This window comes from Thalassophryne amazonica, chromosome 11 (genome assembly GCF_902500255.1).
Source record: "Thalassophryne amazonica chromosome 11, fThaAma1.1, whole genome shotgun sequence".
Taxonomy (NCBI): Eukaryota; Metazoa; Chordata; class Actinopteri; order Batrachoidiformes; family Batrachoididae; genus Thalassophryne; species Thalassophryne amazonica.
The window spans coordinates 64,267,249-64,379,155 of NC_047113.1; the positions used below are offsets into that span (position 1 = coordinate 64,267,249).

The 111,907-nt window shown below is 40.6% G+C and overlaps 4 protein-coding genes across 9 annotated transcripts; all 4 read left to right on the forward strand.

The window, feature by feature from the left end:
- The first annotated feature begins 37,248 nt into the window (after positions 1-37,248).
- maea (macrophage erythroblast attacher, E3 ubiquitin ligase) lies at positions 37,249-56,258 on the forward strand. 3 transcript variants are annotated; one of them, XM_034181999.1, is made up of 9 exons: positions 37,249-37,359; positions 40,574-40,756; positions 43,767-43,970; positions 44,963-45,085; positions 45,561-45,637; positions 45,788-45,896; positions 48,853-48,986; positions 50,520-50,715; positions 54,441-56,258. In XM_034181999.1, exons 1-9 carry the CDS (start codon positions 37,291-37,293, stop codon positions 54,534-54,536), a joined length of 1,191 nt encoding a protein of 396 aa, XP_034037890.1. In that variant the 5' UTR covers positions 37,249-37,290; the 3' UTR covers positions 54,537-56,258. The 3 variants fall into 3 exon arrangements, with proteins under 3 accessions (XP_034037890.1, XP_034037891.1, XP_034037892.1); XM_034182000.1 differs by lacking the exon at positions 54,441-56,258 and adding an exon at positions 54,356-54,382 and having other exon boundaries at positions 50,520-50,778; XM_034182001.1 differs by lacking the exon at positions 37,249-37,359 and adding an exon at positions 37,951-38,172.
- Positions 56,259-59,418: 3,160 nt separating this feature from the next.
- On the forward strand, positions 59,419-77,616 carry LOC117520700 (heterogeneous nuclear ribonucleoprotein A0-like). Of its 2 annotated transcripts, XM_034182003.1 has the most exons (3): positions 59,419-61,873; positions 74,596-74,604; positions 77,519-77,616. In XM_034182003.1, the coding sequence occupies exon 1, from the start codon at positions 59,480-59,482 to the stop codon at positions 60,377-60,379; it is 900 nt and encodes a 299-aa protein (XP_034037894.1). In that variant the 5' UTR covers positions 59,419-59,479; the 3' UTR covers positions 60,380-61,873; positions 74,596-74,604; positions 77,519-77,616. The 2 variants fall into 2 exon arrangements, with proteins under 2 accessions (XP_034037894.1, XP_034037895.1); XM_034182004.1 differs by lacking the exon at positions 74,596-74,604.
- klhl3 (kelch-like family member 3) lies at positions 61,753-111,311 on the forward strand. 3 transcript variants are annotated; one of them, XM_034181997.1, is made up of 15 exons: positions 61,753-61,873; positions 88,051-88,185; positions 88,812-88,918; positions 89,120-89,241; positions 91,674-91,836; positions 93,173-93,282; positions 100,417-100,533; positions 105,106-105,255; positions 105,406-105,523; positions 105,984-106,181; positions 106,456-106,557; positions 106,632-106,760; positions 107,271-107,411; positions 107,490-107,633; positions 110,225-110,253. In XM_034181997.1, the coding sequence occupies exons 2-15, from the start codon at positions 88,124-88,126 to the stop codon at positions 110,251-110,253; spliced, it is 1,692 nt and encodes a 563-aa protein (XP_034037888.1). In that variant the 5' UTR covers positions 61,753-61,873; positions 88,051-88,123. The 3 variants fall into 3 exon arrangements, 2 of the variants coding, with proteins under 2 accessions (XP_034037888.1, XP_034037887.1); XM_034181996.1 differs by lacking the exon at positions 61,753-61,873 and adding an exon at positions 85,302-85,395 and having other exon boundaries at positions 110,225-111,311; XR_004563737.1 differs by lacking the exons at positions 61,753-61,873; positions 110,225-110,253 and adding an exon at positions 85,302-85,395 and having other exon boundaries at positions 107,240-107,411; positions 107,490-107,630.
- Positions 79,143-80,695, forward strand: LOC117520698 (heterogeneous nuclear ribonucleoprotein A3 homolog 2-like). Its single transcript, XM_034182002.1, has one exon. The coding sequence runs from the start codon at positions 79,205-79,207 to the stop codon at positions 80,123-80,125; it is 921 nt and encodes a 306-aa protein (XP_034037893.1). The 5' UTR covers positions 79,143-79,204; the 3' UTR covers positions 80,126-80,695.
- Positions 111,312-111,907: the final 596 nt, after the last annotated feature.

Below are 111,907 nucleotides of genomic sequence, written 5' to 3' on the forward strand. Positions count from 1 at the left end.
AGGTAAAGAAAACAACAACAAAAAACCGTGTGTGTGTGTGTGTGTGTGTGTGTGTGTGTGTGTGTGTGTGTGTGTGTGTGTGAGAGAGAGAGAGAGAGAGAGAGAGAGAGCAGGAATGGGGAGGAGCCAAACACCGCCAAACAAAATCATCTTTTGTTTCCTGAAAGATAGCAAAGGGGGAAGAAAAAAAAGTTGTGCAAGTACAAGGTAACGAAAGCAGAAAAACGAGTTCATTCTGATGTAAGAAAAACAATTACAAACTAAAGAAGCAGGAATGTGTTTTTTAATAAGCAGTGTGAGGCTTCACACACACATTCTGACTGAGGAGTAAAAAAAAAAAAAAAGCCAGGTACTTATCAGTCATACTTACTAATGGAATTATTCAAATTAGTACAAGAAAAAAAAAAAAACATCACACTTGCATGAAAATGTTTGGGCGCCCAGGGGCAAAATATGTCTCATTCTATCAAAGTCAAACTAATTTTTATTCATTTGTTCCTTCATTTTGTGGCATGTTCTTTCCTCTTGTTAATTGATTTAACTTTTTGTCTGTTACACTTTTACAATAAGGGTACATTTATTGGCATAAGTTAATGCCATAATAAACATAAAGTAGCAGTTAATTATGAGTTAAACAATGTTTTTAGTAAGCATTTATTAATGGTGTTCATGTTGGTTGATACAGTAATGAACATGAACTAACAGAGAGTCAGGAAATCTGTTTAGTAAAGCATTTACTAATGGTGTTCGTGTTGGTTAATGTAATAATGGGCATTAACTAACAATTAATTGATAGTTAACTAATCTGTTTAGTAAGCATTTATTAAAGGTGTTCATGTTAGTTAATGTAGTAATGGGCATTAACTAACAGTTAATTGATAGTTAACTAATCTGTTTAGTAAGCATTTATTAAAGGTGTTCATGTTAGTTAATGTAATAATGGGCATTAACTAACAGTTAATTGATAGTTAACTAATCTGTTTAGTAAGCATTTATTAAAGGTGTTCATGTTAGTTAATGTAATAATGGGCATTAACTAACAGTTAATTGATAGTTAACTAATCTGTTTAGTAAGCATTTATTAAAGGTGTTCGTGTTGGTTAATGTAATAATGGGCATTAACTAAGTGCTAATGAATCTCTTTAGTAAGCATTTATCAATGGTGTTCATGTTAGTTAATGTAGTAATGTACATTAACAATTAATTGATAGTTAACTAATCTGTTTAGGAAGCATTTATTAAAGGTGTTCATGTTAGTTAATGTAGTAATGGGCATTAACTAACAATTAATTGATCGTTAACTAATCTGTTTAGTAAGCATTTATTAATGGTGTTCATGTTAGTTAATGCATTAATGGGCATTAACTAACAATTAATTGATAGTTAACTAATCTGTTTAGTAAGCATTTATTAATGGTGTTCATGTTAGTTGATGTAGTAATGGGCATTAACTAACAATTAATTGATAGTTAACTAATCTGTTTAGTAAGCATTTATTAAAGGTGTTCATGTTAGTTAATGTAGTAATGGGCATTAACTAACAATTAATTGATAGTTAACTAATCTGTTTAGTAAGCATTTATTAATGGTGTTCATGTTAGTTAATGTAGTAATGGGCATTAACTTACAATTAATTGATCGTTAACTAATCTGTTTAGTAAGCATTTATTAATGGTGTTCATGTTAGTTAATGCATTAATGGGCATTAACTAACAATTAATTGATAGTTAACTAATCTGTTTAGTAAGCATTTATTAATGGTGTTCATGTTAGTTGATGTAGTAATGGGCATTAACTAACAATTAATTGATAGTTAACTCATCTGTTTAGTAAGCATTTATTAAAGGTGTTCATGTTAGTTAATGTAGTAATGGGCATTAACTAACAATTAATTGATCGTTAACTAATCTGTTTAGTAAGCATTTATTAATGGTGTTCGTGTTGGTTAATGTAATAATGGGCATTAACTAAGTGCTAATGAATCTCTTTAGTAAGCATTTATCAATGGTGTTCATGTTAGTTAATGCATTAATGGGCATTAACTAACAATTAATTGATAGTTAACTAATCTGTTTAGTAAGCATTTATTAATGGTGTTCATGTTAGTTGATGTAGTAATGGGCATTAACTAACAATTAATTGATAGTTAACTAATCTGTTTAGTAAGCATTTATTAAAGGTGTTCATGTTAGTTAATGTAGTAATGGGCATTAACTAACAATTAATTGATAGTTAACTAATCTGTTTAGTAAGCATTTATTAATGGTGTTCATGTTAGTTAATGTAGTAATGGGCATTAACTTACAATTAATTGATCGTTAACTAATCTGTTTAGTAAGCATTTATTAATGGTGTTCATGTTAGTTAATGCATTAATGGGCATTAACTAACAATTAATTGATAGTTAACTAATCTGTTTAGTAAGCATTTATTAATGGTGTTCATGTTAGTTGATGTAGTAATGGGCATTAACTAACAATTAATTGATAGTTAACTCATCTGTTTAGTAAGCATTTATTAAAGGTGTTCATGTTAGTTAATGTAGTAATGGGCATTAACTAACAATTAATTGATCGTTAACTAATCTGTTTAGTAAGCATTTATTAATGGTGTTCGTGTTGGTTAATGTAATAATGGGCATTAACTAAGTGCTAATGAATCTCTTTAGTAAGCATTTATCAATGGTGTTCATGTTAGTTAATGTAGTAATGTACATTAACAATTAATTGATAGTTAACTAATCTGTTTAGGAAGCATTTATTAAAGGTGTTCATGTTAGTTAATGTAGTAATGGGCATTAACTAACAATTAATTGATCGTTAACTAATCTGTTTAGTAAGCATTTATTAATGGTGTTCATGTTGGTTGATACAGTAATGAACATGAACTAACAGAGAGTCAAGAAATCTGTTTAGTAAAGCATTTACTAATGGTGTTCGTGTTTGTTAATGTAATAATATGCATTAACTAACAATTAATTGATAGTTAACTAATCTGTTTAGTAAGCATTTATTAATGGTGTTCATGTTAGTTGATGTAGTAATGGGCATTAACTAACAATTAATTGATAGTTAACTAATCTGTTTAGTAAGCATTTATTAAAGGTGTTCATGTTAGTTAATGTAGTAATGGGCATTAACTAAGTGCTAATGAATCTGTTTAGTAAAGCATTTATTAAAGTGTTAACTAATCTGTGTTAAAGAATCTCTTTAGTAAGCATTTATCAATGGTGGTCATGTTAGTTAATGTAGTAATGTACATTAACAATTAATTGATAGTTAACTAATCTGTTTAGGAAGCATTTATTAAAGGTGTTCATGTTAGTTAATGTAATAATGGGCATTAATTGATCGTTAACTAATCTGTTTAGTAAGCATTTATTAATGGTGTTCATGTTAGTTAATGCATTAATGGGCATTAACTAACAATTAATTGATAGTTAACTAATCTGTTTAGTAAGCATTTATTAATGGTGTTCATGTTGGTTGATACAGTAATGAACATGAACTAACAGAGAGTCAAGAAATCTGTTTAGTAAAGCATTTACTAATGGTGTTCGTGTTGGTTAATGTAATAATGGGCATTAACTAACAATTAATTGATAGTTAACTAATCTGTTTAGGAAGCATTTATTAAAGGTGTTCATGTTAGTTAATGTAGTAATGGGCATTAACTAACAATTAATTGATCGTTAACTAATCTGTTTAGTAAGCATTTATTAATGGTGTTCATGTTAGTTAATGCATTAATGGGCATTAACTAACAATTAATTGATAGTTAACTAATCTGTTTAGTAAGCATTTATTAATGGTGTTCATGTTGGTTGATACAGTAATGAACATGAACTAACAGAGAGTCAAGAAATCTGTTTAGTAAAGCATTTACTAATGGTGTTCGTGTTGGTTAATGTAATAATATGCATTAACTAACAATTAATTGATAGTTAACTAATCTGTTTAGTAAGCATTTATTAATGGTGTTCATGATAGTTGATGTAGTAATGGGCATTAACTAACAATTAATTGATAGTTAACTAATCTGTTTAGTAAGCATTTATTAAAGGTGTTCATGTTAGTTAATGTAGTAATGGGCATTAACTAACAATTAATTGATAGTTAACTAATCTGTTTAGTAAGCATTTATTAATGGTGTTCGTGTTGGTTAATGTAATAATGGGCATTAACTATGTGCTAATGAATCTGTTTAGTAAAGCATTTATTAAAGTGTTAACTAATCTGTGTTAAAGAATCTCTTTAGTAAGCATTTATCAATGGTGTTCATGTTAGTTAATGTAGTAATGGGCAATTAACTACCAGGTAATTAAGTGTTAAATAATGTGTTCAGTAAGCATTTATTAATGGTGTTCATGTTAGTTAATGTAGTAATGGGCAATTAACTAACAGTTAATTGATAGTTAATGAATCTGTTTAGTAAGCATTTAATAATGTGTTTATGTTAGTTAATGTAGTAATGTGCATTAACTGGCAGTTAATTGAGTACTAACAAATCTGTTTAGTAAGCATTTATTAAAGTGTTCATGTTGGGTAATGCAGTAATGGGTATTAACCAGGAGTTAATTAAGTGCTAACGAATCTGTTTAGTAAGCATTTATTAATGGTGTTCATGTTAGTTAATGTAGTAATGAGAATTAACTAACAATTAATTGATAGTTAACTAATCTATTTAGGAAACATTTATTAATGGTGTTCATGTTAGTGTAATGGCCATTAACTGACAGTTAATTGATAGTTAACTAATCTGTTTAGTAAGCATTTATTAATGGTGTTTATGTTAGTTAATGTAGTAATGGGCATTAATTAACAATTAATTGATAATTAACTAATCTATTTAGGAAGCATTTATTAATGGTGTTTATGTTAGTGTAATGGCCATTAACTGACAGTTAATTAACTAATCTGTTTAGTAAGCATTTATTAATGGTGTTCATGTTAGTTAATGTAGTAATGAGCATTAATTAAATGGTGTTTATGTTAGTGCTCCTCGGTGGCAAGGCCCCTGGGGTGGATGAAATCCGTCCTGAGTACCTTAAGTCTCTGGATGTTGTGGGGCTGTCTTGGCTGACATGCCTCTGCAACATCGCGTGGCGATCGGGGACAGTGCCTCTGGATTGGCAGACCGGGGTGGTGGTCCCTCTGTTTAAGAAGGGGGACCGGAGGGTGTGTTCCAACTATAGAGGGATCACACTCCTCAGCCTCTCCGGTAAGGTCTATTCCAGAGTACTGGAGAGGAGAATTCGACCGATGGTCGAACCTCGGATTCAGGAGGAGCAGTGTGGTTTTCATCCTGGTCGCGGCACACTGGACCAGCTCTACATGCTCCATCGGGTGCTCGAGGGTTCATGGGAGTTCGCCCAACCAGTCCACATGTGTTTTGTGGATCTGGAGAAGGCATTCAACCGTGTCCCTCGGGGCACCCTGTGGGGAGTGCTCCGGGAGTACGGGATCCGGGGTCCTTTGCTAAGGGCTATCCGGTCCCTGTACGACCGCAGCAGGAGCTTGGTTCGCATTGCCGGTAGTAAGTCAAACCTGTTTCCAGTGCACGTTGGCCTCCGCCAGGGCTGCCCTTTGTCACCGGTTCTGTTCATTATTTTTATGGACAGAATTTCTAGGCGCAGCCAGGGTGTAGAGGGGGTCTGGTTTGGGGACCACAGAATCTCGTCTCTGCTGTTTGCGGACGATGTGGTTCTGTTGGCTTCGTCAAATCAGGACCTTCAGCGTGCACTGGGGCGGTTTGCAGCCGAGTGTGAAGCGTCCGGGATGAAAATCAGCACCTCCAAATCCGAGGCCATGGTTCTCGACCGGAAAAAGGTGCTTTGCCCTCTTCAGGTCGGTGGAGTGTCCTTGCCTCAAGTGGAGGAGTTTAAGTATCTCGGGGTCTTGTTCACGAGTGAGGGACGGATGGAGTGTGAGATCGATAGACGGATCGGTGCAGCATCTGCAGTGATGCGGTCGCTGTATCGGACTGTCGTGGTGAAGAGAGAGCTGAGTAGGGGGGCAAAGCTCTCGATTTACGATCGATCTACGTTCCAATCCTCACCTATGGTCATGAGATTTGGCTCATGACCGAAAGAACGAGATCGCGAGTAGAAGCGGCCGAGATGAGTTTCTTCCGCAGGGTGGCTGGGCGCTCCCTTAGAGATAGGGTGAGGAGCTCGTCACTCAGGAGGAGCTCGGAGTCGAGCCGCTGCTCCTCCATGTCGAAAGGAGTCAGTTGAGGTGGCTCGGGCATCTTTTCCGGATGCCCCCTGGACGCCTCGCTGGAGAGGTGTTCCGGGCACGTCCCACTGGGAGGAGGTCCTGGGGAAGACCCAGGACACGCTGGAGGGACTACATCTCTCGGCTGGCTTGGGAACACCTTGGGGTTCCCCCGGAGGAGCTGGGGGAGGTGTGTGTGGATCGGGAGGTCTGGGCGGCTTTGCTTGAGTTGCTGCCCCCGCGACCCGACTCCGGATAAAGCGGAAGAAAATGGATGGATGTATGTTAGTGTAATGGCCATTAACTAGTTAATTAACAGTTAATTGATAGTTAACTAATCTGTTTAGTAAGCATTTATTAATGGTGTTTATGTTAGTTAATGTAGTAATGGGCATTAACTAAGGGTCCATTAACCTTTGCTGGTCAAATACATAGTCTGAAAAACACATTTTCCAGGAACTTCCCTCAACCATCTAGAGAGGGGATCCAAGGCAGCTAATCACTTGTCATTATGTTTTATAAGAGAGATGACATCATGAAAGCGTTCTGTCGCGGCTCGTCTTTAGTCTTCTCAGGATGTTGTCTTTTAGATAACACAAACTAATTGCAAGTGATATGCTAGAAAATGACACAACACTTTAGAATAATTCAGCCTTAAGCAAGATAAAATGCACAGAGTTTTTAAGTTTATTTAAGCCTTCGACACAAAGCTTAGACAAACTGAGTCCTCTAGAGAGACTGAATATGACAACCGCGCTCATCTATTTATTGGAGACCCGCGGGCATCGCTCCTCCTTCAACTTTTTTATTTATTTCATTCCTAAGACATGGTTTTCTATTGGAAGCGTCCTCTAGTGAACCCTAAGCAGGTGTTAGGCCATTATTTCAATGTGACAAACGCTCCCATTAAAACGTGAAGGATTTACAACTGATTTTTTTAAAAGACCTTCAGCCACAGGTGCAGCTGGCCTGAGGCCCCCTCCGCACGTGGCCTCAGCCACACGTGCAGCTGGCCTGCGGGAAAGCACCTAAAAGGCCTTGGAAAACCCCTGACAGACTGAATGACTAATAGAGCCCTTTTTTTTGGGTTGAACACCTGCTAGTTCAACCAGAGGACATACAGTTCGGATCAGGACATTTGATAGTTCATCACAGTTCAAATGTGGACCTAAAAATTCTTCTACAGTCCCTCCTCTGGGACTCGAAAGAGTCCCATTACATCAACTATACTCTTGGGTTGTTTACTGACAAGACATCCTCATTTGTGCATTGCAATAAAAAAGAAAAACACATCACTCGACTTACTGATAACTGGTGCGGATATGAATATCAGTGATACTTCACACGGTAAATATATTGCAGTGCAGGTGAACCTACATACTAAGGCACAAGGTGAGCAATTAGCTGGATTATATCAACGCAAGGTGACATTCAAACATTGAGTTTTGGTGTAATTCAAGGCACTTAAAATGGCCACATAAAACAAGTTACAGCAACTTCTTAATCATGGCAAAGTAAAGGCTTTACATTGACATCAGTGCAACCAATCATCTTCTGGCATCTATTGACTCACTCAACCAGAGGCTCCAACCCATTATACTTGGTTCTACATATTATTTTGTTAAAGCATCACACATTTATTATTTAAATGCATCAAATAACCCCTACGTTACCACTATTTAGTCAACCAATCAAGAAACTATTCTAAGGTTAGCGCAGCTATGTCTAGTTAAATGATAAACACAATAAATGGTTTCCCTTCATGTCCGTCCTTAAGTCATTTGCCTTAGTCAATCATATAATGGTTTTCATTATAGGCCATTTCTCAACATTCTCCACTTTGTTTTTCTTCTTTTTCAGCTTGTTTTCTAATGCCCGTTTTGGCCAGACACCAAATTTAGGCAATGCATGTCTCTTGAGGCATGCTATAATTTAAGAAAAAAGGGGTCCCTATGGTGCATCTTTACTACTAAATCTACAAACACGCCGTGTAAGGGTCCCCTTTTTATAACTTTGCAATGTGATATCTATGTGTATGCATTTAGCTTTATCTGTGTTACGCAGATGATGGTAAGGACAGACATTTACCCAACCTTCGTTACTAACATATATCCTTCTTTGTTTTATTTACACTCAGATTTCTGAAACCAGTCCGCAATTCAAACTCAAGAACCAAGATCATAGTCCGTGTTCAGTGCCATTACGTCAGTCCGCGCTCCTCAGCATTTACTCAGCATCTGAAGTTTTGGGAGAAGTTGGGGAACATGGGGAGGTTGGCCTTTCAGGGGTAGTGGGGGAAGGATCAGGAATTCTGGCTTTCAGACAGTCGTGCAGTTCTCTGATGGATCTTTCCAGCTCCTTGTGCTGCTTGGCCAGGTTGTACAGGGCCCCCAGAGAATTCTTGCCCACATTCAGGGTGGTGGTGGCCAGCCCTAGCTGTTCCCTTTCCATATGCTCCATCATGCAGGCTAGCATGTCCATACTAGACTGAAGACCACACAGTTGAGTATGGAGGCCCTCCTGAGCACAAGAGATGTTGGCATTGTCACGGTGTATCCTGAACAGGTATGCAGCTGTCTGACTTAGTTGTGGCATGATTTCCTCAAATAGCTCATGGGGAATGTGATTTGTGAGGGGCAGGAGCTGCTCCAAGGTTTTTGGAACAGACTCTTGTGGAAGACGAAGCTCTCGAACCAAGATTGCCATGTCCTGTGGGGTGACCATGACCAGATTAAGGTTGTGCAGTCCAGGGGACAGGAAGTACAAGGGGGAAGGCATTTCGTGTGTGTGGGGAGTATTGTTGATGTCGCACAGGCAAGTGGTTGGGACACTCTGGGCATTTAGTAGCCTGTACAAAGCTCCCCTCTGTCCTGGTCGGTGAGTTCGACTAAGGTCCACCCCTGCTGATCCTCCTCCAGAGGTACTGGGCTGATCAGAATATCTCTCCTGCCTTTGGGGTGGAAAGCTGGGGACAGGTCCTAGCAGTGAATTGGGTCTAGGATGCACTCGGGCAGTTGCTGCATATGGCCGACCTTGGCTGCCTCCCCTGGAGGGTATCGTTGCCACTGGCACATGTGACTGTCTCCATGGCATCTGCAGAAGGGGTGTGTTCCTGAGTCCAAAGGGTCCTTCAGGTGATGGTGGAGTCCTCGGGCCGACTCTTGCTGCAGGCAGATTCTGTGAAGCCGTCATCGCCAGGTGCTGGAACGATGAAGATCCTTCTGTTGCCAACTGGTTTAGCTGCTGGATGGATGGCGGCTGTGGCGACCAATCATGTCTCGACCATCCCTCCTGTATATCCTCTTCTCCAAACAGTTCTGAGAGTCCAATCAGACTTGATAGAGGCAGATCAGGCATAGGTCCCTGATCAGGGGAGTCTGGTCTCTCAGCCATACTCCTGTGTCCTAGTAATATACATATACGTTCATTATTACAGCTCCATATCATTCTTTCAGATATTGTCTATCCTATCCCTCATTTTTGTGGGTGCATGTGTGTGAATGTAAATGTGCGTGCATGTCTTCTTCCTCGTCTACAATATCACCAAGCACGGTCCATCCCAGTCCTCCCTATCTGGGGTATACGCCACAATATTAGGGAGCTGGGGGCTGTCGGGGAGGATAATTGGTATTTCATCCATTTCCATATATTCTGGTTCTCTGTCTGTTTCGTTTGTGCTTTCTTCTAGGGCTCGGATGGCTAACAGTGGGAGCTGTCCTACTGTGGATGAAAGCAATTTATTGACCAGAAATTTTATCAAGGGAATACCACAACATATTACCAGCAAGACCGCCACCCCTGTTAGTGCCAAGATTACACCTATCTGGTATAACCAGTCTTTCCATGATATCCACCCTCTCCTTAGAGTCCCAAACAGTGAAAACAGTGGGCCAATATTCATTCCATTCCCTACAATGTATCCAGAATCGTCAGTTTCATTTCTCCCTCCTATGGAGTTACTTAACAGTTCCTGTTGCATCTCTTCAAGTGTGATTAAGAGCTCTGTCAAATTTCCGTCTTCCCCTGTACGCATGGGAATAGCTGTGCAACATTCGGTGGCTTTGATCATAATACAAACTCCTTGTTCATCAGCCATCATCATCTCGATAGCTAATCTATTTTGCATTGTCATTAGCGAGGTGGCGTGCAGTTGTTCGGTTAAGGCTCCTACTGCTGCCAATGTCCAGTTCAGGTATCTTTGCTGATTATACCACAAGTAATTAATCCACTGCACCTCCTGGAACCTAGAACGGATTTTTGGAGTAACCCCGAACAGAGCCAATGCCCATCCCCATTTATCCGCATCTTCATCTGCTTTAACTCTGCTACTGTCTATGGCTTCTAACTGTCGGGGTATCCCTTCTGGTATCCCGTTTCTTACTGTGATGTTGTAGTCTGTTTTAAACATCATTATTCCTCTTTTCTTACGAAGTTTCTGTGGCATGGGTTGTATTGAATTCGGCATTTCAATTACTGTTATTGCTCCTGTGAGCATCACAGGAGCACAAAGGCCTTTCCAATTCGGGGACAGCGATGACAGGAGTTTCCTTTTTTGTCCGCATATCCAAAAGATGTCAGCTAAGGGTACCGTTCCCTTAGCTAAATTTGGAGTAGATACCCATGAAGCATGGGTGAGATTCAGTCCAATTACAGACCCCCCTGTGGCCGGTACTATTTGTTCACACTGTATGCCTGCTGCTGGCAGGGTGTGACAGACGGTAATGTTCCATGCTGTTTTGGCCGGTTTGTATTCTTGCTGCTTTTGCATACACTGTATGTGGTGTTTTGGCTGGGTCGTCCCTACCTGCCAATCGCTTATGTATTGTGCTACTAAGCCTTTAGCTATACAGAATGGGTGTATCATCCCTTTCTCTATTTTAATCATAGGTGGAACGGTTCCTTCTGTACTTAGGGGCACTGGACAAAGTTTACTGTCGGCAGCATATTTTTCATCACCTACTGCCATTTTCATAACACATTGTGTATAGCATTCTGCTTGGTCTGGGTTATGTTGGGGGCTCCTATAACAGTTGTTGATATCAGGTAGGGGTTTAGCCTGAGGTATTACACCTTTCCGGTGACAGGCTATGCAAGGCTTTTCACTGATCTGCCTAGCCGAAAATTTCAACCATTGGTAAAATAAATTGGTCTTCAACCCTTGTGTGCGGGCTAGGTCTGTACTGGGATCCCATCTCCCTAAGTGACTGCTTGTTTCTAGGCTTCTAATTGTCCTCTTTTTCCTTGGTTTGATTTTTACCCATTTTGTGGCTTCATGTACTGTAACAGTTACGTCTTGCTTGGTTTCCCTGCATCCTCTTTTATCACAAATTACCTCTATGTTGAGTGTTCCCTCCTCTTCACATTTGATGCTAATGGCTTCGCCTAATATGTAATCCCCCAGCTTTCCCTGTATTCCTATGTTCTTGTAGGCTTTTGATTTAATGTATACCAAATTATATGTTTTTCCTGTGTTTAGAATGCCTTGTTTAGCTGCTATTGCGGCCATGGCCACGGCACAGTCCGTTGTATGTTTTGGATGTCTATTTTCTCCCATACTGACCACCAGTAGTATTGTCAATCCCTTGAATAATTCCTTAATCATTGCTCTGATGACTGTTGAGATGTGCTACTAGATGTGCTACTAAGTGAGCCGTCACTAGATGAGCTGTCACTAGGGATGTGTGGTGTATCTGTGCTTTGTCTGGGTTGTACTTCCTGCGGTTCTTCTGTCGGTAAATCTACTGAGTTGCTGTCCGAGTCTGATGTCTCCTGTGGCCTGTCTATCTGTCGGTCTGTATTTCTGTCTGTCTGTTGGCCTGCGTCTCCAGTTGTTTCTGAGTCTGCATCTGAGTCTGTCACTGCTCTATCTGGCAGGGATCCACTACTCTCTGAAGCTGTGCGTCGTCTTTGTTCAATCAGTCTCTGTGAGCGCCTTGGCCGGTGTTCGCCTGGCTGCAGGGAGGCGTGGCCTTCCCTCGGTGCTTCTTCTGGCTGCAGGGAGGCGTGGCCGTCCCTCGGTGCTGCTGTAGGGTCTCTGGCTTCTCCTGCTTCCCCCCTTGGCCCGGCGGCTCTGCCAAGACGAGCTTGCCGAGGCCGCAGGGGCGCTGGGCCACCAACCCTACAGCAGTGGTTTAAATGAAACCAAGTGTCCTTACCGTCTACTTTGACTGCTGTACGTGAGGCAAGAATAACTTTGAAAGGACCTTCTCGGCGGGGCCTGTCCCACTTCTTTTTGAACACCTTGACGTAAACCAGATCACCAGGCTGGATGCTCTGATTTTCAAGTGGAATCTCTGCTTCTCTGTCTTCTGTAGCACCTTTGACCTGCAAAAAGATAGTTTTGTGTATTTGGGTTAACTGTCTCAGATAATTATGCCATTCGTCTTGTAGCTGCTCCAGCGATGGTCCTTCGTAGGGTCCTCTCAGGTATGGAATAGGCATCGGCCGACCTGTAAGAGCTTCAAATGGTGTCAAATGGGTTAGTCGGTTAGTTTGTGAGCGCATTGACAATAAAGCAAGCGGCAACGCATCCAGCCAGGTTAGTTTGCCATTGCTGTCTGCTATGATTTTTGCTAGTTTGTTCTTTAAAATGCCATTAGCCCGTTCCACCGCCCCATTTGATTGGGGGTGATAAACACACCCAAACTTCTGTTTGATACCCAATTGTTTGAATGTTTCTTGTGTAACCTTGGCTACAAAAGCCCTACCGTTGTCAGATGAGATAGTATCTGGAATGCCAAATCTTGGAAAGACATCTCGGCACAAGAATTTGGCTACCGTTTTATGGTCTTGATTTGCAGAGGCTACTGCCTCAATCCATCGGCTGAATCTGCATATCACTACCAAAACATATCTCATTCGTTTAACTCGATTTTCAGCTCCCATGTCTATGAAATCCATCATAAGATGTCTGAATGGCCCATCAGGGACCGGAATGTGGGCTAAAGGGGCTGTGAATGATTTCCGGACATTGTACTGTGCACATACCTCACACTCATTCAACAAACGGTCCACTGTAGCTGCCATATATGGTGACCACCAGACAGCTTTTAGTTTGTTCATAATTTGGACTCGCGAACAATGATCGGGTCCGTGGGCCCAAATGATTGCATGTCGTAATAAATTGGTGGGTAACACAAAATGTCCATGACTACTGCGCCACAGCTTGTCCGCTGGCCCCTGACTGCGTGTCTCAATAGCGCCTCGTTTAACCCACATTCGTTTTTCTTCTCCACTGGCCCTACTTTGAGCCACTATCAGTGCGTCAAGTGAAACCAGTGGGGCACAATCTTGGATGGTTAGCAGGGGAAACATATTTTCTCCTTGTGCTCCTTTGCGCGCTGCGTCATCTGCTAGATTGTTACCTTGAGCTATGATGTTATTATTCTTTTGATGACCTGCACATTTAATGATGGCTACCTCAGACGGTAATTGGAGAGCTTGTAACAGTTGGGAAATCGCTTCTCCATGAGTGACAGGGGTGCCATCTGCTCTCAGGAATCCCCTTTGTTTCCAAATGTTTGCATGTACATGACATACGCCATAAGCGTAGGCTGAGTCTGTGTAGATATTAACACGTTGATCTTTAGCTATCTGGCAAGCCATAGTTAAGGCTTTGATTTCTGCCAGTTGGGCTGAACAAGGCTGATCAATTCCTTGGGACTCCAGTAATTCAAAGGTCTCGCCATCCGTGTTTAGTTTAACAATCCCCATACCCGCATGCAATCCCGCGGCATCCCGAAAGCATGAGCCATCCACGAACAGGGTTAGATCTGCATCTATGGCGTGATTATACAAATGTTCTCTGGCTCTCAAAAATTTCTCTGTCTCTGCCACACAGTTATGTGGAGTACCATCTAACGGTGTGGTCAATTTGGTGGCGGGATTCACCGTGTGACAACGTTGTATTGTTATTTCTGGAGCGGACAACACAACTTCATATCCAGTGCGTCTAGCTTGTGTTAAGACAAAACGTTGACTGGTTAGCAGGGCATGTAACTGATGCGACGTGTAACGTTACTGCATGTCCCATGATTATGGATGATGCTTTTTGAAATGCAAAGGCAGCTGCTGCTAGACCCTGATAGCATGGTGGCAATCCTGTTTCAATGTTGTCAAGCTTTGTACTATAATAGGCCAATGGTTGTTTTCCTTCATTTGTTTCCTGCATTAGTACAGCACAAGCATAACCAGCTTTTTCAGTAACATACAAATGGAAAGGTTTCCCATAATCTGGGTTACCTAACGCGGGAGCAGATTGCATGTCTGTTTTTAGGGCCTCAAAAGCTCCCGTTGCCTGATCTGTCCAGACGAGGAGAGCTGCATTGCTTGTTTGCCCCACTGCTCTAATCATGGCACGCAAAGGTGCAGTTTTTATAGCATAATCACAAATCCACGGCCGACTGTACCCTGCCATCCCAAGGAATGAAAGCATCTGTCCCACTGTTTGGGGTTTGGGAGCCTTGATTATAGCCTCCACTTGGCTTGGGGCTATACATCGCGTGGTCCCACACAACTGTCTTCCCAAGTATTCTACTTGTTGTTTGCAGAACTGCAATTTGTCCTTACTTACTTTATGACCTCCATCTGCCAATGCATGCAATACAATTAATGAATCTTTTTCACACTGTTCTTGAGTCTCTGATGCAATAAGGAGATCATCCATATATTGCACCAATGTACTGGGTATGTCAAGGTGTTGTAAATCTTCAGCCAGGACTTTGTTAAAGATGGCTGGGGACAGGTTCAGTCCCTGAGGTAGCCGTGTATACGTTAGCTGTTGTCCCAGAAATGTGAATGCAAACAAATGTTGTGAGTCTGGGTGCACAGGCACACTGAAATAGGCTGAACACAGATCTATTACTGTGTACCATTTTGCTCCAGCAGGGATGCTTGATAGTATAGTATGCGGATCAGGTACTATAGGTGCATCCATTTCTATTATTGCATTGATAGGACGCAGATCATGTACCAGCCGATACTCTTTGGTATTGTTTTTAGGGATAGGATAGATAGGAGTATTGCATGGGCTTGCAGTTTTTATTAAAACTCCAGCTGCCATTAGTCCCTTGATTACTGGTTTTATGCCTTCAATAGCCTGAGGTTTTAATGGATACTGCCTTTGGTGAGGCAGTTTTGCTCCCGGTTTTACTTTTATTTTTACTGGTAAGGCTGTTTTTACTAGTCCTACATCCGTTTTGCTTTTGGACCACACCACTGGTGGTATTTGCTCTAACAATTTCTCTTGTTGGGCCGATAATACCATCTGTCCCTCTGGTCTAGGATTGAGCTCCACTTTTTGAGCTACAGCCTCATCATTTACTTTTAAATTAATTCGTATAAACTGCTGGTCTTTTGACAGATGTACTTGTGGACTTTCCATGTTTTGCCATTCTTCAACTTCTGAGGCTGTCTTTACCATTGGACCTAGGTCATGGGATTCATACTTTTCTGAGACTAAAAGGGTCACATGAGGCATGGCATTCGGCACTTGATACCATTGTTGTTCAGCTGAAGTTAGCTTGACAGAAGCTGCGGCCCCTTGGGGGCCTAAATAAATTTCTGTGGTGGTTATGTGAAACAGCCGTTGATTCATCAATGCATCCCAGCAGCATGCATAGTCAGTTTGTTCTTGTTTAGCATCGAACATCAGGGTGACATGTAAAGGTAAACTAGGTGTACATACTGCTTCATAGTGTTGTTCTGCCCAGGGCTTCCATTTTTCCCATTCCAGTTGAAGATTTGAATTTTCTGGTTGTAACTTCAGCCAGTATACCATGGGTTGCACAGGTCGGACCTTGTTTTCCATGTCCATAAGCACCATAATGTTGGCGAGTGCTTCGTCAGGAAAGTGTATTTGCAGTCCTTGATGGGTACACACTATCTGGGTTTGTAGCTTACATAAAATGTCTCTTCCCAGCAAATTCACAGGTGTATTTTGTGAGTATAACAGGGGTGCTTCAATTGTTTTTCCTGCAATCGTTACAGGAAGTGGGCGTGTAAAAGGTATTATTTGAGTTTTCCCAGAGAAGCCGATGGTCTTAATTACAGACCCAGAGAGGGGGAGATGAGCGCCCATTTTCCCTATGCAAGAGTATGTTGCCCCTGTATCCACCATGAAAGGGAAATCTCTGTTTTGTATATTAACAGTGACGGTTGGCTCTTCCTTAGGTATCATCGAAATAGCCAATGCCACCGTTTCCCCCTCTGTCTTCTCTAGGCCTCCCTATTGCCAATAGGCAGAGGGTCCAACCCAAGGTCGGGCCGGACAATTTCTCATTCGATGTCCAGGTTGTCCACAGCTCCAACACTCATTAGAGGGTTGATCCCCTATTGGGGGTGTTGGTCCCATAGGCGGTCCCGCTTGACTGTTCCTGGGAGCTGAGTTTTGGAATCTGCTTCCAAATGAAGGTTGGCGAGATCCTCTTCACCACCCTCCTCTTTGACCTTGAAAGTTCCGTGACTCTCCTCTCCACCCATGACTGTAGGTGGGTCCATTTCCGGGTGTGCCAGTGCTATGGTAGTGATAGTGATGCTCCACTGGTGCTGAGACTTCTCCTGTAGGAGTGCTTCCTGCTGCTCCTCGGGGGCTCTGTGTGGCTGTTACCACAGGTGCCTGTATGGTGGCAGCAGTGTTTGCCGTAGGGCCTAGGCTTGCCGACTCAGAAGGAACAGGGGTCATCATTGGTGCCTGGGTCTTTGTTTTTTCTTTCTTGACTTTGGTTAGCTCTCCCAACTGCATCTGCACCAATTTTTTCGTCAGGGATTTTGCTGCATCTTCTTCTTTTTGTTTTTCTTTCTTGTAGATTTCAAGATGGTGACAAATATGCTCAGAGTATAAAGCCCAATTCATTTTTGATAGTCCCACGACTCCATCTAGGGCTTTCTGAACCTCATCTGGTAGAGCCTTTTTTTACAGTTATTTTAAACAGGATTTCTGTTGCTGGAGAATGGTTCCATGCATTTCCTGTTTCCTCCGCCCATCTCTTCTGGAATCGGTGCAGGAACTTCTTTGGGCACTCTTCAGGTATCCACTCCTCATCATCCAATTTAGAGGGATCCAAGACCTCAGGGTACTTTCTTCTCAGTCCTTCCCACATGGAGTTTCTATAGCGATTAAAGGGGACTTCATCATGTTGATTTGTGCCCATCATCTGTGTTAGTCCAACCTTTCCTGCTAATTCTTCAGTGTCATGTTTTCCCATGACATGCATTAGCAAGGCTTTTATGTCACCTAAAGACAAGGTTACCCCTGCAGTGCCTTCTTCTAAGGCAGTTATCCATCTCCCAGCTCCTTGGGTGATGTCTGGCAGCCTGTTGGCCAGCCCCACCATGTCTGTCCAGCTCCATGGGGTATACACATGATGACCATTTCTAACCACCAATGGGCATATGAGGTCTTCGTCCTCCTCTTCTTCTGTGCGGACTCCATACTGTCTTCCAGATCGAGTGCGACTGACTGGTTCCAGGCAGTCCATCCAGTCGGTTATATTCTGTTCTAAAGCCGCTATGTCTATGGCTACACATTGTTGTCTTTGCCTGAGTCGGGCCTCTTTTGCAGTCTCAATGATGATCTCACCAGAAATTTTTCGGGTGGGTGGCTCTATAATGTGATTCCCTTGATTGGGCGTCGATTGTTGTAATATTCTTCTTTCCTCGGCGTCCCTATGTCTTTGTATTCTTTCCTTCGCTAGCCGAAGCTGCTCAGCTAGTTCTTCATTATCTCTTCTGGCCAGATCCAGTGTGTCACAGAAGCTCTTGTGCCACTCTTCGGAGCCTCTATAGCCTGTAAAGGTCCAGTCGGCTGACTTATGGTGGGAGGGGACGGTTTTCAGTGGACCTCGATGTGCAGGCGGAGCCTTCAGGTCTCTCTCTTTATCCTCGTCTGCCTCCGTGTCACTGTTATTTGTGGCCCCCCCTGCTGGTCGTGGTGTGCGACCACTTACTTTCGGACTTGGAGACCTTGTATGATCCATTTGACAGACTGAGGACCTGTCTCCTTGTGGCTCTCAAGCTTTTAGTGTCAGTGTGAATTTGCCCTCCACATCCATGCCTTGGTCCTCTTCACGAGTTCCTAATACAAATTGTCCAGCTATCTTCCCCATATCATGACGTTTATATGGGGGTGGCTCTGCTTCCCAGCTCGGTGCACTGGCTTTAGTCTCTTTGGATCTTTCCTCTGTCATTTTTTCTCTTTTCTGCTGTAGCCTCTGTGCTTCCTGCTTGAACAAGGCCAAAACTTCTTTTTCTTCAGTGAGTTTTTTGTTGTTTTTTACGTTCTTCTGCTGATCTTTAATTTCTTTTTTCTGTATTTCTACCGCAACTGCTTCACATCACCGGATCAAATGATCCCTCCAAAGGCCATTGCCTGCCCCCATGTGACCTTTTGTGCCACTTTCTCATACATTGGTTGGCCTTAGTGCGTTTTCCTGGATATTTTCTTAGTACTAAGTCTAGCGGGGTACTTTCCCGACCTTGACCTTGAGAGTTACCCATGTAACCCTGACAAACGCTATGTGAGGTGTTTCTATGGTGTTCTGGTAGTCCCTCAGGGGCTGTCCTGATCCAGACCAATAACTTGCTGGCTGTAACACCTGTTTTGTATTTTAAACCCTTAAAAGGATTAAATTTCCAACTGTTATGCCCGTCTGATTTTTCTTTAACTAAATACGAAAATTTACCTGTTTCCCACCGAACCTTCCTTGGGACCACAGTCAGAGTCAACCTAGGAAACAGTTCTTCACCTGGATCGGTTGGCAGTGTTATTAAATGATTTAATGGTATGCTAAGTTCTTTATTAGGGTCAGCACAAAGCAGCTCCAGCCACGGGGTTAAACCCTGATGCCACAGACGTCTTATCAGCAGCTCCCAATTAATTAGAGGGAATTGTTCTTTCTTTTGCTTCAGATTGATTACCTTAGTAATCTGCCATAATTTCTGATTGATCTCTTGTTCGTCCTGCCAATGTTCTGCTCCTACCCTGTCAAAATAGGTCCTTTCCAGCCAAAAATGTGTCCTGATTCCCTGGGTTTCGATGTCTCCATCAGTCAAGTAATGTTCTGGGAGTATTATTTCATCATCACTTAAGTCTCCCATCAATGACTGTCCCAAGCATTGATCAGTCTGTCAGCTTTTTCACTATAATCTAAGCTTTATCTCTTTTGATTTATAACCAATTTTATTTATTTAATCCTCTTACAACCCTAACACTTCCTAATGTCTTTGCTCCCGACTTTCTATTTTCCTTCTAATTTTTTTTTAACTTTCTGCTTCTAGTCTTTTTCTGCTATATTTGTTTATTAGTTTTCTCTCTTTGAAATAATATATTTACATAGCACTCTTCTCCTGTCTTTTTCTTCACTGTCTCTGTTTCACACTTTCCTCTCTGCCTGTCATGCACCTCCCAAGTCCTCCTGTTGGGTCTAAATACCTCCCCCTCGTACTCTTTCACATTAATCTTGTATGTCAGCCAGCTTGCAAGCCCTCACAGCTTTCTGCTTGCACCTCCCCGCTTACTCTCCACTCTCCCACACACAATTTTCAACAGCTTTATACACAAAAATTATTAAAAACAACTTTCTATATATCTCTATCTAGACTTCTGCCACTTTTCACTCCGCGGCTTTAAACAACCTTTTTATTCACTTAACACCAATGTGTTCTGTTTAAGCATGTATCTCTTCTTCACGTTAGACAGCTTCTCCGGCGCTGTCAGCAACTTCATATATTACTTTTTTACAAGCCCTCTTTGAGCGTACAATATTTCATTTACTTCTACGCCTTACCGCGCCTCGCGTGCGTATCCTGTGCTTAATATATTATTTTTCACCAGCTCCTTTCTGAGCATACAATATTTCATTTACTTCTACGCCTTACCGCACCTCGCGTGCGTATCCTGTGCTTACTATATTATTTTCACAAGCTCCTTTCTGAGCATACAATATTTCATTTATTTCTACGCCTTACCGCGCCTCGCGTGCGTATCCTGTGCTTACTATATTATTTTCACAAGCTCCTTTCTGAGCATACAATATTTCATTTATTTCTACGCCTTACCGCGCCTCGCGTGCGTATCCTGTGCCTTTCTGCACTTTCTTCTACCTTTTTTTTTTCACTTACTGAGCTCCTCGTGAGCTTAATGTGCCTTTGCACTGAAAATATTCTCTTTTTCTTTTCTTATAAAAAAACTCATATTACTGTGTACTTAATTACTTATTCTTCTCCCACGCCCCACAAGCGTGTATTTGGTGCCTTACTGCACTATTTTCTGCTTCATTAATTCTCATGTATTCTGCACTAACTCTCTATTTATTTTATTATTTTTTTATAGTTTTTCTCTTTTCTTAAAAAATGACGTCCTTTATTGAGCTCTTTTACTTACTGTCAGCTGTGCTTCTTTGCACTTTTCTCTTTAAATCTCTTTATCACGTACGGTATTTCTACTGCGCCCCCTCAGGCGCTTATCTTGTGCTTTCTCTGCACGTATTCTCTTGTTAAACTCTTTTTTCTCACTTATTTCACTTCAGTCTCTGTTAAACTCTTTAAATAACCTTGTATTACCTTGTATCTATTTGTCAGTATACTCCCCTAAATTAACCCCTACAGCGCATGCTATCAGCCGGCACGTTAGTAATGAATTTCAACACCAATTATTCCCCAAGCATCCAGGTTAGTTCTCCACGCACTCTTTCCGCACCAGAGTTCATGAACATTCCTGACCTTTCACTCACACAGACATTCTTTTTCCCGGGAACACACACACCTTCTGAGCATTTTATCTACAAGGCCTGATAATTTTCAATCTTATCTTTTTTAGTCTCTTATCAATTTTCTTAGTCCAGGTTCTTTTGGGTAAGAGGCAATTAAAAAATATCACCTGTCAACTTGGGCGGAAATCCCGACTCACTCCTCCAGATCGTGCAGAAATTATAAAAGGTTTCTGCTTACCTTTTAGTCGTGATCACTGTTATTTACGGTCTGGAGGGATGAGCTGGACTGCCCCAGGCTGCCGGAATGCCCCTGGACCCTCCTGAAGCTGGCTCGCCAAGTTCTGTCGCGGCTCGTCTTTAGTCTTCTCAGGATGTCGTCTTTTAGATAACATAAACTAATTGCAAGTGATATGCTAGAAAATGACACAACACTTTAGAATAATTCAGCCTTAAGCAAGATAAAATGCACAGAGTTTTTAAGTTTATTTAAGCCTTCGACACAAAGCTTAGACAAACTGAGTCCTCTAGAGAGACTGAATATGACAACCGCGCTCATCTATTTATTGGAGACCCGCGGGCATCGCTCCTCCTTCAACTTTTTTATTTATTTCATTCCTAAGACATGGTTTTCTATTGGAAGCGTCCTCTAGTGAACCCTAAGCAGGTGTTAGGCCATTATTTCAATGTGACAAACGCTCCCATTAAAACGTGAAGGATTTACAACTGATTTTTTTAAAAGACCTTCAGCCACAGGTGCAGCTGGCCTGAGGCCCCCTCCGCACGTGGCCTCAGCCACACGTGCAGCTGGCCTGAGGCCCCTGCACGTGGCCTGCGGGAAAGCACCTAAAAGGCCTTGGAAAGCCCCTGACAGACTGAATGACTAATAGAGCCCTTTTTTTTGGGTTGAACACCTGCTAGTTCAACCAGAGGACATACAGTTCGGATCAGGACACTTGATAGTTCATCACAGTTCAAATATGGACCTAAAAATTCTTCTACAGCGTCATGAAATGACATCACATTACTACGACATGTGCAAGCAGCAAAGCTGAGTTAAAAAATATCTGGCTTATTGGCAACTTCCACTCCCCAGTGTCTTGAAAAGACCGTCCTTTTGTGCCATATTATGTGCATGTGTGTTGCCCAGCCAATGCCTTTCATCACGACTGCAGCAGGAGTGTCTTTGGGAGAAACAACACATTGTTCTCAATTAATGCCAAATTTAAAGAGTTTAAACTAGACCATTCATAGACAGAAGAATGTACAGTTTGTCACTTTATAAATGAAAATGTCTAAACTTTGAACAGTATTTCTTTTTACTTTCTTCAACGCTGTCGTTTTTCCTTCAAATATATTCCTCAGCTGGGCCGGCCTTGGCAAAGCACATGCCCAATGACTGTTGAAATTGACATTACGAAGGGTGTCTGGCTGTGAAAACTATGTACAAACTCCAAAAAAAAAAAAAAAAAAACACAACCACCACACGGAGTAGAAGCAGGAACAAGATGAGATGTTTAACGATATCTATTATTACTTTTTCATTGGTGGCACCTGTGTTCTTCAGTGTTTCTGCTCCTAACAGCATTCTGCTTCTACACTTGATAACCACAATTACATCACAGCCTCCAACAACGTAGTTTAACAGCAGAGATGGTTACATCATATCCTCATTGCTGGTTAATGTCACCCTGTGGGTGAGAGGTTGAAAACAAAAAACAAGCACAACTCAGAGAAACGTTTTTGGGGGGGGGGTTGTATTGCAACATTAGAGATAAAGCACACACACACACACACACACACACACACACACACACACACACATATATATATATATATATATATATATATATATATATATATATATATATATATATATATATATATATATATATATATACCTCCATCCTGATGTTGACCAGATGCATTGATGTAAAACTACACTCTAAAAAACTAATTGCTGTCTCAAAACATGATGTAAAAATTTGCATAGATATTTTTAAGTTATTTCAGCTTAACTAGAGACATCTTGTGGCATTAACTCAGTTGAAAGTTAAAATAACTAAGTTGAAATAACTGGATCTGTAAACAGTTACATCAGTTTTTTCCCATTTGAGACAGCAGTTCCTTTTTGAGAGTGTATAAATCATTAATCAACCTCAGAAAATGAGATTTGAAAGGGTTTGTCCTCATGATACCACCTTTTGATTTGGTGACCGACAGAATAATAGACTTTATTGTTTTCAGTTATCATGTTGAGACACTCATGGGGATGGACTCGTTTATCGATCTATCTGTGCGCTCATTGCGTTTTAGAGGGTACATGCCCGGGCTTTGGAAAACCAGAGGAATAGTCCCTGTTTATGAACCAGAACTGTGAGAATCGTGTCTTTAAGAATGCAGATTCATATTTTTACCTTTGTGCGTACACAGAATATTCATTTTTCGATTGTGCGCGCAGATTTATGCATCCGGCCCCGGGAGTCAACAATGTGAGAAGCACTGGACACATTTATGGTGCTGACAAGGCTGATGGCAACTCACTCCAGCTGCCTCCACAGTGAATAGGAAACTAAATAAGGATGAGCAAAGGCGGTAGAAAATGGTGCAAGGACACTAGATGTGGACAAGATGAAGAGCTAGAGGGATATAGATAGATGACTAGATATTTACAGTGATATGTAAAGATGTAACATTGTGTGTATTGTTTCCATCTATACTTTCTCTCCTCTCTGCTCTTCCTTACCCACTCATTTTTTACCTTCCACCTCTCTCACCCATCCTCTGTCTAGTGCCTCCTTTTCTCTCTCAGTTTCATCTTCACTCCATCATTCCATCTCTTTTATTCTATCATTTTCCATCTCGGGCTCTCTCGCCATGCCTTGCACACTCCACCTCCATTCCATCTCTTTCTGTCTCTCCATAATCACTGCAGCATGTCTAATGGCTCAGCTCTTGGGGGAGGTGATGGTCTAGTGGTTAAGGCATTGGGCTTGAGACCAGAAAATCCTTGGTTCAAATCCCAGCCTGACTGAAAAATCACTAAGGGCCCTTGGGCAAGGTCTTTAATCCCCTATTGCTCCCGGTGTGTAGTGAGCGCCTTGTATGGCAGCACCCTCATATCGGGGTGAATGTGAGGCATTATTTGTAAAGTGCTTTGAGCATCTGATGCAGATGGAAAAGCTCTATATAAATGCAGTCCATTTACCATTTAGCTGTTTCTCTGCAGATCCACCGAGCAGAGGCCGTCCGCTAGGCGGCACCGGGGCGAACCCCTCACAGCCGCTGCCCGTATCAGAGAGCCGGCTCCATCCACACCTATCACTAACACATTGTGCACATGCATAGTGACAAAGGTGTTCATGCATGTGCATGTGCAGAAAGATGCAAGCTTGTGCACAAAGATGTGCCTGCACACTCATTCATACATGCATGAAAATACACACAATGCACAAAAATATGTGAAAACAAGTTTATTCACACCCAGCACGCGTCAACGATGGTTTGAAGCGACAGTGAGCTACGGAACAATGTGGATACCTAAAAAAGGAGAGAGCAGATAGTGGAGAAGCTCCTCGACTAATCTGCTGCAGGGGGAGAGGAGGCGTGAAGTGGGATAGGTAACATCAGGACAGGAGAGATAAAAGCAGGCTATACTGGTAAACAAAATAAATGGATGAAGGTAGTACAGTGGAAAGATCGGGGGTAAGAGTGACAGGAAGGGGAATAAAAATTAGAATGACAAAAGGAAAAAAGGCAATCAATCGGGGGGAGGTGTGACAATTTACTCTTGATTGTGAGAGCCGCAGAGGTCTTCCAGTTGTAAATCTGATGGCATAATTGTTGAGATAATGTAGACGAAGAGTGACAAAATGTGATTGGGTTTCTCAGCCAAGATGAATAAAAATTTACCATAACTGTTGATGTTTTATTTAAGAATACTTGGGGTAAAAAACTCACACTAACAGGCTAGAAGAACTGCAGCCTCAGTGGTGGCTGAGGCAAAACCTTGGGCATGGGAGGAGTTTGGAAAGACCATGGAAAATGACTTTTGGCCAGCCTCAAAGTGGTTTTGGCAAACTGTAAGGTAACTCAGGAAAGGGAGGCAGTTCTTAGCCCAGGCTGTGTTCAGCAAGGTAGGAGAGTAGTTAAACTGGACTAAGGATCTCATCAGGCAATGGAAAGAACACTTTGAGGATCTCAACCTTACTGACATCCCCTCCATCAAGGAGGCAGGAATGGAAGACTCGGGCAGATGTGGTGCCATCACCCTAGCGGAAGTCACCAAGGTAGTCAAAAAAACTCCTCGGTGGCAAGTAGCCGGGGGAGGAGGCTGCAGTCGCTAGATGTTGTTGAGCTGTCATGGTTGACACACTTATACAGTGTTGCATAGAAGTCAGGGACAGTACCTCTGGATTGTAGAGAAGCTTGAATCTTCGACTGGACTGGGTTGCTTGATGCAAGGACGTTTCGCTTCAAATCGCAGAAGCTTCCTCACTAAAATTCTTGCTCTGGTGGTTGAGGTGAGAAAGGTGAGACTAAGCAACCTTTACACAAAAGGCTATATCAGCACCGCAGAGAGGGCGCCAGTGGACCTCAGTCTGCAGTTCATCTCCACCTTAAAGACACTAACCACACGTTTGAGGACAAGGAAATTAAAATATTAGCCAGAGAGAAGAAATGGTTTGAGAGACTGGTCAAGGAGGCATTCTTTATGAAACGTTTGAAACCCAGCCTTAACCGGGGAGGGGGTCTGAGACACACTTTATCCCCTGTTTACAATGGGGTACTCAGGTCAAAGCAGTTTCAGTCTTTTGTTCATGGTAATGAGTCATTCACGTCATCAGCAGAGTCATCAAGGGAGCCATGAGGAGAGGGTCCGTCCCATCATTAGGAGGGACAGCTGCCCTGTCATTAGGAGGGTGCTAACTAGAGCACAATAGGTGCTAATTAGAGCTATTGTTTAGTCACTAGCCTATAGCAGTCTGCCTCTCTGTAGGAGGGATCTGGTTAGGTTTAAAACTCCAGCTTTTGTGACTTCTTGATTATTCTTCTCTACAAGAGTCAAGACAGAAATCAGACCACCAGAGCAAGAATTTTAGCTGAGGAAGCTTCTGCGATTTGAAGCGAAACGTCCTCGCGTCAAGCAACCCAGTCCAGTCGAAGATTCAAGTTTCTCTACAACCCCTGGCAATAATTATGGAATCACCGGACTCGGAGGATGTTCATTCAGTTGTTTAATTTTGTAGAAAAAAAAGCAGATCACAGACATGACACAAAACTAAAGTCATTTCAAATGGCAGCTTTCTGGCTTTAAGAAACACTATAAGAAATCAGGAAAAATAATTGTGGCAGTCAGTAACGGTTACTTTTTTAGACCAAGCAGAGGGAAAAAAATATGGAATCACTCAATTCTGAAGAATAAATTATGGAATCACCCTGTAAATGTTCATCCCCAAAACTAACACCTGCATCAAATCAGATCTGCTCGTTAGTCTGCATCTAAAAAGGAGTGATCACACCTTGGAGAGCTGTTGCACCAAGTGGACTGACATGAATCATGGCTCCAACACAAGAGATGTCAATTGAAACAAAGGAGAGGATTATCAAACTCTTAAAAGAGGGTAAATCATCACACAATGTTGCAAAAGATGTTGGTTGTTCACAGTCAGCTGTGTCTAAACTCTGGACCAAATACAAACAACATGGGAAGGTTGTTAAAGGCAAACATACTGGTAGGCCACGAAGACATCAAAGCGTCAAGACAGAAAACCTAAAGCAATATGTCTCAAAAATCGAAAATGCACAACAAAACAAATGAGGAATGAATGGGAGGAAACTGGAGTCAACGTCTGTGACCGAACTGTAAGAAACCGCCTAAAGGAAATGGGATTTACATACAGAAAAGCTAAACAAAAGCCATCATTAACACCTAAACAGAAAAAACAAGGTTACAATGGGCTAAGGAAAAGCAATCGTGGACTGTGGATGACTGGATGAAAGTCATATTCAGTGATGAATCTCGAATCTGCATTGGGCAAGGTGATGATGCTGGAACTTTTGTTTGGTGCCGTTCCAATGAGATTTATAAAGATGACTGCCTGAAGAGAACATGTAAATTTCCACAGTCATTGATGATATGGGGCTGCATGTCAGGTAAAGGCACTGGGGAGATGACTGTCATTACATCATCAATAAATGCACAAGTTTACGTTGATATTTTGGACACTTTTCTTATCCCATCAATTGAAAGGAAGTTTGGGGATGATGAAATCATTTTTCAAGATGATAATGCATCTTGCCATAGAGCAAAAACTGTGAAAACATTCCTTGCAAAAAGACACATAGGGTCAATGTCATGGCCTGCAAACAGTCCGGATCTTAATCCAATTGAAAATCTTTGTTGGAAGTTGAAGAAAATGGTCCATGACAAGGCTCCAACCTGCAAAGCTGATCTGGCAACAGCAATCAGAGAAAGTTGGAGCCAGATTGATGAAGAGTACTGTTTGTCACTCATTAAGTCCATGCCTCAGAGACTGCAAGCTGTTATAAAAGCCAGAGGTGGTGGAAACAAAATACTAGTGATGTATTGGAACGTTCTTTTGTTTTTCATGATTCCATAATTTTTTCCTCATAACTGAGTGATTCCATGTTTTTTTCCTCTGCTAAGTCTAAAAAAGTAACCGTTACTGACTGCCACAATTTTTTTTCTTGATTTCTTATAGTGTTTCTTAAAGCCAGAAAGTTGCCATTTGAAATGACTTTAGTTTTGTGTCATGTCTGTGATCTTCTTTTTTTCTACAAAATTAAACAACTGAATGAACATCCTCTGAGGCCGGTGACTCCATAATTTTTGCCAGGGGTTGTACTATGGAAACCACCTGGACAACTGAGAGCCTACACAGAAATACCTCTGGATTGGCAAATTGGGGGGACCGGAGAGTGTGTTCCAATTACAGAGGAATTACATTTCTCAGTTTCCCTGGGAAAGCCTGTGCCAGGGTACTAGAGAGGACACTTAGGCCTTTATACATATTCAGGAGGAGCAATGCGGGTTCCATCCTGGTAGTGGAATGTTTGACCAGCTCCTTACCCTCGGAAAGATACAGACATGGGGTCAAATACTTTGCATTATATTTAAATACAAATACAAATACTTTAGATTTTTGAATTCCAAATACAAATACAAATACTTAGTACTTTTTCAAATACAAATACAAATACTTTATATTTTGAGTATTTCAAATACAAATACTTTCTATGAACTATAAACAACAAATCAACACAAAAACTGATAAACTGGTGACAATTTATTGTGAAAATAGCATGACCAAATACTATTGATAAGTAATGGATTGAATGTTTTATCACAAATTCACTATTATAATATCACAGGCAATAATCAAACTATCACAATATATATTCTGTTTCCATCAATATTGCATCCTTTTGTATCCACCATATCACAAAACAATAATAAAATGTCATATCTGGTGTGTCACAACACGGTGTCACAGAGATTCCCAAGTTTGAAAAGTATTTGAAAAAGTATTTGTAAAAGTATTTGGAAATACTTGGGATCGGCGATGTATTTTAAATACAAATACAAATACTTTGAATTCAAAATCAGAAAATACAAATACTCTGAAAAATGTATTTAAGTATTTTCAAATACAAATACTTTTGTATTTGGCCCCATGTCTGGAAGGATATTAGAAGCATCTTGGGAGTATGATCAACCAATCTACATGTGTTTTGTGGACTTGGGAAAGGCATATGACCGGGGTCCCTTGAGGTATCCTGTGTGGGGCCCTGCTGGAGTATGAGGTACTGAATTCGCTGCAACGTGCAATCCGTCCACACCTATCACTAACTCTGTAGTATGACCAAAGTAACAGCTGTGTCCACATTCTCTGCATTATATCGGACCTGTTCCAGGTGAGCGTTGCACTCCACCAGAGCTGCCCTTTGTCAGCAGTCCTGTTTGTGATATTCATGGATGGGATTTCAAAGCACAGTCAGGGACCAGAGGGTATCCAGTTTGGTGACCTCAGAGTTGCATCTCTGCTTTTTGCGGATGATGTGGTTCTGTTGGCTTCATCAGTCAGTGCCTTCCGATGTGCACTGAGCAGGTTTGAGGCTGAGCTTGAAGTAATGAGAACCAGCACCTCCAAATCTGAGACTGATGCAGCACTTGATGTTACACTGATATGTGTATAATATATATCTAGGCTCACACCGACAGAGGTTCAAGTCTTTGTGTTCCTGGTGCTACCTGTCTTGCTGTGTATCTCAAGAAAAGTATGGCAAAAATTGTTTTCGCTCCACTATTATCCCAGTCGCAAAGGCCCATTGCCCTGATATCTGTAGTCATGAAGTCTTTTGAATGGCTGGTGTTGAGTCACCTGAAGGACATCGCAGGAGGATGCGGTCAACATGACACTGCATTACATCCTGTAGCACCTGGACTCTGCAGGTACATATGGAAGGATCCTTGGGGGGGGTGGGCGGTGATGGCGTTCAACATCATCATCCCCCACATTCTCCACAAAAAAAACCCCAACCTCTCTGGGCCAGCTCCCACCTGTCAGTGGATATCAAACTTCCTGACGGACAGGACACAGCAGGTGAGGCTGGGGAGCATCACATCCAGCACACGGACAGTCAGCACTGCTGCCCCTCAGAGGTGTGTGCTCTCCCCACTGCTCTTCTCCCTCTACACCAGGGGTGGGCAATGAGGGCCAAAACAGTGCAAATTTCCTTGCAGCCAATCACCTCAGCAGGTGGGTTTGCTGATGAGCTTCTGCCCTGAACATAAACACCTGAACATCAATGAAATCACCTGCAGTGTCTTGGCCCTTCATGGCACATAATTGCCCACCCCTGCTCTACACCGACTGCACCTCAGGGAGCCCCTCTGTTAAATTCCTGAAGTTTGCCGACAATGCCACCATCATTGGACTTTTCCAGGATGGTGATGAGGCTGCATACAGCCAGGAGGTGGAACAGTTGCTCCTCTGGTGCAGTCAGATCAACCTGGATCTGAACCTGCTCAAGACTGTGGAGATGATAGTGGACTTCAGGAGAAACCCACTATCTCTCCCCCTCCACCCCCTCCCTCAATTCCATCCTCAACTACACTGTGTCTACTGTGGAAGGTTTCCGGTTTCTGGGATCCACCATCTCTCGGGATCTGAAGTGGACCTCCCACATAGACTCCATCAGGATAAAGACACAGCAGAGGGTGTACTTCCTCAGACAGCTCAGGAAGTTCAACCTGCCCCAGGAACTGCTCATCATCTTTTATACATCCACCATCTGGTCTGTCCTGTGCATCTCCATCTCTGTTTGGTTTCCCTCTGTCTCCAGACATGACAGGCACAACGAACTGTCTGGTCTGCTGAAAAAAATCATTGGAGCCAGCCTGCCTGCCATCCAGGACTTACACCAGTCCAGGGCCAGAAAGCAAGCTGGTAACATCTCTGCAGACCACTCACACCCTGGACACACACTGTTTAAACTCTTCCCCTCTGGTCAACATTACAGAGCTCTTTACGTCAAAACAACCAGACACAGGAACAGTTTCTTTCCACAGACCACCTTACTGATGAACAATTTAACCTGCCAAAAAACTCATTAATTCATATACCTCATGTACAGCTTAAATTCAGTGTTTTTCTTCATCCTTTGCACACATTCTTTTTTTTTCTTTTTTTGCACATTTATTTTATTCTCACATTTTTATTGTGAATTATTTAGTGTTTAGTGTATATTTATACATGCTTGTACGGGGAAGAGTACAATTCAAACTGGAGTCAAATTCCTTGTATTCTTGTAGATTCTTGGTGAATGAAGTCTATTCTGATTCTGATTCTGATTCTGAGGTCCAGCTGTGGATAGAGGTGTTTGGCGATATCTATGCAGGACATGTCCAAGTCTTCAGGGTCTCCTGCTGCTTCCCGTATTGGTTTGGGGTTGTCAGACTTGGATGTGAGGAGGCTCAATGTTTTTGTACTAGACCTTTTTTGTAGGATCTTTGGATACTGCTGGAATGACTTTGTGTCAAACAGTAACTTACGGAGGCTAAGATGAGGAGTATGACTTGTAGTGTGATGGAATGCCAGTTTCCACATTTTGGCCATTTAGAACATGTTTTTTTTTAACATTTGAAGTAGCAAGTGCTTCTGTGTTGAGGTCCAAAGCCATCTGGAAAAGGCCAAGGTGGGGATGGACCAGATGTTTACCCGGGTGGTTGCCATCCAGCACACAGGGCAGTGACATAGTGTGATGGATGCAGTGACATGCTGCATACTCCTACACATGACCTGATTCAGCTGTGGGTTTTGGGAAATGGCTTAGTGTTACAAGTATGTAAATGGGGTATTCTGTGTCCTTTTAATACTGCTGATAAATCAAGGTCCTCAAATGAGTGTGAATTATACATATTTTCCATGCATATGTGTTCATGTGTTTAAAGCAGCATGAATGTTTAAAATTCTAAATGAACTCTGACTATATTTATAACTTAATATGTTCGATGTCACTGACATTAATGAGCGAAGCTCTTCACAATCTGTGTATACGAGGTCTCTTAGATAATAAACCGACCCTTTTATTTTTTTTTTTAACTATATGGATTTGAATGACATGCGATTACACCAATCATGCTTGAACCCTCGTGCGCATGCGTGAGTTTTTTCACGCGTGTCGGTGACGTCATTTCCCTGTGGGCAGGCCTTGAGTGAGATGTGGTCCCGCCCTCTCGGCTGAATTCCTTTGTTTCACACGCTGCTCGAGACGGCGCGCGTTGCTTTATCAAAATTTTTTCTGGACCTGTGAGGAATATCCGAGTGGACACTATTCGAGAAATTAAGATGGTTTTCTGTGAAAAGTTTAACGGCTGATGAGAGATTATGGGGTGTTTCTGTCTGTGTAAGGACTTCCCACGGAGCGGGACGTCCTGCAGCGCTTCCAGGCGCTGTCGTCGGCCTGTTTCGAGCTTAAAACATCCTAATTTAAGGCTTAATTCACCCAGGACATCGTGAGAGAACAGAGAAGATTCAGAAGAGGCCGGCATGAGGAATTTATGCGGACATTCCACTGTTTAAGGACATTTTTTTAATGAAAGACGTACACGCAAATTCGCCGAGTCGTTTCCGTGACGACTCGGCAAATCTGTGTGCGCCGCGACAGGAAAAACACCTCCGTGTTGAAAACCATTTGTAGAATTCAGGCTTTTAATGGCTTTCAACAAGTGAGTAACTGAGAAATTGTTTAACAGCTTGGGCATGTTCCAACTTGCCCGTTAAGATTTCCAACGGAGGTGTTTTTCCTGCCGCGACCCCCCGCGGTCGGGTCCAGCCCGACATGCGACTCTGCCCGCACGTTCTTTCATTACAAAATGACCGTTAACAATGGAATGTCCGAATAAACTCCTCATGCCGACTTCTTCTGAAAGTTCTCTGTTCTCTGACGACTTACTGCGTCAACAGAGCCTGAAATGTGGAAGTTTTCAACTTGAAACGGCGAGACGCTGCCGCCTCGAAGCGCAGATCGCCGTCAGGCGCCGTGGACCGTCCTTAAAGCGACACTACCAGACCAAAATCTCTCATCAGCCGTTAAAATTTTTACCGAAAACCAGCTGAATTTATTGAATGGTGTCCACTCAGTTGTGCCTTACAGTTTTGAAAACATTTTTATCAAACAAAGCAACAGTCTCTGAGCCATTCCTAAACAATGAAAAAAATCGACGAGAGGGTGGACGACTCCTCACTCAAAGATTGCCCACAGGCGAATGACGTAACCGACAGGCGTGAAAAAACTCTCGCATGCCCACGAGGGTTCAAGCATGTCTGATGTAATCACACGTGATTCAAATCCATATGGTTTTTGAAAAAAATAATAAGGTCGGATACTTTTCTAATAGACCTCGTATATCACCAAACAATAATTTAAAATTGAATAATTGTTGCAGAACCTGAAATTAATGATGGGCTACTTCACAATTGTCATTACTATTCTTTTTTTTTTTTTACAACAATATTGTAATAATGTAAAGAAAGAAGTTTGTGCCATTTCCTGTTTGTGGCTACATCTACCATTGAGCGAGTTCGCGACTGCGACACAAAGTCAGGTTTTTATATTGTTTTATTTATTTATTCTGTAACTAAGTGTTGATGCACTGTACAAACAATAGCACAAATAATAGTGTTAATAATGTTTATGTCTTCCAAAGAGGACTGCACACTGTGAGCACAGCCACAACCACATGCTCACATTTGCACTAACCTCACAAGAACAACTACACACACAGGAACCACTTGATATGGAGCCCAGGATACGTCACAAAGTGTGTATCTCCTTCCTTCCTCTGTGTCCACTGTGTGGGAGTACAGGGGCGGGGCCTGCAGCAGAGACTGGGCCAGTTGTATGTGGCTCCAGTGTGTCCCTGCCAAACAGCACAGCCAATGGTAATGTGTTCACTGGGGCTGGGGGAGGGTGTTCTTACCCACACAGGAAAAGAAGAGCTGGCATGGAAGGTTCCCTGCTTCAAAAAAACCCCCAAAACAACAACAACAAAAAAACATTAAAAAAGGAAACGCATCATGAAATAACATGATAATTTCATATCACGAAATAACGTGATAAGTATCACATTATAACGTGATAAATATCACGTTATAACATGAAACTTTTCACGTAATTACATGATACTGAGACAAATATATATTAGGGCTTGGCAGCTCAGAGCTTCCGTATTGGACAGAGCACACAGCCTCGTTCTCATGTTTCCAAAATCCCGGAAGATCAAGGTCTATCAATGTGACGATCACGGTTGCTCATAGGTAATGTAGTTTGCAGTTTGATGACATAACACGCCAGACTTGTACCAGAAAATCAGAGCTACCAACCGCCCGGCATTGAGCGGGATTTACCCCTGTGTCCCGCGTCCAGCATGAATGTGTGGGGGACTCCGATTAGTCCCGCAGTTATGTGGTTCCGGGCATGCCCCTGGACCCCAGAGTTACGCTTCGCGCCGTTGGCGCTTGCAGCTACGTGTGGCGTGGGTGAACTGCACTAGTAATGTCAAATGTTGGCAGGTATGGAAATATAACCCCAATTCCAATGAAGTTGGGACGTTGTGTGAAATGTAAATAAAAACAGAATACAATGATTTGCAAATCCTCTTCAACCTATATTCACTTAAATACACCACAAAGACAAGATATTTAACGTTCAAATGTTTTTTGTTTTTGTGCAAATATTTGCTCATTTTGAAATGGATGCCTGCAACACGTTTCAAAAAAGCTGGGACAAAAGACAGGGAAAGCTGATGAATGCTCAAAGAACATCTGTGTGGAACATTCCACAGGTGAACAGGTTAATTGGAAACAGGTCATGATTGGATATATAAGGAGCATCCCCAAAAGGCTCAGCCGTTCACAAGCAAAAATGGGGCGAGGATCACCACTTTGTTTCTTTTTATTCACCTCTTTTTGCTCTGTATGCACCACTCTGCTTTTAATCATTGGTGATTGATCTCTGCTCTCTTCCACAGCATGTCTTTTTCCTGATTCTCTCCCCTCAGCCCCAACCAGTCCCAGCAGAAGACCACCCCTCCCTGAGCCTGGTTCTGCTGGAGGTTTCTTCCTGTTAAAAGGGAGTTTTTCCTTCCCACTGTCGCCAAGTGCTTGCTCATAGGGGGTCGTTTTGACCGTTGGGGTTTTTCTGTAATTATTGTATGGCTTTTGCCTTACAATATAAAGCGCCTTAGGGTGACTGTTTGTTGTGATTTGGCGCTATATAAATAAAATTGATTTGATTTGATTTGATTGTGAACAACTTTGTGAAAAAATAGTCAAACAGTTTAAGAACAATGTTTCTCAACGTTCAACTGCAAGAAATTTAATCATCTACAGTCCATAATATAATTAGAAGATTCAGAGAATCTGTAGAACTTTCTACACGTAAGCGGCAAGGCTGAAAACCAACATTGAATGCCCCTGACCTTCGATCCCTCAGGCGGCACCGCATTAAAAACCGACATCATTGTGTAAAGGATCTTACCACGAAATGGACAGACGCAAAGTGGAAAAGTGTGCTGTGGTCTGATGAGTCCACATTTCAAATTGTTTTTGGAAATCATGGATGTCGTGTCCTCCGGACAAAAGCGTAAAAAGACCATCCAGATTGTCACCAGTGCAAAGTTCACAAGCCAACATCTGTGATGGTATGGGGGTGTGTTAGTGCCCATGGCATGGACAACTTACACATCTGTGATGGCACCATCAATGCTGAAAGGTACATCCAGGTTTTGGAGCAACACATGCTGCCATCCAAGCAACGTCTTTTTCAGGGACGTCCCTTCTTATTTCAGCAAGACAATGCCAAGCCACATTCTGCACGTGTTACAACAGTGTGGCTTCGTAGTAAAAGAGTGCAGGTACTAGACTGGCCTGCCTGCAGTCCAGACCTGTCACCCATTGAAAATGTGTGGCGCATTATGAAGAACAAAATACGACAACGGAGACCCCGGACTGTTGAACAACTGAAGTTGTAAATCAAACAAGAATGGGAAAGAATTCCACCTACAAAGCGTCAACAATTAGTGTCCTCAATTCCCAAATGCTTATTGAGTGTTGTTAGAAGGAAAGGTGATGTAACACAGTGGTAAACATACCACTGTCCCAGCTTTTTTGAAACATGTTGCAGACATCCATTTCAAAATGAGCAAATATTTGCACAAAAACAATAAAGTTTATCAGTTTGAACATTAAATATCTTGTCTTTGTGGTGTATTCAATTGAATATAGGTTGAAGAGGATTTGCAAATCATTGTATTCTGTTTTTATTTACATATTACACAATGTCCCAACTTCATTGGAATTGGGTTTGTAACTTTAGCATTACCTTGGCACTTCTGCAAACCCTGCCACGTTCTTCTCTAGCCGCTGAAGTTACTGAGGCACCCATGTGCTGGATCAGGCCCCGATAAATATGAGAATAGCTAAAATGTCATAGCTGTTATTCCTTCGCAATGCAATTGATACACTTTGTCTTAGTTTCCTTAAGTAACCTTACAAGGATCCTCATAAGAGACCAAGTAGTATGGACATCCACTCATCACTTAGTCTCAGGTTAGCCTCCAAAGCTCACAACCATACAGTAAGACAGGAAGCACGAGGACCCGAAAGACTTCGACTTTTGTTCTCTTACATGTACTGTGAAGATGAGGTCAGCAAACCTTTCTTCACAAACCAATCCACCTAAGTCACTGGTCCACGCGGTCCTAACCAACGCCCAGTCCATGCGAACAATGAACACTGTTGAAGCCAGATTACATCTCTGACAAACCCCAGAATAAAGAAGAATAAATAAGTTATGTATAGGATAGGATGCCAATCCATCCCCAGGTTGTTGGAGTGCATCGCTATCGCTCCTTCAGATCCTTGAACCAATACAGAAAGCACATTACAACAAGTAGTATGCCTCATGATGAATCTTCACCAGCTCACCAAAGGATGCTTAAACATATGTATATAGTAATAGACTGATGTTACAAACTGACTGTGCATGCTCAGCAGTACGTAAATCTCTCACGACTAAAGTTGAAGTCCCACATATGCTATCAGCTAGTGGGGGGCAAAGCATTATTCCAAGATTGCAACAGTATAGTGTGAAGCGTGTTACCAACCAAAAAGATGTTATTGTTCTGATTGTCACATCTGGGTCACATTTAAGGGTCTTTGTCTACCCTTCCTTAGGCAAGTTACGAAAATTTGGCGCAATGTTATGTTATAGAGTGAGCCATATGCCCTTGGCGCATGCATGTCCGAGAACTGCTTACTTAACGCTTTGCACTGCACAGCATTCCATGCGGGGCAAATTCCAGAGTACTTATCGTGCACACAACAAACAACGCAACTACGGTCTTTTGGAAATGATCGGAAACTGAACCAGATACTCAGGTTAAAGGACAACATGGTACACTCACCTACGTGCCTAAGTTCTTGCTGTAAATATAGTTGAAAGGTCCCATTTTCCTTTGGGAGATGTTACCGAGTGTAAGAGGCACCAGGATGTTCCATTGTGGGCTTTTACACAAATTGAAAATATTTATGTATTTTTATTGATTTGTTGTAGAATTTTATTATCCCTGATTGTTACTCAGTGAGTGACAACAATAAAAGACTTCTATTCACTCTGAGTGCCTCTCTAGTCTTGCAAAAGAATACTATTTTAAAAACTGCACGTCTATGCACACAAATACCTGCGGTGACACCATGTCGCCAGATGGCGGTAGTGAGCTCCAAGGCCATCCTAAGATGAAAGAAAGGAAAAAACAAACACTGTGAAACCACAAAACCAAGATGGCGGTGCAGGAGACAGCTTCTCAGCTGTCCATGGCTCTAAAAGTCCAAGAATACCCCACCCTGAAGGTAAACAGAAACACGGGCTGTCGGATATTAACAGCGAGTTTATTGCCTTGTTGTTCAAATACGCTGTGCGTTTGTCGATATTCAGAAAATGGGAATAATCGGGTGTATTAGCTGCTGAGACTAGCGAAGTTGGCAGGGAGGCTAAGGTTAGCTCGATTAGCTTCGGCAGTGAGTTAGCATGAAAAAACCCCGCAGAAACAACATTAAATTTGGTGCAGATTCATAAAGTGGAATCTTTTAAACGCCGATTAGGTGGCTGTCCGCTCGAATTGTTCGTTGCGAGAGCCTCCGATCTGCTGTTCAACCGCGAGCTTGGATAATTTATTTTATTATTTTCATAAATATTATTTTAATGTCAGTTCGAGTTGATTTGTTAAGGCTGTGAAGCTGGCCGTCGACTGTTGATTTTAACCTTTTCAGAGCACATCACAAACATGGTTGTTCATGATCCATCCACGGCGTCAAAGAAGCTAAACCGTGTGCATGTGTGATCGGCCTGCTGGTTCAGTTTGGTTCGGTTAATCACGTCAGAAAGAAGGCAGAACGGCAGCGTGGCCCGATCGTCACCGAGCTTTGTAATGGGTGTAAAGCGGTGTGCTGTCATGCGGAGAGCGCTGTGTCGTCAGCCTGTGTGCGCTCCAAAATGGCCAGGCGGAGGAATCGCATCCCGCTGGCGCACACACGCACGGTTCCTCCGTTGACACAACGTTACTGCGACGCCACCAAAGAGTAGCTGGAACTGGTGCGAGCTGCCCTGTCTGTCTGTGTGGCTGCATGTCCAGTCGTCGTCGTCGTCGTCGCTTGTCCTCAGCTGTGAGTATTCATGAGGCTGATGTTGTCGGTGACGGTGATTAATGTGCTGATTTTAATGTTTTTAAGTCGGTGTCTGCGCTCACGGAGCCTGGCTGTGGCGTGGGGATGCGTCTGTCTGCCTGTCTGCTAGCATGCTGCAGTAACAGTGATGGTACATGATGATGGGCACCATTTTAAGGCAGGAGTGATGCTAAAAGTGGCATCAGATGGAGGTGAACAATGCTGCTCCATCCAGCAATACAGTGGTGTTATATAACAGAGGTACCTATATTGGATGAATTTTGTAGGTGGGGAAATTTTTCGAGGCTATACATACCGGTAATCAGATCAGTATATAGTTTCACACAAGTCGGGATACACCTCATGATTGTGGACATCATTTAATTTGGGTTGTTTCTTAAAATGTAGTAATGCTTAACAACCATGTTGTGATATGTTGTTCTGTTGAGCCCTATTTGCTCCAAAGAGCCAAGTAGGTGTAGTACTAGGCCAGTTGGTGCTGATGTTTATCTCCAAATTCCATAATGGGAAGCTGATGAGATGGGTGGCCAGCCTGACACAGGTTACTTCCCGAGTCAAGGCCCATTTACAGCTTGGAGGACAGAGACAATGCAGATCATGACACAGACAGGTAGCATGAGTGGGTAGTTCTATGTTTTGACAGGTCTAGCTCCTTATCTACTATTCTAAATGCTCTATGCAGGTAGCTACACAGGCTCAGTGATATCTCGTGATGTAAAATGGTTGTGCTAAGTAGCACTTGTGGTAATTAGTCATTTATATACCCACCCTGTTGTCACCCTGTGTCACAAATAGCCTATATATTACATCTTCTCACATCAGGTCTGATACCATGTGCTAGTTCAAAACAAGTAAAGGAACTTTAATTAATTTTCTACTTGTTTCTTGTTGATTACTTTCATTTAAGACAATTTTCCCCCCCAATATCACATGTTGGAGATTAAAAAAAAAAATCTCAGACAGCAAATGCATAAATTTGATTTAAAAAAAAAAAAGTAATTGATCTATGGAAGGATGAGATATTTTTTCCACATGCTGCTTCTGTATAACATCACAATGGATGGAAAATAAACAATCAAAATGTGCTTTTGTCTGTACTGGTTATGAATGTATAACTAACCATTCATGTATTATAATCATTTACAGCATTGTGTACAGTTTTTCCAATCACAGCCACAGAATCCTATAACTCCTTCTGAGTTGTTTCTTTTAGTGGCTTCTCGCACTAGTCTCCTTCATATATGTCCAGTCTGTTGTTCACATTTTGTAATTATTAAGAAAAAAGAAAAGAAAAATTCACAATCCTAGCATCACATGCTTTTGGCACCTGCCCTCTTTGGCAAATTCTATGGGCAGAATATGGGCAAAAGTGCCCTCGATTCTTCCTTCCACCTTGGCCCTTGAAAAGCTGACTGGAACACTGCTTTAAGCTCAGTGTTGATTTTATTTAACTTTTACTTTAGTAGGTTTCTTAGAGGAATTTTCACTTTTACTTGTCATTTTTTTATATCAGTAATCGGACTTTTACTTGAGTATGGCTTTACAGTACTCTGCCCTCCCCTGGTATTGTTTTGCCTCTGTACAAATGCATGCAAATATGCAGTCACATTAGCTCAGATAGTAAAGTAAGCCCATTCAGCTGCTCCCTTGTTTTTTCATTATGCGTCGCCACAATTGAATTGACACAAGTTTTACGCCAGATGCCCTTCTTGATGTGACTCCACATTGCATGGAGAAATGCGGCACGGGTGGGATTTGAACCGGGAACTTTCCACACCGAAAGCAAGTGCACTAACCACTTGGCCACCAGAGCTAGTTTATTTTTATTTGTAAAAAGACTGTCAATTGTGGAGAACCAACTCTTCAAATAAATAATTACAAATAAGGCCATATGGTGAATTTAACTGGGATGATGAAGGTGCTAACATGAAACAGAAAATTAAGTTTGTTTCCCCCTGAAAGTATGGAAAAATCCTTAGTGTTGTTTATATTAAGATGTTCTTAGTCAGCAAAGATGCCCTTTAAAAATCATTAAACAGTGCACAAATCTACTTTATGCCTTTGAAAAATCTGTTCTATCTTTAAGTTAACAGTAGTTTAGTTGAGGTTAGCACACTATAAACACCCCTGACTATTACCACAAATATACTACCATTCTGTGGGAAACAGTTCTTTTGGCGTCTCTCTTTTTTGCTCAGGGTCACCAGCATGGGATACCCTTCCTGACTCAACTCCACATTACATGGATAACCTTGAATTCTCAGTCAGTTTTCATAAGCATCTGTGATGTCAAGATGTACTGAGCTGCAAACATTTTGCCATTGCTAACACTGTTTTGAGCATATTCTAAGGATGATATCCAGTGGCATTTTCTTTGCAGGTCCCCTATGAAACTCTGAACAAACGATTCAGAGCAGCTCAGAAGAACATCGACCGCGAGACCAGTCACGTGACGATGGTAGTTGCAGAGTTGGAGAAAACATTGAGCAGCTTCCCTGTGGTTGACTCCGTGGTGTCACTTCTAGATGGCGTTGTGGAAAAACTCAACGCCCTGAAGAGGAAGGTGAGAAACGAACATATAGAAGCAAACACTTTCAGGTCGCCATCCGTATGGTGTGTGTGTTCATGTTATGTCTGGAACAATGTGCTTGTGTCACGTGGCTCAGCATCAACCAGAATACAGAGCTGCCCTGTGTACTGGATAGCAGCCATCCAGTCAGACAACTGGTCCACCCCCACCTCTCAAAATTAGCCATCTAGCTGTAGTAGCAAGGTGAATTGTGAACGTCCCCTTGACTTTTTCCAGTTGCCGGGGTCCAGGCAACGTAGCTGATATTCCCTCACAATGCAAGTGGTACTCCTCTTCTGAGTCTCTCCAAGTAACTGCCCATTTGACACCACAGTGGTGCCAAAGATACTCCAAAGAGATGTGGTACCAAAGACATCTTGTCACTGCCTTAGGCCACTGTTGAATGTCACTGTCGAGATAAATAAATATCTCTGCAAGTTCCACATTTTGACCACATACAGATACCGTTGATGCCTAACTCCAGAGCATTAATGAATGCCTGGATCTTTGTCTTGATCCAGGACAATCAAAACCCTCCACTCAGATTCCTCACTCAACGTCTGAAGTGCTGCATTCAGGGTATGCACTGATTTGACAAAGAATTCCAAACCACTTATTAACATTTAGAATTTTGAAAAAAATACATTTATGAATTTATTCATGTTTGAAAACATTGCGATACATCTAAGAATCAAATTTGTCCCGCTCCCATTCAGATTCCAACATTGCTAGATTGGTCATTGAAAAAGTAGCTGCGTAACAACGGTACTAAGTAACAAATTTTCACTTTTGTCTTGTTCCTGGGTTAAAACCATAATTTCCCATTTCTTCACAACCATTCAAAAGAGAAAAGAGTGGTCCTGACCTCCAAACTTTGGTTTTGTGGTCAGGACAATGAAATTGCAAATTAAACAGTTTTCGCATTCACTGAGTGGTCACTACTAATTTCTGAAAAAGTTGTCCATTTATCAGAGTTGTGGTCATCATATTTTCTTTTTGTGATCATGTCAAAAGGGTTCAAACATCATTTCAAACATAATACAATATTGACAAAGCAATTATATTAATGAAAACCTTCCTCATTTGTACAGAGTGAGCAAGAACTTTCAAGAACAGGAGAGTAATTTACTGTGGTTTGAAGAATCTCCTTTGTTCATGAATATTTCACTCTTTAATCAAAGAAAATTAAACAGCCTAAACAACAGAGGGGAAAAGAGAGCAATGAAGTTTGCTGTTCCAAGAATATGGCGTGAAACCACTTACCACTCAACCAACTGCTACTTCTGCATGGTGGATCCTTCCAAATGCCGAAGTGGGAAGAATGCACCTGCTATTCCTTATCCTGACATTCCATCTTCCATTGCACCAGTGCCACATAGTGCTGAGCTTCCTGTACCTTCACCTCCAGAAAGAAAACAACCATCAGAAGAAGAAAGCACTGAATCAGAGGATGGGGAGAACAGTGAAGTGGACTGTGACATTACAGATACAGTTTGTGAGAGGAATCCTTACTTCCCAACTCAAGGAGATCTGAATGACCTCAGAGATTTTTGGACTAACAAAGTTAAATGCTGAGCTTTTGATCTCAAGGCTGAAGGAGTGGGACTTGTTGGATGAAAAGTGTGCAAGTAACGAGCCAAAGAAAACGTCACCAACTTTTCTCTAGCTTCTTTGCCAAGGAAGAGAGTTTGTTCTATTGTTGTGACATTTCAGGACTGTTCAATGCAGTTGGAATTGCATGTAATCAAATAAGTGGAGACTCTTCATTGATAGCTCATCCAGAAGCCTGAAGGCTGTGCTACGGCACAGTGCGAACAAGTATCCATCACTTCCTTTGGCTCATTCAGTGCATCTCAAGAAGGATTACAGTGTCAAATATCTGCTGGAAGCTTTGAACTATGATGAGTATGGATGGGAGGTCATTGGGGACTTCAAAATGGTGGCATTTTTGATGGGACTCCAGGGTGGTTTCACCAAGTTTTCCTGTTTTCTCTGCCTTTGGGACAGTAGAGACAGGGCAGCACATTATCACCGGAAGCAGTGGCCAGAAAGGACTGAATTCTCAGTTGGAAGCCGTAACATTAAACATGAGCCATTGGTGGATCCTCACAACGTTTTGTTCCCTCCTCTGCACATCAAACTGGGTCTCATGAAACCATTTGTCACAGCGCTTGACAAAGAGTCTGCAGCATTCAAGTATCTTCAAGACTTTTTCCCAAAGCTGTCGGAGGCAAAAGTGAAAGCTGGTGTTTTCATTTGACCGCAAGTCAAGAAAATCATAGAGTGCCCTGAAAAGAAAGTGACAGCAAAGGAACAGGAGGCATGGAAAAGTTTTGTTGATGTTGTCCATGGGTTTCTGGGCAACCACAAGGCTGACAATTATGTGGAACTGGTTGAGACTTTGGTGAGAAACTATGGCCAAATGGGGTGTAGGATGTCACTGAAGGTCCACATTCTGGATGCTCACCATGACAACTTCAAGGACAACATGGGGGTATACTCAGAAGATCATGGGGAGCGCTTCCACCAAGACATAATGGATTTTGAACACAGATATCAGGGATCTTACAATGAAAACATGATGGGGGACTAAATTTGGGGTCTGATAAGGAAAGTGATTCATTGCATATTCGCAAATCAAGGAAAACTGTTCATTTTTAATTTTGTAAAATTGTTTTCAAATGTTTGAAAATAAACCTTGCTGCAGTTATGTTCCGTATTTTAGTTTTATTGTGAAAAAGTCAGAAAATTGTGTTTTGAAGGGTTAAAATTGCTGTTCAGCCCAAAAAACAAAGTTTGCCATGAAAATCTGTTTTTTTTCTATTGTTTTGCAATAAATGTAGTTGGAAAAAGACACTTATCTGCCAGGAACAAAAATTGTTACACAGTATCACAGTGTGTTTGATATAAAAATGAAAGCTCATATTTTTACTCTTGTGCTTAAGTCCAATAATTAATTTGAATTTTGCGTGTGTGCGTGCGTGCGTGTGTGTGTGTGACATAGGCTGCCGAGTCTATCCAAGCAGAAGATGAGAGTGCCAAACTTTGTAAGCGTCGTATTGAGCACTTGAAGGAGCACAGTAGTGATCAGCCGGCTTCCGTCAACTTATGGAAGAAGAAGCGCATGGACCGTATGATGGTGGAGCATTTGCTGCGCTGCGGGTACTACAACACAGCCGTTAAGCTGGCCAGACAGAGTGGGATAGAGGTAATAGAGTCACAATGAAAGGAATTTACTTCTTTTGGAGTTACTTTTTTGTTTCTTCTTTTTTTAAGAATCACCATTTTGTAGTCAAGCCTTTTTTTAAGATATTAAAAAAGATGAAATAATCCTTTAATAGCCGATATGTCTACAAGTTGAGCTAACTTTAGTATTTAAAAAAATAGTTGTTTTGATATTTATTCACTCAAGCAAATCTGTATGATTGATATATGCGTACTGTATAAGCTCTGGTTTTAACGTGTTGTCATGGAAACTACAATATTGGGGTTCGTCAGTCTGTCACGTACAAATGCCATATTGGGAGAGGATAGTCTATAGTTTTGTGTCTCTTGTTTGACCTTCAAATCTACCTTGATTGTGGACATGTGATTTTTGATGGAAGGGGATAATGCATCTCACTTTTTATTTTGTCCTTGACCCACAGATGAAATGACCTTGATTTAGGACATCAAAATAGGTGTTACACTGAAAAACGGGGGGGGAAAAAAAAAAAATAAAAAAAAAAAAATATATATATATATATATATATATATATATATATATATATATATATACTTGAGATGTAGATCCTAAACCAAAAATAAGATTTTAAACCATTGTGAGGGAGTTTTTTGTTCATGGTAGATTTTTTTTTTTTTTGCAATTTGTATAAATTGATAGAAGTGGTATGATTTTTCTCAGCATTAGCGTGGGGGCCAGGAAGAGGGGGGCACCTACTGCAGTGCTTCTGGCCTGTTTGAGTTTTGTATAGGTTAAGCGGTTTCTCAGAATTGTCGATCTGTTATAAATTATTTTTTCTTCTTGTATGTGTGTTTGGTTCAAGCTGTTGTTGTTGTTTCACTTGGTGTTTGAAAGTACCATTTTTCAGTTTACTTGCAATTACGGAATCTGCTTGCTTATTGGTTGTGTGTTTAAGGTTGCTGGTTAAATATTGCTTTTCTTATTCTTTTAACACATTTTCACTGCTGTGTTTAAAGGATCTGGTCAACATAGAGATGTTCCTCACAGCTAAAGAGGTGGAGGAGTCTCTGGAGAGGCAGGAGACAGCCACTTGCTTGGCTTGGTGCCACGACAATAAGTCTCGCCTCCGCAAGATGAAGGTATTCAATTTGAGGAACAGTCAAGATTTCAGCTTTTTTCTTCAAACATGCATTTGTTTGGTAGATGGTTTTCTCCAAAGCAATTTATGATCATGCATATGCACCAAATTCAGGTGTTTCCACACAATGTGCTGACCTGAGCACCATGTTTGGTTTGGGGTTGATTGTCTTAGACAACAGTAATTGGGATTCCATCCCCTCATCTCTCAGTTAATAGACAGTTGGATCTATATTTATTGTAGTAGAACCTCCAGTATACATAAACAGAAAAATTCTAACATAAAAACCTTCTTTAGAAAGATAAACTTCTGTTTATGTTAAAATGTTAAAACCTGCTTGTTGCTGTTTTTGGTATAATATTGAAAGGCGGCTCTGCAGTTGTCTGCGCTTCCTTAGCTGATGAAGGGTGCAGTAAGAACAACGAGGTTTTTGTGAAACATGGGTGTCAACTTTTGTCTTTTTCTCTTTTTTTCAGAGTTGCCTTGAGTTTAGTCTGCGAATCCAAGAGTTCATTGAGCTCATCAGACAAAACAAACGCATGGACGCAGTCAGGTAGAACACTCACATTCTCGATTCGTGCAGCTAAGTCTTTCTCTTTACAGCCCTGTCAGAAAGTCTACCAGGGCTGTACTTTTTAAACAAGTGTTAGCATTATTTTAGTCACTGTGAACATACCCTCTATGTACTGTGTGTGAATGTCAGACACGCACGAAAGCACTTCAGCCAAGCAGAGGGCGGACAGTTGGATGAAGTTCGGCAGGTGATGGGTATGCTGGCCTTCCCATCAGATACACACATCTCCCCTTACAAGGTAACTTCTGTCATCTTTCATAAGCTTTGTCAATTTTAAGACAGAGGTACTCTGGGTTGTTTGAGGATAGCTGTGCTGTCATTAAATCTTTAAGCTAAAGGATTAAATTACTACATGGAAACTTGTGTTTACATGTATTGCATGCTGTATGTGATTTTTATGTGTACATCATTGATTCAAATTATCTTTATAACATTCTGGCCCTATTAATGATAACACCAAACAACACTGTTTGTAGTATAAATTGTGAAGATAGAAAGCACTCAGTTCCAGCTCCCACTACTCATGATACACAACTCCTCCTTCACTGGGAAGGTTTTTTTTTAATTATAATAATTGATATTCCATACCCTGTGGTTATCTTCAGGTTTAACATTGTGGGAACAGCAGTTCTTGGAATTAAGGGATGCTGTAGTTGTAAATTTTTCCATCAAAACAGTTGAGAAACCAAATGAAAATTTTGCCGTATCATCTCTCAGTAAGTGCTGGTCAGTATTTTTGTTTTTGTTTTTTTTGTTGCTTACATTTGGGTGGAGGGAAAGATTACAACTCCGGATAAAGCGGAAGAAAATGGATGGATGGATGGATTATTACATCTATTTTGTCATTTGATTTTTCTTTTTTAAATGGAACACAATGGAAATGTGTTTTTTACTTTCTTGTGTCATCCATGTATTTTTAATATATTTACAATTATATTATGTACTTACATTGATCTTACTAAACAAAATCATGCATGCATGCGTTTAAGCTACAGATGATCTACCGCCCCCTGCTGGAATGGCGTGTGAGTCCAGAATTTAATTATCAACATCCATTATTCAGTGTTGTTAGCTAATATCTGTAGTTTCTCCAAAAATATTAGTGCTATCAGCATTCCATTTTGGTGGCGTTCATCCTTAACCCAAAATACTATAAGTAAGTCCCTTCGGCTACTCCCTTGTTTTGCACTTGGGGCCGCCACAGCAAATCCATGGTGGAGCTGCATGTTGAATTGGCACAAGTTTTACGCCGGATGCACTTCCACATAACATACCAAACCAGTTTGTCCGGGATCAAAGTTATGCGCACACACGCAGAGCTTTGTGTCTTTTCTGCATTCTGGTGCAAGCAGGTGCTTTTATTTTTACACAGCCACAAACAGAGACAGTGGCTGAAGACATCAAACACACAACAGTTTTCACTCATGGTAACGGCAACATGACACTTAACTAAACTGACTAAATCAATTGAACTACATGAACACAGTAAATCAATAACACTGACAACACTGTTAAACTCACACGAACCACAATTACATTTAAAAACCCCAAACTCCCATGATGCACTGCAGCACAATGTCTATTGTTCACTAAAATTAGAAATTAGCTAATATCCCCAATTTCTCCAAAAATATTAGTCCTATCAACCTTCTCTTTTGGCAGCATTCATCCTTGGCCCAAGCATACCAAGCAGCAAATGTCAGCTCTCCCCAGTTTCTTCTTGATCGAAGCCATACACATGCACGCATGCATACATGCACACAGTGCCACTTGTCTATTATAATAGAAATTCTCCAGCAATTACATGATGGAAATACCATATCTCATGGCCATTCCAATTCATGGTAATTGTGACTTTAGATTTGTTGCCGCACAGGGAGCCTCTGGACAATTTTGTTGTTGTTGTTGTTGTTGTTGTTTTGTGTTGTCTTTACTGCTGAGCCATTGCATAATTGGAATATAGTATCTCGTGGTGAATTGATTTCATGGTAATTGTGATTTTATGCAATTGCATGATTGTGTAATGGAATTTGCATTGGTAACAGTAAAAATATAATGAATGCGGAGATGCAGACATTTGTATATGTCTGCAAAAGAATGTTCCATGCACAGATCTGTGCAAATGTGCCAGACATGATTGTCGATCGCGATCAACGTATTTGGCACCCCTGCACTAGACAGTTCTACTTATTATTTATCCTAGCTCTTGTTATTTTGGACTTGGGTTGTCTTTCTTTCACAGAAAGAGTTTGGGAGCTTTTGAAGTATTGAATAGTTTTTGCAAAAAAAAAAAAAAAAACAATTTGAGGCAAACTAATGTAACATCTGTTCCAGCTCTTTGTGCTCTGTGTAACAGGAACTGAAGTGAAAGGCTCTACTTTAAAGCTAACATTGTGGATAGTGCAGTGTGAAGTTTTTTGTTGTTGTTTTCTTCCTCTGAAATGCTGTTTATAAATGTTTATGCTCAGCTGTAAGTGAGCTCATGTTTTTGTTTTTCATAGTTGTGCATGTGACTAACATGAATTTACATATTTAACCTACATATTAATAAAACTAATCTCTATAATGGCGGTCCTAAAATTCCAAGCCAACTGAAGGATTTAAGATTATTTGTAACTTCATTTTCAGTTTGTAGTTCTTCTTTTTACAGATCATCCTTGCGGTTAAACTGGACCACAGCCTCGGCTGTTTCAGGGCACCAGGAAGCCATTAATCAGCTGATTCAAAACAAACCTCTATGATTGGTCAGTTATCCTGTGAACTGAAATCACTTGCTTTTGACTCTCAACAGACTTCAACAAAAGGTGCCTTGGTCTGTATAAAATTGTCATGAGGAGTTGGCCAGAGTGCGTTTTTGAAGTAACGCGTGTCACACACATTTGTCTAGTCTTCAGTGTATCGATATCTGTTGAGAAAGAGGCTTCACATCTGTTTTCTGTTCTTTATTTCTAAGAAATTGATTGGATGAAGGTTGTTTCCAGAGGTCTTCAGAAATAATCTCGTACTCTACCCCGATGAAGGACGTATTTGGTGCATAAACATCACAGTGTAGAACAGTTGTGCAACCTGTTAGTTGATTTGTTTTTGGTGGTCCGTGACTGTGCATTTTTATTGCATTCAGATTTCACCCATTCTCTGGTTTGATAATGGATTAATCTACATGTAAAAATCAACTTCAGTTACTGTTTCATCAGGATCTTTTGGACCCAGCGCGCTGGAAAATGCTCATCCAGCAATTCCGATATGACAACTACAGGCTGCACCAACTGGGAAACAACTCTGTCTTCACAATCACCCTGCAAGCTGGTCTGTCTGCCATCAAGACACCGTATCCTGCAATACCAGTAATTAGTCTGCAACTACAGAACAACTTTCCAATCAGTTAATCTTGTGATATTATTTTTTAATTTGGTTTGTTCTTTGGGTAAGTTGGCAATAAATAATCACCAGAATTTCTACCAGTAGTTTTTCAACATTTTATTAGATTTTTTTTTTATTATTATTATTAAAAATTTGTATTTTAGAAAAAAAAATGAAGTGGCAAAAATTAACACAGGGTCTATGAAAAATAAATTCTTGCACACAACTTTGCCTCTTGAGACACACACTTTTATTATGAAAAGTAGAAATGAAGGAACATTTCAAACTTGAGCTTTTAACCTAATGATACTATTCAACACAGAAGCTATCCTTTAAGCACTGCAGGTCTGCTAATGTGTTCTGCTGTTAATTAATGTTGTGACGCTCAAACTCATTCATCTATAAAAGCTTGCAATGACCTACAGCTGAGCATGGATAGAAAGCTACATTCTTCAAAGTTAGCCCCTCCCACAATGTCAGGAGATGGTAGTGGTGGTCGGGAGAGAGCTTCATTCTTCTTTATCATAGTGGTAAATCAGAAATAAAATATTTTCTCATTGTCTCACAGTTGACATACTGCCGAAAAACCCTGCAGGAACAATTTTGTGTCAGTGCAGCTGAAGCACTTTGCATGCTACAGCCTCTGCACTGGTGTGCACAAATAAGTGTAGTTCAGCTCCGCTCTCAGTCTGACAGATGCTTCAGTACACTGCAGGTGTGTTTTCAGGGGGATGCAGGAATGAGCCATTCTGTTGAACAGCTCTTGGAAAGTAAAGGTGCTGTAAGTTCCAGCACCGTTCAGAGTTGTTATTCCCAACTAGAAGTGAGATTTAGAAATGCATTACATGCAAATTGCCACATTTACTTCATAAATGCTTCATTTCATCCCTGGTAATTAGTGGTTTCATCTAACTAAAATATTATTTTAGTCACTGTGAAACAAAACTAAAATATATTAATATTTATGAAATACTCATGTATAATATTCCTTATTAAAAAAAGATGGACTTTTGTCCTTTTGTTGACTCTCAATATGCAGAAGTGAATCCGAAATACCACAAATATATTTACAGCTGATAAAGATAGTCATATCAGTTTGGATTAATGTTGATTGTAAGGGGGGGTTATAACAAGCTGCTTCAGGAAAATCTAGCATCTTTGGTGGTTCTGCAAAACTACACTACTGGTATAGTTTCCTACAGCTCATCTTTTTGCACTTTGAGTTAAACAGGATGCCTAATTATGGGACATGTTTTTACAAAATTTAGTTATTTATTGACTTTTTATTCAAGCAAATCAAAGACCAGACAGAATGAAAACACATAACTAATCATAAGATACAAAGGGTGTAGTTGAATGTGCAGTGATAAAGTGTAGGCTGCCTTTTCTTTTTGATGTGTGTGTGGGGGGGTTCCTTTGTGGTAATCCAGACTAGTGTCATAAATTGTCTCATTTCTTCACCTCATGTTATTGTGGCCCTTAATTTTGATGTATATTTCAGTCAGTGCTACAAGGAGGATGGTACTTCTAAGAACCCAGACTGTCCAGTGTGCAGTAAGTCTCTAAACAAGTTGGCCCAGCCGCTACCCATGGCCCACTGCGCCAACTCCAGACTAGTCTGTAAGATCTCTGGTGAGGTCATGAATGAAAACAATCCTCCAATGATGCTGCCCAATGGATACGTCTATGGTTACAATGTGAGTACATCTGAAGTTGCATGTTACAGTATTCTTGGTTTTCTTCACTCATTTTATGGTGTGTGTGCTGTAGGGTGGCCAGAAAATGTATAGGATTTTTTTTTTTTTTCTTCCAAATTTGATATCGCACACCCCCCCTATTTTGTGAGAATCATTGGTAAAGAACAATGCCTGTGAAATTTTAAGCCAATCCAATAAGTGGAAGTGGTCTCCGAGGCATTAAAGATCAGTATAATTCAGTAGGATTTGGCGCAAATGAAGTCTTTGTCAAAAACTATCACAAAAGGTCAGTTTTCATCGGGTCTGTAACATATCAAAGTGAAAAGTGACAAAGTTTTTTAATTCGGCACACAAAATATTCAAATAGAAAAAAATGAACAATTCCACAAACAAACACAGACAAAACTAGTGAGTCCGAAAGGGTGTGGGCTGAAGCAAAGCTTATTAGCGCCCACCCCTGCTAGTACAAGTCCAACAATTCTAATCAGTCATATTTACATAAATATAAATTCACTACTACATGTCGACACACAGACATACACATCAATATACTATTCACTTATATTTATATAGTACCAGATCACAAGAAAGTCAAATCAAGGCACTTTACGCCAGTAAGGACTAACCTTACCAACCAATTACAAACTGATGCAAAATCATCTCTCAAAAACTCAATGGCCTGTCAAATAAACTTCAAGAGATCCAGTCTCAAGTATAAGAGATTTGGAACAGTTCGGTAGGGGATCAGCCAGATCACACACATGCACAGGGTGAGAGCTCATGCTGACTTTCCATGGGAGTCCAACCTCCCAGCTGAAGTGCACCGTGTATCCTACCCATCTGAAGAGATCCATGCTTGATATTGCAACCACAGTCTTTTTTCATGAAGAAAGCACAGACATTCAGAGGTCACACACAACAAAGCAGTATGCAGGTATGGACATGAAAATCATATTTTATTTGATATCATACTTAATTATTGAACACTACTAAATTGCTCAATGCTTCAGAATGTTAAACGTGACGAGCAGCGACAACTGCTGTACCAGGTGGTTGAGCACCACTGAAACTGGTCCCAACAGACAGAGGGGCGTGCTGGGAACATTTTTCAGCCCGGGAGTTTTCAATCCAACCGGCCCACAAACCGCCAGCGCACAAGGAATAAGAAGAGTTCTGCTGTAGCATTTAAATTCAGCATTTATGTGCTGACTGACTGTAAAAATTGGGTGGCTTATAATAGAAAGTAAAAGTTAGTTAAAACAAGAATGGTATTGTTCACTCACCAGTGCACCACCTAAGGCTGGGCTTACACTGTGCAATTTTTGGCCCTTTTTCAGCCAATTTTTCACTCATGCGAGAATTTTTTGGATCGCGCCGAGTTTCAGGTTAATCATGCGTCCTGCATCGTGCCGTCTACATGGAGTAACCAGCTGTGTTTAACATCTCACGACCACCTCCTGATCGGTAATCATATGGTCGGATGAAAATCAAACCTGTTTGATATTTTGGTCGGCCGTCGTGGCTCGTGAGGGTTCCGCGCTGTTGAAGCAGCGCTACAAGCGTCTACGTGCTGATTATGTCTCGCACTGTGCATGTGCAAACACTGGAGAGAGCAAACAGTGATCTCATGTAAAGTCTTATGTTTTTTTTTTTTAATTTTTTTATTGCGTTCCCTCGCAATAACCTAATATATTAAAGTTCATGCCTATCAGCGCGCACAGTGAGTGGAATCAGGTGGGGGGAGACTGAACGTATATGTGCGCGCGCGCACACATACACACAGCAGACAACAACAGGATTTACGACAGATGAGCACAGCTGTAAGACTCTATATGAAATATAGTTTATTTATACAACAGTGTAAGTAGCAACACCTGTTATGAATGTTTATGCTTTCTTTTTTTTTTTACCGTCCTCTCGTGAATCATGTTGCTGCCTGCTGTGTGTGCGCGCACGCGTGCATATGCGTTCAGTCTCCTCCCACCTGATTTCACTCACTGTGCGCGCTGATAGGCATGAAATAAATTTTTTCAAAAAAAGAAAAAAAAAAACTTCTGTTACGTTTTGCTTCTGGAAACACGAGCGTGACGTGTGGTTTTTGAATGTACAATGTGAGCAGTCAGATCGCATCAGAGCATCGGGCCGTACAGTGGGAGAACATGAATCATGCGCTCTGAACTTTTAAACCCTGCTGTTTTGTCGCACAGTTTGAGCTGGAGCCAAGTACAACGATTGAAAATATCCTACAGTGTATGCCCGGCTTAAGTCAGTCAAGTCTGTAAGTAGCTGGAATAGGTGGTACTATACTACAAATGTTGATACGGCTGACATCCGGGTGCCTGGCCCTATTTACCATTTCCCTCTTCGCTCTGTCTTCTTGAAAAAATATCTTTGAGCTTTGCACACTTGGCAGCATCTTCCTCCAAAGCTTTTCATTTTCTTAATCTAGCTTTTTCAGCTCCACCTAGCTTTTTTCTGTACATCTTTTCACTCACGGGCCACTCCTCCTATACTTGCTAGTAGCGCAAGTCCCATCTGGGCGCACAGGGGTTGATTGGACTGAACTAACTGTAATGAATGCATAGGGGTGTTAAATGTGTAATGGTATGTCCCCCCTACCTTAGGCTTTGGAAAAGATAACAGCGTTGCAAAAGAAGCAGTCTTAGGTTATTTTCTTGTGAATTTTCGTGATTGTAAAACATTTATAACACTTAATGTCTTCTCTTTAAGATACAGCAGCCCAAGTGTCTTGCTGTGTAGCCTAACAGTGGTCATATATGTATGCATATATTAACACCCCCTCACAACGGCCCCAGGTTGGACCAGCCCACCGGAAAATCTCCCAACTCTCCCGATTACCCAGCACACGGTAGCCAACAGATGCTACAAAGCAACAACTCGTGAATTCAGTCTGTTACTGTTTGATTACTCATGCATGTCTGAACTAGAGACAATCCGAAACACCTCAGTTAACTGTTCTCATATTATGACTGCACGCTAAGAGTAACTTTAAATTGTTTGATTCTTTCAGCATTGAAACAGTTTTCCTATATTTTAGATATTAATGTACTACAAAAATGGCTCTTTCATGTTATTTTTTCAATAATAGTCTGATTTGTTACATTATTAATGTTGTCACCTATACTGGTTCAATAACTAATAGGCCATTGGTTCTACAGTTTAATGTTGAATAAAAGTTTAAGTGGAAATATTGTTTAAGTTTAATATTGTTTAAGTTTGAATAAAATGATTTTAAGTGGAACATATAATCGCCGTAATACTTGTGTAATAGTATTAACGAAAATGTATCTATTTGTAGAAAGTGATATAATTAAATCAATAAATGTTCATCATATTTTGGGTGTGATGCATTTTGTTCTTGATTATATTGACCAAAGGTTAAATTCAGTCAAATTGGAAAGGATAGAACTCTTTATGTAGTGTAATGACACTGGCGTTATTCTGGACGGGACTCGCTGAAATTTCTAATTTTGCAAAAAACAGTGGGGCCTTGGGAGACCACTGAGACATGATGGATTTTCATGAAATTTTAACATGTTTTCTTCACCATTTCTCCTAAAATGAAGGGTTGTGCGATTTGAAATTAAAAAAATAAAACATTTTTTTTTGGCCACCCTACTGTGCTGTATAAATCAAAAAAATGTTATTATAATGTTTATTCCCCCCTCTGTCTTGGTTTCCCATCCTCTTTTGGTCTCTTCTAGTCTCTTCTGTCTATTCGCCAAGATGACAAAGTGGTGTGTCCCAGAACCAAAGAAGTCTTCAACTTCTCTCAGGCTGAGAAGGTCTACATTATGTGATCGCTCATGTGGCCTCTTCAGATTAGCGACAGTGCTCTTCTACACCCCACACATACAAACAAACCTAACACATTCTACAATCTGGCCCCTCCCTGCACACGACTGGTTGAAGTTCACAACTTCCACAGTTCTTCTGGGCTAATCCGAGCCCCCGTTTCCAGACATTTTATTACACAGGACCTGGGGCCTTTTCTGTGGGTGTGGCTTGAACAAGTTGATGTGATCCATTTAAGCACATGAACTATCAACATGGTCATTATTTTACAAATGTTTGCACAGAAGATTAGAGGAAAAAAACATAGTTAGGTAGGTGTTTGGTTTTACTATAACAAATAAACATGTTGAGGTTATGTTGACCTTTTCTTTTGACTAGTGGTTATTTGTTTTGTTATTTGGGTAATGCGGAAGAACTGCATTAACTCAGTTTTGTCTAGTTAACCAATTTGCCAGACGCCATCTAAACCCCCCCACCCCAAACTAAACATGGCTGTCAAGTCACATGATAGACCATGGTCTTTGTAGGTTATTGGACGCGTCGGGTCGTCTTTGAACTACCTACCACTTTGCATGTTGTACCCCCTTTGACTGTGAAACTGGAGCCCAGTTTGACCTGAAACAGGCACCTTGTTAAATGTATATACTAGATAGGAATTTATCTCTTTTTCTTGTACAAGTTTGGGGGTTTTGGTGATATTGTAAGACAAAGACTTAGCGGCGCAGATATGTGGAAGAACATGCTCACCTCTGGCAGGAAGCATAAAAATTGGTAGATTAGGGCTTCGAGGTGTTCTGAATTTGAACAGATTTAAAGATACTTTATTGGATTGATGTGACTCCAAAATTTCTTTTGTGGGGAGAGGAGTGTTTTCTAACAGAAAAAATATTTAATTGGTGCCAAAATTAATTTTTTTCCCCACCCAATTCATCTTAAATGGAATGATGTTCCCATATGTTACTGGTAGATAAAAAATCCAGATGCATCTTGTTTTAAAATACACTTCTTTAATTGCTTAATCGATTCAAAGTAAGCCACAGAGTCCCTGATCACATACATCTACTCTACAGTGTCAGGCTCTTGATAAGTTTTATGATTGCTTGAATATCCAATGACTGCTCAAAAATGGGCAACACAGCCCAAGAGTGGGCACTGATGAGGTATGGTGAGGTTATTACTGCTATTTGGGTTAATGAGTTGGTGAAATGCAACAGAAATAAACTGGACTGTTTCATAACACCAGACAAAATAAAAGTCTGCAGTGGGGGGTTGGGATACCTTAAAACAGTTGTACACGTTTTTATTCTTCCTGTTGGAGGTGAGCAGCTTTCTGATATTTGGACACTTGTCATCCAAACTAATTAACTTCTTGACAAGAATGCTGTGTGAACTGAGCAAGTTCATTTTGCTGGATGTGTTAGTTACAGCATAGGTTGAAGTTGTCTGAAGGTAACTCACTGGTGTAATGTTCTGTTCTCTGAGAAAGCCATTGTTTTTGCTTATTAACTTGGTAATACTATTAGTTATGTGTACTTGCTGATATATTGGCATTTGCACAATGTTCAAGTAAGACTTTTATTTTTTTTAAATAATCAAGTCTTCCTTTGTGTGAGTTCTGACATTCTTCATTTTCTACAACTGACCAAATCCCCCCCCCTTTTTTAGCTAAAAGAATGAATTTGAACTTTATCTCTATATATCTGTTTATTAATTGACTAATTTTTACCTAAGCAATTATTTAGGAATGTTTTTCCAACAGTAATGATAGAAAAGATACAGTAATCCTAGCATTGTACTGATTTTACTGTGCTGCATCTGCTGAAGCCAATATGTTTAAAATCAAAATCTGTAATTTATTTTTACCATTTTCAAGAATCAGATTTAATAGTTTTTAAATTGATTACTTTGTCCGACGAACAGTCTAAAACCTAAAAATATTCTGTTTGTAGCACCAAAATAAGGTTTAAAAGCACCAAATATTCTACTTTACAAATGTGGACCCGGGGTACAATTGGAATTTTTTTTTAATGCATGACCTAAAAATGGTTGAGCATTATTTTTCTCTGGTATTATTAATCGTTGTAGTGCTACCAAGTACATGGAGTTGAATTGGCTGAAAGCAACGCTGCATCTTGGTGAAACACAAAGAAAGGATTCAAAGAACTTTCACATGTATCCATTTAGAAGAATGCGGCAAATACACGAATGTATATGTTTGTGTAGGTGCTTATCAAAGCTCTGTTTAGTGCATCTTAACTTCACGTGCACAAAATGGAGAGAGAATTTTTAAATGGAAGAGGCACCACTCAAGGTTAATATAAAATTGGATGTCGTCAATGTTTCTGCAAATGCAGTTTTGTCAGATATTGTACAGTAGGTCAAACTTTGTTTTGGAGCCATTTGGTGTGTAGTCTTGCTGCTTGGTGCTCTTTACAGGTTAGTGAGCTTGGTTGTGTTTCATCAGGTTGCAGTGTGCAAGTGCCAGTCCACATACATACACACTCACAAATTTGTCTTAAAATGCAATCTTCTGGCATAATCAGTTTTTATTCAGGGCCCCTTCGCACATAGTACAAATAAGCACAAATCAGGGCGAATCACGGCAGAACAGCTCGTATGAGCAAACCACGAAAACATCGAGCCAACGGGTAGGCGTGAACGAACCCGCTGTGACATTACGACACCGTCACAGTGTGAGCAGCTGGAGCATGTGTAACCACATCGCATGCCACCCAAGGGATTCAAACCTGCAATTTACAAAAGCTCTGATTGCCAGCCAGAAACTTTACCGCTGCGCTACCATCGCTGTCCTGTAAATGGTGCGGAAAAATGCCTGAAATCAACAAGGACATGGGGGAGGTGCGCTGTGTGCAACCGCTGCAGCCCGGCGCAAAGGTGGGAGATGTTTTATGTATTTCCACATGAGGACAGCAGGCAGAGACATGCTCCTCACGGAGGAATGTTGTAAGTTCATGTCCTTCCAAACACAGAATGTGTCCTGCAGCTGGGACGTCCAGGAGCAGAGATCACAACAGCGTCGGCTGTGGGCGGACGCAACCCCCCCATCCGTTCAGCGCCCAGACCCCGGCACGCCATGTGTTGGAGGGAGGGGAACATGACATGCGCAAGACACGCACCACATGTGTTGCTTTGTGCAACTCCACACTGGTGTGGGCACTTAGACAAATGTCACATCCAGCTTGAAAGTGATTGCTGACTGTTTTCGTGCTGCTAGTGCGAATGGCCACACATTCACACAAGACACACAAGTGTCAGGCAAGCGATGTTAGATGTTCATGTGTATCGCCTGGAATTTTTCTGATGCCTGCAACGAGAGGGATCAAATGGGCATCTCACAGGACACACTCTTTCAGCCGCTGGTGTATGTAAATAGTTGTAGCAACAGGTGTACGAGGCGTTGGAGGCAGCTACAATTTTACACATACTGTATATGATTCCTGCTTCATGCACAATTCAGCCACATTCGTACTATGTGTGAAGGGGCCCTAATATTACACACGTAGTGGAATTTAAGTTGTTTCTTGCAACAAAACTACAGGATTTCCACAACTATGGTTATGTGTGCACGTCTGGGTTGATTTGCATTTAGGACTCTGGAACAAAACCCTTGCTTGTTCCATTTGTTGAACAATCCTGCCTTTTCTTGCAGCTCCAGAAGACTGTGTACTTTAGGATTTCCTGGAAACGTAATTCAACATTAATGACTTTGAAAAGCCATGGTGGCGCATGAACCCGTCACAATAAGACGTGCACAATGTGGACAAAACTGCAGGGAGTTGATATGTGATAGCTGAGAGATGTGTAGCCATTAAATTGTGACAACAAACCCTAAATGTACATGCAGCGCAATCCTGAAATGCAGTTTATTGTCAGCCTGATGTTTGTTTTTATTCCATTTGGTTGTTTTATTACTGTTAAAAACCAAAAGTTGCCTCATTTGTGTCCATTAATGTTTTGGGACTGTATCTGCAAGGACACAGACTTTTATGAGTCACGACTGTATGTATGTTTGTGTTGGTAGAGTAGCTCTGCAGATTGTTTCATGAGCAATATGCCTCATAAATGAAATCAATGAAGTTTGACTCGTGTTTCTTGGTTAAATTGCCAACACTGTGGTGGGTGTGGTCACACAGATGAGATGCCCGAAGAGAGAGACATGAGTGAAATTTTATATATATAGAGAGAGAGAGGCAAAAAATTAACAGTTTCATCTTTTGGCTGTGGCTTCACATTAAACATCCAGAGTCTAATTCTATTTGTGCTGCAGAAACTTAACCTGCTATAAGTCAAATTTAGGTTGGAGTGGCTCATTTTAGATGTAATAAATTGAGTTATATTGCACCTGTCAAACAAAGACATTAACAAAAGAATACAGCCAAGAACTGATTGAAGACACAATCATAAATTTACAATGTATATGATTGTGTGCGTGTATATATATATATATATATATATATATATATATATATATATATATAATTTGTGCTTCCACAAAGAAAGGACAAACGACAATAACCAATGAACTGGTCAACACAGAGAGACAACCGCAAAATGCACCTGCCCTTGCTGAACATTGATGTGCTGGTAAATCAATGGGACAGTTTTAAAGAAAGAGGGTAGTCACACTGTCTATAAAACGGTGATAAGTAAATAAAACTTTAAAAATCATTTGCCTTAGATATCTTAGTTGTTAGGCTCTCACAGATTTAACCGACTCTTTGCATTAAAAAAATACGATTGTACTTATACAATCAATACAATAAAATAACGTTTTTCAAGGCCAGTATCATATTACTTTGACGTAATGAAAGGGGCGTGTCGTCGACGCGGCGCAGCACGTGGGCTATAAATAATCTCCGCGCACATTACCGCCGCCATTTTAAGACTTCTTCTCCGCTTTGTCTTCTGACTACCGACTGTTTCCACCATGTCCGACCAACTTCGCAAACTTTTCGTCGGCGGCCTGAACGTGGACACCGACGACGACGGCCTCCGCAGGCATTTCGAGCAGTTCGGCACGCTCACCGACTGCGTGGTGGTCGTGAACAAACATTTGCAGCGCTCGCGCTGCTTCGGCTTCGTCACCTACTCGAAGATCGACGAGGCGGACGCATGTGTGGCGGCGAAGCCGCACATCATCGACGGCAACATGGTGGAGGTGAAGCGGGCCGTGGCCAGAGAGGACGCCAACAAGCCCGAGGCTCTCGCCAAGGTGAAGAAAGTCTTCGTGGGCGGCTTGAAAGACGATATCGAGGAGGAGCACCTGAAGCAGCACTTCGGTCAGTTCGGCCAGATCGAGAAGGCCGAGGTCATCTCCGAGAAGAACACTGGCAAGAAGCGTGGCTTCGGCTTCATCCACTTCTGCGACAACGACGCGGCCGATAAGGCCGTCGTAGTGAAGTTCCACACGGTGAACGGACACAAAGTGGAGGTGAAGAAGGCCCTGACCAAACAGGAGCTGATGGGCCCCACCAGGGGCGCGATGGTGCCGAGAGGAAGGGGAGGCCGCGGAAGCATGAGGGGTAATCAAAATGGCTACGGCGCCAGAGACTATGGCGGCAGCTACAACTACGGAAATGGCGGCGGCGGAGGCTACGGTTATGGAGGGTACGGCGGGCCGTACGGAGGTGGCTACGGTGATCAGGGGAGCGGCTACGGTGGCGGCAACGGCTACAACGACTTCGGCGGTGGTTACGGTCAGCACCCGTCCAGTTACGGCCCCATGAAGATGACGCCGTTCGGGGGGAATCAGAGGAGCGGTGCTCCTTACGGCAGAGGCGGCGGCGGAGGCGGCTACCCCCGCGGCGGCTACGGCGGCGGCTACTGAGTGGCTCTGCGGCTCTCACGATTCGAGACTGCAAAGTAAAATAAAGCGACTTCTGCTGTGAAACTCTACCCCCCCTACAAAATCCCATTGAGGACATCAAAAAAGCCTGAACAGGTAGGAAGGTCACTTCCTAGAGATGCTGAATTTTACAGCAACGGCTGTTGCCGATTGACTAGGACACAAATTTATCTGGTCTTGAATAACTTTTTTTTTTTAATGTACCCACGCCAAGGGCGTCTAGCTGTCGTTTAGAGTTGGCTTTCTTTTATATATTTGCGTTGTTTTTGAAACCTTGATGTAGAATTTTTAGTTTTATTTTTTTGCTTTTTTATTTTCAGCGATTAGATTAGCTAAAACTCGTGTGACGTAAAAGAAAGCATGTTCATTGTTCTGGCTTATTTAGCTGTCATGTGTATCCTCATTATTGCCATGGTGACGTAAGAATTTATTCAAGAGAAAAAAAAATCCAGTTTGTCTCCCAATATTGTTCTTACTCGAACTATTCTTACTCAGTCTACCAATAGTTTCAGTCTATTGTTCATTTATCCACTGTATATTGTATACTTGTCTGGACAACAAAACTTACTGTTTAATCACTTTATGCATATGTCTGTTCGTTTTAAATAAAAGGTTATACGAATTAGCTTAGTTACTTTACTCATTTAACCAGGTTTCCTCAAGTTATTCCACAGGTTTTAAGTGCCATCATCTTGATCTTTAGTTACACTTGGCATCTTTACCACTGTTAATTCCTTACACACTCAGGTGGGTGAAACGGATGGTTGTAGTGTACCCACAGCCAACGCATGTAGGCTTTTTTTTTTTTACTGTCATCTTTAGATTTTGTTGACATTTCTATTACAAACTGCTCTGTGAACATGAGGGCTCTGATATTTATCTTTGATTATTCCTATATTTAGGTGTTCATACTTGTATTCCAGTAGGCTATCCCAGCCAAAATAGCCGTAGCAGTTTGTTTTAGGCTACATCAGGACCCTGTTGATTACCTGGGGTCGATTGTGATAGGAGTCTGAAATATCTCTTTAGGATATCCACATCCAGCAAACTAGGTATGTAAATCAACCTGTCTTCACTCTGTGTTGGTCAACAATGTAAGGAGTATCTTTATGATGGCGCACAAATGTGCCATATTTTCATTTAAAGCAGCTTTGACAACTTAATCATAGCTTTTATATGCGTCTTTATGTAGCTAATCTTAACAATTGAAGGGGGAGGGAGGGTGTACTCTATTTAGTGTCTTTAATTAAGGGGGTGGGAGGGGACCCTGATTTTGTTCCTGCATTTAAATAGTGGAACAATTAAATCAGTGTCTCCTCAAGACCCATCATGTTTGTCCAGCTTCTCACTCTGTTTCTCTCCCATCTCCTCCAGGTTGTTACGGCAACCAGGGCATGAGGACCTCTCCCCATAAAGGGCGGGGTGTGTCTCCATGGCGGTGGGGTGATTGGAGTGGTTGTGCCTTCTCCCCATCAGGTGATGAAAGCTTCCATATATGACTCCAGTCTAAGATTTTATTTTTTTTATCCCGATGGCTTTAATTTCTGTATTTCATACTGCAGTTTATAAATTAAATGGATCCTTTTTATGAGTGGAGTGTTCTTTTCAAAATGAGAAACAATTTTTGTTGGTGACAAAGGTCAGGTGAGCAAGTAATGGCAAGATGAAATGAACAATGTGGTCTAGTTCATCAATTTCAATAATGGAAATGCTTCTGTGATACATGGCTTGTAAGCCAGTTTTGAGTTTAAGCACTGCAGGGGCTGCTGGGTAAGTTCAAAGGTCAAGTCATACAAACTGCACATTACCAGGATCGCAAACACACGAAAAATAATAAAACAAAACTCATGCTGACGACGCTGCGTGGAAGCAACTCAATGCCGAGACGATGCAGCTCGGCGCCACAACAGCGCAAGGGAGGAAGCAAGTCAGGCGCTGAAAAATTAAACCTGTTTAATTTTTTTGTTCGTCCTGTGGTTGACGCAGAAAGTAAGTGGTTCAAGCGCAAGTCGGGGCGAAGAGGCATAATTCGGGGCAAAGAGGCTTTACCGGGCGTGACTCGGAGCCAGTTTATATTCCTGATGTGTTCCACTGTTCCTGCAGTATAAATCACAGGATTGTTTTTATACCGTGTACTTAATGCAGTAAAAACTATATCCTGAAAAAAAAAAATGCAGAATGATTGCCAGAAATATCCAGTAAAAAGTCTGGACTTCTCTAGTCCACTCATGGATGTTAGTTCACGCGCACACGTGAACAATTAAAAGAAAAGTCTGGCTGCAGGCATTAGTTCCTTGTTCTCTGCTCAAACTCTCACATCAGTTAAAAAGGGCATAAGTCCTGAGACAGGACATGTCAACATCAAGTAGAACTCCAGACATCTCCACACGCATGCGTGCATCTCGCAGTCAAGGGAGGAAAGAGAAACTATAACAACTCAGAGCGCAGCTCAGCACAAGTAGAAGAGAAGTCAGAGTGCAGTCTGTCTGCAGCCAAACTGCACGCTGACTTCTCTGTGCAGAGAACCTGCAGGGTGCATTCTCACCTCTCTGCCCCCTGCTGCGCACACCTGACGCAGAAATTAATGCGTCGTCGTGATGCAACTGGGAGCAGCCCCAGTGTGAAAAGGGCTTTAAGTTAGTTTATCACTGTATTAATAAACGTTACTGTATCTAAGGGATCACCTGTATTGGGTTCAGAAACAAAAAACAAATGCACAAAAAAGAAATAAAATTCTGACTTAACTGTTTCACAGTATTTGTCCCCAGTATAACTTATTTTGGCTCCATAAGTCAGTGTTGCTTCAAAAGCATCTTACCAGTGTCGGCTGTTTGTGTGCATTGCATTGACCTGTGAACCGGAAGTGTTAGCTCTCCACGCATGTACTAATGAACTCAAAACTGACTTGTTCATAAATAACGAGCAGCAAACCTCCCTAATGATGCAAAAGATTGTAGTTAAAGGTGACATCCAAAAGAGGATGTTCCTTAGACATGGGTAAATTGCTAGTTTAATACTGGATTGTGGCTGGGAAAATTACCATGGTTTAAGTGAAGACTTTTTTTTGGTTTTTGATATTGTGAATTCAAATATGACATTCTGTGTGGATCAGTTGTCAAACTAACCTTTCCAAGATGGCATCAAAGATACCCATTGCAGTGTTTCTAGACTTGGTTTGTGGTTTGCAATAGGTGTCCTGTTGGTTTCATAATGTTATATAAAAGTACAAGAGTGCTCAATGTGGCATGGGCTGCGTCCAACGTGCTGACAGTTTGGAAGATTTAAGTTGAATCATTGAGCCCAAACAGTTTTACCAGTGTATGACATAAACAGAACTTTGCATTGGGTGCTGCTTTTTGTGTTAACAGTTCCAGATCTATTAGTTGGCAGCCCAGCCAAGTAACATTAAAGGAGACCTGCATTGAAAAAAATGCAGTCAGATTTTTTGAACAAAAAATGACTTACATTTACATTTCTTTTATTTGTGCTTGAAAATGATTTTGGGGGACTTTTTCATACGCCCGTTTGAGTGGTGTCGCAATGAAAATCTGTCTTTCGCCTCCGGTACCATCGCGGGATATGGAGGCGAGACCCGCAAAGAATCCCAGTCATTAAAAATATATACGGTAAACCTGTCAGCGTCCATGGAGCTCTGGAGCTCCGATTGCCGAGACGTGCGGTGCTGTGGATTTTGCCGCAAGAAGTCTGTCCTTGCAGCAACAGGTGTACCGATTGCTTCGCATTAAAACAGCGAGCGTAATCTCAGGACTTGTGCCAAGTGTGCTGCAGCTCCATTCAGTAGACAGAGAGGTGATGCCGGTGTTGTGCGCTGAATCTGGCACACTGGCTGCAAAGCAGACACGGGCGGTGTGAGTGGCCCATGTCGGCGGTTAACGAGCTCGTTAACGAGCCCGCAGACTTGATAAGCGCAGCAGCGGGAGAGGAAGAATGGCGCCCGCTGTCGATGTCGTTGCTGATCTGAGCACACAGATCTGTATCTCACATTCATTGCAGCTTACTTTTGGATGTTGAAACCAGGACGTGTATAAGTAACATTACTAACAGATAAAATCAATTTCCATGCGGGATCGGACTGAAGGCGGGATCGCGTCGTCTTGTCCCTGACGTCATGGAAATGATACGGCTGTACAAACTTTTCACAGAGGGCTAAATTTTAGCTGCAAATTTGTCATTTTTAAACGAAGATTTCTCCGCTGAATTACAAATTTGGGCTTACAGATTTACTTTACTGCATTCACAAGGGTCTTATAAATACATATCAGCTATTTCTTTCTGAAATCTGACCACATTTATTTCAATGCAGGTCTACTTTAATTATAACAGATGGCTGTTTTCTAATAGCCCTGGAAAATAATAATCATTCATGTTACAAGGACTTGGTAAACGTAATGTCTGTTTCTGAGAAGCAGTAGTTATTTTAAATTTTACACTGTTTCATAATTTACTTTTCTTGATTAATTCAGTTGTTAAGTCCATAAATTATCAAAACCTGGTGAAATGTCTGGCCAGAGCTCAAGATGACATCTTCTAATGTTGCTTTGTCTGCAACTTAAAGGTGTTCTGTTTACAGTTTATATATAGGTGCTGATCTCTGGATTCTATTGTGAGGTGGATGAGCCTACACCTCCTCTTGGATGGGGTGCCAACCTGATACTGGTTGCTTGCAGCTGGGTACATTGGGACAATGCAGATTAAATGTCTGGTCCAAGTATGTGGTTATCATGAGTGGAATTGAAACCCGGGTCTATATATTGGCAGTCCATTTCCTGAGCCACTGAACTACCTGATATACAGAGAAAGCTGCTAGTAAAATAAACTAATATCAAACTTGAACTTTTTTTTTGAATGTTAGAGCAGTTGTCAAGCTTTCAGTTGATTGAAATAGTTGTGGCAGCTCTATATGGAATGCTAATTTTCCTCTTCTGGTTAAATAAATCCTTAATGACTATGCATCTTGTTTACTTTTGTCCTGTTGATCTGAATCTACAAATTGAAGCTGTCAGATTAAAAATATTTGACTTTGAGTCATACTGGAGCAGAAGTATGAAGTATTAGGAAAAAGGACATAAGGTACCAATACCGCATTTGTATTAAAGTACCGTGCTTGAATAAATGTTTTCTAATACCAGTGTTTAAGCTTAATTTTTTCATACAAAGCTGAACAGGCCATTGACTACTGTTATGTATATAGATGTCATCATTCTGTAAACCAATCCACACAGGTAAGAACTTCATTTCCTTGATGCCAGAGTTTTTGACTCTTTTTGACACCCACCACTTTAATCATATTTTAGATCTTGTTCTGACTTATGGTATGGAAATAGAAGACTTAACAGTATTCCCTGAAAACTCCCTTCTGTCTGATCATTTTTTAATAACATTTACATTTACCCTGATGGACTACCCTGCAGTGGGGAATAAGTTTCATTACACTAGAAGTCTTTCAGAAAGCGCTGTAACTAGGTTTAAGGATATGATTCCTTCTTTATGTTCTCTAATGTCATATACCAACACAGAGCAGAGTAGCTACCTAAACTCTGTAAGGGAGCTAGAGTATCTCGTCAATAGTTTTACATCCTCATTGAAGACAACTTTGGATGCTGTAGCTCCTCTGAAAAAGAGAGCTTTAAATCAGAAGTGTCTGACTCCGTGGTATAACTCACAAACTCGTAGCTTAAAGCAGATAACCCGTAAGTTGGAGAGGAAATGGCGTCTCACTAATTTAGAAGATCTTCACTTAGCCTGGAAAAAGAGCTTGTTGCTCTATAAGAAAGCCCTCCGTGAAGCTAGGACATCTTTCTACTCATCACTAATTGAAGAAAATAAGAACAACCCCAGGTTTCTTTTCAGCACTGTAGCCAGGCTGACAAAGAGTCAGAGCTCTATTGAGCTGAGTATTCCATTAACTTTAACTAGTGATGACTTCATGACTTTCTTTGCTAACAAAATTTTGACTATTAGAGAAAAAATTACTCATAACCATCCCAAAGATGTATCGTTATCTTTGGCTGCTTTCAGTGATGCCGGTATTTGGTTAGACTCTTTCTCTCCGATTGTTCTGCCTGAGTTATTTTCATTAGTTACTTCATCCAAACCATCAACATGCTTATTAGACCCCATTCCTGCCAGGCTGCTCAAGGAAGTCCTACCATTATTTAATGCTTCAATCTTAAATATGATCAATCTATCTTTGTTAGTTGGTTATGTACCACCGGCCTTTAAGGTGGCAGTAATTAAACCATTACTTTAAAAGCCATCACTTGACCCAGCTATCTTAGCTAATTATAGGCCAATCTCCAACCTTCCTTTTCTCTCAAAGATTCTTGAGAGGGTAGTTGTAAAACAGCTAACTGATCACCTGCAGAGGAATGGTCTATTTGAAGAGTTTCAGTCAGGTTTTAGAATTCATCATAGTACAGAAACAGCATTAGTGAAGGTTACAAATGATCTTCTTATGGCTTCGGACAGTGGACTTATCTCTGTGCTTGTTCTGTTGGACCTCAGTGCTGCTTTTGATACTGTTGACCATAAAATTTTATTACAGAGATTAGAGCATGTCATAGGTATTAAAGGCATTGCGCTGCGGTGGTTTGAATCATATTTGTCTAATAGATTACAGTTTGTTCATGTAAATGGGGAATCTTCTTCACAGACTAAAGTTAATTATGGAGTTCCACAAGGTTCTGTGCTAGGACCAATTTTATTCACTTTATACATGCTTCCCTTGGGCAGTATTATTAGACGGTATTGCTTAAATTTTCATTGTTAACGCAGATGATACCCAGCTTTATCTATCCATGAAGCCAGAGGATACACACCAATTAGCTAAACTGCAGGATTGTCTTACAGACATAAAGACATGGATGACCTCTAATTTCCTGCTTTTAAACTCGGATAAAACTGAAGTTATTGTACTTGGCCCCACAAATCTTAGAAGCATGGTGTCTAACCAGATCGTTACTCTGGATGGCATTTCCCTGATCTCTAGTAATACTGTGAGAAATCTTGGAGTTATTTTTGATCAGGATATGTCATTCAAAGCGCATATTAAACAAATATGTAGGACTGCCTTTTTGCATTTACGCAATATTTCTAAAATCAGAAAGGTCTTGTCTCAGAGTGATGCTGAAAAACTAATTCATGCATTTATTTCCTCTAGGCTGGACTATTGTAATTCATTATTATCAGGTTGTCCTAAAAGTTCCCTAAAAAGCCTTCAGTTGGTTCAGAATGCTGCAGCTAGAGTACTGACGGGGACTAGCAGGAGAGAGCATATCTCACCCGTGTTGGCCTCTCTTCATTGGCTTCCTGTTAATTCTAGAATAGAATTTAAAATTCTTCTTCTTACTTATAAGGTTTTGAATAATCAGGTCCCATCTTATCTTAGGGACCTCGTAGTACCATATTACCCCATTAGAGCGCTTCGCTCTCAGACTGCGGGCTTACTTGTGGTTCCTAGGGTTTGTAAGAGTAGAATGGGAGGCAGAGCCTTCAGCTTTCAGGCTCCTCTCCTGTGGAACCAGCTCCCAATTCAAATCAGGGAGACAGATACCCTCTCTACTTTTAAGATTAGGCTTAAAACTTTCCTTTTTGCTAAGGCTTATAGTTAGGGCTGGATCGGGTGACCCTGGACCATCCCTTGGTTATGTTGCTTTAGACGTAGACTGGGGGGGGTTCCCATGATGCACTGTTTCTTTCTTTTTTTGCTCCGTGTGCATCACTGCATTTAATCATTAGTGATCGATCTCTGCCCCCCTTCTCGGCATGTCTTTTTCCTGGTTCTTTCCCTCAGCCCCAACCAGTCTCAGCAGAAGACTGCCCCTCCCTGAGCCTGGTTCTGCTGGAGGTTTCTTCCTGTTAAAAGGGAGTTTTTCCTTCCCACTGTGGCCAAGTGCTTGCTCATAGGGGGTCGTTTTGACCGTTGGGGTTTTTCATGGTTATTGTATGGCCTTGCCTTGCAATATGGAGCGCCTTGGGGCAACTGTTTGTTGTGATTTGGCGCTATATAAGAAAAAAGTTGATTGATTGATTGATTTTTGAGCTTTAAATTCAGGTTTCATAGAGTATGGTTTATGCTTGTTCAAGACCTACACCTGTCTGTTGTCCATGTGATATGGAGTTGTCAGGAAGGGCATCCAGGATAAAACCTGTGCCAAATCAGCATGCGGCGCAACCTCAGATCTGCTGTGGAGCAACTGAAGGGACATAATTAAATCACTAAATGTTTGGTCAAATTACTCCTTGAACACATTTGTCTACAAGAGTACAAAGTTCTTAAGGATTCTGGCCTCTAAACTAGACCTTAATAGTCCATGGGCCAAGCAGGTTTTTGGCATCACTTAAGTGTGTTAACGCTTACAATCCAGCCTCAGTGTACTGTGGCCTACAGAAATGCATGGTAGCTGTAGCTAGGTACGAGTTGAAAAATTACTGACGTTAAAATTAAAAAATGCTTGAATTATATTGAAGTACCACATTTGTCTGTTCTAAAAAGGTATTGTTTGGGCTACGACAATGTTGTGGGGTCAAAACAGCAAAAATGACAGGTAAATTTCAGTTTGTACAGGGGTAGAGTTAATAGGGTTTTTTTAAAAATAGCTTGCACCATTGGTCATCCTTGGTTATTGCATTGTGGGGCGGCATGTCAGAATCCAATTATTTCTGTGTAATGTGGCATCTGGTGTAAAACTGGTGCAAATTCAACGTGCAGATCCACCTCATTTGCTGTGGGGACCCAGAGTGCAAACAAGGGAGCAGCCGAAGGGACTTAATTTATACTTTAGAGACCAAGCATTCAACACATTTGATTTTTTTTTTTTTTAAGTTTGTGCAGACAGTACATAAAAGTACACATCAAAAGTTAAAAACTCAAAATAATTAAGAACAGTAATACTAACTTGTACATAGCACAAGTTCTAAACCATGCACTTTTGTAGTCGTGTTGAACTTTTTCTAGCAACTTTGTCCCTCTGTAAAAGAGGACCACACTTCCACACACTATTCCAAATGAGGTCTAACAACTCTTGTACTGTACAAGAGTTATACACACAGTCAAAACTATTACTTTCATTAAAACATAGTTAACCAATAACTTGTATCACTTTACTGAAATTGGAGCAACTTTGTTTAACCTCTGTACAAAGTGAAATGTTTTTGTCACCATGTTTGCTCTTAATTTTTTTTTTATACGTACACCCCATTAGTGTATAACATTCAGTCATGGTTTGTCCATATCGTTATGTGACATATTTTTTGATATGATTGGAACATTTTTTAAATTTTGACCTTATTCTTCATTGGTATCTACCACCCTGGTGCAATGAGGCTGGATTGTAAGTGTTGATTGGTTCCTTCAATTGACACTGATTAGGTCAAAATTGACTATTGGCGTATGGACTATCCTCTTGGAAGATAAACTGCTTCCAGGGGAAAAACAAACCACAGCTAGTTTACTGCTGCATGGAATTTCGATGGGTGAAAGTCACAGCTGACTAATAACTCGCGAACAGAAAGTGTGAAATGCATAAGTATTGGCAACCTTATTATATTTTGAATTGTTCTGTACAGATGAGTGGGTTCTGTGAGATTTAAAATGCTGTAGATTCCATATATACATGCATGGATAAAAGTAGGGCCAAAATTTCTTCTAAGAGTACTTTTCCTCACGGAAATGCCGAGTATACTCTTACATTAAAACATCTCTGCCAACACAGGAGATACCTCAGTTGACTATCAAGCTATCAACCAACCTTGACTCGATTTTTGTTTTTCTCATAACCTACTTGCTACTTTTAAAATCAGTCATATGAAAAAAGATCTTAATCATTTAATTAAACCTGTGGACATTCCAACTCAACACAGCATCGACCCAACAGGTAGTAAGCTTGTAGCCGTACGGTACTCCCCAACTAGAGCTGCAACAATTAGCAAAGTTTATTTTTTTAATTTAACCAGGTTGAAAATCACAGTTTCAAGCTCACTGGAAAGTGAGACCTGGCTCCAGACACATCAGCTGCATAAAACCAGTGCAGTCACAGTTAATAAAACTGTACAATAAGATACATCAGCTCAAACACTAAAATACTCACAGATGAAAACTTTTGATTGGTATACAATATCTTACAATTGCAAACTACATTTTAGGATGTCATCTTGGGCTTAATTTTCACTGTTTTCTGACATTTTATGGAACAAACTCACTATAATTGCTTTTTAGCAATAAAATTCCTCATTATGCGTTGACAAAAAAATAAAGCTGAGCATCCAACACTATATTAATGATTATAAAATTCAAACCATCCCTGGTTCTCAAGACCAGGCACCTAAGTGGCTCTACTCTACTCTTTAATATTCTTCTATTTTACTCTTCCTTTTTATATATTTAGATATACCTTAGTATACTATCATAGTTCCACCTTAGAACCTTTTTTAAAATGGCCAAAGTATGTCCAAATGCCTGATTTAAATGTTTTAGGTGTATCAGAAATCTCCAGCCACTTGCAGACCTCCATTTTGTTGTGGTAAAAATGTGCTTTCTGGCTTCTGTCCATGTTCAAACACAAAGCAGTGATGGTGCATTCAATGTACCTTGGAAAAAATTTGATGCAAGCATGCAGCGAGCAACACAATCACAGTTTCACTCAGTTGAATCGATGCACTCTGAGTGACTCGCATTGCGCACTTTTGTATCTCGATACTGATTCGTATCGATTAATCTCCACATGCCTAGTGTAAATGGATGTGAAGACTCAATTGGATGATGCATGGATAAGGGTTTTATCCATCGGTCATGCTGCGGAATGAGACTTTCATGGAGACGGAATATATTTTGCAGTTTTGTGCACTGACCAAGACCCATTTAGTAATGTGGTGAGCAGTGTTGTGAAAAGTAACTTTGACAAGTTACTTTTTTAGTTACTTTTTTAGTTGCTTTATACAGTTGCTTTATGCAGTTACTTCATTAGCAGCGTTATGCAATTACTTTATTAGAATCTGCCGAAAACTTGCAACTGATAAGTAATGTAACTAATAAGGTAACGAGTAATGTAACTTGGTTACTCGTAAGATTGAGCAATCAGCAAAGTAACTCATCTGCAAAGTAACTAATAGTTACTTTTCTGAGTACTAAATCTTAAAAATAACCAAATTAGATTGAGTAACTTTATTAATTACATTCAGCAGCTGCCGACAAGGTGTCTGCAGCTGCTAATGAACTAACTGTATGAAATAACTAAAATATAACTGTATAAATTAACTAATGAAGTAACTTTCCAAAGTTAAAGTCCCCAACACTGGTGGTGAGAAACCAAAATTTTTGTTTTTGTTAAATTTGAAGTGTACCTGCATCTTTGTGTGTGCATGCGGGCACCAGTTAGCTGGTTCGCACAGCAGAAAAACTATCGAGGACACGACAGAAAAATGGACTAATCAGTGTTTTATTGGTGTGGTGCTTGGTTCCATTTGGACTGCACCACAGGGCACCTCTGCAAGTCTGGCCATGGCCCAGAGTGCACACACCAGCCAACAAACCAGACTGGCTGCATAATGCGCTTATGGTGCTCCAGACTGTATATTATTTGAGTTCACCTGAAACAAACAAAGTGAAGCAGTGTGTTTGTGTATTTTTAAGAGACATGGCGCTGTGTAGCTCTCAGCCACACAGACTGAAATAATGGACTGAGCGCAAACCCGCTGCTGTCCATTGATTTGTTCAACAGCTAAAGGCTACAGTCCTCACGTGCGATCTTTCATACATACTGACTGACTGAAATACTAAAACCATTCCATACACAGAGTAAATATAAAGTCTTATTATATGGCTGCGACACTACGCGCGCTCTGATTGGCTGATTACCAGTAGGATATTTTACTGTATCTGGACCGGTTACCATGACAATTCCGCAATGCGTATTTTCATTACAAACCAGGAAGCTACAAACACGATTAGAAAAATGAAGTTGGACAACTCCATAAATATCTAAACAGCATCTGAAAGAACAGCGGACCATCTGTTAAGAAGTTTTCATGGAGGTGAATCAGGCCTGACTACAAGCTGTCAGCAGCTTTCATATTCAGGTGATACTGTAAGTTTGCGTGTTTGTATACATATATAATAGCCATATAATAAATGAATTCTTAACCTCGTTTGCTCGGTCTGTTCAGGAATCTCAGACCTCTGCTTTTCGCATGTCAGTCTGATATTTCCCCGTACAGACCTTGAGGTTGGTTAATAATCCTTTATTAATCTTACTTGTTACGTCATTTCAGTCAAATTCATCATGGAGGCCTGATGATAAGATGACCTTGTTTTGGAAGACAACGTCTGGGAAATATTTTAAATTCCTTATTGTGGAAATTACTGAAAAAGCATTTTTAAAGAAGTCCCTCGTCACCGCTTCAGGCATCATTCGTCTCAAAAATAAATTCTATTAATCCATCAACATTTATTTGTATCACCCTTTAAGGCCCAGTTACACTATGATGCACCGTGATGAAGTGGTATAGAGGAGGATTTTCTTAAAAAGACCTGCATCCAAGATGCAAGCCTGGATTTGATGTTTTGGTGAAAGAAAATCCTCCTCTATGTCACTTGATCGTAAAATGCAAAATATACACTGTGCACAATTTCTCCAGTCACAGCCACAGAAGCCTGTAAGTTCTTCTGTGTGTCTTTGTGGCTTTCCTCACTGTTCTTCTTGCACAGTCACTCAGTTTTTGAGAACTGTCTACTCCACACAGATTTACCATAGTGTCATACTGTTTGTATTTCTTCATAACTGATGTAAATAAAGTTCAAGACATATTAAGTGACTTGGAAATGTTCATGTATCCATCCCCGGACTTGTCTGAAGAAAACTGGCAATTAAACTGATTATTTACAGGTATTATACCAAAGCGTATTTGTTATGCAGCCCATCATCTTGTCTTTTACATTTTTAATTAATTTATATCAAGTTTTACAGATTTGCTCTGAGTTTGAGTTTAAGAAAGATAACTTACTGAGAAGCCTGATTTTTGTATTTGAAATGGCATAAACAAATTTAAATGTGTGAAATACCAAGAGGCCGAATACTTTTGGAGGGTACTGTAAAATTAACATACTATAGAGTAAAAGAGGCACATAAAAACAACCTGTCACAGCACCACTAGGTATGAAATAATTTTAATGATCCACCAAGACAAAAAACAATATTGTGAATAAACTCTGTTTTTAAAGGAATCCTTTGCTGTTTGCCTGCTCTGGGTGTGTTTCTCAACATGAAGCACAGGATGCCAGCGCTTTGTACCGCCAACAACAACAGAAATAAGTGAACCTCACTTGGTCATCATTTTTTCGAAAACCAGTTACCGGTGTTGCAGACCGAACGGTCTGCCTTGCCTTCACTGCGCATTTGTCATTTGGGACCACAGCAGCTCATCTGAGACTAAGTCTCTTCATCCAAAGCGATCAAAGGGAATAATGTGATTATTAACCATCAGATGACAAAGTAAAATCTCTTAAATCATTCTAAAGTCAGTTTTAAGCAGAAAAGAGGTGATAATCGGTGAGTTGCTATTAATGGTTTGAAATGATGGAGGCACAGTGAACACAGCAGCAGCTCGTCTGGCTGTTGAACTCTGATCGCTTCCTCTGTCTTCTATTATGAAATGATGAATTTATGTGGAAATGATTGTTGTACAAAAGCTTCAGATATCTGTCGCTGAGATTGATGATTGGAGTGCAGTTTGAAGCAGAAACAAGTTGATACAATTAGTGAACCGCGTACAGCAGTGACACGTGCAGTGAAGGCAGGGTGGACCAATTTTTAGGGGGACCATTCAATCTGCAACATTGGAACATTTAATTGTGTGTGTGTACGTACACACACACACACACAGTTTTCTGGTCTCGTTTTCGTTCCTAGCAAAAATACCAATTTCTGGTTTTCGTTCCATGAACCGGTTCAGAGCTTTTCCGAGAATACTCACCTGCTTAAGTGTGTTCGAATTCACTGTTCATTGGCAGCTAGTGTTGGGTATCCAGATGCCACAACAGGCATTTTCTAACTTGTTCCATCATAATTAAGCAGATGAACTTCCCTTACAGTGTTTTTCTAACAACTATTGACACTGTGAAACCAGTGTGTTCAAACCGCACGGGGGTGGAGATTAGTGTGGTGCTAATGATACCACGTCAGGATGTGGCTGTGTTTGTGTAGGACTATATTTCATTCTGCATATATTCTGATGGTAGTGGGCAGATGTAAACTCCTCCTCAGTCTGATCTGTAGTTTTGTTGTGGTTGTTCAAGTGCTATGGAAGGGTGTTGGAGACAAACCCAAAAATAAAATAAACATGGAAATTATCCATGTGACACCCCCCAAGGCCATACACCTAACAAAGGTCAGATTGCTATGGTGATGTGCCAACAGCTCACAGTGTGAAGCTGGAAGATTGTGTAAATTATAAAGTTAAACCCACAAATCTTTACTAAGATGATGTAAAACTGCTGAAAGCTGGTCAAGAACACAAGACAAGCCCAAACATAGTGATGTGTAGCGCACAATTATCAAAACCTGAACTCATGACCTGTCTTTCATTGGGGGGGTTCCGAGCTTTGGTCTAAAATAGTTTTCTTGCCAATGAGGATATTTCATATAATCACAGCTGCAACAACTAATCCGACAGTTATTTTGACAATTTATCATCTTTTATTTTAAAATATCCATATTCTCTGATTTCACCTTCTTACATGTGAATACTTTCTGGTTTATTTCACTTGTATTCCTCTTCTGGCAGTAAACACATTTTTCTCTGATTCCTGACATTTTGTCGAATTACCAACCAGTCGATTAGAAAATAATTTCTTGCAGCCTTAGTTATATTACACATAATTATATTATACATTGCAAGTGATCAGTGACCCATTATTTCTGTCTATTTGTAGTGGAAATGTATGAAGTGCATTTCGGTCCTAAATCCAGTTTGAATAATTGTGTTCTGTGCCAATGTGCACATTAGAGAGGTGAGAGAAAAATAAAAACTGAAAAAGTCTTAAAAATCACTTGTTACAGCAGCACGTGTCATACAGTATAAAAGGAAAAAAATATTTACAATTAAAGGTAACTGAAGTATATTGCAATGTCAGTGGGTGTGCATAAATACTGGTGTGAACAGATTACGTGAAAAATAGAATATAAGGGAGTATAAGTATGAATAGATATGGTAAAAATTATTGCACAGGATAAATTGAACAGATGTACATGTAATAAAGCAATAATGTTTTACGGCGGTTAGCAGAGCAACAGCTGCATTACCGCCACCATCTGGCCCGGAGTGTTAATAAACAATCCAAACACAACATTTCGCTGGAACCGTGAGTATTTAAAAATCTTTGGGAAGAACCGTAAAGGCAAGGAGGAAACTTTAATCAACAATGTTGTGTACCCGGAGGTTCTGTGATAGTGCTGATTAGTGTGCGATACTGCAAGATTTGGTATCAGTCCAATACCAAGTAAATACAGGGTCATTATTATCACCAATACAAATAACAATTTTTTTATTTTTTTTTCCCAGGTAGGGAGTTCAGAAGCTACAAGACAAAAATTTCTCTCGTCATTGCACTTCTTTCGTGGATTTTTTCTTAAATGAAGTGTACAAAATTATCACACTATAACAAATATTGGAAAATAAGTAGAATTTCAAGTAGAATGTGTGTTCAGGAAATAAAATACCAAAAGTTAAACAAAATTTCTCAGCTTCAGTGCTCTTCTTTTCTGAATGCAGCAGGGCATACAGGAAAGAAACAAACTAAAGTATCAATCTCATTACACCGGTATCAACATTGATATTTGGATTGATTGATTCACACCCCATCACTGATGATACTGATGTGGAAATAGCTATGTCAGACTGTATTACTTGTACATTGCTGCATCAGTGACGAGTACCATTGTGAAATGGCAAAACTCCTGTGGTCACTGAACTGGATTAAAAAGCCGACTCCACATAACAATACCTCTGAGTACATGCCTTATAACATCGTTGCTCCTTAATTAACGCACAGTCTTCAGTCGTCACATCAGATCCACTGCAGTTTTCTGTGTTCTACCTCAGTTTTCTTATTTGTTTTATTTGATTTAGGTACCTGGCTGCTATGATAACTGAAATTTCCCTTTGGGGATTAGTGAAGTTATCTATCTGTGTCTATATCTCTTTGATCAAATGTCACCATCATGACTATCATACAGCAGGCAAATGATGAAATTAGGATTATAATTCTATTCCAGGTTATATGATTTCAGCATTTGAAATCTTCACCTAGCAAAATCGATCAAAGGCACTCAGTATGAGGCAAAGTGAGGCAGTGGAGCCAACAAATCTGTTGTTGCTAGAGCATTCAAAGTAGAGCAGGGTTAAATTTTTTTACCATCCTATAGGGGGAAGAGGGAGGGAATACAAATATAAATTCATTGTAAGATGTGTGTACATGTACATCTTATGATTCATGCAGGAATAGTAAATGGGTTGTATTCATACATCGCAACGGAACATCAAAATTCAATGATTGAATAGGAATTCCATTACCGTAAATGACAAGGAGACTCCAAATTTTCAAACTCTAAATCGAACCCCAGCAGGCACTTTGAAGTAGCTGTATATTTATTGAAAATTGGCTTTTCAGTGAAGATTTTGTAGTGTGGCTTCAACCAGTAACTATGTTCTAAGTTACAATAAATATCTGTGAAAATTTGTCTCCACAAATGCTGAGAAATGTCTATAATACTATAATATGTATGGCTCAAATGTCCAGATGACCCTTTTTTAAAGAATTTAATCAAATTCTGCTTTACCACCCTTTTCATTAAGGGTAAAGTTGATGGAAAGTCATAAAATTTCAGACACACTGTACTGATAATGAAGAAAAAGAATTGATAAAGATACGTAGGTTTCAATCTCTTAACTTTTAGCAATAACCATGGGAGAGAGCATTGAAGTGAAAAATAACTTGTTCTTTTTGCGGTGTTGTATTGTGTAACAGCTGATTTTGTCATGCATCAAATTCCCTCTGGTGTAAAGAATCAACTAATATCTTTTTTTTTTTTTTTTTGCCTTTTGTAGGCTACGGATGTGATTGCTGATCATGTGTGAAAAAGAAACCATCTGTTATGCTGGCTGGTACTTTTAATGAATGTTAATAAATCATGTATTCTTCTATATGAGTCTTGTTTTCTTTAATGCATTTGGGGTCACTTGTTCACGAGTTGATGGGATTAAAGTGTTATCAAGGGGTTAAATTGTGAGCAAACTATATGGGCCGGTCTCTGCTCATTGATGGGTCTTTGTGATGTTTTGAGGCTGGTTCTTGATAACCATAAATCTAAGGCCAATCTATCTATGTTAAAAATGATTTTCCTCTAACCCAAAATGGCTTGTTACCTGTTTGGAGATATTGCACACTGGCTTGAATATTAAACTTATTTTGTGTTTTAGTTATCTTGTCCAAAGCCTCAATATGTAAAGAGCAGTGGTTCTGTGCACATTTATACATACTTTATAAGCAGTTACTGTGCACATAAGCAGAAAATCCCTGTGATATCAGCCAGTACGTTTATTTTTTTTCCTCAAGGAGTCTGACACCGAGAGTTGATGTTCCTACCGTTTGCTCAAACACTATCAGACTGTCACAACTTTTAAAGTGATTTACATGCAATATCAGTGTTGGCACATGGGAGCGAGAAACTGATGTCAGTGCTCCAGTTAAATCTGTTTTGCACAATGGTTTACTTTGTCAGTTTATTTTATTTTTTTAAATGTGCAGATACACCATTTTTATTTTTTGCCCTGAGTTTCAGTCTGTGGATTCACAACTGCTATGTCCAGAGTGCAGACCACCAAATTTGAAAAATTCTACATAATTTTAATTATAAATATGCAAACGTGAATGAGCATTTGGAATAACGCACAATACTTGGATCAAGCTTAAGACACAAGGTCACTCATATTAATTATCTTAAAAGGCTAAACTCTGAAGAATCTGATTGATTTGGTTTGGTGCTGGTCACATACTACACAAAATAAGTATGTCAGAATAATGCATACTCATGAACAAAGATAAAAGCTCAAAAGGTACAGCTATAACAATGTAAACTAAAAAAAAAATCTAAATCAACTTAGACAATTGAGTGAGCAAAAGTATAACATTTTCAAAATAAAATACTTGAATCACTGAAATTTATTGTGAAATCCTGGCATCTACTTATTTCCATTGTAGTCTGAAGACAAAGAGTGAGCATTTGATGTAAATGCATGAAATCTTGAACAAGTTGTTGAGATTGCAGTGAAAAATGAATTGATAGTTCCTCTCGTAATCTGGCGGGAAAAATCTGGTTTAGTGCGTTCAGCAAAAATAGTTTCGATTACTGCAATCGGTCTTTTATTTTCATCACGTGTTCCCGCGGGCCCATGTCCAAAACATAATATATGTTATTTAGGAAGACCGGAAGAAGAAAGATATTTTATAAATAGCATTGCTCATGTTTGTGAGCGCTTATTTGTATCTGCGTTTTTTTTTTTTTTAAACATTTAACAGTGATTCCACTCTGGTAATTGAAAAATCTCCGACACCACACGAAGGCAACATGACCGCCTGTCTTTTTTGCGGGGGAAATGTGGGGTGGAGCTCTTTTCAAGATGACCAATCAGCGCCCGTGACGTCCTACAAAACGCAACTGCGTATCATGCGCCCGCCCCGGCGTTCATTGAAGAAGAAGGGACGGTTCTCCATTTTCGGCCGAGTTTTCGATCATGAAGAACCAACAATGTAAGCTTTTTGTTGGCGGACTGAACATTGAGACCACGAACGATGGCCTTCGCCAGTATTTCGAGCAGTTCGGTACGCTGACCGACTGCGTGGTGGTGATGAATCAGCACCTGCAGCGTTCCCGCTGTTTCGGCTTCGTAACCTACTCGGCGGCGGACGAGGCCGAGGCAGCAATGGCGGCCAAGCCACATGTGATCGACGGCAGCAATGTGGAGGTGAAGAGGGCCGTGGCGCGGGAAGACGCCAACAACGACGGCGGCGATAAAGTCAAGAAAATCTTCGTGGGTGGCATGAAAGAGCACATCGAGGCCGGTCACCTCACCGAATACTTCTCGCAGTACGGCGTGGTGGAGAAGGTGGAAATCATCTCCGACAAGCAGACCGGTAAGAAGAGAGGCTTCGCCTTTGTCTACTTCGAGGACACCGACTCCGCCGACAAAGTGGTGCAGTCCAAGTACCACACCATCAGCGGGACTCAGGTGGAAGCCAAGAAAGCTCTGACCCGGCAGGAGATGTTCAACGCCGGCGGTCGCGGAGGTAGAGGCCGCGGGCGGGGGATGCAGCCCTACGGCGGCGGCAGAGGAGGTGGCGGCTACGGAGGAGGCGGCTACGGCGGCGGCTATGGAGGAAGCGGCTACGGCGATAGCTACAGCTATGGCGGCGGTGGCTACGGCAGCGGCGGAGGCTACGGCAACGGCGGGTACGGGGGTTACGACAGCCAGATAGGGGGCGGGTACAGTAATGGTGACTTTGGGGACGGCTACGGACAGCAGCCCTCTAGTTACGGCGCAATGAAGGGCCCCGGCGGCCCCAGCTACTACAGGAGCGCTGCTCCTTACAGCAGAGGTGGCGGCGGCTACGGCAGGGGAGGATTCGGTGGAGGCGGCGGCGGCGGCGGCTATTAGCGCCACGAGGAAATTCACACACATGCGCGCGCGCTCACACACTCGAGCCCAGGTGGGAGGAGAGGGATCTCCAGAGCTTCGTGAGAAGGAGCAGCACCCATCACCCACGCGGCCCGAGCTACACTGTCCTCTGGTTCCTGACCCCCCCCCCCCCCCTCTCTTATTCCAGACATTTACTTTTCTGCGATTAAAACATGTGAATTGTACTTTTTTATGTTGGATTTTTTTTTCTTGAATTTGTAAAGTTGCATTCAATGTCACTACTAAACTCCGGATTTGTCTTCAGTCAGACTTTTTTTTCTTTTTTCCTTAAATCATGAACTCAGGGTTGTAAGTGGTGGAAGTGTTTTGGGCATCTTGAGACTTGAATCTCATGAGGCTCTTAACACTTGAGTTTTTTTTTTTGTTTGTTTTGTTTTTTTTTTTTTTTAAATCCCTCGTCCTGTTAGGCTTCTTTTTTTTTTTCTTTAAACGGGAAAAAGCTCTTCTGAATTGTTTAAACATCCACTTGTTCAGTTCACCCCTGTTTTACTCTGCTTTTATTAAAGTTTTTAAATGTTTCAAACGCCATCTAATCTCAGTCTTGATTCCACTTGTGGGTTACATTATGACAGTTTACAAGACAAAATCAAACTTCTTTATGGTTTTATTAGATGTGGTTGAGTTGCAGAACAGTGCCCTCAGAAAATTATAGGAACACTTTATTTCACGTCATTTCAAATGCAAACAAAAACTGAGAATCTCCCACGTGATAAAATAAAACAATAATGGGGTTGCATAAGTAATGCGCCCCCCCCTCCACTATTCTTCAGACCAGTTGGGGAATTTCTAAGGAACATTTCCAAGTCACACAATGTCTTGGAATTTATTTACATCAATTATGAAGAAATGCAAATTCACTCCGGTAAATATGTTTAGAGTAGACAGTTCTCAAACTGCAAGAAGTGTGAGCAAAGCCACCAAGCTGCTTTCATTCAGAAGTTTCTGTGGGGTGATCAGAGAAATTATGCATAAAGTGGTACAGAGGAGGATTTTCCTGAAAGTTAAGGTACAATTTGCCAGATGGTACATCTGCAATGCAAGCCTAGATTTGATGTTTTGGTAAGTTCTGTATACCACTTCATCATGAAGCTGTCTAACTGGGTATAGAAAATGCAAACCATGCACAATTTCTCCAATACCAGCAAGAGGATTCTTTAGCTTCTGCGGTGTCTTCTTGGTTTTCCTCTCTCCTTTTTGCAGTCATTGTTTTTGGAAACACCTACTCCATGCAAATTTACCATAGTCCCATATTTGTATTTCTTCATAAATAATGTAAATAAAATTCAAGGCATTCAGTGACATGGAAATGTTCATGTATCCATCCCTTGATTTGTCTGAACAAAACTGTTTACTTGCGGGTATTATACAAAAATGTTACTTATGCACCCCATCATATCTTTTTAGTAAATTTATATCAAGTTTTTGAGATTTGATTACAGTTTGTATTTGAAATAAAATGTGTAAAATACCAACTGTTCCTATACTTGGGGAGGGCACTGTATCTCCAAATTATTTTTTTTGTCCATGTGAGATTTTTCATTGGATGACTGAAAGTCAAAATGGTACTGCTCAACGTGAATCTTACTCATGACAGCCAGTCGGTATCCGTCTCCCAGTTCAGTACCCCATGCAGGTGCTTGATTTTGACATGCCAAAATCAAGTTTTTGTTTACAGCAATTAAACCCTATTCTGCAAATAAATGTTTAACTGTGCTACCAGGAGCTACAGACTGGTCATATGGACAGTATCTCCATCCCATAAGCCAAGGTGAGGCTGTGCAATCACTTGCACTGTAGAGATTTACCTGAAGTTACGTTGATATGACAGAATGATGCCCTTCAAAAACTCTACAATTTATTCACACTTACATGAACAGTGGTTCCTATTCCTACAAAATTACTTTTGCCCCCACCCCATTTATTAAAGTAATTGTCAAGTTGCAAACATCTTAAATTCAAAAACATGTATTTCTCAGTTTCCCAGTGATAATAATTATACAAACCTGAATAAATCAAACACAATATGTTGTGTAGTCTTTAAGGTTTTATACATTAAATATACCCCAAGCATACTACCTCAGTTTCTTTGTTTCTTTGCTCTCATTTGGGCTTTTTATGTAATGTTCTTGCTTAAGGCCATCATAGAAGGCATATCTGCTCCGAGATTTAAAAAAAAAAAAAAAAAAAATTTCATGGACTACAAAAACTGCTGTTACAACAGAGTTGTAATTTCACAAACATCATCTTTGGTTTTGTGACAGTAACGTGTTGTCTTTATGTAAGGTCTTCTGTTTTTCTTGTCAAATGGTATATTTTTTACCTTTGATGTTGGAGGATGGAAGACATGCGATCAGTCCTGTTTGTGTACAAAATATTTTGAAGTGTCTCAAACTGTTTTTTAACTGTTTTGTGGATTGTCCACAATTCAGGGAGGATCTGAATCTGCTTAATCGCCCAACCCCACACACATCTAAACACACTTTTTACTTGCCTTTTCTTTAGCATTGTAAGATCCTGCCTTATGACATCACAAAGTTCTGTAGCTGGCAGAACCTGGGTAGAGGTATGCTTGCAGCAACTGCACTCTATATTCTTATAAACTGGTTGTATCTGCCCCCACCCCCACAATAAAAAATTTGTTGCAGTTTTTTTAATTGCAGCAATTTGTTTTCCTAGAAAATAATAATCACCCTGTACTCACTGAGAGAAGAGAGCAGTGGTTATGTGTGTGGTGTTTGTCTTTATGAATGCTAAATCAAAATAACTGGTTTATAAATTTCTGTATCATTTTGTGTGGATACGGCCACAAGGTCAAGGTGTAGAGCAAATTTTGGTGGTGATCTAAATGGGTACATTATATTTCGCCTCGCTACTATTTACACTTTCTGCCTTTTTTTTTAAAAAAAAACCTTTGAGACGCGCTGCAGATTACATGTGAAATGATTATAACCATACAAATATGTCTCTCATTTCTCTTTTTCACCCATTCCTTTAACTTTCTGAGACAGGTTTCCTTTGGGTTCATTCTTTAGCCTTCTCTTCTTATGACATCACACAGTTCTGACTACTCTCCTTTGATGCTTTAATACCAAAATACTAAGCCAGGGTATCAAACTACCATCACTAACAATAAGAGAAAAAATGATTTATGGTTTGAAAATGCATCTGCATTAATGACAAAACTTTATTATCAGTTGAAATTGGTTGATAATCAAGATCAAATACATGAAAGTTACATTTTACATACACAGTAGCTAAATATTTCATTTTTATTTAAAACAAAAGAGGATCACATTTGTGACAAGTATTAAGATGACTTATTGCTGAAAGAATCGGTCCTAAGTATGCTTTTTTTTGTCTAATTATTAATCAATTAAAGACATTCTTTTCAGTTAATTCATAACCCACAAGAAACAGCATCAAGGTTAATTTGTATATTTGGTAATACTTTTATATAGGCCTATGGTATGGTCTGGAAAGCTACATTTGTTGATAATCTTATTTAAAATTTTAATAAACTATGCTAACTTTAATAAATTACTGATTGGCTAAATGTAAGTGCAACTTTATTGGGGGAAATATTGTTTTTTATAGTTTTGGAAAAAGTAGAAATTCTGTTCATTAAAAGGTTGTCTAAACATAAATTTATTAATTTGATAAATACTTGATTTTCCCCCCCAATTTTTTTAAACGTGTTTGATTTTTTTTTTTTTTTTTCTGCCACATGAGCAGCAAGTCCCTTTCATTGCTCACATGGACGAACAACACCACGGCTGTAGTGATGAAAGCACAGTAGGGTCTACACTTCACTGGATATCTTTTCTACCATTCTACCATTGAGATCATCCTTGTGTACTATGTGACTGTGCGGTACGCTGGATGCTCTGTAGCAGACAAACAAGCAACGCAAAGAGTGATAAACACAACTCAAAGATCACTGGCTGTCCTCTTCCCTCTCTGGAGGCAGTCACCAACTCCAAATTGCTCTCTAAAGCCTCTAAAATCACACAGGACTGTTCCACACCCACTCACTCACTGCTTAAACCTTTGCCCTCAGGGAGATGTTACAAGTGTCTGAAAATGAGGACTAGTAGACTCAGGAACAGCTTCTTTCCAAAAGGGATAACAGTCTTAAATGAAGCTAAACTTTCTGATTAAGCAGATTATCCTGAAGCACACACTTTACACTTTATGCAACTTTTGGCAATATGACAATTAAAAGCATTCTGTTTTATATAACACCAAAATAGATCCTTGCCATTTGATTGGTGGTTTGTATGTCACGTGATGTTGATTGTTTGCCCCATTTGCAATTTTGTTCCATTTACTGTGCAATTTTGGGTCCATACTGCACCATTGCATGCCATGAGCACCTTAATGTGCACACACAAGTATTGCGTTTGCCTGCATGCATCAAGCATTGACAGACCACACTCACACTAGCACAATCACAACCTTTGACATGGCAACAGTGCTTAGTTTAAAAACAAACATGGCAGGGTTTGTTTTGGTGACAGACGATGATTTGAACAAGCTTATTGTCTGTACTCATTCTTTTAACACACACATGCGAAAAACAAAAACAATAAAAAAAAAAAATCCAGTATGCTGTAAGCCATCTGGAGGTATTTGCAGTATTCCCTGGGTCATTTCTAGCTGAAGTAGAAGCACTGTTGGAAAAAGAGCTTGGCAAATGTCCGTTGCGACAATTTGGGGTTAGATTGAATTGCTATTTAAAGTTCATGTTGGACTGTTTGAAACCTCTTAACCTTAGAGGACCAGTGACACACTAAAATGTAAGTCCCTTTTTTCTTGTTTAAATTAATGAGATACCAAATGAGATCTATTTTAGGTGTTATATAAAACAAATAATGAATGGTTTCCTCAATGAATGCAAAATTTCATCTTTCACCTCATGAAATATTCTTTCCATTGCACGAATGAAAAAAACATTCATTATTTCAATTCTATTCTATTCTGTTCTGTTCTATTCTGATGAACCATGCATAGATTGTTCTTGGTTCTTGTTAACTTTGATAGACATAAAATGAAGAATAAGATGACAATCTATCTATCTATCTAGATAGATAGATAGATTATCTATCTAGATAGATAGATAGTTTTGCGCGGAGTGAGAGCTCTCGGTAGTCGACGATCAGTGTGTGCGTAGCTCCGTACTTTACGCTGGATTCTCGCTCCGGTGGGAGGATGGACGATGTGTCGCTCTGGTGAGTTGGTTCAAATTTACGGATTAATTTGTGGTTCTCGCAGCTTCTACATGTGTTGCATAACTTTTGGTCTTTTCCTGCCACACGAGCAGCTGGTCTAAAATCGCTTTTCTCTGAACACTCAAACACAAGCTAGTTAGCGTTGCTGACTAGCTTGTATTAGCACTGTTGGCTGTAATGATGGACGGCTGCAGTTAAGTCATTAAACAAATGACATAAAATACGAAAACAGATGCTTGTGGTCGTTGTTTCTTGACGTCTGGTTTGAATGCATCCGCTTTGTAACGTTTTTTCTCGCAAGTAGTCACCATTCACGTTACCACCACAAGGAGAAATTAGCAATGCTAAGAGTTAGCAAACTATCCCAAAACAAACCCATTATACGAAATATTTTTTTTGTAGAATCGCGTATGGTACTAGTCACTGGTGCCGTAATTCAATTAATCGATAATGGTGATTTTTATTAAAATGTTACTAATTTGCAGGGATTCCTTACAGTAATAGAAAATATTAAGACAGCTGAAGCAGTTAGGCAAAATTGCAATTATCTTTTAATCATTCAAGTCATAAAATGGTAATAAATAAAGCGGAAGAAAATGGATGGATGGATGGATAAATAAAAGCATATATGACCGTCACATGTTCCCATAGCTCAAAAACACTGGTTTGACCAACAATCCAAATTTCATAGGTCTTCAGTTTGCAGCTAGACAAGGGACTGGTAGAGCGCATACTACCTCAAGGAACCTTGAAGGTACCTTGACACGTACATGAATTTGATTCTCATACTGGCCCGCAATCTGGCATGACAGTGAACAAACTCATTGTAAATTCTGCAAAATGTTCCAAACTTGTGTCACGCATTAATTTCATGAACTAGTCATGAACATTGCGCAGCCTATTCAAAAACACTACGTGTGAATGTGTCTCATTGCACACATGGCTTCTGAATGATTATGATGAGATGTTACATCTATAATAAACATAATTTTACAGATACATTATCTAACTCATACGAAGCAATGAAAATGCAACTGTTTACCAAATATATATTATAAATAATTACCTTTGAGACAAGATTCCAAATGTGTTCTCTGCTGCACGACGCGCGCAAGACAACCTGTAGCTGTAGATAATTTCTCTGTGATTCTGGGAGTGATGAGAGAATGATTTCATCAGCCAAGTTCTGAGAGCAAATGAGTCAAAAGCTATGAAATTATTATTTTATGTAGTGTGGAGTCAAGTGAGAAAAAAATGTGGCGTTAAGCGGGCAAAGGCAGGTCAAAGTGGTATACATTGGCATAACGAGTTGCACGGCAGTGTAGGGTTCAAGTTGCGCACAGGGCATCTGTGGCATTTGGCAAAAGATGGAACATTCCATCTTTCACTTCATGAAATATTACCATTGCACTCATAAACATTTATTATTTGTGTAATATTTAATTGTGAAAGCTTTTTAGGAACATGGAAAACAAATGTAACCAAAGATTCATTGACAACATATTGTCTTTTTTTTGGCATAAAAAGAAAATTAAATTTAACCTTTATTTAACCAGGTTAGTCCCATTGAGATCTAGACCTCTTTTGTGTGGGAGAGCTGGACAATTCTAAAGTTTCCAATTCACCTAACTTGCATTTCTTTTAAATAAATAAATAATTCTAGCAAATATCTTGGAAATTATTAACTGTCAAGTAAAGAACCACACCTGTTCACTCTCATCTGCAAATAAGAGAATATTCTGATTAATTCAATCATTCTGTTTCATATAACTACAGTTTGAATGTTTTTAGAGATTTTCAGCTGTTCATTGTCCAAACGCAATCCCAAAGTGTTGCTGTGCATTTTGGGAAATTACAGTGAGTATTTTCATTACTGCAGTTGTTTTGTTTCTTTGCTATTGTCTAATGTTTAATGGCTTAAATGATAAATTCTATGCAAATAGTTATGAGTAAGGCCCTCGGTTGTCAAAATAAACATCAATACATTTTTGGTTAGTTGCCTAATTAATGTTAATTGGTGTTAATGTTAATTGAATAATGATTCAGCTGTCAGCAAAAGGCTCAGCAAGGTGTAAAAGGGGGAAATCAAGTACTGGGAGAACAAAAAGTTTGTTGTAATGTATTAATTTATAATTTACATGTAGTGTGCAGTATTTATCATGTCTGTCTGAGTGTGCCTTATGGTTCTGCAGTGAAATGTTCCGTTTACACAGAAGGTGAGAGTGTACAATGGAATTATTAAACATCAAATTGTTGAACGTGATTTGCTCCTGTTCCGTGTTTCCTAAATGTGTTCAAAAATCTTTTTCTTGAATTGTGAACTGTGGGTTAGAGAAAATGAAATATTTTGAGATATCCTCTTGGGCTGTCAGAACATCAGAGGGACATTTATTTTGAGTTATTTTCTGCCATTTAAAGACTGGGTGGAGTTATTTTTTGGGGGGGGGGGGGATCAACAGATTAATCACTTGTGAAATTGAGTATTTTTCAGATTTTGTTTAGTTAAAAATAAACCCCAACAGACAAGTTTTGAGAAATGAGAAGCCACTTTCTGAATATTGTCAGATTTTTGTAAAACAGGAAGTGGCTGGTCTTTACTGTTTTGGTCATCGCATATCCCAAATGATGCGGGCCGTGCTTGTTTTGTTTTACCAGTGTGGAGGCGACGGAGACCTCGCTATTCCCAAACTGCACCGGCAATTTTGAAGAGGACACAGTGAATGCTGGGATGCACACCTTTAACCAGACGCACATGAGGAAAGCTTTCCAGCTGATGAACGAACTGAGAAGGTGCGTGCGTGCATGCGTGCATGCATGCGTACGTGCATGTTTATGCATGTACTGGTTTATTGTAATTGGACATGCACATGTGCCTCCCAAACTGATGGATTTAAATGAAACTTCACATCTTGGTGACACAGCCAAAGATGTGCATGAATTAAAATAATTCAGGTCTGTCTGATGTGTTCAAGGGGAGATAATTAAAAATTTAGTTTAAATGATGCATCATGTGATGTTGACTTTACAACAGGGGTGCGCAAGTTCCTCGAGATCTACCTTCCTGACACTCTTAAATGTCTTCCTGTTCCAACACACCTGAACCCAATGATAGGCTCATTAAAAGCCTGCTAACGACTCTTTCATTGGATTCAGGTGTGTTGGAACAGGGACACAGCTAGTGTCAGGAAGGTAGATCTTGAGGACTGAACTTGGGCACCCCTGCTTTACAAGTACAATTCCTCCTCCAGTACTCGACATGACTGATGGACATTCCAACACAGCTTGGTTGGATCGATCAAGAGGATTTGTTTTGGAAATCCCTGATTGTAATGATGTCTTGTACCTGCATGTGACTTTGGATAAAACGACACTGAGAAAAATAACGGTCTGTGTTTGTGTTGCTCCTCACCCTTCAGTAAAAAGATGTTGTGTGATGTCCAGCTGGTGGCGGGACCTGTTGAAGTGTCTGCTCACAGGGTGGTTCTGGCTTCAAGTAGCCCCTACTTTTGTGCCATGTTCACAGGTTTGTTTACTGTGCATTTACTTTATCACAGCACATCTATCCTTCTATGTAGTAAATGGGGTGATTAGAGTATCTTAAGTTTCTGCGTTATACTGTTGTTCTAAGTTAAAAAAAAATTGCAGTTTTTACGGTAACAGAAAAGTGTAAATTACAGTACAGGGAACACAAAAACCTAAGCAACATGGTTTTTCTTTTGTATAGGTGATATGAGTGAAAGCAAGGCTGATCAGGTGGAGATCAGAGAAATGGATGGACAGACGCTGAGAAAACTGATCGACTACATCTACACAGCTGAGATAGAAGTCACAGAGGATGATGTCCAGGTGAGTGCCTGTTTATGAAGAGGCAGAGTTGGTGAGAGCTTTGTCCTATTTTTATGCCACACTTTTCTTCTTGTCCTGAGAAGATGGTCAGAAAGGGGTAATTGAGGAGGTTGTGTGTGCTCTACTTGCTCTATAAATTCAGCTGATTTGAAATAAAACATTGGTTAATGACCAGCAGTTTGTTTCCCCAGAAAAATTAGGTGTGAAGATTACCCATCTTTATTAGGCATCGTCTCCACCCCAACATGAGTCATTGACATTACGATAATGAATATTCCACTTGTTCAGGTGATATTGTATTTTTGTAGTTATTGACCAAGCTGAACTGCTTTCCCAAAAAAGAATGAAGTAAAAGTCACCAATCTTAAGTGGGCCTCTGGTCCATCCCAAGATCCATCACTAAAAGCAAAATGTTGAAAATGTTGAACTCGGGTCAGGTGCATCCAGTTCACTATGAAACCATGTTGAGTCCTGGATGGCGAACACCCAAGCGGACAACTCATCCATCCCCAGCTTCCAGCGTTAGATGCCTAGCTGCTGCAACCAGGTGAAATGTGGACACCCCTTCACCTTCTCCAGCCTCTGGGGTCCTCACCAGTGAGGCATACATGTGCTGGATTACACCCAGAGAACGTGCCACATGTCCAGTCTGTAGTATCTGAGGTTCCCTCACAGTGCAAGTGATACTCCTTATCTTAGTCTCTTAGACACATACATTCCAGTGTTATCCCAGGATCCTCCAAAGAGAACTGGTACCAGAGACATCCAGTCGTTGCCTTAGGTTGCTGGTTAGTATCTAAATCTCACAACCAATCAGGAAGACGGAAAGCACATGGATATTGAGGCAGAGAAGGCGTTGCAGTAACAAGGTGCTCGAGTGCTTCCCCTCAGGGAGCTTTGGTGGCTACTGCTCCATTTACTGATCTGCTGCATGCTTGGTGTAATTGGGGAGGTGATGATCTTGTGGTTAAGCGTTGGACTTGAGACCAGGGAACTGAGTTCAAACCCTGCCTGACCAGATAATCTCTAAGGGCCCCTGGGCAAGGTCCTTCATCCCCCTGTTGCTCCCAGGGTGCAGTTGGTGTGTGGGTGAATGTGAGGCATCATTGTAAAGTGCTTTGATCTTCTAACTCAGATGGAAAAGTGCTATATAAATGTAGTTAATTTACCATATAATTCATGTTATGCCTTTGCACCCTGTGCCTTACTTTGTGCTCAGATTTCATGTTCTGTAATAAGCACAGGGGAGTTGGGCACATCCCAAATGCTTTCGTGTTATGTGTTTTAGACTGTGCACTATGGATTGTAAAGACCGGGGTCCTTATGTTCCAGTTTGCCCCCCCCATTTGTCTCAAAGTCTAGTGTTGGGCATTATGGGTCTGACTCATTCTTGTTGCAAAGGTTTGTGGATTGTATGTTGGTGTCGTTATTGGGTTTTTCTGCAGGTGGATACATGGGGTCCTTAGTGCTGTTATTCTGGAAACCTGTTAGGATTAATGTTATTTTTGTATAGTTCCAAAAAGGCTTTTAAAATCTTTAAGTCTTGTGTGTTTTTTTTATAGTGTTTAATATGTGCAATGTAAAAATTGTGCTTTGCAGTAATAGGAGATATTTGAGACATTTTTTTTTCAGTTTCAGTAGTTGTGGATTTGACAAACAGCCTGATCAAGCTGCAAAGCAGAATGTTTCCTCTGATTATTAGAACAGGAAGTGTGCATGGAGAGAGGCAGGAAATCCTCCAAGTGTTCACAGTGTGCCAACCTGATTGGCTCACTCTTGGATGTGTGATGATGCTTGTGCATTTCTGAGAAGTGGCTCTTGTTTGTTAAAACATGCTTTTTACAGTGCATTTGTTTGCGTTGAATGAGTTCACTTGTTCTGCCATGAGTCGTGTGGTGCCTCATTAGAAAGCTCATGGTTCAGACATGGCTGTACGCCGAGACTGTCAAGATACTTGTAGAATGTTTGAGATGGTTATGAGAAAAGAGGAAGACACAGGCACTTGGTTCTCCTGACCAAGTTGAGCAACATGTCTGACAGTGTACAAACATAAATTCATTTGTTTAGTTTTTTTGTCAGACCTCTTGATTAATCAAAAATTGTTTGTTTATTTATTTATTTATTTTTGTGGTGCACTCTCTTGTTAAAACAAACATTTTCAGCTCTACACAATCTGTGAGACAACTGTTCCAGGACCGGTTTCGGGTCATAATATGTGTAAATGTTCGATTGGCTGTAGTCATGCAATGCGTCATTAACATGCGTCAGAACAGCTGAGTGGCACAGCTAACCCTCCACAGCAAAACAACAAGATACACAGAACAGTTCTGCGACTGCTAATCACAGTAGGGCCTCATGTCAGCAGCGTTTTATATTTGTCAGGTTTTCTACATTTATACCTTTTCTACATTCATACTTTGTCTTCTCCGTAGGTTCTACTGCCAGCAGCCAGTCTCCTCCAGCTGATGGATGTGCGTCAGGCTTGTTGTGAGTTCCTGCAGTCACAGCTGCACCCGTCCAACTGTCTGGGCATCAGAGCCTTCGCTGACCTCCATACCTGCACACAGCTCCTGAGTCAGGCCCACGCATATGCTGGTAAGTGTCTCACTGCTTCTCCTGAATCATCCATGCTGCTGTAGGTGTAGAGGTGGCAGTGTGTGTTTTTTACTGTTTGTGTTGACCAGCCTGCTGGAACTGTTGGGGGGTCAGACTTTTTTTTTTTTGCATTTGAAAATGTTGCGTAAAAAAAAACAAATGCAAATTTGGAAAGTATTTTCCACATTTAGTTATGTTACAGCCTTATTACAAAATGGAGTAAATTAGTTTTCCCCCTCAAAATTCTCCTTACAATACCCCATAATAACAACATGGAAAAAACATTCTCTTCAATTTTTGCAACTTTATATAAAAAAAAAAATGCTAAGAAATCACATGTATAAGTATTCACACCTTCAGTACTTTGGTGATGCACTTCTGGCAGCAATTACAGCCTCAAGTCTTCTTGAATATGATGCCACAAGCTTGGTGCACCTATCTTTGGGCAGTTTTTGTCCATTCCACTTTTCAGCACCTCTCAAGCTCCATCAGGTTGGATGGGGAGCGTTGGTACACAGCCATTTTCAGATCTCTCCAGAGATATTCAGTCAGATTCAGGTCTGGACTTTGGCTGGGCCACTCGAGGACATTCACAGAGTTGTCCTGAAGCCACTCCTTTGAGATCTTAACTGTGTCATCACCATGCTTCACTGTAGGGATGGTGCCTGGTTTCCTCCAAACATCAGACCAGAGAATTTTGTTTCTCATGGTCTGAGAGTCCTTCTGGTGCCTTTTGGCAAACTCCAGGTGGGCTGCCATGGGCTTTTTTTCATGTTGTCATTATAGGCTGTTGTGAGTAGAATTTTGAGAGAAAAAAATGAATTTTATCCATTTTGGAATAAAGCTGTAACACAATGAAATGTGGAAAAAGCGAAGCACTGTGAATACTTTCTGGATGCGCTGTAAATGCCTGACTAAAAATAAGAACAGTTTTGACCATGGTAAAGTTGAGATGTTTATACTGAGTGTGACGGGTGGCACGACTTCACATTTTATTTTATATTTTTAAGTCGACAGTTAAGTCACGAAAGTTGAGTTGATATCAACTAAGCTCTGATGATGTCATTAATAAAACCACGTGAGAATGGAATTCGTTCAGTGACAATCTGTATCCTCAAAAAAAAAAAAGAAATCATGCAGAGCTTGGAGGAAACAAAAAGTAGAAACAAGCAGTGAGTCAATTGGACCCCACAGGGTTAAAGCGTGATTGCACAGCAGTAAGTTCAACTGATGGGCTGTTCGACTAGTCTATGCAACCCCTCCTCAGCGTGCAGCGCCGTGGCTGGAGTTCCCCTTGTGGCATTTATTAGCTAACAGTGAGTGTTGTGTCTTACAGAGCAGCACTTTGATGAGGTGGCACATGGAGAGGAGTTCCTTGGACTTTCTCTGCAAGAGGTGTGCAGCCTCATCTCGAGCGACAAACTCACCGTCTCCGCAGAGGAACAGGTCAGGTGGCAGCTGGTCTCCTTACTGTATGTATATGTGTGCTCACAAACATAACATAGTCAGGGGTTTGGGAAGCTCAGTAACTGCTACAGAAACCGCTCTCACGGGCTGAGACCGTCTAATGAGCTGGCTGTGGCAGTCAGTCTGCTGTCCGTTCATCAGCGGAAAGAATCCCAGCAAACATCTGTGCTGCCAGAACAGCATTTCTGAAGGTGACTTGGTGGTTCAGACGGATGGAGCACTGAAGGGAGTGTGACCCTCCTATAATGTCCATTATGTGGCGCTCTGGCTGATGAATAATGAATTTGGTGTGATTGGCTGCTGCTCTGTGATCCCTTCTACCTTATGGGATTTTCATACTTGGTCCAGATATTTCAAGTGTGAGTATTGTCTCTCAGGTGCTTGGTATAGAATGACAAGGATCTTATTTGATATTGAAGCATTTCAGTTGGTGTTTAGATTTGGTGCTCATCCCTACAGTTGTCCTGATCACATATACGAGTCACTGTTACACGTACTCTTATTATTTCCTTATTTTGCTGGGTTTTATAGTCAGCTGTACTTCTGGTTGCTTTGTGACTGGCACAGTGCTAAAACAAAATACTTCCAGTAAGTGTAACCCAGACTGGACAAACTAAGTAATCAATAATAAATACATATATTGGAACACAGCCACATCCTGCTAATTTTTTACTTCTAAAGTTTCATAGCGGCCATGGAGAATATCGTCCCGCTGTATTACGCTGCATCAATATTTTCAAGTCCCACATGGCTGTCCTTAAACATCCGATAGCCGTCATCATATTCAGGTATCTTAATTTCTTTTATTTGTCCAGCCACAGTCGACAGGCAGGTAAGCATACTTACGATGCCCTGACACTTGCATGACTTCGATCCCTGCACATGCACGGACATCGTTGTGACAATCCCACCCGCTGGGTTCCCAGCTGGATGCCATGCTTTGTTCAACTAGCTGACGCTGGACGCTGCATATATAAAATAATTATTTTGTAGCGGATGAATCATTTTCTGTCGGAGCTGGCTGTTGAAAATGCCTCTGATTGCTTCTGGAATCACAGAGGGCTGTTCCAGCTGCAGCTTTCCCTCTCTCGCGTGTGCATGCTTAATGAGGTGGAGAAAGCATTTGGAGCAGTCTAAAAAGATAATTATTTGTCATGTTTATAGTGTAATAGTTTGGTAAAATGGTTGCATGTTCATCCCTTCTTGGGTGCAGCTGTAAAAGTATGTTTATGATAGATTGATAGATTTAATATCTCTTTATAATTGTTCAGATGAGCTGCGCTCTGTTGTGCTGCAGTATTTTTGAATTGTTTGCATAATGTTGACATAATTAATGCGTGATGGAGATTTTGAACATTTCAAAATTTTCTTTGCACACTTGTACGAAGCTGCGCACAGTGTACAACAAGTTTACTCTTGTGCGTGCAAGTGTGTGGATCAAAGTCATGCAAGTGTCAGGGGGCCTTTAGCTGTTAGCGCTCCTATTGAAATCGCTAACATTTGATGCCATCCAGACGCCGCTTCCTCTCCAAGCCTTAATGCTCGCACACTTCCCAAAATCTGATGAATTTGCATGACTTTCTTATTAGAAGCCTTTCTAAATAAAACATAATTGCATGTATTTTCAGTAAAATTTAATTAAGTTCAACTTGATTAAAAGAATTCTAATTGGTGGGCCAAGGAAAAAAGACACAGTCTCACCAGCATTATAATAGCGTAATGGTCAGTTACGCTGTTATAATAAAAAAAAATTACACTGCATTTGGGCTGTTACGTTGTTTTTGAGTATGTACGTGTGTGTGTAATAATTATTAAAGTCTCTAAAGGGGACTCTTTTTCTGCGAGAATCGTCCCCCGTTTCACATGGACGGTTTTTATTTGTTCGTCATTAATGTGCCTTTTTTTGTGGGGCAGCTAATGATGTGGTTCTCAGCTGTGGACTGGAACCTTAATAACTCACGCTGGAAATAATAATATTAATGATATTATTCTCTGCTCCGTGTCTGTGTGTGTTGAGGGATTTGCTGTGGCTCTGTCAAGATGGGAAGGCGGATCATTCCGCAATCAATAACTTCAAAGCGAAACGCTGTTATAAATCAAATGACACCTCATTCTAAACATTCTAAAACAGACAAAGTACAACCTCATCTGAAAAAAAGCTGTTTTTCTCCAAAATGAAATGTCCTCCATTCCGTCGGGGAGAACTTATCCCAGTGAGTCTCAGCACTCCCGTCTGAGCACAGCTGCGCAGCAGCGCTCTAGGTGCGAGTATTATAGGAGACATCTTGACCAAAGTAACATTTTACATTTATATTCCTCTGAAACACTGTTGCCTGCATTTTGAGGGCCAAATGTTGTTAAGTAAATCCCTCGTTTTTGTTTTTTTTGTTTTTTAATCTTTGTTACAGCCTTACTTTAAAACAAAAAGAAAGAGGCATTAGACCAAAACATGGAAGAGTGTAGAAATGTGTGTTACTACACAGGAGCTAATTTATATACCGCAGTTTACTGTAGAAAATCATTACAATTTTTTTTTTAAACTTAAAGGTTAATTTCTGATTACTCTACATTTTGAAGTTTAAAAAACACCAAAGGGGCCCTTTATAAGCCGATAAAGCAAAAGCTTCAGCGGGGTCAAAGCCTAAAAGCAGTCCCTGAACCCCTGGCTTCTTATCGTGATTTTCTATCCCATTACGCTGAGAAAAAAGCCTGTTGAGAACCCTGAAAACCAGGAGAGATTGCAGCTGAAAAAGGATCGTCTTCTGTACATCAACCATGTTTTTGTCGCTCTATGCACAACAAAGGAGTGCATTTAAATATTCACTTGAAAGTCGTTGCTGCACAGGAGTTGATGTGTTTTTGGTGTTGGGTGTGAATATTTGCCATTCAGTTCCAGGGTGTGTCCTGATCTCTGTGAGTAGAAGAAGGGCACAAAAGTTGACTGACTTTCTACGAGCAGCCGATCTGTAAAGTTTGAGGAATTTGCATTTGTGTAACTTTGCAAAAACAATGTCGGACTCTGTTGTTTTCTCTGGGCCCCTCCCCAATCAGACCGGGAGTGACATGTTTAGCCGCATGTTCTCCTTGAATTGCTGGCTGTCTGAGTGGTGTCCAAAAAATGAGGTGGGCTTCATTGATAATTGGCAAAGCTTCTGGGGAAAACCTGGTCTTGTTAGGAGAGACGGCATCCATCCCACTTTAGATGGAGCAGCTCTCATTTCTAGAAATCTGGCCAATTTTCTTGGATCCTCCAAACTGTGACTGTCTAGCGTTGGGACCAGGAGGCAGAGCTGTGGTCTTATACACCTCTCTGCAGCTTCTCTCCCCCTGCCATCCCCTCATTACCCCATCCCCGTAGAGACGGTGCCTGCTTCCAGACCACCAATAACCAGCAAAAATCTATTTAAGCAAAAAAATTCAAAAAGAAAAAATAATATAGCACCTTCAACTGCACCACAGACTAAAACAGTTAAATGTGGTCTATTAAACATTAGGTCTCTCTCTTCTAAGTCCCTGTTGGTAAATGATATAATAATTGATCAACGTATTGATTTATTCTGCCTAACAGAAACCTGGTTACAGCAGGATGAATATGTTAGTTTAAATGAGTCAACACCCCCGAGTCACACTAACTGTCAGAATGCTCGTAGTACGGGCCGGGGCGGAGGATTAGCAGCAATCTTCCATTCCAGCTTATTAATTAATCAAAAACCTAGACAGAGCTTTAATTCATTTGAAAGCTTGTCTCTTAGTCTTTTCCATCCAAATTGGAAGTCCCAAAAAACAGTTTTATTTGTTATTATCTATCGTCCACCTGGTCGTTACTGTGAGTTTCTCTGTGAATTTTCAGACCTTCTGTCTGACTTAGTGCTTAGCTCAGATAAGATACTTATAGTGGGCGATTTTAACATCCACAGAGATGCTGAGAATGACAGCCTCAACACTGCATTTAATCTATTATTAGACTCTATTGGCTTTGCTCAAAAAGTAAATGAGTCCACCCACCACTTTAATCATATCTTAGATCTTGTTTTGACTTATGGTATGGAAATAGAAGACTTAACAGTATTCCCTGAAAACTCCCTTCTGTCTGATCATTTTTTAATAACATTTACATTTACCCTGATGGACTACCCTGCAGTGGGGAATAAGTTTCATTACACTAGAAGTCTTTCAGAAAGCGCTGTAACTAGGTTTAAGGATATGATTCCTTCTTTATGTTCTCTATTGTCATATACCAACACAGAGCAGAGTAGCTACCTAAACTCTGTAAGGGAGTTAGAGTATCTCGTCAATAGTTTTACATCCTCATTGAAGACAACTTTGGATGCTGTAGCTCCTCTGAAAAAGAGAGCTTTAAATCAGAAGTGTCTGACTCCGTGGTATAACTCACAAACTCGTAGCTTAAAGCAGATAACCCGTAAGTTGGAGAGGAAATGGCGTCTCACTAATTTAGAAGATCTTCACTTAGCCTGGAAAAAGAGTTTGTTGCTCTATAAAAAAGCCCTCCGTAAAGCTAGGACATCTTTCTACTCATCACTAATTGAAGAAAATAAGAACAACCCCAGGTTTCTTTTCAGCACTGTAGCCAGGCTGACAAAGAGTCAGAGCTCTATTGAGCTGAGTATTCCATTAACTTTAACTAGTAATGACTTCATGACTTTCTTTGCTAACAAAATTTTGACTATTAGAGAAAAAATTACTCATAACCATCCCAAAGATGTATCGTTATCTTTGGCTGCTTTCAGTGATGCCGGTATTTGGTTAGACTGTTTCTCTCCGATTGTTCCTTCTGAGTTATTTTCATTAGTTACTTCATCCAAACCATCAACATGTTTATTAGACCCCATTCCTGCCAGGCTGCTCAAGGAAGTCCTACCATTATTTAATGCTTCAATCTTAAATATGATCAACTTATCTTTGTTAGTTGGCTATGTACCACAGGCTTTTAAGGTGGCAGTAATTAAACCATTACTTAAAAAGCCATCTCTTGACCCAGCTATTTTAGCTAATTATAGGCCAATCTCCAACCTTCCTTTTCTCTCAAAGATTCTTGAGAGGGTAGTTGTAAAACAGCTAACTGATCACCTGCAGAGGAATGGTCTATTTGAAGAGGTTCAGTCAGGTTTTAGAATTCATCATAGTACAGAAACAGCATTAGTGAAGGTTACAAATGATCTTCTTATGGCTTCGGACAGTGGACTTATCTCTGTGCTTGTTCTGTTGGACCTCAGTGCTGCTTTTGATACTGTTGACCATAAAATTTTATTACAGAGATTAGAGCATGTCATAGGTATTAAAGGCACTGCGCTGCGGTGGTTTGAATCATATTTGTCTAATAGATTACAGTTTGTTCATGTAAATGGGGAATCTTCTTCACAGACTAAAGTTAATTATGGAGTTCCACAAGGTTCTGTGCTAGGACCAATTTTATTCACTTTATACATGCTTCCCTTAGGCAGTATTATTAGACGGTATTGCTTAAATTTTCATTGTTACGCAGATGATACCCAGCTTTATCTATCCATGAAGCCAGAGGACACACACCAATTAGCTAAACTGCAGGATTGTCTTACAGACATAAAGACATGGATGACCTCTAATTTCCTGCTTTTAAACTCAGATAAAACTGAAGTTATTGTACTTGGCCCCACAAATCTTAGAAGCATGGTGTCTAACCAGATCTTTACTCTGGATGGCATTTCCCTGACCTCTAGTAATACTGTGAGAAATCTTGGAGTCATTTTTGATCAGGATATGTCATTCAAAGCGCATATTAAACAAATATGTAGGACTGCCTTTTTGCATTTACGCAATATCTCTAAAATCAGAAAGGTCTTGTCTCAGAGTGATGCTGAAAAACTAATTCATGCATTTATTTCCTCTAGGCTGGACTATTGTAATTCTTTATTATCAGGTTGTCCTAAAAGTTCCCTAAAAAAGCCTTCAGTTAATTCAAAATGCTGCAGCTAGAGTACTGACGGGGACTAGCAGGAGAGAGCATATCTCACCCGTGTTGGCCTCTCTTCATTGGCTTCCTGTTAATTCTAGAATAGAATTTAAAATTCTTCTTCTTACTTATAAGGTTTTGAATAATCAGGTCCCATCTTATCTCAGGGACCTCGTAGTACCATATCACCCTAATAGAGCGCTTCGCTCTCAGACTGCAGGCTTACTTGTAGTTCCTAGGGTTTGTAAGAGTAGAATGGGAGGCAGAGCCTTCAGCTTTCAGGCTCCTCTCCTGTGGAACCAGCTCCCAATTCAGATCAGGGAGACAGATACCCTCTCTACTTTTAAGATTAGGCTTAAAACTTTCCTTTTCGCTAAGGCTTATAGTTAGGGCTGGATCGGGTGACCCTGGACTATCCCTTGGTTATGCTGCTTTAGACGTAGACTGTGGGGGGGTTCCCATGATGCACTGTTTCTTTCTCTTTTTGCTCTGTATGCATCACTCCGCATTTAATCATTAGTGATCGATCTCTGCCTCCCTCCACAGCATGTCTTTTTTCCTGGTTCTTCCCTCAGCCCCAACCAGTCTCAGCAGAAGACTGCCCCTCCCTGAGCCTGGTTCTGCTGGAGGTTTCTTCCTGTTAAGAGGGAGTTTTTCCTTCCCACTGTTGCCAAGTGCTTGCTCACAGGGGGTCGTTTTGACCGTTGGGGTTTTTCATGATTGTTGTATGGCCTTGCCTTACAATATAAAGCGCCTTGGGGCAACTGTTTGTTGTGATTTGGCGCTATATAAAAAAAAAGTTGATTGATTTAGAGCTCCATTGCTGTGAAACGACTGCGTCCTCAACACTCCACTTCTGGAAATCTGTTCCTGCCCAGTATTGTATGGTGGCTGAGTAGATCAAAACTTTGCCGGAGTGCTGCTGCTGCCTTAAATATTTAATAAGCCACTTTTGTTCTACACCAGACCCTCAGCATGGTCACGCCTCATCATGCAGCACGTTTTATTTATTTTATTTTATTTGGTAAACTGTCTACATGCACACAGTTTTGCAAACACTTAAATCTGAGTGCAGCATGCACAAAATCTGCACAGATGCAGGTGAAGTACCTTCAACAAACAAACAGACTCTACTGTCTGATTTGAATTCTGTCGCTTTCTAGGTGTTTGAAGCCATGATGACTTGGATTAAGCACGATAAACTGGCTCGTCTGGAATACATGCCCAAACTGATCGAACACGTCAGACTTCCACTACTGTCCAGGGAGTACTTGGTACAGGTAAAACAAGCTCTTTGTTCTCCTGATTTGGTGTGTGGCTGTATTCTCTACCTCTTTACACTTATGCTGGACACAATCAGGGTGTCAAAAGGCTTTCACATACTTACAATTCCAGTGTAAACCAAATAATATTGTTTTAAAACTTTTTCATAAGATTAGTTATGAGTAGACAATAATCCAAAATTTCATCAACTTGCAACCCCAATTCCAGTGAAGTTGAGATGTTGTGTGAAATGTAAATTAAAAACAGAATACAATGATTTGCAAATCCTCTTCAACCTATGTTCAATTGAATACACCACAAAGACAAGATATTTAATGTTCAAACTGATAAACTTTATTGTTTTTGTGCAAATGTTTGCTCATTTTGAAATGCCTGCAACACGTTTTATAAAAGCTGGGACAGTGGTATGTTTACCACTGTGTTCCATCACCTTTCCTTCTAACACACTCTAAGTGTTTGGGACCTGAGGACACTAATTGTTGAAGCTTTGTAGGTGGAATTCTTTCCCATTCCTGCTTGATGTACGACTTCAGTTGTTCAACAGTCCAGGGTCTCCGATGTCGTATTTTGCGCTTCATAATGCGTCACACATTTTCAATGGGTGACAGGTCTGGACTGCAGGCAGGCCAGTCTAGTATCCACACACTTTTACTACGAAGTCACGCTGTTGTAACACGTGCAGAATGTGGCTTGGAATTGTCTTGCTGAAATAAGCAGGGATGTCCCTGTAAAAGACGTTGCTTGGATGGCAGCATGTGTTGCTCCAAAACCTGGATATACCTTTCAGCATTGATGGTGCCATCACAGATGTGTCAGTGCCCATGCCATGGGCACTAACACACCCCTATACCATCACAGATGCTGGCTTTTGAACTTTGCGCTGGTAACAGTCTGGATGGTCATTTTCCTTTTTTTGTCTGGAGGACACAACGTCCATGATTTTCAAAAACAATTTGAAATGTGGACTCATCAGACCACAGCACACTTTTCCACTTTGCATTTGTCCATTTCAAATGAGCTCGGGCCCAGAGAAGGTGGCGACGCTTCTGGATGTTGTTGATGTATGTATGGCTTTCACTTTGCATGGTAAAGTTTTAACTTGCACTTGTAGACGTAGTGACAAACTGTGTTAACTGACAATGGTTTTCTGAAGTGTTTCTGAGCCCAGGTGGTAAGATCCTTTACACAATGATGTTGGTTTTTAATGCAGTGCCACCTGAGGGATCGAAGATCACAGACATTCAATGTTGATTTTTGGCCTTGCTGCTTATGTGTACAAAGTTCTCCAGATTCTCTGAATCTTCTGATTATATTATGGACTGTAGATGATGGAATCCAAAAATTCCTTGCAATTGAACGTTGAGAAACATTGTTCTTAAACTGTTGGACTTTTTTTTTCCCACGCGGTTGTTTACAAAGTGGTGATCCTCGCTCCATCTTTGCTTGTGAATGGCTGAGCCTTTTGGGGATGCACCCTTTTATACCCAATCATGACACTTACCTGTTTCCAATTAGCTGTTCTTTGAGTATTCATCAACTTTTCCAGTCTTTTGTTGCCCTGTCCCAACTTTTTTGAAATGTGTTGCAGGCATCCATTTCAAAATGAGCAAATATTTGCACAAAAACAATAAAGTTGATCAGTTTGAACATTAAATATCTTGTCTTTGTGGTGTATTCAATTGAATATAGGTTGAAAAGGATTTTCAATTCATTGTATTCTGTTTTATTTATATTTTACACAATGTCCCAACTTGACATGAATTGGGGTTGTATCATCAACATGAGAAAAGTTATGGCATTTTGCGTAGCAGTACCCCACGCTGAATATTTAGCCGTTGCAGACTCTACATCAGTTACCTTTACATGGGTGTGATTACTAGAAAAGCATTTATTTGACTAAATGCCTAGTTTTGGGAACTTTTAAATGTAGCATATGCAAATGGACTGCATTTATATAGTGCTTTTCCATCTGCATCACACGCTCATGATGCAGATGAAAAAGATGCAATGATAACACATACTCTATTTGAACTTAAGTGATTTTGTAAGCATTATGTTGATGCAAAGAAGAAATTGACCAAGTACATCTTTTTGTTTGTCAATTTAGCCATTTTTGTTTTAGTGTACACTTATGGTCAAATTTTTAATGAAACACAAGTTCTGATATAATCAACATTTTTTTGCGGACTCTACACAAAATGAGCAAATTGTCTAGAAAACATACAGAACATACAGCAGGTACTGTACTTCCTACTCCTTTCTGTTGATGTTGACATTTTTTATGGTTTCCTCTGTGTAGCTATTATGTTCTCACCTAAAGCAAAAAAAAAAAAAGAAAATATATTGATGCTGTGTTTATGATCACGTCTAATTGGCAAAATGTAGAGTCCGTAACACTTCTAAACTATATGAAACAAATGGCAGCTAATTGAAATAAAGAAGTCCGACATAAATTTGATATATATAATATGCATTATTCAAACTTCACACAATTTAATATAGGTGTATCTTGGAAATTTGGACAGTCATAGTTTGGACAATTTTTTTTTTTTTTTTTTTTGGAAAGCACCATAACTGGTTCTTATTTGTCATAACACTTGCTAAATCCCATCCTAATATTTCTGACTGAGCTTAAAATGCATTTAGAGCTCCATTGTTAAATTACACTTACAGCACATCGTCTGGTTCTGTTGTTGTGGTTGTTGTTTTTGAGGTGTGAACATCCAGGCATACAAAAGTAATGTAAACATAACACCACTAAGGTAAAAACAATTTGAATGGTTATTGTTACTGTGTTGCAGACTCTGCATTTGTTGCGGACTATAGACAGACATGTAAGATAGGTGCACTAAAGTATAGAATATGCGCATAACCTGTATTTTTAGCATTCATTTATGCGGTGACAATGATTATAAATTCCAATATAATAGTAATATCTGTTATTCAAGAAATGATATTGGTGTTGCAGTGGTTTTGCCAGACTGTGACATGCCGATTACTTGATGTGGCAAATTTCATTCAGTGCGCCCCACAATCCAGTGTTGTGATTTTTTTTTTTTTTTTTTTTTGGTATATGTGACAAATATAGAAAACAGTTAGTGCTGATTAGTCAGCATTTAATGTATATCATGGTCATATGTGGTATACAGGCTGCAAATCACATTATTTACAACACTGAACATAGTTGTTTTTCAAAAGACAGATTCAGCTTCGGTTGAGACATTGACCAGCAGCCACCTGCAAAAGATGCGGAATTGATTTAAATATTCCAAAATTCTAGTTTATTTGTTACATTACCAGAAACTATGCATGATAAATTGCAGCAGATTAAATTAGAAAATATAAATTAAAATCTTAAACATCATATTTTAATCACAAAAACACATGGTTAACACAATTCTGTTGAATTATGCGTACGTGGTTAAGAAGTCAGGTTGTATATTTTGAAAAGCACCCCCCACCTAAAGTGTATGTTACACTGTCACAAGCAAGAATTCATAAAAACTGTATTATTCAAAGCTATAACATGTTTACATCTAATTTGGCACCCCGATTGTGTCCAGCATGACTGTGCTTGTCCCTTGTTGGGTAAAAGATCTTTTATATTTAATGTAGTTAGCCAGTAAAAACTTGAAGCTTATTTCCAGAAGGGCACAGGGCCAGAGACAGTACAGTGTTCACTTGGGAACTGCGATTGGGAAACAAACCAGATCACCCAGATCGGGAAACAAACCCAGATCACCAGCATTACAGTCCAACTTGCAAACTATTACGTCACCACTTCCTTATTCATATTTGATAAACTTTTTTTTCTCTTACATATATAACATTTCTACTCAGAAAATATGAATGCAAGACTTTTTCTTTTGTTTCCATTTTTCATACATGGAATTGAAAGGTCTGAGATTTCTTCAGTGCAAACAAAAAGCTTGTTTCTCTTGAATTTGGTTCATTTTGGAGTGGAGTGGCCCTTTGTTGTGACTAGGTGAAGGCACACGTATGCAATAATCATGCTGTTTAATCAGCATGTTGATGTGCTATGCATGATATGTGCATGGATTATCTTGAGGAAAGTAAAGTGCTTGCAAATAGAGATTAGTGAACAGAATTTAAGAGAAATAAGCCTTTGTGTGCATAGAAGAAGCCTTGAGAAAGTGGGAGGGAAACGGAAAATGTTGGATTTATAATTTTGTTAAGAATAAATGTTTTCTATCCAGAAAATGTAGTCACAGGATGTTGCATGATGTTGAAACAAGTGTGAAAGCAAAGAAATTACTTGAAATACTTCCAGGGAAACAGTTTTCAAGGGTGCAAGGAACAGGCCCAAAACCAATCAGAATATGCCTATAGGGGGTGATGTAAGTTCATGTTCATGTCGCGGCAACTTGGCTCATTCATCCCACTTGTCTTGAATTTTAGTCATGGGGATTTCCTGCTCTTTGGAGCAGTTGACACAGTTTGCTCCATGCTGCACATTGTTTGTCTTTTTGTCATTTCAAAGTGTCAATTATAGTCAAAAATACCTTTTTAAAATAAACTTAAGGCATGAAATGCACTTGATGTTTTAGATTGTTGAAAAAGACGTTTTGATAAAGAACAACAACACCTGTAAAGATTTTCTCATCGAAGCCATGAAGTACCACCTTCTGCCCGCCGACCAGCGACACCTCATCCAGACAGACAGGACGCGACCACGCACCCCCATCGGCATCCCCAAGGTACGCAGACGGACACAGCGTCGTACTGCCACAGCTAGGCGCGCATTTATCATTTATCCAACTTGCCATCAGGTGTATTTTCTCTACATAGAGTGTGTTCATTAGTAACTTCAAGTGTGTGTGCGTGCATGCGTGCGTGTGCTCACACAGGTGATGATTGTGGTGGGGGGTCAGGCTCCAAAGGCCATCACCAGCGTGGAATGTTACGACTTCCAGGAAGATCGCTGGTACCATGTGACTGACTTGCCTTCCAGGCGCTGTCGAGCAGGTCGGTGTGAAATCATTGAACTGAATTATCTGCTGTGGAAAACGACATGATTTGACTCTGGCTTATGTGTGGCACGTGGTGAATATGTAGACGTTCAAAAATAAAAATCATAATAACATTGAATCTGATGAATCTGATTGAATGGCCGTGGTTCCTAAATGGTTACGGTGATATTTTTGGTGAAGCCATTGAATTAAAACTGAAAGTCGACGCTTAAAGCAAATCTTCATTTTTTTTTTTCTTTTCACCTCCATTGTGGTGATGTACGAAAACATCCATCACTGTCCAAATACTTATGGACCTGACAGTAGGTTTGCGTACGTGTTTGATGGCAATGTCAAGTTTACAGTATTTGAGGTACTTTGTTTTTGTCACGAGGCTCAAAGGTGAAAAACCTCTGCATGTGTCTGCAGTGTCAACACGCAATAATTAGTTACCGTAAAACTGTTGTTCTCTCCAGGTGTCGTTTCCGTAGCGGGCCGAGTGTTTGCAGTCGGAGGGTTCAATAGTATAGTACGGGAGCGGACGGTGGACGTGTACGATGGAACCACAGACCAGTGGAGTGGCGTGTCCAGCATGCAGGAGAGGCGGAGCACGCTGGGAGCCGCTGTGCTGGGAGAGTTACTGTACGCTGTGGGAGGCTTCAACGGAAACATGGGTACAAAAAAAAATAGAAAGTGCATCTGATCCCAAAACACTGTTGCCGTGTAGACATCTGTACTGATGTTTAAAAGGAGTGATCACACGGCGTTAGAAACACCATTCATTCAACATTCTCTTTCATAAATAAAACAGAATTCACAATAAATTCACGTCATGATCATGTCTCCAGTGTGAAGATTCTGCTGGTGGTTTGAGGAGAAACTGAATTTTTGAACATCTTCAGAGTGAAAACAGACGACTCACTAATTTTCCCGATTCCTCTGATCCAGGTTTGTCCTCAGTCGAAGCCTATAATCACAAAACCAACGAGTGGACGTACGTGGCGTCGATGAATACGCGACGCAGCAGTGTGGGTGTTGGCGTGGTCAACGGTAAGGCGGTGCCTGACTTGCACCCTGTGCCTCGATTCACTTGTAACTGATGAGCTGCTGCGTGTGTCAAACAGGTAAGTTGTACGCAGTGGGAGGCTACAATGGCGCATCCCGTCAGTGCCTCAGCACGGTGGAAGAATATGACCCGGTCACTGACCGGTGGTGCTACGTGGCTGATATGAGCACACGGCGCAGTGGAGCAGGTACACGGACAGCACCTAATGCACACGGGTGGGAAGTATTAAAGCGGTCATCAAAGTGACTAGAATGTTATCATGACACCTCAAATGCTGTTTTCTATTTAGCAACCGCACCACCATGTGGACTCTAGTTGTATGTGTCTGTAACAAGGACGATATTGTCAACAAGAACCTTGAGTTTTAAAGGACAACTTCAACTCCGTCATATTGAAATGTTGATTTTAAAAAAAATGCATCTGTTGCAGCCACCTACGACCCTGCAGAAAGTTATTTTGTAGGTTAATTAGATGCTTGTTTCATGGTATGAGGTTTGAAATGAGCTTGTTGGTGTCTTTGGTTTCTAAAGCTGAGGTCTGGTGGCCACCGAATTCCTAAAAGCAAGCTGTTAATTTAAACATGAGAAATGGATGTTCTCTTGATATCTGCGGTCACCCCAGGATAAAACACACTTACAGCACATTGTCTGGTTTTGTTGTTTTTGGAAACAAAGCTTCATGCTTGTAACTTGTCCAGGTGTGGGCGTCCTGGGTGGACAGCTGTACGCAGCCGGAGGACATGATGGCCCTCTGGTGAGGAAAAGTGTGGAGGTGTACGAGCCACACAGCAACACGTGGAGACTCCTCTCTGACATGAACATGTGTCGACGTAACGCAGGTCAGCTGACACATAAAAGGCACGACGTCATCTGAGGAACGATCGCAAAGGTAACGTGAGCATAACTGTCCTTCAAAGGCGTCTGCTCCGTTAACGGGCTGCTGTACGTGATCGGTGGTGACGACGGCTCGTGTAACCTTTCCTCTGTCGAGTTTTATAACCCGACCACAGACAAGTGGAGCCTGATTCCCACCAACATGAGCAACGGACGCAGCTACGCCGGTGAGTGTTGGCTGATGCAGATTATAATAAGGCTCCTCCCACTATTTCTCAGCGAAATGGCAACATATAGATCATGATGTAAAGCTTCCATTCTTTGGGAACAAAATGACCTAAAGCACAAAATTTTGTTATGCGGCAATCCCGAGGAAAATCTGACAAAACCACATGATCAGCTTTCAGACTAAAATGTAGCACTCCCACTTCCTGCTAGGGCTTAAATTTTAAAGTCTTTCACTGCAATTTGACAGTAGACAAGTAGAAGGTTTGATTGATGTGTTGTCAAGGATGAAGTCACAACTTAATGCACCGGATAAATCAAAAAGACAGCATAGACATGTCTGCCACCTGCTGGATGCAGCGCCCACCTTCACATGAGCAAACGACTTAAACCAGCAACACGCGGCTAGAACCATGATGCTCCTCTACGTGGCAAAATGTGGTATAAAAACTTCAACAGAACAGGAAAATAGTAAAATATGAATGGAGAAGACGTCAAAACATTTCGTTAACTGGCTGTAAAACCCTTGTAGCCCATTTCAGAAAAATGGTTCTGGGATCTGTCTGTTTTATGCTAAATTGGTCTTCATTATGTCACTGTTTCAAAAGATGTGACGTTTCAAAACATTCTAGTAGAAATGCGCCCTCTAGTGCTGAAACTCAAAATGGGTGCATCAATGCCCACCAGATTCAAGAATTCCAAATCTTTCTGCAGCATTTACTAACATCACAAAAGTTAATTGTTCCTGAAATGTTTTCAAAAGTCTCTGTTTTCTTATTCACAGAAGTATACTCAACAAAAATATAAACGCAACACTTTTGGTTTTGCTCCCATTTTGTATGAGATGAACTCAAAGATCTAAAACTTTTTCCACATACACAATATCACCATTTCCCTCAAATATTGTTCACAAACCAGTCTAAATCTGTGATAGTGAGCACTTCTCCTTTGCTGAGATAATCCATCCCACCTCACAGGTGTGCCATATCAAGATGCTGATTAGACACCATGATTAGTGCACAGGTGTGCCTTAGACTACCCACAATAAAAGGCCACTCTGAAAGTTGCAGTTTTGTTTTATTGGGGGGGGATACCAGTCAGTATCTGGTGTGACCACCATTTGCCTCATGCAGTGCAACGCATAGAGTTGATCAGGTTGTCAATTGTGGCCTGTGGAATGTTGGTCCACTCCTCTTCAATGGCTGTGCGAAGTTGCGACGACAAACTGGAGTCAGGTCGAGACCCCGATGAGGACGACGAGCATGCAGATGAGCTTCCCTGAGACGGTTTCTGACAGTTTGTGCAGAAATTCTTTGGTTATGCAAACCGATTGTTTCAGCAGCTGTCCGAGTGGCTGGTCTCAGACGATCTTGGAGGTGAACATGCTGGATGTGGAGGTCCTGGGCTGGTGTGGTTACACGTGGTCTGCAGTTGTGAGGCTGGTTTGGATGTACTGCCAAATTCTCTGAAACGCCTTTGGAGATGGCTTATGGTAGAGAATGAACATTCAATACACAAGCAACAGCTCTGGTTGACATTCCTGCTGTCAGCATGCCAATTGCACGCTCCCTCAAATCTTGCGACATCTGTGGCATTGTGCTGTGTGATAAAACTGCACCTTTCAGAGTGGCCTTTTATTGTGGGCAGTCTAAGGCACACCTGTGCACTAATCATGGTGTCTAATCAGCATCTTGATATGGCACACCTGTGAGGTGGGATGGATTATCTCAGCAAAGGAGAAGTGCTCACTATCACAGATTTAGACTGGTTTGTGAACAATATTTGAGGGAAATGGTGATATTGTGTATGTGGAAAAAGTTTTAGATCTTTGAGTTCATCTCATACAAAATGGGATCAAAACCAAAAGTGTTGCGTTTATATTTTTGTTGAGTGTATTTTAAATCATCTTGTTGAACCTTGATTCTCACTTAAAGTGATATTTTTTTCTGGCCATGATAATTTATGTGCATGTTTTCCTTTAATTGAGCCCTTGAATTAATAAAATGAGCGCATGTTTTCATTTCGTTCAAAATGAACTCCATAATATGACCTAAATCGTCATACTTCGCCCACAGCATTCTTTTTAATGTGCTTAAACTCCACATGATGCCATGCTGGGTAGCTAACATTCTCATGGAAATGTATTACACTGTCTCCTCGTTTGTTGACTAATAGCCAACATTTATGTGTCAAAACAATATTGAGTGCACGTTTTACAAATTGTGGCCACGTTTAAGTAGATCATGCCCTTGTTTTACTCAAACGATGCTTAAAACATTTGCACAATATAAAATGAGCGCACAATATAATAAAATGTGCGCACATTCTCTCCACATGCAAAACATTTTGCGATGATACTTCCAGATTCACTAAAATTCTATTTTTGCACATTTTTCCAAACTAAGTGCTGTAGTATAACCAGCAGACCTCTGTGTTGGGTGAATTCGGTGACACCACACCTGAATTTATTGTAGATTCCAAATAATTTGCTGCAATTATAAAATATTTTTCATCAGTTTAATGTCTGCTCAAAAGCACGCACAACTTTTTCTTTTTCCTTCCCCTCGCTGTGACGTTCTTTCCACTCATTCAGGGGTCGCAGTGATTGACAAGCCGCTATGACCGCCGCCCTCCCGCCATATCAGCCGGATTCGCAGTGAGGATGTCTGGAGCTCATTGGCGAGCGCAGGACAGGGCGCCCTCGTGCTCATCTCACATACCAGGAAGTGAACACAAGAGGATTTTATTGGTGCTAACTCACTTACTTTTAAAGTGGCGCAGCAAGCGAGTGCAAGCATTATCGCAGTGAAGGAGTTTTTAAATGGCGAGCGTGTCGCAGATGGCCGTGTTCTGATTGGACTGCGGGGTCATAACATTCACACGGCGTCGTTCAGGCCGACCAAGCCTGGGACACCAGCGACTGAAGGAGCCACACGCTGTGATGGTGCAATAAGTAGGACGCAGATAAAGCCGGCTTCTGATGAGCTGCTGCACTCGCCAAACTGATTTCCTCCTTGACTTTATGAGGAAACCTTGGTGCTTTTTTTTTTCTTTTCTTTTCTCGAGACTGGCACCAACTTATTTCATTGTTTTTAAAGCTGTGAGAATTGAACTGACTGAAACCAAGCAAGCACCAAGCATGGTGGCACCTTTGAGAATAATCACGGTTATTGTTGCACCGCGGCTGCCGCAGACCGTCTGATGTTCAACCGTGAGGACGTAAAGAAGGAAGAAACTCGTCTATGCAAAAGAACTGCGATATTTGTGACGAGGTGGAGCCTCGCTGCACGTCACACAGGGCCACTCGGCAGTGAGATGGAGGTTGGCACACTACTGAAATGTTGTACACGTGCACTGATAGACAGGCTTTCTGATTGGCTGGAGGGATGCCCGCTTTCTTCTGATTGGTTGTCACTCAGTCTGCTGCACAGGGTTGAACTCGTCACTTAAGCCCGTCATCAGAAGATGTTCAGTAGTATTTTTATTTTATTTTTTACATCTTGATAAAATGCACTGTTGTCAATTGCACTGTAATATTCTTTTTTTTTTTTTTAGTTTTTGTGTCATAGCTCATACTTTTATATTTTTGGGTCAAACGGCAGCTCGTTGTTATGAAACAAACCGTAAAATAGAAGCTGCTGTAGTTGAAATTAAAAGCACCTCACATATTTGAAATAGTACACTGGTGTTATTTTTTTACGTTCTGCTGAGTTACATTTGTTAACTTTATTTCTGCAAATTTTCCAAATCATATTGTGGTTTTTAAGAAAAATTCTGAAGAAAAACAAGCAAATATGTTTGAAGGATCAAGATACGAACAAAGTAAAAGTGTTGACCTACGCAAATATCTAATAAGTCTTATTGTGCACATTATTACATCAGCCAAGGACGTAATAAAATTGCCGTTTATTTATTTGCCTATCTGTCTTTAGCAGGATTATGTCAGAACTACTGCATGGATTTTGACGATTTTTGCATATTAGGCCAAGGAAGAACCCACTGAGTGGGCTTGGTGGACGTCAGAAATCTCAGATTGCATTTGTTTTTAATGTCTTGGGTCTTTAACTAATTTAATTGCAAGCTAGATAAAACATTTTTGTCTTTTTTTTTTTTTTTTTTTTTTTTTTTTTTTTTTTGCTTTTGTCTGAAATGAAATTAACAGGATTAATTGAATCTGTAAATCTGCAAAGTTTCCATCAGAAACTCGTTAAAATTATTTGACATTCAGCTCAGACTTTGAAATTCTGACATACAAACGAGGAGCAGTGAAATATTT

What these genes read in the sequence shown, in the direction of transcription:
- maea (XM_034181999.1), top strand. Translation starts at nt 37,291, where the DNA reads ATGGCGGTGCAGGAGACAGCTTCTCAGCTGTCCATGGCTCTAAAAGTC. An exon ending in CCAGACAGAGTGGGATAGAG is followed by an intron (nt 43,971 to 44,962) that starts GTAATAGAGTCA and finishes CTGTGTTTAAAG; the next exon opens with GATCTGGTCAACATAGAGAT. An exon ending in CTCGCCTCCGCAAGATGAAG is followed by an intron (nt 45,086 to 45,560) that starts GTATTCAATTTG and finishes TCTTTTTTTCAG; the next exon opens with AGTTGCCTTGAGTTTAGTCT.
- LOC117520700 (XM_034182003.1), top strand. Translation starts at nt 59,480, where the DNA reads ATGTCCGACCAACTTCGCAAACTTTTCGTCGGCGGCCTGAACGTGGAC.
- klhl3 (XM_034181996.1), top strand. Translation starts at nt 85,376, where the DNA reads ATGGACGATGTGTCGCTCTG. An exon ending in CTGATGAACGAACTGAGAAG is followed by an intron (nt 88,186 to 88,811) that starts GTGCGTGCGTGC and finishes CTCACCCTTCAG; the next exon opens with TAAAAAGATGTTGTGTGATG. An exon ending in TCACAGAGGATGATGTCCAG is followed by an intron (nt 89,242 to 91,673) that starts GTGAGTGCCTGT and finishes TCTTCTCCGTAG; the next exon opens with GTTCTACTGCCAGCAGCCAG.
- LOC117520698 (XM_034182002.1), top strand. Translation starts at nt 79,205, where the DNA reads ATGAAGAACCAACAATGTAAGCTTTTTGTTGGCGGACTGAACATTGAG.